The sequence below is a fragment of the Littorina saxatilis genome, linkage group LG5 (genome assembly GCF_037325665.1).
Source record: "Littorina saxatilis isolate snail1 linkage group LG5, US_GU_Lsax_2.0, whole genome shotgun sequence".
Taxonomy (NCBI): Eukaryota; Metazoa; Mollusca; class Gastropoda; order Littorinimorpha; family Littorinidae; genus Littorina; species Littorina saxatilis.
Genome location: NC_090249.1, coordinates 30,589,980 through 30,724,962, shown reverse-complemented (window position 1 = coordinate 30,724,962; position 134,983 = coordinate 30,589,980). Strand labels below are relative to the sequence as shown.

Genomic DNA, 134,983 nt, shown 5'->3' with positions numbered 1-134,983 from the left:
AAATTTTTACTCCACGAAAAATTGACTCCGGAGTAAACTTCCCGTAAAAATCTTGTACGAAAAAAGAACTCCACAAGGAACTAAATTTTTACTCCCCAAATATTTACTCCCAGTAAACATCTCGTACGAGAAACTTAGGGCCTACTCCTTCGTTTATAATTCGCGCAATATCCCATTTACGTGCAATCCCGTTTTGCCGCCGTCCCATTTTGGCGACATTTCACAAGCCAAGCGTCATCTTACTACCGCATCCCATTTTGGCGCAATCCCGTTTCGCCGCTATCCCATTTTTTTAATTTTTTTTAATTTTTTTTACATTTAGTCAAGTTTTGACTAAATGTTTTAACGTAGAGGGGGAATCGAGACGAGGGTCGTGCAGTGTATGTGTGTGTGTCTGTCTGTGCGTGTGTGTGTGTGTGTAGAGCGATTCAGACCAAACTACTGGACCGATCTTTATGAAATTTGACATGAGAGTTCCTGGGAATGATATCCCCGGAAATTTTTTTATTTGTTTCGATAAATACCTTTGATGACGTCATATCCGGCTTTTTGTAAAAGTTGAGGCGGCACTGTCACACCCTCATTTTTCAATCAAATTGATTGAAATTTTGGCCAAACAATCTCTGACGAAGGCCGGACTTCGGTATTGCATTTCAATTTGGTGGCTTAAAAATTAATTAATAACTTTGGTCATTAAAAACCTGAAAATTGTAAAAAAAAATAATTTGTTTTTAAAACGATACCAATTTACGTTCATCTTATTCTTCATCATTTTCTGATTCCAAAAACATATAAATATGTTATATTCGGATTAAAAACAAGCTCTGAAAATTAAAAATATAAAAATTATTATTAAAACAAAATTTTCGAAATCGATTTAAAAACAATTTCATCTTATTCCTTGTGGGTTCCTGATTCCAAAAACATATAGATGTGATATGTTTGGATTAAAAACACGCTCAGAAAGTTAAAAAGAATTGAGATAAAGAAAAGCGTGCTATCCTTCTCAGCGCAACTACTACCCCGCTCTTCTTGTCAATTTCACTGCCTTTGCATCGAGCGGTGAACTGACGATGCTAGGAGTATGACGCTCTTGCTGTAAAAATGCAGTGAGTTCAGTTTCATTCTGTTAGTTCGACAGCTTGACTAAATGTTGTACATGAACAAAGTATGCAAACCAGATGATCCAGCGACGTCGTTCCCAATTTATGTCCAATGGACGTCTACCCACAACACGCCACTGGATGCCGCGTGGTCAGCCAACCATGTGGTGCCAGTCGTGAAAACCAGGCTCTTTGTCCCACAGTGAGACATTCAAGTTGGGGACTTTGTGACCGCTGACTTTGTCAGCATGGATGGAAAGGTGGAGAGATACAGGGCGGTGATCATCCCCAAGTCAACCCATTTCCCCGATGGGCCAGATCGAGAGGAGATCTGTGTGAAGTGTTTGCGCGCAAAAGACAATGGGAGATACTATGTCTTTCCTAATGTTGATGACATTTCATGCTTGCCAATGGCTCAGATAAAAAATCCCACCAACCAACCATGAACAACAGGGGGGGATTACTTTTTTTGACATGTGACCAAGTCTCATTTGAGCGTTCACAGTGTTACCTGAGAATAGCACACCCCCTTGAATTGGGACCAAAGAAAAAGCGTTCTATATATGCATTTTTGAATGCTTTTCTAAAGTCATAAGTTCATTTGTGAAAAAAAAGAAGAAATTAGGGATTGTTTTGCTGAATGCATGCAGTTAAGAAATTGACCCCGTTTTCAAATTTAGGGGGTAGGGTTGCCCCATAGCCCACGTATGTCTGTGTGACTGTGTCAAGTATCAATCTACTTTGCGTAGAAAATGTATAGATGTTTGTTTTTCGATTTTAGAATGATTTCTTAAGCTGGCTAGAACTTCTGAGGTCTACAGGAAACGATAAAGATAAAAAATGTACTAAATATAAGTAGCGTCCTTTTTACTTACCATTGTTCTGATCAATGCTGTCCCTTTATTTGCAAGTTAACCATTTTTCTTAATGTGTTCAAGGAGTATGTTAAAAATTATTATCAATGGTTGCTTTAAACAGCACCTTTGGGCAGTTATTATGCACTGAAGTTGTAAAAGCATGTTTTGGGGGTTTTAGGATATAGTGTCTTGGAACGCCAATCATCTTGGAAATACGAATGTTCATATAATTTTTTTTACTGTTTTGGATAGATAAAAAGTTGAACTCTTGGTGCAAACTGTTTTTTGGCCCCTGTTTGACTATTTATTATTTTGGAATATTGTGTGTGAGGGGGAAACTGCAATCCTCAATATCATGAAACGTGCCTCCAGTAGTTTACTCTGAATTGCTCTACACGCACACACACACACACACACACACACACACCACACACACACACACACACACACACACACACACACACACACACACACACACACACACATACACACATACACCACGACCCTCGTTTCGATTCCCCCTCTATGTTAAAACATTTAGTCAAAACTTGACTAAATGTAAAAAGAACAAAACTTGACTAAATGTAAAAAGAACACAATTTTTCAATGAAAATTAATGTACGAACAATTGAATTTTTTGATAGAACGCCGGTCAAAAGACACATCACGGGATAAAAGGGTCCATCTGGAACGTCGTCGTCGTCGTTATCGTCGTCGTCATCAGCAGCATCAGCGGCAGCAACATCACTATCATCATCGTCGTCCTCGTCATTATCGTCATCCATCACTATCGTCGTTGTCGTCATCATCATCCTCCATCATCGTCCTTTTCGTCGTCGACAACTCCGCAATTTCTGTGCTTTTTCTTCTCCATCATCGTCGCCATCATCACAGAAATAATCAGAAGTCCAAAACAGAACAGAGGAGACAGAGAGAAAGATATCAGTAGAGGGGGTGGGGATGCAGGGGGATAGGGGGGGGGAGGGGTAAAGAGTGAAAAGGAGACAGACAAAGACAAGTTAACAAACACAAATAAAGATTTCATTAACTGTAATTATATCTTCCCGAACGATTAACCGCCACAAAAGTAGAGCAGTTTCATCACGCCACAAAAGTCACCACGGAGGCCTTTCCTTGTCTGAGACTCTAAATGGAAACATGGGTGTTTCCCAACACAAGGTTTGTTTACAGGAATCGTTTAATTCTAATCATTAGAGATGCAGCCTAATGGCCCTGGCAGGAAACAAATAAATTATTGGTTTTGGCTGATTGCCCTTTCGTTGTGTGATTAGTCTCTACGTGCCAGTGTTTGGTGACTTGGTCTGTTTGTGTTTGAAATAACGTGAATTTTGTATACACCTCTCAAAAAATATACATAAGCAAACTGTCGTTTCTCGTTGTTGTGAAATATTATTGAGGAGCTGGGTAAGATTTAGTTTGCAGCATTTTTTTTAAACGTCCGCATAGGATTTTGTTTACCATTCTATTCTCTTGCGGCCAGACAACTTTTTAAGATCGCGGTGTCATTTTGGGGGTCAAATCTTGTTTCAGAAACACATCGTCATCGAGAAAACTGTCGCGTCTCTTTGTTGTGAGCTATGATCAAATCAAATCAAATTAACTTTATTTGATGATGCGAGGACCACGATGATATTTAGTGTTCAGCGATTCTGTTAGCGCATCAATGCAATTATGTTTAAACATCCCATTCACCCGTGGCGCGACAATCCTTTTTGAATCAAAGGATTTGTTTTCCGCAATTCTCGTTTTGGAAACAAATCGGTGAATTAATTGCCTCTTCTCTGTGTGATAAGTGCACAAAAGAGTTAAATTTCGAGTCCAGCGTTTCTTATGAGCATCAATATAATTATTATTTACAACCGATTCGTAGAACGTCAGCAGTCTATCTGTTTCGGATTTATGCGCATCAATATGGTAATTATTTACATCCCGTGGAAAGACAACTTCTTTTTTTAATTTTCATTATCATTTATTTTTCAAATCATACGAAAATCTCTCTTCAGAAACACATCGGAAAACTGTGGCGTCATGGTGTTACAAAATATCATAGAGTGCATGGCGTTTCTTTAGCACATGAGTATATGATCATTTTTTAACATCCTATTCTGTCGCGGCAAGACGACTTTTTTTTTTCAAATCACGGATTTTGTTTTATTGATCTCTGTTGAAAAACACATAGGAAAACTGTCGTGTCTAGGTGTCTCGGTGTTGTGAAATATGATGGGGGGAGCTAGCAGGGTGAAATTTAGTGCCACTCGGAGAGACAAGACCTCGGCAAAATGGTTTCCCCTTGACCGGTTCTAGACTACTGTGACGTCATTCCCCGTCTGGGCGTTCGGGTGCCAGACACATTCTGAGAGCGAGGGTCTCATCTCGGTCCCCCGAGGGATAGTGATAGGCTGGACGGGAGTGGTAGTGGGGAGGGGGAATGGGGTGAAGAGTGTTTTGATGTGGGGGTGGGGGTGGGGGTGGGGAGTAGTTTAAGTTAGTGATGGAGGTTTTGTTGCGGTTGGTTCTGGTTGAAAAGGGAAGAGGACGTTTAAAGGTAATGTTTGAAGATACAGTTTGTGTCTTGAACACTTTGTTTTTAAGTGAGTGCTTCTTTAAACACAATAAACAACTGCCATGACCACCGCCACCACCACCACAACAACAACAACAACAAAATACATGAATTCTACTCTAATCCCCTGGTGCCAGACACATTTTCAGTGCGAGGGTCTCATCTCAGTTCCCCGAGGGGTCAGGGTAGGGCTGGGTGGTGGTTGGGGATGGGGTTGAGTGGTGGGGTGGAGTATTGTGTGATAGAGGTTGGTTGGAGGAAGAGGAAGTTTAAAGGTACTGTTTGATGCTGTAGACCGAGTCGTTGTATTCAGGCCAGCGATCACCACATTTGAAGATACTTATTGAGCATAATAAGCCATAAAACCTTCAAATACGTTTATCTTAATCTTATGTAGTTCTTTAAAACTGAAAAAAGCTACGTTCTTTGTTTTGTTTGTTTATTTGGTTGTTTGATGGTCTGTTTGTTTGTTGGCTTACATGTGTGTTACTTTGGTTGCTGGTTTTGTGCTTTGTTGTTTGATTATTATTTTCTTGCCTTTTTTTTTCTTTCGTTTGTACCCGCTCTCTCTACCCTCGCTCACTTTTAAGAGTCGGTGATTGCAGACCCTGACGACGCATTACCGATCTGGAAAGAAGCTTTGAAAAAAAGCACTGACACCAGGTCAGACAAAAACCCACAACAGATCACACCCCTCCCCAGTCCCCGAACTGACTCCGCGTATAAAGGTCACAGTTTTCAGTGGACCAAAAAAATAAATCGAACAACCTCATGGCACTTAAGGTACTAGCGAGAGGGGGCAAAGGAAATCGGTTTTAGACCGGAGGCTACTGTCTGTAGACTCTCCTTCTAACCACCACCCCCCCCCCCCATCCCCCCCCATCCCCCCCCCCCTTACCCCCTCACCCCTCAAGCCAATTTCTGTTTACTTTTCACCAGTGATGACAGTTCCTTCTATCTGTATAGGCAGTTGTGAATGTTGGACTTTGGCATCCGTGTTGATCCACTTTTATTTCTGTGAAATGTCGCCATTTGTTTCATTTTGGAAGTTAAATAATATGCCCATAAAACTCTGCAAAGTTTGCAACTGTCCACAAGTTAGAACTGTATTAATTCGTGCATGTGGAACTGCCTTTTTTGCCTTGTATTAAATAGTTCTAACAATAATACTAATGGCACCAGTCTGTGTGTATGTACGTGTGTGTCAATCTCTGTATTGGTACTCGAACATCGACGATCCGCCCTTCACTTTTTTGTTAGGTTCTTTAGACCTGTACTCATATATCTTTTCGCAACAAAGTAATATTGGCTTCGCGATATACTGTATCACCCTGATGTTACTTGGGCGAAGTCGAATTCGCGAAGTTCATTTCACGAAGCTAGCTACAAGAAGCTTTGGTAGGCTACAGTGGTACCTCTGTTTAACGACTTTGAAACGTCACCGTAATTCGGTCGTTATACAGAGGGGTCGTTATGTAGAGTTTTGGTTTGTGACGTCCATGTTGGGGTACTGAATTTTCGGTAAAAAGACATCTTGAAGTCTTCGTTATGTCAACTTCGGACACAATTAAGGAATTTCTTAACTCTCAATCCATTATCTGAGAAATTAAATAGAAAAAATCGACAGAGCTTACTAATTATAGGTACCATGTGGTTCAAACTGGAACCAACTCTTCCCCCTCCCCCCCCCCTCTCCCGCCTTTACCCCCACCTCCATCCTTCACCTAGTCAGTCTGATGTTCACATGGCACTACTTCAAAAAAGTTCCAGACAACCGTCACCTCACTGGGCCGACATCTCCAGGCGTTGTCAACATTGACGCCATCTCTGCCCCTCTCTTCCCCTCCACTCCCTCCATCTCCATCCCCCATCCCCCCCCCCTCCCCCCCCCCCCCCATCCCGACCCTAAAACACCCCGCCCCACCTCCCATGTCCTCGAGGTAAAGTCTCACCCAACAGCTTTCCCCTATCAAGTACTCGTCCTAGTCACAGTCACTATCTTCCACGATGGCTTAAAGGTGCTGTTTGAAGCTTTAATGGATCGATAAGACTGTCGTTAATTGAGCCAGAAGTCGACTTCGCGAAGAATTTTTTACCAAGAATAAAGTGCAAAAGCTTCGCGCAGCCAGCTTCGTGAAGTGGACTTCGCCCAATTAATTTCAGGGTATATTCGTCACCATCGTCGTCGTCTTCGTCGAAGAAGAAAAGGCGCCCCCCCCCCCCCCCCGGACCCTGCCCAGAAAGCAGCAAAAAAGGACTTTACGTTAGCTGACGTCAGCATTGTGTACCCAGACATTGTCTTGTTTGGAACTGTGTCAGTTCTTGAGGCGTCCTGCAGCGGTGGACGACTAATTGAGCCGTGCTCGCTGATTGGCTCGTTTCTGTCATTGTCGCTGTGTTGTTTCCGGCGACCAGGAATCGCGAGAGAATGTTCCCTCAACCTGCACTACTTTTCATGCCATCTTCAGATTGGAAAATGCACTGTCACGATCTTATTTAAAAAAAAGTAAATTTTAAGGGGCTTATTGTCTGTCAGGTCTTAATTGCCCATATTGGACATGAATTGGTTTATACGATTCGAGTTTTACGCCCTCACGGCTTTTTGATGTATGCGTGTTTAGGTGGTATCAGCCATCTGCACTTATGGTACAATGACCAAGATCTTTACCGTGCCATTGTGGTGACACGGGGGTGGGAGATGGATACCGTCTCTGGGTCTGCACATAAAGTTGTCCCGTGTCCGTCCCGGCCCGGATTCGAACCAGCGACCTCTCGATCACAAGTCCAGTGCTCTACCATCTGAGCTACCCGGGACTTACTTGTAAGTGATAGTTTTTGCTTGCAATGATTGTCCCTGGTGTGAGTATATATGTAAAAATGTCTTAAAGAACCAAGACTGATTAATTGATGAGGATTTTCCAAAGTCGGTTGCTTAAAAGAAAATAATAAAAATAAAAGAATAACAAGAAATAAATAAGTAGAAAGAAAACTATCCCACACAAAAAACTGGTTTTTATGCCAACCAGCATTATTTTCGGAGAAGATTTTTTGGTATGTGTCCAAGTGGAGGGATGGTCTTTTAGCCTGGCCAGATGTGTAGTATCTTGAATGTATTGTGGCTTTACAAAAGAAGGAATTCGAAGGTGCCTTAATTTAAGGTAGTTGCGACAACTGCTCAACGACTTCGGTTTAACATGCGACATAGGAATTGCAGAGATTAAAAGGTCATTCGGGTGACGATTATGCCCAAAGCGAAATAAGCCTGTTTGCGTGCGTTCGTCAAATTAAGATGGCTATGCCGTAGACATTTCATGTCAGAAAGACGTTCTGGCAGTTCTAAGGTTAAGGAGGCCATACGTGTGACAATATTCGTCAAAAGTAGAATTATGGAGAGTTATGGTATAGTAACTGTTGCTAATGGGGGTTTCATGACAATACTGATGTCTAAAACGGCGACAGCATGTGGAAACTATGGGAATAAGTCGAACATCACTCTTTCGACTCACGTACTGAAAACATCGACAGGTGAACTGTTACTGATTTATTTTACATTTTGAGCTTTTGGGACTCTACAGGGTCAAATATGTGGACTATACATGTGTGTGTGTGTGTGTGTGTGTGTGTGTGTGTGTGTGTGTGTGTGTGTGTGTGTGTGTGTGTGTGTGTGTGTGTGTGTGTGTGTGTGTGTGTGTTTGTGTGTGTGTGTGTGAGTGTTTTTGTGTGTGTGTGTTTGTGTGTGTGTGTGTGAGTGTGTGTGTGTGTGTGTGTGTGTGTGTGTGTGTGTGTGTTTGTGTGTGTGTGTGTGAGTGTGTGTGTGTGTGTGTGTTTGTGTGTGTGTGTGTGAGTGTGTGTGTGTGTGTGTGTGTGTGTGTGTGTGTGTGTGTGTGTGTGTGTGTGTGTGTGTGTGTGTGTGTGTGTGTGTGAGTGTGTGTGCGTGCGTGCGTGCGTGTGTGTGTGTGTCTTTTGCTTTCTGAGCGGTGTCTTTTTGTGTATGTCTTTTTACAATAGCAAAAAATAAGCAGGTTATTTTGCTTACACCTCCTTGTATCATTGTGCACGTAGATTTTGTTAATTCCGTACCTTGCTTATTTTGATTTTGTGTGTATTTTAGTGTCTGCAAGTTTGCTTTTGCGACGTTGATTTCGGGGGATGTCCTTGTAGGTCTCCGGTCCACTGCATAAACACAAAGAAACTACAAATGAAACTTTTTATTACATACGGTAGGGGAATGAATTACGTTTCTGGCAGTAAACTTGGTTTAACATAACTGGCCGCATCACAAAAATCTACATCTAAATGTATCTGCCTATTTTTATATTTAGTCAAGTTTTGACTAAATATTTTAACATCGAGGGGGAATCGAAACGAGGGTCGTGGTGTATGTGCGTGTGTCTGTGTGTGTGTGTGTCTGTGTGTGTGTGTGTAGAGCGATTCAGACTAAACTACTGGACCGATCTTTATGAAATTTGACATGAGAGTTCCTGGGTATGAAATCCCCGAACGTTTTTTTCATTTTTTTGATAAATGTCTTTGATGACGTCATATCCGGCTTTTCGTGAAAGTTGAGGCGGCACTGTCACGCCCTCATTTTTCAACCAAATTGGTTCAAATTTTGGTCAAGTAATCTTCGACGAAGCCCGGACTTCGGTATTGCATTTCAGCTTGGTGGCTTAAAAATTAATTAATGACTTTGGTCATTAAAAATCTGAAAATTGTAAAAAAAAATAAAAATTTATAAATTTACGTTTATCTTATTCTCCATCATTTGCTGATTCCAAAAACATATAAATATGTTATATTCGGATTAAAAACAAGCTCTGAAAATTAAATATATAAAAATTATTATCAAAATTAAATTGTCCAAATCAATTTAAAAACACTTTCATCTTATTCCTTGTCGGTTCCTGATTCCAAAAACATATAGATATGATATGTTTGGATTAAAAACACGCTCAGAAAGTTAAAACAAAGAGAGGTACAGAAAAGCGTGCTATCCTTCTTAGCGCAACTACTACCCCGCTCTTCTTGTCAATTTCACTGCCTTTGCCATGAGCGGTGGCCTGACGATGCTACGAGTAAAATGGCATTGCGTTTCATTCTGTGAGTTCGACAGCTACTTGACTAAATATTGTATTTTCGCCTTACGCGACTTGTTTTTTTATGACGGATAGTGTAGTTGAATTCATCATTACAACTGAAGTGGATAAGCGCCTGCTTGAACTGTCACAAAAATTAGTCGCTGTTTTTTTCTGTTGTGTATGATTATTTTGCTCTTTGGTTAAAAAAAGAGAGAGCTTTTTTCTCGTGTGTCGCGGACGTAGTCTGTTTACGTGCTTCAGACAAAATGTTCGAAAAGTAAATGTAACGGGATTTTTTTCGGGGTGGGGGGTGGCGAGGCGTTTTCTGCTGCTTCTAACACCTGACCTTGCCATGAGTTACAGCAGAGTGCACTGATCCTGCAGACAATAATCGTGAAAAGAACGTCACTCATCCCATCCCACGGCAGTAGTGAGAGTAAAATGTCAGTTTTGTAATCGCAAGCACTTGGTGATAATTTGGGCGGAAACAGACAAACTGGCTTCTGTTAGTCTTCCTTGCCCCTCAGTCATTGTACAACGAGGAACCAGGAAGAACAAAAGAAATCGCTACACCTCTCTGCCTGGTTGTCTCTCTCTCTCTCTCTCTCTCTCTCTCTCTCTCTCTCTCTCTCTCTCTCTCTCTCTCTCTCTCTCTCTCTCTCTCTCTCTCTCTCTCTGTGTGACTGTCTCTGTCTCCTCTCTCATTCTGACTGTCTATCTGACTTTGTATGTGTGTCTCTCACTCTCACATCATGTGCATGTGAAAATGTCACACACACACACACACACACACACACACACACACACACACTCACGCACACACGCACACACACACAAACACACACACACACACGCGCGCGCGCGCGGGCGAACTCACGAACACAAGCACACACACACACACTCACATTTGGTGAGTACACGTATATTTGACCCTGTAGAGGCCCAAAAGCTCAAAATAAAAAAATCAGTAACTGCTCACCTGTCGATAATTTTCAGAGTAAACATGGCATATCTATAGTTTGGGGTTCAGGAAGTGACAAAGAATACGATTAAATTATTTTTGGGTCGACTACTAAATTTTTTAACTTTAATTAGAATTTTGACATTTTAATTATCAAACTCATGAATAATTGTTAAGCTTCCAAGCTGAAATACAATCCCATCGTCCGGGCTTCGTCGAAGATTGCCTGACCAAAATTGCAATCAATTTGATAGAAAAATGGGGGCAAGACAGTGCCGCCTCAACTTTCACTGAAGCCGGATATGACGTCCTCAAAGACATTTATCGGAAGTAGGAAGAACAATTAAGTTGTCTGGTGATATCATCTAAACCTGAGAATTTGTATTTAAAATGTTATGAAGCGGATCGGACAAGTAGTTTTTCCTCGGAATCGCCCTACACGCACACATACACACAGACACCACCACCCTCGACTTCGCCTCGATTCCCAGTCTATGTTAAAACATTTAGTCAAAACTTGACTAAATGTACGTTATGAAGAAAAGACAATTTCACATGACCGACTCACATACCCAATCATCGGTCATTTCATTTTTTTTTTAAAGCGTCGGCAACGATCGACGGCCGATGCTCTGCCCGTCAAGTCTGGAAGATATTTTGAAGTAAACCATCAGTACAATTGTAGTAGACAAGGAAAAACGATCAAAGACTTTGCTAATTTTATAGACCACTCCAACACTCCACACCATCACTACCTCCGGACCCACCCCACTATCCTTCCCCTTCGCCAATGATGTCAACCACCCAGCCAAGCTGAAAAATTGGGCACCAGCGACCGAACCGTCACTACCGCAGGGCAAGAGAAAGGAGAAGACGACAGACGCAGACGACAGCGACGAAGGTAGGTGCAAAGTCATCGGACCCGGCCTCAAACACCACACGACTCCCTACAGTGTGGTCTGGAGTGCCAATTAAACCAGGCACCATGCGCTGGCAAGCAGGACTATTCCCGCTCGCCCCTATATCTATATATATATACGACTTGTGTCTGTCTGTCTGTCTGTGTGTGTGTGTGTGTGTGTGTGTGTCCGCGATGCACGGCCAAAGTTCTCGGTGGATCTTTTTCAAATTTGGAGTCCGTATTCAGCTACACCCCGGACACAACCTCATCGATGAGATATTTCAACACGTGCTCTCAGCGCTGAACCGATTTTTTTTGTGTGTGTTTGTTTTGTCGGGATCCACTACCAGTAACTCTTCCTTATCTTCTCCAGTGTTTTCAGCCGCGATTATCTCCCTTCCTCCGTGTGGCGTCAATCCATATTCCCGTTACTACGTTACTATTTTTAGAAGGTCATTGCACGTTACTATTTTTAGAAGGTCTCCAGTGTTTTGCGCGTTTATCTCCTTTCCTTCGTGCGCAGCCTGGTATTCGGCTCTACTTCTTTCCGGCGAAGCCGGTACCCGGCGAAGCGGGTAATCATCTAGTATATGATATGTACTGTGCTCTCTTGCTTTTCCCTATTATTATCCCGTGGCTGTATCTCCCTTGATTAAACCACATAATTATCTCTCTTTCACGTTGTTTTTTGTTTTGTTTTGTTTGTTGTTGGGGTTGGTTTTATTGTGGGGGGGGGGGGGGGAGGGGGTATGAACAGAATGTAGGCCTATTGTGTGACCACTTATGAACCAACTCATATCAACAAGCCTAAAATCAAAATAAATTAAAAGAATTTGGGGGTAAAAAGTCGGTCTTAACTCCCCCCCCTCTCTCTCTCTCTTTGAGCGTAAATGTCCTACATTGTGTCCCCTTTTCCAGCAACAGCAAACGTCATAACGGAACCTTCTGAAGTTAGAACTGGTGCTTCTCTGCTTCTCTCCAGCCCCTCTACGTCCCCATCCACAATCCGCCATCCTCTCATTATCAACGTGACCGTTTCAGTCTTGCCAATTTTAACGAGTGTATCTCAGTCGTCCGTCATAATGAGCTGCCGAAAGAAGCGTATCTTGTAGACTTGGAAACCCAAGAAAAGTCTTGAAGGAGAGAGCTTGGGGCTACCGAGACGAGAAAAAATCCACGACCGATGCGCGGTTGCTTCCCTTGCCCCACCATCGGTGTGGGTCCGACAGTGGGTGTCCGGAAAAGCCAGGCTAGCCAATTAGAGCATGTTTATTGGGGGAATTGGGCGATGCGCGACTTGCTTGACATCGCTACTGGGCAGTGTGGGGGAAGAATCTGTAGAGGTCGGAGGGGAGGGAGGGAGGGAGGGAGGACTGAAGAGGTCGCTTTCACAAGAAGGTAGGCGTCCCGATGGATCATCTCGGGGAAGCCGAGAAAGTCTGGGCCGAGTTGTCTGCCCTTGTGGCATCAGGAGCCGTCTGGAGGTCTCTGAATACCCCCCCCCCCCTCCTAGACCACCACCACCCCATTCCACCCACCCCCTGCCAAGCATGGCCCTTCTCATTTCTAGTCCCGTTTGCCTCTAACCCGGTTTAGCCTGAAGGGTCGCGCTGACACTGTCTTTGGAAGGAATTAAAGGCAACTCGAACTTGATAGTTATGAGTTCATGTCCTTGGGGCAAAACTGTGGTTTACCCACACTTCTCCGCCTATCATTCCGTCTAGGGATTTCGCCTTGGAGCGTCATTTTGGAGTTATCTTATCGTTGAAAATGGGTGAATGCTTTCAGAATTTGCTTGGGCCTATTTCCTATTTTAAAATGGATAAATGAGACAAATTGGTGCTTGAGAAATTGAAAAGCAGGCTCAGCAAATACTGACGGAACGATTTCTGCAAGGTTACAAAATAGGCCCAGATGGAAGAAGAAAAATCCATTCAAGATGTGTGATCAATGTTTTCCTTTTACCTTGTTTCTTTCTTCAAATTAAAAACAGTAATTGCTGCAACACAATCTTTATCTTCATGTACACACACACACACACACACACACACACACACACACACACACACACACACACACATAATAATAATAATAATAATAATAATAATAATAATAATAATAATAATAAAAAGCTATGTCATTCACCATGAACAAAAAGTGGTTTTAATTGCCTTTTTTTGTCGTTTAATATGTTCTTGCAGCCATCCTTCTCAGTGGTACAAATGCATGCACAAATAATTGAACCCTGCTGACTAAAAAAACAAGTCGCGTAAGGCGAAAATACAATATTTAGTCAAGTAGCTGTCGAACTCACAGAATGAAACTGAACGCAATGCCATTTTTCAGCAAGACCGTATACTCGTAGCATCGTCAGTCCACCGCTCATGGCAAAGTCAGTGAAATTGACAAGAAGAGCGGGGTAGTAGTTGCGCTAAGAAGGATAGCACGCTTTTCTGTACCTCTCTTTGTTTTAACTTTCTGAGCGTGTTTTTAATCCAAACATATCATATCTATATGTTTTTGGAATCAGGAACCAACAAGGAATAAGATGAAAGTGTTTTTAAATTGATTTGGACAATTTAATTTTGATAATAATTTTTATATATTTAATTTTCAGAGCTTGTTTTTAATCCGAATATAACATATTTATATGTTTTTGGAATCAGCAAATGATGGAGAATAAGATAAACGTAAATTTGGATCGTTTTATACATTTTTATTTTTTTTTACAATTTTCAGATTTTTAATGACCAAAGTCATTAATTAATTTTTAAGCCACCAAGCTGAAATGCAATACCGAAGTCCGGGCTTCGTCGAAGATTACTTGACCAAAATTTCAACCAATTTGGTTGAAAAATGAGGGCGTGACAGTGCCGCCTCAACTTTCACGAAAAGCCGGATATGACGTCATCAAAGACATTTATCAAACAAGAAGAGCAAACGCTCGATCGAGTCACTTTCGCAGTTCTGAATATTATATGAGGCATCAGATGGACAGGAAGAAATTGCTATTCACAACACAATGAGTCACGTTCACATAAAATTTGAGCCCGGTCACTTTTATAGTTTCCGAGAAAAGCCCAACGTTAAGTTGTGTGTTGCCGAACAGAAAAGGCTAGTTATCTCCCTTGTTTTTCTGATAACGTTCGTAAAAGGCTACAGATGTAAATACTTTGATGTAAAGAATAATCCTACAAAGTTTCAATCACATCCGATGAACTTTGTCAAAGATATAAAATGTCTAATTTTTCCTTTGACGCTGACCTGTGACCTTGAAAAAGGTCAAAGGTCAACGAAACCATCGTTAAAGTGTAGAGGTCATTGGAGGTCACGACTAAACAAAATATGAGCCCGATCGCTTTGATAGTTTCCGAGAAAAGATATAAAATGTCTAATTTTTCCTTTGACGCTGACCTGTGACCTTGAAAAAGGTCAAAGGTCAACGAAACCATCGTTAAAGTGTAGAGGTCATTGGAGGTCACGACTAAACAAAATATGAGCCCGATCGCTTTGATAGTTTCCGAGAAAAGTCCAACGTTAAGGTGGTGTCTACGGACCGGCCGTCCGGCCGGCCGGACGACCGGCCGGACAGACTAACACTGACCGATTACATAGAGTCACTTTTTCTCAAGTGACTCAAAAAATGAAGAAAACGTTCGGGGATTTCATACCCAGGAACTCTCGTGTCAAATTTCATAAAGATCGGTCCAGTAGTTTAGTCTGAATCGCTCTACACACACACACACACAGACACACACACACGCACATACACCACGACCCTCGTTTCGATTCCCCCTCGATGTTAAAATATTTAGTCAAAACTTGACTAAATATAAAAAACCACCACAAACCTAACAAGTCGCGTAAGGCGAAATTACTACATTTAGTCAAGCTGTGGAACTGACAGAATGAAACTGAACGTAGTCCGCCGCTAGTGCAAAAGGCAGTGAAAGTGACGAGCCTGTTTGGCGCGGTAGCGATTGCGCTGTGCTTCATAGCACGCTTTACTGTACCTCTCTTCGTTTTAACTTTCTGAGCGTGTTTTTAATCCAAACATATCATATCTATATGTTTTTGGAATCAGGAACCGACAAGAAATAAGATGAAACAGTTTTTAAAACGATTTCGGAAATTTAATTTTGATCATAATTTTTATATTTTTAATTTTCAGAGCTTGTTTTTAATCCAAATATAACATATGTATATGTTTTTGGAATCAGAAAATGACGAAGAATAAGATGAAATTGTTTTTGGATCGTTTAATAAAAAAATAATTTTAATTACAAGTTTCCGATTTTTAATGACCAAACTCACTCATTAGTTTTTAAGCCACCAAGCTGAAATGCAATACCAAACCCCGGCCTTTGTCGAAGATTGCTTTGCCAAAATTTTAATCAATTTAATTAAAAAATGAGGGTGTGACAGTGCCGCCTCAACCTTTACAAAAAGCCGGATATGACGTCATCAAAGGTATTTATCGAGAAAATGAAAAAAACGTCCGGGGATATCATACCCAGGAACTCGCATGTCAAATTTCATAAAGATCGGCCCAGTAGTTTAGTCTGAATCGCTCTACACACACACACAGACAGACAGACACACACACATACACCACGACCCTCGTCTCGATTCCCCCCTCTATGTTAAAACATTTAGTCAAAACTTGACTAAATGTAAAAACACAAGGTATGTCAGATGAACCCAACAACAACCAAAAACAATTCTAATCATTTACCAAGATTACGAGATGAAATATATCATGAAGAGTCTTGATATGAAACACAGAAGAAAATGTTCTGTGTAGTCGTAATGTCAAAATAAATCATGAATAAAAATGTAATAATTGCTTAAATACCTGAAGCCAAAAAACTCCTTTAAGCTAACATGAAAGTTTAAACAAATACATCCAAAACGTGTCAATCAAAACTGATGATGTTGATTAATAACCGGAACCTTTACCTCGGCCTGAAGTCAACCAGAACAAGTTTTGAGCAAGATATTCCAAGGGAGATAGCTCTTGCAAAAGTCAAATAAGAGAATTGCAAACTACAGAAATGGGTTATTCCCCTTGTGTTTGATTTCCTTTTACTAACACTTCAACAGAGGAAAATCAACTGCATAGTGGACAGTGTACTACCATGCTCTCTCCTCTCTCTGTGCGCATGCCGACGTCTTTCTCGGTGACTACACACACACACACACATACCACTCTTTCTTTTTTCTCTCTCACACACAAACATCTCACTTTCTCTCTCACACAACACACACACACACACACACATATTTTGTGTAAACAGTTGAAGTACATGCCAAAAAACGATGGCTTTTTCACTAATGAGCAGCATGATCAAACACAAAGACGTACATACAATGGATGCACACTGTACACTCAACCTAAACAAGGATCAAAGCAAATCTTCATGTGAATAAATCAGAATAAAAAGAGATCTTCATGTCCTTTGGGCAAAATGTACACTTTTTCGACAATTGTTTGTCACGACAGCCAAATGGAGTCTTAACTTTACATTGCACCAAATAGATGAGAGGGGTTTGGTAGTAGAGGGTAGACGGAAGTCTTTTAATTTTATCTTGTCACAAGAATGGTAAAATTCCACTCTGCAGGCCTCAGAACACATCTGTCAGTGGCTACCGATGCTGCAATACTCCTACATGCCTGAACAGTGATGAATCCAACCACACCACTTCCACGTACCCTTATTCATACCATGTATGAAATCGGAAACTCGGAAATCGGAACCTCCATCTCCATCTCTATTTCTAAAATAATTTGCAAGTGACTTTCTTATGCCACAATCTTCCTGTCTCAGATGTAAGTGGTAAAAACCGCTGGATTCTTTGGAGATCCCCAACTAAAGGGGCATAAGTACTCAGAACACAAAACAACAGACCTGTGCAGTTTATGTGGAACTGTTCTCCTGACACTTTGACACTACACAATGAGAAGCAATTTACAGAAACAAGCCATTTTCATCATCAACTTTCATCCTCAACTTATTGATTGCTTCCCTTTTCTGTCTCATTTTCCATGTTGTACCTTTCTGCACAATCAAAAGTCTCTCAACATGATACAAAAAGTGTTTCAACAGCATCCACCTCAAATGAAGTTCTGCCAACAGCAAAACTGGTTCACACTGTCTCACTTCACATCTTGTGAATCTGCAGTCCCACAAAAGGCTAGGCTCCTTCAACAAGATGTAATTTTTATGCCTACAATCATGTTGCATCAGAGTCGCTCTCGCTCCAGTGAAAGTTTTGTACCAGTTCTTTTGAGAGGTTCTCTGCTTTCAGCACACTCAGCATTCCGCTCTCACATTCACTCGTTTAGGCTTTGAGGGACAGATACAGCTTCTTGTTAATCATAGTACGCTCTGGGTTGATTCGTTTCAACAGCTGTGCAATGGCATGTGTCATCTGTTCTTTCGTCAGGTTCAGCTTTTTGGAGCGGAATTTTTGCAGCAAGTCTTTCGTCGTCATGGGCTTCCTCTGCAGGTAACGTCTGATTGCATCCTCTGTGATGCCGTCGCTGTTGACAGAAAATCATTATCAACATCTTCGTCATCATTGTCATCATCATTGAATGGTGGTCTTGTAAAGAAGCACACACATAACACACACACAAAAGTTTGATCAATTTACAGCATTTCTGGATTTCACAAGACAAACAAAAAAATAAAAAATAAAAATGCCTATGAAGTAAGGCCACCTGTGTTGTCCACATACCTGTGAATGTGACTGAGGCCTGCCTGTCATGAGAGGACACATACAATGACGCGGACACCTAGTGTGTCCCAGGGCTGTCTTTCTTGGACACAGAAAACTCGACCGTCTGTTACACTAAATGCATAAGGGTCACAACTGCTCATATGATTGACGTATAATGTCTGCTTACCTTGATGAACCACCGGAATAAGAAGAATGATCTCTCTTGGACTTTTTGGACGGTGGAGCATCTCCGTCTCCCTTTCGCTTCACAGCTAAAACCCAGAGAAAACACATGATTGACAAATATTCATACTTATAGAATCATAGTGTTACAAAAGCAGGGAACTCTACATTCCTATCATCCTCTTCTTGGTATTGACACACACAAAAAAGAGGTAAAACTCACAAAGGATGTTCACTGGATGACTGGTTAATTTGAATGATGTTTCCACTTTCATACTGTCTGTTTACAGATGGTGATGGGAAATCAACCCTGACTGTCGGCATGGTGAGTAAATTACAACCAATTCTTTCTTTCTTTATTTGGTGTTTAACGTCGTTTTCAACCACGAAGGTTATATCGCGACGGGGAAAGGGGGGTGGGGGGGGGGGGGGGGGGAGATGGGATAGAGCCACTTGTAAATTGTTTCTTGTTCACAAAAGCACTAATCAAAAAATTGCTCCAGGGGCTTGCAACGTAGTACAATATATTACCTTACTGGGAGAATGCAAGTTTCTAGTACAATTACAACCAATATGAGCTATGCATAACCAACTGCAGTCTCATTTCATTGGATTATTATTTCATACACAATGTCATAAGAAAGGATGGACAAAACAACCCAAATACAAGAACTAGTAATAGTAGTATTTCTGAGGAATAGTCAAAGAATTGTTAGACTCACTTTGACAAGGTTCAGACTGGACTGTAGTAATGTTTTCTTTTACAATAAAAGAGAAACTGTCTGTCTGTGCCCACAAGTCTAAAACATGTCTGTCTGACTGCTTCTGCCCCTTGCATTTGTGTGTGTGTGTGTGTGTGTGTGTGTGTGTGTGTGTGTGTGTGTGTGTGTGTGTGTGTGTGTGTGTGTGTGTGTGTGTGTGCTTGTGTGTGTGTGCTTGTGTGTGTGTGCTTGTGTGCGTGCACATGTGTGTGCGTGTGTGTGCTGCTCACATGGGTAACAAAACCTACATACAAAAGCAATAACAGAGGTTGTAAGGCTTCTTTTTAAGCCTACTGTCTATATGATACTTACCGAGACAGTACTATTCTTGCACATTATCTATTATAGGCCGAAAAAATTGGACAAAACGCTGAGTGGGTACAATTATCTCCCATAACCATGCGCCACCGTGGATCCCAAGCACTGTCCGAGTGCTTCCCCCTTACAGGATGTAGGTGGCGCGTCCTCTTTCTTTATGAGCTGCAGACCCTCAAAAAGCCCATAACATATCAAGAGGGGAGGCGGGAGGGAAACTCTAATAGTACTGTCTCGGTAAGTATCATATAGACAGTAGGCTTAAAAAGAAGCCTTACAGTCAATATAACACTTACCTCGACAGTACTATTCTTGCACAGAATACCAGAGTGGTGTGAGGGTGATATGTAGAGTATTAAACTCCTTAATCAAAATCACTTAAATCCAAGGATTAAGATACCCAGGCAATTTTCGAACAGTACTACCGTAAAAGAAAATATACCCAAGAAACATACCTTAGACTGACGTGACCATGCTGGCAACCACTGCTGTGTGGTGAACTCAATGTCAAAGTCCAGGCCACTCAAAGCTTGAATACCACTGAGTCTACGGCAAGTGGCTAAAGCGATGAGGAACAATTAGTCTTAAAAATCAGCAACTTGATACTGATGCCTGCCAGGGGTTCAAACTCATTGCTACGCAGGAGTTTGAGGACCAGAAAGACATCCCCCTTGGGAAATGAAACCCGAGGTTTACATTGCTAATACCCGAAAGGACATTAGCGATGAGGGAGGAACTGATCAAGTGTTCAGATCTGCGACCAGTAGCGGCCGCAATCGTGGAAGCGATGGCAGATCTGTATCCAAGAAGAGTCTTAGAAGAAAGACTCTTCTTTTGATACACTTCCACCAGGAAGTTGGCCAAGTCCTGTGTTGAGGGATAAAGCGGCTTTATCCCCTTGGACAAGGCGAAGGTGGCCCAAGCTCTCCAGCGTAAGTCGTAGAGCTGATTAGTTGATCGCCTCTTAGCGTTCAAGGAAAACTCTACTGAACTCTTGTGCAATCCTAGTGCAAGCAGTTTGGAGCGCACAAGAGCCATGCGGTCAAGCACAGACTCTCTGGACGTGGATGAGGGAGGCATGATCGAGGCTGGAGCAGACCTCCCCCGTCCAGATCCAGAGGTAGAGGGTCTACGTGGGTGAGACCGCGAAGATCTGGAAACCACGGAGCTGTTGGCCAGTAAGGCGCGACCAAAATCAGTCTTGGTCGTTCCTGCAGATATTTTGCCAGCACCCTCGGAATCAGAGATGTCGGGGGATAGGCGTAAGCATCGAGGAGCCTCCACAAGAGAGTGAATGCGTCCAAGTGGAACGCATTCATGTCTCGAAAGGGGCTGACGTACCTGGGAAGCCGAGCGCTGAATCGAGTTGCGAACCGATCGATCAGAGGACGGTCCCACCTTGCCCACAGACGCTGTAGAACGTTGTGAGCGATGGTCCATTCTGTGGAGAGAACCTGATCGCCCCGACTGAGAATGTCGGCCAGGGCGTTCATTTTCCCCGGAACGAACTGGACTGACATCCGGACCTGATTGGTCTGGCACCAGAGCAGAATCTCCTCCGCCAACAGGGAGAGGGACCGAGAATTGGTGCCCCCCTGGTGGCGAAGGTAAGCTAAGCATGTGGTGTTGTTGTCCCCGTTGAAAATCAGAGGGGCCAAGGACAGGCCGAATGGGAGGGCCCGAAACTCGAACACTGTGCCCTCCCAAACGAACCGGAGCAGATGTCGGTACCCCGGGGCCACCAGGATGTGGAAGTAAGCACCCTGGAGGTCCCAGACATGGCCCAAACGTTTGGCCGGATGACCAACCGGACCGACGAAGGGGTTTCCATCTTGAACTTGCACCTGTGAAGGTACAAGTTCAAGGTGGAGAGGTCCAACACCGGCCTGAACCGGCCGTCCTTTTTGGGGACGGTGAACAGGCGGGAGCAGAACCCCCGAGAAGGCTGAGAAAGGGGGTAGACCGCCTTCTTCTCGACCAACGAGTTCACCTCGTCCTGAAGAGCCTGCCATCTGGCAGGGTCTCGAGGAGGGGGGAACGTCCAGGGTAGAGCGGACAATGGAGGTTGTGACGACAGCGGTAGAGAAAACCCCGACCACACCACCCTCAAGAAAAACTGGTTGGAGACCAGTCTGCCCCACATGCCGCGGGCCCGAAAAAGGGAACCGACGGACGAAAGAGGGGCAACTTGAGGGGGCGTCACCGTAGGGCCGGGACTCACTGAAAATTCTGCTGGCGGGCAGGCGCAGGCTTGCGACCACCCCCCCTGGTGGTGCTGCTTCCCCTTACCTGTCTGAGCACCCTTTGTCTTGCTTGGGAACGCAACAGGCGCCTAAGAGGAGGAAGAAGGAGGCAGTGAAACTGGCTTCTTCTTCTTCTTCTGAGGCTGGGAGCTGGAGGTGACTGTAGCACTTCTCTTACTCCCCGCCGCCGTCGCCGAAGCAGCGAGGCCAACCATCAGAGAATCAGTGTTCCTCTGGCGTGTGGACTCCACCACAGAACGAACAGTGTCCGGATGAAAGAGGGAAGAAGGCTGAGGAAACGTGTTCCTCAGACTCTTCCTCATATCCGGAGGCACTATAGAAGTAGGCAGAAAATGATCACGGAACAGGGCCAATAAAGTGGACCCGTGTTCCAATGGCCAATTCTGCCGCAGACGTCACGCACGATCGCACGGCATGCAAAGCCCGATCCACTCGAACCGTGTCAAGGACCCGAGTGGAATCGGACTCTGCGCGATCGGGAGGGTCCAACAGTGTGGCCAGCGTGCTCATCCATGTCAAGGCCTGTGATTGGGCCTCGACTGTGGAATAAACGGTGGCCTCAAGATTGTGGAACGAAGCAGAGCTCAGTTCCACCTTCTTGACCGAAGGCACCTCCCCAACGAACACATCACCGTCAGCCCCACCCTAAACACTCGAAGTCTGGAAAGGGAGAGTTCGAGAGTCAAAGGGAAAAGGGAGGGACGAAACAGATTGGACACGAGGAAACAGTGGAGGTGCGCCTCCCAAAGGAAAGCATGGCACTGAACCCGCGTCCTCCCGAGGAACATAGGTCGCGTTTGCACGTGAATCTGTACTCCTCAGGCGATGTGCTGCCGCTTCCACCGTGGCACTAAGACTAGGGTGGAACGCGAATTGCCGGCGGACGGATCGTTCATAAAACGAGCCGCCGGCAGACGCGGCGTGAGCCTCCCGCGCCCGGGCCGAAGCGGACTCAAAGGACGAGAGGGCGTCTCAGGGAAGGACGTCCTGAAACTGTTCAAACGTCCTTCTAGCTGTGCGAGGACGAGCCTCCTGCCTCTCGTCCTCAGACCCCGGGTCCAGGTCCTGTGTGTCAACACTAGACGACAGACGCTTAAGAGAGGCATCCGTGACGTCAAGACGCCGCGTGATGTCTGTCATGTACTGTTGGAAAGTACGAAGCATAGCTTCGGAAGTTCCATCAGAAACCGGCAAGGGTAGAGGATCAGTGTTAACCTCAGGGCGACCCTGATCCTCCTCCCTATCGTCCTCCGACTCACTCTCCTCTTCACTTCCCGACAACTCCTCAAAAGCAGGAGTGTAGGGAGCTTGAGGGGGAAGAGCCGAAAGCGATGAAGCAGGCTGTGAAGAAACGCCCACAGAAGCAAGAGGCCGCGAAGACCCCTGCCCCAAAGACGAAACGTCTCCAGCAGCCGAAGGGGGAGAAAAACAACAACCCTGCGACTGTTGGGTCAGCCCAGCCAACGAACCCCCGCCATTTATAGACTGAACAGGAACCCATCGGGTCTGATCAGAAAAGAAATGGTCCGGTCCGGTCGGGGGTGCCGATCCGGTCCGGTAGGGTGGTCCGGTGTTCCGGTCCGGTGCCGGACCATCCGGAGGTCCCGTTCGGCACCGAACCATCGTACCCACAGAAGTGTTCGGGTGGTTAGGTCCGGACGTGGACATACCGTACCATCCGGACCCGTGGTCCGGTATGGTCCGGTTCGGTGCCAGACCATCCAGACCAACAGAGGTGGTCGGGTGGTCCGGCACCGGGCCATCCGGACCCGTAGGTCCGGACCCGTAGGTCCGGACCCGTAGGTCCGGACCCGTAGGTCCGGTACCATCCGGAGGTCCTGTTGACATCGAACCATCCGTACGCACAGAAGTGTTCGGGTGGCTCGGTCCGGGCGTGGACGTACCGTACCATCCGGACCCGTAGGTCCGGTTCGGTGCCAGACCATCCGGACCAACAGAGGTGGTCGGGTGGTCCGGACCGGTCCGGTAGGGTGGTCCGGTGTTCCGGTCCGGTGTTCCGGTCCGGTCCCGTACCATCCAGAGGTCCCGTTCGGCATCGAACCATCCGTACCCACAGAAGTGTTCGGGTGGTTCGGTCCGGACGTGGACACACCGCACCATCCGGACCCGTAAGTCCGGTGGTCCGGTGCCAGACCATCCGGACTAACAGAGGTGGTCGGGTGGTCCGGTCCGGACCGGACCACCGGTCCAGTACCGGACCATCCGGACCCGTAGGTCCGGTCCGGTCCCGTACCATCCGGAGGTCCCGTTCGGCACCGAACCACCCGTACCCACAGAAGTGTTCGGGTGGCTCGGTCCGGACGTGGACATACCGTACCATCCGGACCCGTAGGTCCGGTTCGGTGCCAGACCATCCGGACCAACAGAGGTGGTCGGGTGGTCCGGACCGATCCGATAGGGTGGTCCGGTGTTCCGGTCCTGTGGTCCGGTCCCGTACCATCCGGAGGTCCCGTACGGCACCGAACCATCCGTACCCACAGAAGTGTTCGGGTGGTTCGGTCCGGACGTGGACCTACCGTACCATCCGGACCCGTAGGTCCGGTGGTCCGGTATGGTCCGGTTCGGTGACAGACCATCCGGACCAACAGAGGTGGTCGGGTGGTCCGGTTCGGACCGGACCACTGGTCCGGTACCGGACCATCCGAACCCGTAGGTTCGGTCCGGTCCCGTAGCATCCGGAGGTCCCGTTCGGTACCGAACCATCCGTACCCACAGAAGTGTTCGGGTGGCTCGGTCGGACGTGGACATACCGTACCATCCGGACCCGTAGGTCCGGCATGGTCCGGTTCGGTGCCAGACCACCCGGACCAACAGAGGTGGTCGAGTGGTCCGGCCCCGACCGGACCACTGGTCCGGTACCGTACCATCCGGACCCGTATGTCCGGTGGTCCGGTGTGTTCCGGTTCGGTGCCAGACCACCCAGACCAACAGAGGTGGTCGGGTGGTCCGGTCCCGACCGAACCACTGGTCCCGTACCGTACCATCCGGACCCGTAGGTCCGGGGGTCCGGCAAGGGCCAGAGGTACTGTCCCGCACCGGACCCTAAGGTCCGGTACGGTCCCGTACCATGGGTCCCGTCCGGACCAAACCCGGAGGTCAAGTCCAGTCGGGACCCGTGGGTCCGGTTCGATCCCGACCCGTAAGCCTGGAACGTTCCGGACCCTTGGTCCGGACCATCCGTCACCCGAACACCAGACGCTAAGGAATGGCGTGGGGTCAAGACGGTCCGGTCGGAGGTGTCGGTCTGAGCAACAGAAACAATGTTCCCGTCGCCCTGACCATTCGACAGAAGTACCACGTTCTGTCGAACACCTCCACGTCCAGTAACTAGTCGGCCGGAGCGTCTTAACAAGAGGGACAGCCACCAGTCACACGGACGTCAGAGGGAACCGTAGTAGCAGTGGTCGTAGGCACGAAGCCTGAAACCCCTGCCCCCACAGGACCGCCCTGAACGGGGTCAATTCGCATCCCAACCCCAGCGGGGAGGGAATTCAGAGACCCCGTCATCTCCTCCGATCTCCCCCCCCAGGAGGCCGAAACTACTGTCGAAACAGCAGCAGACGACCCAGCGAGGGAGTTCAGAGGAGGACCCGTGTCCCTCCTGGCTTCCACAGCGGTGGAAACCGAGGAGGGCACAGGAGAGGCACCGGAAAAAGGAAGATTTTAATGCCAACTGCACCCGGTGTTCCCAGGCGGTCACCCATCCAAGTACTAACCGGGCCCGACGTTGCTTAACTTCGGTGGTCGGACGAGAACCGGTGTTTACAACGTGGTATGGCCGTTGGCTGTCAAAACCTGAGTCTCTCCAGTAGCCCCTAGATCGGATTCACCAACCCCCAAAGAGGGTTGGGAATCGACCTGCCCCCGGATTCGAGCCAGGGAGGAGAAGGAAACCTTCCCCCCAGGCTTGAAACCGGGAGGAGCTGAAGCCTGAGACTGAGGGCCGGACAACGGCGTCGAAGGGGGGGAAGCCTGTTCCACTGAAGGAGAAGGAGAAAGAAGCTTTTTCTTTCTCCTCGACCTTCCCCGAACCTTCGACGGCGCAGCCCCGCCCGAAGTCCCAGGCTCAAGCCCAGCCTGTTTGAGCAAGCTCGCATTGAGCTTGCTCAAACAGGCTTTCTCCGCCCTCCCTCGCCGCAAACGCAAAGCGTTTGGGGAGGGAGAGTCGGAGCGCCGAAAGATCCCCTTCTCCGTGCGTAAAACATGACGCTGGGCGCCCGGAGAAGGGTTGCCCCCGGCAGACTCTGGTTCCGTAGAACCAGAGCCCAAAACAGGACGAGACATCCTACCTCGCCCTGTACGTACCCTTAAAGACCGAGAATTAACAAAATTCAAAGAAAATTTAGGTCAATACTCAAGTGAATGCGGCGAAACGAGAAGCAGACGACCGGTCACCACGAAGTAGGACGGGAGGCACGCCGAGTCCGCCACACAAAAACGGAGGCACAAGTTGAAGGAAACACAACGTAGCCTCAAGCCAGAAGTGGAATAACACACAATAATCCAACAGGTGATAGTCCACACAGAAAAGAAGCCTCTTAGTCCAAAATAATCCGGGAGCGTAGCAGAAACACAGCCGGTCTGACACGCGCGAAAAAAGAAAGAGGACGCGCCACCTACATCCTGTAAGGGGGAAGCACTCGGACAGTGCTTGGGATCCACGGTGGCGCATGGTTATGGGAGATAATTGTACCCACTCAGCGTTTTGTCCAATTTTTTCGGCCTATAATAGATAATGTGCAAGAATAGTACTGTCGAGGTAAGTGTTATATTGACTTGTTCTTACATTTGGAATCAGTAGTGTTTGTAGAGCTGCTCCCTGCATCTCCCTTTTCATTGGGCTTCTTCTTGTCTCCTTTCTCCTTCTGATCAAACACAGACAGCGAAATAGTCAGCATCAGGAAAATGTTACCACATGCATAACGATGAAAAATATCCTTCTGCGGTATTGTTTCATCAGCAAGAAGTTTTTCAGACGACAAGTTTGATTTCTGATGGGTGCACATTATGAAAAACAAATCAATAGATGAACAATTACACACACAAAAATCAAATTAATTTTTTTTTATAAATAAATTAATAAATAACTTAAGACGTATATAAATAAATACATGTACAAGCATGCATCTCGGACTAGAAAGTGTTATTTGCATGGCTAATTTTAGCTTAACTGTATATGCATTGATGCGCCAGCGATGGCAGATATTCACTGAATGTAGTAGTACAGCAACACACTCTCACTACCCCACACCATACCCCCAAAGCCACAAGACAATTTCAGAGGTGGTAAGTTTTCCGTAAATCACAGAGCAATGGTAGAAGAATAACCATTCTTTGCTGGCACAAAGTGCACATATCAAGTGACGGCTGAACTGACTGCAAACCGTCTAAACTACGACCACAACTAATGCACACACAAACTGACAGACAACAGGCCAGTCCAGCACTTACCACTCCACACCCCCCCCCCCACATATTCTCACAAAAACGTTAAAAAGAACAACAAAAAATACTCACCTGCATAAGAAGAGCTGAGGTAATTTTTTCATCTTTGTCAATATCTGAATCGCTGCCTGAACTTGAGCTACTGCTTTCACTTCCAGTTTCTGAAAACAAATGTCAAACTAGACACCTTTTTGGGGTTGCTTTTTTAACAAAAACAACACACATTTAACAACCCACATGTAGACAGAAGTACCTATATGGATGGGTCATTCATTAATAAAAATGTTTGCCAAGAATTGCTTTGCTTATCAGTATTAGTCATGTGAGAAACACTGCAATGATTGCTCGGCAGAGAGCACTGAAGTTTCTCTGCAGACAGCACCAAAGTTCCACATTCACACACATTGAAACATTCATAAATTAAAGGCATAGAAAGCTGATGACTATTCACGCTAATTGCTTTACCCACAGCTGGAGACATGCTAAATTAAGTTCCCTGCAAGATATTGTGGTCTAGGACCCCTTAAATGTTGAGATATTTGAATTTTTATTTTGATCTAGATCGTCCTATTTATAGATTTGCCAACAGAGGTAACGTTGACGCAAGGGAAATAACTCCGCGTCTTTGTTGACATCCTCACTTTTTCAGAGGCTAGAACAAGCTGTAATGCATGTATATGGTCCGCGCATTGCGACATATCGTCATTATATGGCCTTATGATGCATTTGACATCGATTGTGGGCAAACTACACATCGTAAACACGGGAGCGAGTTAGTAAGCCTTTAAACAACTCTAAAGCAATCAAACAAACAAGCAAAATGGAAAAGCTGAGGAGAACTCTCACTCTTTTCTTTTGCAGGTTTCTCGTCTTTTTTCTCCTCGTCCTCATTGTCCTCTTCCTCCTTGTTTTCCTCCTCGTCCTCTTCATCCTCCGAGTTGAGGATATTTCGCAGACCATCCTCCTCTGCCACGCCTTTCTCCTCGTACTTTTTGTTTTTCTCGTCCGCCCCAGATAACCCACTACTGCAAACAAACAACGCTTGAGAATCAAAACATTGGTGACTACAGAATGAAGATTAAGCCAGAATGCAGACATAGCTAATATGAGACAAGTATCACTTTCTTTCTTTATTTGGTGTTTAACGTCGTTTTCAACCACGAAGGTTATATCGCGACGGGGAAAGGGGGGAGATGGGACAGAGCCACTTGTCAATTGTTTCTTGTTCACAAAAGCACTAATAAAAAATTTGCTCCAGGGGCTTGCAACGTAGTACAATATATTACCTTACTGGGAGAATGCAAGTTTCCAGTACAAAGGACTTAACATTTCTTACATACTGCTTGACTAAAATCTTTACAAAAATTGACTATATTCTATACAAGAAACACTTAACAAGGGTAAAAGGAGAAACAGAATCCGTTAGTCGCCTCTTACGACATGCTGGGGAGCATCGGGTAAATTCTTCCCCCTAACCCGCGGGGGGACAAGTATCACTACCACAGAGAACATAGAACTAAAAAAAAACAAGTCGCGTAAGGCGAAAATACAATATTTAGTCAAGTAGCTGTCGAGCTCACAGAATGAAACTGAACGCAATGCCATTTTTCAGCAAGACCGTATACTCGTAGCATCGTCAGTGCACCGCTCATGGCAAAGGCAGTGAAATTGACAAGAAGAGCGGGGTAGTAGTTGCGCTAAGAAGGATAGCACGCTTTTCTGTACCTCTCTTTGTTTTAACTTTCTGAGCGTGTTTTTAATCCAAACATATCATATCTATATGTTTTTGGAATCAGGAACCGACAAGGAATAAGATGAAAGTGTTTTTAAATTGATTTGGACAATTTAATTTTGATAATAATTTTTATATATTTAATTTTCAGAGCTTGTTTTTAATCCGAATATAACATATTTATATGTTTTTGGAATCAACAAATGATGGAGAATAAGATAAACGTAAATTTGGATCGTTTTATAAATTTTTATTTTTTTTTACAATTTTCAGATTTTTAATGACCAAAGTCATTGATTAATTTTTAAGCCACCAAGCTGAAATGCAATACCGAACCCCGGGCTTCGTCGAAGATTACTTGACCAAAATTTCAACCAATTTGGTTGAAAAATGAGGGCGTGACAGTGCCGCCTCAACTTTCACGAAAAGCCGGATATGACGTCATCAAAGACATTTATCAAAAAAATGAAAAAAACGTATGGGGATTTCATACCCAGGAACTCTCATGTCAAATTTCATAAAGATCGGTCCAGTAGTTTAGTCTGAATCGCTCTACACACACACACAGACACACACACACACACGCACACACGCACACACGCTCACACACACGCACATACACCACGACCCTCGTTTCGATTCCCCCTCGATGTTAAAATATTTAGTCAAAACTTGACTAAATATAAAAAGAAGGATGGCCGGAGATGGATTTCAGAGAAGTTCCAGGTTGAGGACAGAAGGAGGTCTAGCCTTAACAGAAGCATAACAATATTTATGACACTGTTCAAAATTAAGCCAAAGTTAAGCCAATCAAACCAACATTAAAACTTCCCAGAGTCCAAGGAGGATGAAAGTGGCATGTTCATTTCAATGCGTGTTGTTCTCTCCGGAGCCAGGAGATTGTTTCCGCATAACTCTCACTTGCTCTTGTTGCCCAGTAATGTTGTCTATAATAACAGCGCTTACGTCCTTCTATTTCTTAAAATGTTCATCAAGTCCACGTATAACTTCAAAGGCAGTCAATTACAAACAAGAAAACAAAACTTGTGAGAACAAATTCCACATATCTCTTGGGAAACGTCTGGGTTGAAGCTCTGAGCTTAGCTTATACGAATTCTGAACAAAATCACTACATCATTTTTGGAACTTTAGTACCTGTGACAAACTTGAGTACCTGTGACAAACTTGAGCGCTGCAGGGGCGTTAAACTAAACAATAAGCAGTGTGAAATTGTACCATTACCTGCTACTGTCAGACATGTAATCAACTTCTTTGTCATCATAGTCTCCATCATCGCTCTCCTCGATTGCCTCGTCGTCAGAGTTCTGTTTGGAATTTTTCACCTTGGCTTTGCCCTTGGCGTTCGCCTTGCCTTTCTTCCCTTTGCCTCCTTTCTTGTCATCTGGAAATCAATCTGCTTCTTAGAGATATCCCATACATGTGACAGTAAAACAGCATTTTCAAGGTTGATAAAACTCTCTGTCTGCAATGCTAAAGCAGACAGAGAGGCAAAATGGTTCTTATGTATTTTTTGCCAAGTCATCAGTAACAACTAACACTAACAGCAAAATATTTCTTATGCTGATAACAGCTACAATGAGTCAGCTTTTGTTCACCTTCATTATTTCCGTACAAAACGCCTATTTGAAGGCACATGAATTTTGATCAGAAAATTGCACAGTTTGTATGCTAAGCCTTAGAAGTTATGTAATTATGAACAATCCTGGAAGTGAACACACACACACAAACACACACACACACACACACACACACACACACACACACACACACACACACACATTCAATGCATGCACACAAACAGCAGAGTAGAGTAGATGTCGACAAACATCAAAAATTTTATAAGTAAATTTTAATTTGATTAATATACTTACCCGAATCACATAAAGCATTGACGCAGTCTGAGATGCTAAGGTCTAAAAAGGCTACCCGTCTTAAACAATTTTAAAGGGAAGCAACCCCACCACAAAAAAAAGTCTAGGTAGCCATGGTAATGAGCACAACCCAGGGGAGTTACCTCCCATTGGTGTGTACTACGTCACTACCGCTACTCAACACGTGGTAAATATCATACGGCTTTTAAGAAAACTAAAAAACCATAAGCGGGGTCGGCGGGAGGGCATAAACTATGTGATTCGGGTAAGTATATTAATCAAATGAAAATTTACTTATAAAATTTTTGATAAAATTACATATTCTTACTCCGAATCACATAAAGCAGATAGCTTCAACAAGGCGGTGGGAAAGAAAATCTAACTCACTCTCAAATCCTTTCCAGGAACTGGCCCCCTGCAACTAAGGCAGGGAGGGCTCTAGAACCGTCCTGCCGGACAGCTGCGATGTCTCTGAGATAATAATTTATGAAGACATCATCAGAGCGCCAGTATGCTGTGCGCAACACCTCCTCCAGTCTCCTCGACCGTAGCACGGCCAAAGAGGAGGCCCAAGCCCTGGTTTCGTGGGCTCGGGCCGAGCCAAGGGGAAAAACAGGCTGCGTCCCCTCCTTGTCCAAACGGCTCCACTCGTAAGCTTGTCGAATGAGAGCAGACACCCACCGAGCCATAGTCGTCTTAGCAATGTCTTTTTGTCTCACCGTATTAAGGGAGATAAATAAGAGCTTTTGAGATTTTGATCTAAGCGGCTGTGAACGGGCAAGGTAAATGCCAAGGGCTCGGACAGGACAATTAACCGAGTCTGGATCTCCGGGAGCCAAGATGTTGGTTAACGGTTTAATACGAACCAGCGGGGATGCTTGATCCGGAGCCTGATTCTTCGCCAGAAAATCTGGACGAAAACTCAAGGAAACTGAGCCATCGGGCTCATGAGAGATGTCCTCCGGACTTCCGGAGAGGGCATGTATCTCACTGCCTCTGCGAGCAGACGCTAACAGCAAGAGAAACAGCGCTTTGCGTGTCAAGTTGGGAAAACTAGCATCTTGCAAAGGCTCGAAATCTGCCGAACGCAGAAATTCGAGAACCAAGAAGAGGTCCCATTTGGGCATGGGAGTGCGAGACCTAATCTCCTTAAGGGTCACACCCTTAATAACACCCGAAATGACGCCGCTGACATCAATAGAACGTCCTCTGCCTTAAGGTCACGGAGATAGCAGATCTCCTCACCCTCAAAGAGAAAGCGGAAGCTCCCTGAGAAGACAGGTAGGAAAGATGGTTTGCAACATGCATAGAGCGTGGAGCCAACGCGTTCAAACCATGGGCCTGACACCAGGTTGCCCAGGCCTTCCAATGTGATGCATACACCGACGAAGTGGACGCTCTGTGAGAGCGTTGCACCAAGTCAAGTGTCTGTTCTGACGCTCCAGAACGCCTCAGCGAGGACCGTACAACCTCCACACGTGAAGTTTCAGCAGCTGGGGCTCTTCGTGTGGAACGCCGGTACGAGGCTGCACCAGTTCCCCCCTCACGAGTGAGAGAGGAATGGGAGGGCCGTGAACGAGTCTCAGTAGGTCCGCAAACCATGCCTGAGAGGGCCAAAGGGGGGCGACCAGCAGCAGTGATGGCCCCTCCAGGTTCGCCTTCCGGATTACTCGGCCGAGTAATTGGAAGGGAGGAAAGGCGTAAGCCTCCAGCCCCGTCCAGGGAATGTCCAATGCGTTCGTCTGCCAAGCTTCCTGATCCGGAAATGGCGAGACGAAGATCGGAAGCCTCTTTGAGAATCTGGTGGCAAAGAGGTCCACCAGAGGCTTCGGGACGAGGGCCCAAAGACGAAGCAGCGCCCCGTGAGTGATCGTCCACTCTGATTGAAGCACTCTGTCGGAGCGACTGAGCGCATCCGCCAGAGTGTTCAAGCTCCCCGGAAGGTACCTGGCTGTGAGAGTGATCTGGTGTTGCCAGCACCAAACCAGAATCTCGCAGGTCCTGCTCGAGAGAGACGGGGACCGAGACCCTCCCTGCTTGTTCAAGTAAGCTGCCACAGTCATGTTGTCTGTAAAAAGACGAACATGCTTGGCCTGAAGGGAGGGCCGAAACTCCGCCAGAGCCACAGCCTCTAGCTCCAGCAAGTTGATGTGCCCCAGGCTCTGCTCTACCGACCACAGACCCGACGCTGTCTGTCGGTCTGTGTGTGCCCCCCACCCCAGCAAAGACGCATCTGTGAAGAGGTCCGTGTCTGAGGGAGACAAGGCGATCGGCACACCCCTGCAGACCCAATCCGTGTCCAACCACGGAAGGGTCGCTGACTGAAACCATCCCTGGAGAGGGACGAGGGCGTTCCAGTCCACACAGGGAGAGTCCACGTACGGTTTCAGCGCAAACTGAAAAGGCCGCTTGTGAACTCTGCCCAGGGGAACCAAGAGAGCCATAGACTCCATCTGCCCCAAGATGGAGGCCAGCTTCCGGAGGGAAGCCCGCAGGAGAGGCAAAGTGGAGCGAATGAGAGCTTGGAGCTTGTCAACCTGCCTCTGGGAGGGTTGGACAGTCCAAGAAACCGCGTTGAAAGACATCCCTAAGTAGGTGAATGTCTGAGACGGAATCAACTCCGACTTTGATCGGTTGATCGAAAAGCCCAACAAGTTGGCCTCTCGAAGAACCGACTGGGTATGACGCGAGCAACCTGTCTGGCTTTGGTTCAGAATGAGCCAATCGTCCAGATACGCCCGCAGTCGAATACCCTGCGACCTCACCAGTGCGCATAACTGTCTCACCACCATGGTAAAAACCCACGGTGCTAGAGACAGCCCAAAAGGGAGAGCGCGGAACTGGTAGATCTGATCGCCCCACCGGAAACGGTGCCATTTCCGGTCGGACGGATGCATAAGGATGTGAAAATATGCATCTGTCAGATCGATCGAGGTCGCCCAGTCTCCTGGACGGAGGGAGTCTCTGACCGAGGCTGGCGTCTCCATCTTGAACCGTATCGTTCTCAAGAAGGTATTGAGATGCGATAGATCCAGGACGGGACGCCACGCTCCTGTGGTCTTGGGAACGGCGAAAAGCCGCCCATAGAACCCGAGGGAGCTGTGGTCTAAGACTCCCTCCACTGCGCCCTTCTGCAACAGCGAGGCAATTTCCGCCTGAAGAACGGACCTTGCCTCCTGCGAGGAGGGGGGCTTGAAGACCGGCGGCCGCCAGGACAGAGGTGCCTTCTCCTCCTGCCAGAGCAGGCGGAAGCCCGATCTCACCACGCCCACAATCCATTGGCTCTGTACCAACCAATGAGAAAGTGCCCTGGAGGGGCCCCCCGCCGTCACCAAAGTGGAGGGCGGAGGGGGGGTGAGACCGGGAGCACTTCATTGGGGGTGGGGCTTGCTGCTAGAGCCGCCCCGCCCCCTGCCCGACGCCGATCTTTTTCTCGAACCTCGAGAAGAAGATCGCAACTGCCTCTTGTCTGCCGGCTTGGGTTGGCCAGAGGCCTGAGCTGGCTTTGGACTGAGAGGGCTTGGTCTGCTTCAAGCCCTGTAGAGAAAAGTCAGAGAACTGCTGATCTCTGTTTGACTGGATCTCCGTTCTTCTGGCATCAAAGACCAGATGGCCGAACAGAGAACCCTCTACCACGGGCGAAGCTCGCAGAGTATCTCGCGTAGACTGCTCAGTAAACTGAGAGTGCGCGAGGAACAAGTCCCTCCAGCACATGACGGTATGAGCGTAATGCAGGGAGGACAACCGCATCTGTTCCTCATTCACCCTAGCCAGGGCGGAGAGGAGCGTGGAAACGTCATCAGCATCCTGATCTGCACTAAGTGTGAACGGATCCAGTGACTCAGTGAGAGAATGGGAGAGAGCTCTGATGATCGTCTCCGAGATGGAGGCAAGTTCCAAAAGCTGACGACCAATCTCCTCTGAAGAGACCAGGGTTTGGTCTGGCAACACAACACCCGAGTCCTTCTTGAAAGGCTTTGCAAGCAGAGGAAGCATTTCCTGTGTCACCGACAACGGTGCACGCGGAAGCGCAAAGGAAGTCAACAAGTTCGGGCCAGGCTTCGGCAAGGTAAACCTCTTGTGACAAGAAGGAACGAAGGTTGAAGCCTGTGTAGCCGAAGCCAGCCAAGGCTGGGCCTGTTCCGGAACTGGACCGTGAGGAACGAGTAGCGGAACAGGAACGTTGGGGCAACCACTTCCGGCAGGGGATGGTCGAGCCAACACCTGCGAAAGCTGGTACGCCACCGAAGGAGACTCTGCGAAACGGAAGCGGGAATCACCCTCCTTCACGTAACGAAAATCCGACATCGCCGACGGAGCGGCGGAAACGGAAGAGGCCGAAGCCGATGTCCCCTCCGGGAAATACCTGGAAGTCACCTCCGCCGCAGCTTCGAGGGCAACCCGAAGCTGTGACGGAAATCCAGAACGTGTCTGTTCACTGACTACAGACTGTGTGTCGGAATAGTCAAGTGAAGCACACGGACCGAAGTCACAGATACTGGTGGCAGGCTGGTGAACTGGATAGCCGGAAACCGGAAACCCATCCGACCGGAACCCGTCCTGACTCATCCCCTGACTGGCAGGAAGGAAAGAGTAAGAGGAGGGAACATCCTGAGCCACCGGAACTGAATAGGCTGTCGACACAACACCTGGCGGGTGAAGTGAAGACTGCCCCGACCGGGGCTGAAAGCCTGAATGCCCGTAGGGCGGACGCTGTTCCTCACTCACTGACATCCGAGTAGGAGCGGCAGGAAGAGAAACAGCGTATCTGGACGAAGCCGGAAAAGCAACAGACGAAGCCGCACAATGCGGAAGCGAAGGTTGCATAGACTGGGGCCGGAAGCCCGAATGCCCAAAGGCCAGTCTACAGTCAACTCCAGTCATGACCTCTGCGTGTACATGAGATGGAGGACCTTCGCTTCCGGGAAAACCCGGAAGCGCGACTACCGAAAACGGAAGCCGCCCTTGCTCTGAAACACCCGTGCACGCAATGTGAATTGGGGGAGTCAGAACAGAAGTTTGCCGGTTGTGATCCTGCGCCAAAGAACTGTGTCCCAAAAGGGAGCGTCCGGTAGCCTCACGAGGGCCGGTGGACCAGTTCAACTTACCGTCCATGCCCCCCAAGGAGGCAGAAGACGAAGCGGAAGGACCCACATCCTGGGAAACCGTCGCCGCCGGAAACGTCAAGGACGCCAAAGAGCGAGCGTCACCCACTGCCGGCGGAAGAACAACACTGGTAGACGGCGTGGAACGCTTCAATTCTTCCCGCACCATGCTGCGAATTTCTGGAACTAAAGAACTAAGCAGCGTTGACACGAGAGCAACTTGCTCCGATGCCGAAACGGCGGGAGAGCAAGTAGGAGAAGAAAAAGAAGTGTTTGACTGCCCCCCAACCACAAGGTCATTTGGGGCAGAAATAGGTACGGACATGACGGTATTACGTGCTTCGTCCAAAACTACAACCAATACAGGCGGTTTGGAAGATGAAGTCGAAGATTTAGGTTTAATCCTGCCCTTGACATCAGCCTTGCCACGTTTTTTGTCGCCGTCAGCCATGCTGACTACTAAAAATGGCGGCCAAACAACAACGTTACTGAGAAAATTACAAGTCCAAAAGAGGACGAAAATTCAGCAACAACAATCAAAATTCCTGTCAACAATAATGACACAAAAGGAACGAGCTCACCCACTACGATGCAGCGGGCAAGAAAGACGGGTAGGTGGCCGGTGGGTGTCAAACAAACACCAAACAGAACAGCCACGCGAGAGCCAAAAAATCTACGACCTCCTCCTTAGAGCTGAAAAAGTAGTATGATATTTACCACGTGTTGAGTAGCGGTAGTGACGTAGTACACACCAATGGGAGGTAACTCCCCTGGGTTGTGCTCATTACCATGGCTACCTGACCTTTTTTTGTGGTGGGGTTGCTTCCTTTTAAAATTGTTTAAGACGGGTAGCCTTTTTAGACCTTAGCATCTCAGACTGCGTCAATGCTTCATGTGATTCGGAGTAAGAATATGTAATTTAATCTGAAGTATAAGGCACTCACCATCTCTGGGTTTTTCATCACCATCTTCATCTTCCTCATCTATGTCTTCGTCATCGTCCGAGATGTTGGCCCAGTCATCCATGTCTGTTAGCATCTACATCAGCACATCAGACTTATTGACAACACACAAATAACTAATAATTCCTTTCTGCTAATGGTCGACACTCAACCATCTACAGTAAAACGCAGATCATCAATTCAATCAACCATACACAAAATTGCAAGTTATTATTCCTACAAAGCAAACAATAACAACAAAAACAGCAGTTTATCATTCTAATCTGATCAAACACTCACAGTGAAAAGACTTGCTCTTCCTTTTCAACCACTTCACAAATACTGAAACATCCAAAAAACGTTTTCTGATCAAAATCACAGCTTTTAATTTGATCTTTGTGTGGCACTCTGGATATTTACAGAGCTTTTCATTTTTATCTTTGAGTGGCACACTGGATACTTACAAACTCCCTCCTCTTCTTCCCTGATTTTGATGCTTTGGACTTGGCTGCCTTTTCCTCCTCATCTAACTCAGTGTCTTTATCCTCGTTCTTCACCCGTTTCTTCAACATAATGTTGAAGTAGTTCAGCGTCTTGTCTCTTCTGCAAAGAGGAGAAACCGACAATCGGTGTAATGTATAAGCCATTTTTTCATTCAAAATAAACGAATTGTCTGTATGCAACAAATGACTCTTTGAGTGCATTACTAGTACTGTCTTTTTTTCAGCAACATTTTGAAAAATATTTACATTTCACATTTCTAAGCATCTCTTGACCCTGCCCTCTGATTAGTGTCTTCCTCAATATTCAAATAAATAAAATAACAAGAAGAGCAAACGCTCGATCGAGTCACTTTCGCAGTTCTGAATATTATATGAGGCATCAGATGGACAGGAAGAAATTGCTATTCACAACACAATGAGTCACGTTCACATAAAATTTGAGCCCGGTCACTTTTATAGTTTCCGAGAAAAGCCCAACGTTAAGTTGTGTGTTGCCGAACAGAAAAGGCTAGTTATCTCCCTTGTTTTTCTGATAACGTTCGTAAAAGGCTACAGATGTAAATACTTTGATGTAAAGAATAATCCTACAAAGTTTCAATCACATCCGATGAACTTTGTCAAAGATATAAAATGTCTAATTTTTCCTTTGACGCTGACCTGTGACCTTGAAAAAGGTCAAAGGTCAACGAAACCATCGTTAAAGTGTAGAGGTCATTGGAGGTCACGACTAAACAAAATATGAGCCCGATCGCTTTGATAGTTTCCGAGAAAAGTCCAACGTTAAGGTGGTGTCTACGGACGGCCGGCCGGACGGCCGGCCGGACAGACTAACACTGACCGATTACATAGAGTCACTTTTTCTCAAGTGACTCAAAAAGTGAGGGAACCTGCGGACTGCAACATGTGTACTTGGACTACTGGGTCAGGATTTACTACATTTGACACAGAGTTGACCTTATTGCGGCAATAGCCTGCAATTTTCCTGGGGAGGCAAATGAACTAAACACTAAAACAGCCCCAACCATCTCTTGACACGTGTGATAAAACAAACTCTATCCATCAAAATAATGATGCCCAAACAAATGAACTGTCTTACAGTGGAACCCACCTTTCACAACCTTAAAAAATATATGAGAAAATCAGGTCTAAAAAAGGAGGGAGTCTTAAAAAGGGGGTAAATTTACACAGGTTATGAAAAGAAAGTCTGAGAAAACAGGGTCTTAAAAAGGAGCGAGACTTAAATCAGGGGGTCTTAAAAGGGGGTATCCACTGTACCTGCTAAACTCCTCCTCTGCCTCCTCAGCGTTGAGGTACTTGTAGCGAATCATGGGCGTGAAGTTGTACCACTCCTCCACAGGGATGGCCTCAAAGGCGCCGTCGGCACACTGGGTGAAGATGTAGTAGGACGTGTTCTCAGAGATTGTGCCTTCTCGCACCCCTCGGAACCTGAATTCATCAAAGAGAATTTAGACATTCTTTGTGTCTCCAGTCTGTTTGGAGATTGTTTTCTCGTGAAAATTAAAATTTTCAGTTCTGGCTTGGTTCCTGACGGATTACTAGGACCAAAACTGAAAATCAAATATTATGTGGGGAAGAAAATGAGAAATTTTCACGTGCAAATTATAATGATGTGGTTTTGGCACAGGTAAGCCATCATAGAAATGGCCAGTAAAACTAAACAGCCATCCCAAAACGGAAAAGTCCATTGGACAGTGCAGTCAAGGTATTCAGCAAAACAGATCGAGCAAAACAAGAGCATCACTAACAGTAACATCCTTCAGGCTTTTCTCTGAAAATAATTTTCAAACATAACACGCATCCCATGAACATTCATGTTCTTTTACCCGTTCGCTGCCAGTAAACAATTAATTAAGTGCATACCCAGTGCCAGGATAATTTGAGGTTGGAACAGTAATAATTTAAAAAAAATTCTAGCACACAAACTATTACAGTTAGCTGAGGACATGTTATATGGTTTTTGTAGGAAAATGAATGCGGATTTTGATTCTGGATTGAAACTGCATCTACTGTGAATAGTATTCTTTCATTAATTACCTGTCTTTTGGTTCTGCGTGTTCTACCTGCGAGTCGGACTACACAGCGTCAGGTTCCTGAAGTCGCTCGAGTAACTGCTGCATATCAACATCGTACTCACTGTCACAATCATTCTCGTGCTCTAAAGAATCATCTGACCGCAAATTAATATCAGAACTAGTTCCCTCATCTTCCATAATCAGCTGCAGAGCTTGCAAAGTGGTGTACGTTGTCTGTTTAGAACCACATGGCTGCTGTGGCGAAGCGTGTGACGCCATTGTTTACACGGGAAACTCCTCTCTGAGCAGCCAGTAGCAAATCGGCAATCGGAAAAAACGGCTTTCCCTATGACGTACCATGCAATTCCTTCTAAATTTAACCATCCCAACGGTTTCCGCTAACCGTTTGAAGATAGCTTACTACTTTTGATCCAGATACGGATGCAGGAAAAGTCGGAATAAGCGAGGACGTCAGTGGACGTCCTATAGGCACTGGGGATGCACTTTACGTAGGACGTCAGCTGACGTCTTACAGGCAGGGAAGAGGTTAAAAAAAAACTTTTTTAAACATTCTTTGAACAACCTGCTTTGTCACTAATGACCTGAAGGCTCATCAATATGCTTCCCACCTCTGAAGAAAATGCAATATATTTAGCTGAATTTGATCTTTGAATTTGATCTTTAAAGTTCTTACATTATTTTGTTGTTAAATGAAATGCAGTTTACTTGTAAGCAAAGGTGAGGTGTCAGAAAGAAACGTTCACCTCTGAACTTTGTCCAGAGCTGCTAATAAACCCAATATCGCAAGCCATCTCACTTTTTGGCCTGCTTGCCGCTGCCGATCTTCAGATGCCAAGGTTGTTCATCGGGGTTGTACTTCTTCAAAATGATGCCGTATTTTTTTCTTCTAGCTTCTTCTTTCTGGTCACGCCCAAACTCGCTGCCCGCGCCAAACTTTGGCATCATGTCAATGTCATTGGCCGTCTTGTACTCCTTGAAGTTGTTCTCCCGCTCCATCTTTATGGACAGCTGAAACACAGAGGCAGGCCTGGCTTCATTACAAGTTGACAACGCATTCAGTTACTTCCCTGGTTTGGCATTAGGGATTAGGGTGACATGATGGGATTAGGGATTGGCATTAGGGATTAGAGTAACGAAACTAACATTATGTGAACAAAGCAGGGTTGGTAAGGTTGGTAGGTAGCTGATGTACCCTGGTTTGTCATTAGAGTAACATGATGTGAACAAAGTAGGGTTGGTAAGGTTGGTAGGTAGCTGATGTTTCCTGGTTTGGCATAAGGGATTAGAGTAACATGATGTGAACAAAGCAGGGTTGGTAGGTAGCTGATGTTCCCTGGTTTGGCATTAGGGATTAGAGTAACGTGATGTGAACAAAGCAGGGTTGGTAAGGTTGGTAGGTAGCTGATGTTCCCTGGTTTGGCATAAGGGATTAGAGTAACGTGATGTGAACAAAGCAGGGTTGGTATGGTTGGCAGATAGCTGATGTTCCCTGGTTTGGCATAAGGGATTAGAGTAACGTGATGTGAACAAAGCAGGGTTGGTAAGGTTGGTAGGTAGCTGATGTTCCCTGGTTTGGCATAAGGGATTAGAGTAACGTGATGTGAACAAAGCAGGGTTGGTAAGGTTGGTAGGTAGCTGATGTTCCCTGGTTTGGCATAAGGGATTAGAGTAACGTGATGTGAACAAAGCAGGGTTGGTAAGGTTGGTAGGTAGCTGATGTTCCCTGGTTTGGCATAAGGGATTAGAGTAACGTGAAGTGAACAAAGTAGGGTTGGTAAGGTCGGTAGGTAGCTGATGTTCCCTGGTTTAGCATTAGGGATTACACTTTAGAGTAACATGATGTAAACAAAGTAGGGTTGATAAGGTTGGTAGGTACTAGGTAGCTGATGTTCCCTGGTTTGGCATTCGGGATTAGGGTAAAATGGTGGGAACAAAATAGGGTTGGTAAGGTTGGTAGGTAGTGGATAGTTGTTTTTTATAGACAAAAGACACATTAGTGATACGTTTGGGATGCCATTATGATCTGATTTGTGGGAGGTTAACGCTTCGGTTTGATTTCTTTCCTTGAAATGGATTGCGCAGTTTTTATTATCAGTGTACTGTGTATGGAGCGCCACATGTCACAAAAACTCACATAGTCGGAGAAAATGAATTCTTCTTTCCTCAGACTCAGAGTGGTGAAAATGTTTAAGGGTTGGCAGACATCAATCCAACATTTTGCTCTTGCTTGCTGGCACACACACACACACACACACACACACACACACACTAGAACAACAAATAAAATAAAATCTCACATCAGTTGATTTGGAAAAGTCAATTGGAGGCCTGTTGGGCAATCTCATCATCGCAACCCTTTTCTTGCGATCACTGACACTAGATCGTAGATGGACAGAAAAATAACCACATCATCAATCCTCATTAATCCATAAACACAAAGTTTGTAGTTCTGAAGCAGTACTGAACACACTCACTCTCTCTCGATACATGTAAATACATCTTCATGCACATTACAACACTGACTTTACAAAAAAGAAGAAGCCAGCAGAGACTCAAATTTATTCAGAACATTTAGATACATGTATGTTCCTTTGTGTCTGAGCAAAAAGAAAAGACAGTTATTAGTTAACACATGTTACCAAAATTACACTCATTATGTGACAGTATACTAATTACTATCAAAGCTGAGACTGCAGTGTTAAGTTCAGACCAATCTCTTTGTCTTAAAGCTATGACCAGACACTGACATGGAATCATACAATCCATGGCCGATGCTTACAATGTCCTCCCCAATTTTTCTCCCGTTCCTTGCACTTGTACTGTGCACGATCACAGTTCACATGGCTGTGGTTCTATCGCAACAGTGTATAGCACATGTATGCGAGAGAGAGAGAGGGAGAGTGAGAGAGAGCATGCATTCATATATTGTAAGTAGTTAGTACACTTGCTTGCTTAATTGTTGTTGTTGTTGGCTGTGTGCTTGTTTTATGTTGTTCTTATCGTTATCTTGGGTTAGTTTGCTTGTATTTCTAATGTTATGATTTGTATAGTGTGTGTGTGTGCGCGTGTGTTTATTGGAATTGTAAAGCGCTTGGAGCTGTGAATCGGGACTTGCGCCATAGAAAAGTGATTTATTATAATTATTATTAAAGAAACTTTGATCTTCTCTGTCCACTTCGGCCAGACACATGTGTTGTCCAGCTGGGCGCAAAGCTGAGCTGTGTATGGATTGGTCAAGAGGTCAACAACTGGCATTTGCTTCTTGATGTTATTGCATTGTACAATTGCCTGGCAGCGTTTGACGGCCCCTGAATACTCACAGTGGCACCCTGACAGTGTACTCCTGTGTTGTTGTATTACTTGCTGCTGCACTTGGACCTACAGGAACCATACCAGATGGTCCCTGAAAAAACAACATTTAAAAAAAATCAGTGAACTTTCAGTTTCATTCAATAAACATATCTGTTTAATTAGAATTCCTTGAAAACAGACAAATAAATTAAAGTAATGCTATAAACTTAAAGTAAAAAAAAAAAAAAAAAATTAGTTTACACATCACCCTGTACCGTGTACGCATGTCTCAATTAAGTCATAAGGCCAAAAAAAAAAAATTGTCTGTTTAGGGTAACATGACCAAAAAAAGTAGGGTCGGTAGGTAGGTAGGGTTTTTTTTTTTTGTGTGTAAATGCTATGTTGGCTGAACATTCACTTCTTATATTTGATGAATACATGTTTCAAAACTAACGTATAAATAAAACAGAGAGAAAGGGAGAGAAAGAAACGCCAAATGTCTCTTTTTAGCATTTTTACCTCTTTTTTTTTTTTTTTTTTTTTGAAATCAAAAAAAAGTTTTTGGGTCGTCGCCAAATCGATAGGGTCGGTCGGGTTACCCTAAACAGACAATTTTTTTTTTTGGCCTAAGTGGTTGATCTTTTAGACCTATAATTAGCACATCTGCCAAATCAAGCAACAATCTGTGTCTCTAGAGGGATAAATGATACAATATCTCATGAAATATAAGGGTAGAACTAGAAAAGTGTCACAATCACCAAACACAAAGAATTTACAACACTATAATATAACTAGTGGTACCCGTGCTACGCACTTTGTGTGCTGCGCATGCGATGTCATTTTGTTGGTTATGTGCTTGTGAAAATGTTGTTTGCACCCCTCCCCCCCCCCCCCCCCCCCCCCCCCCGCACATTATCCCGCATATAATGAATTATATTCTCTTGGTGAAAAATAAAATGTTAACCCTTACACCGGTGCAATTCTGTAACACATGTTACATAGCCACTGGTGAATTAACAGAGAGAAAAATAACAAAAAACAGTCATATAGGTTTTCGCATCAATGGGAGGTAATCGGAACTGACCAAAAAGACTGCGCGACCGCACGCGACTATACAAACAAACAAAATAAAATACAGCAGGTATGACGTTTGCATGAATCCATGATTACGTCTACATGAACAACAGTGATAAAAGTGCGCATCTCTTCCCAGCCGTGCAGCGCTTTGAAAGTTGGAAGCATTAAAATTTAAACGGGTAAAAAGCCATCGTGAAGATACGAAAAAAAGTATGACGTCTAAAATACTTAATGATTCAAACGCATAGTATAACATATGTAATTGACAACATTGACAACAGAAAATATATACATGGTTCACACACACAATCGAGTGCACACATCCATCCATGCTTATTTAAAGTCATGTACACACACACACACATACATACATGGCATCAAGCAACACACAATTAAATGACACATATGGAATATGGAAAACGTATAATGGACATGACCATGGCAAGTAATTTACACCGTTACCTACTATAAAATTGATGATATATATATACCACTCACTTGCTATTCGCCTAAAAGCTTGCGGTGTGCTGTGACACATATAAGAAACCAGAAGAAAAAAGGACTTTACTTTGGCGAAAAGAGCACATGCTGCTTATTTTTGTACATAACTGCTATAACTGTATTTTTTCCGAACACTTACATGTAAAAAACATAGAGATATATCTTACCATTTCACTAAGACAGCCAAAATAACGGTCAAATTAAGGGGAGATCATGATGACGTACATGTCTATGGTTGCACCGGGGGAAAATATTTAGTCGCTGGAACCTATAAGGTATAACACATGTTACATAGCCACTGGTGAATTAACAGAGAGAAAAATAACAAAAAACAGTCATATAGGTTTTCGCATCAATGGGAGGTAATCGGAACTGACCAAAAAGACTGCGCGACCGCACGCGACTATACAAACAAACAAAATAAAATACAGCAGGTATGACGTTTGCATGAATCCATGATTACGTCTACATGAACAACAGTGATAAAAGTGCGCATCTCTTCCCAGCCGTGCAGCGCTTTGAAAGTTGGAAGCATTAAAATTTAAACGGGTAAAAAGCCATCGTGAAGATACGAAAAAAAGTATGACGTCTAAAATACTTAATGATTCAAACGCATAGTATAACATATGTAATTGACAACATTGACAACATTGACAACAGAAAATATATACATGGTTCACACACACAATCGAGTGCACACATCCATCCATGCTTATTTAAAGTCATGTACACACACACACACATACATACATACATGGCATCAAGCAACACACAATTAAATGACACATATGGAATATGGAAAACGTATAATGGACATGAACATGGCAAGTAATTTACACCGTTACCTACTATAAAATTGATGATATATATATACCACTCACTTGCTATTCGCCTAAAAGCTTGCGGTGTGCTGTGACACATATAAGAAACCAGAAGAAAAAAGGACTTTACTTTGGCGAAAAGAGCATATGCTGCTTATTTTTGTACATAACTGCTATAACTGTATTTTTTCCGAACACTTACATGTAAAAAACATAGAGATATATCTTACCATTTCACTAAGACAGCCAAAATAACGGTCAAATTAAGGGGAGATCATGATGACGTACATGTCTATGGTTGCACCGGGGAAAAATATTTAGTCGCTGGAACCTATAAGGTATAACACATGTTACATAGCCACTGGTGAATTAACAGAGAGAAAAATAACAAAAAACAGTCATATAGGTTTTCGCATCAATGGGAGGTAATCGGAACTGACCAAAAAGACTGCGCGACCGCACGCGACTATACAAACAAACAAAATAAAATACAGCAGGTATGACGTTTGCATGAATCCATGATTACGTCTACATGAACAACAGTGATAAAAGTGCGCATCTCTTCCCAGCCGTGCAGCGCTTTGAAAGTTGGAAGCATTAAAATTTAAACGGGTAAAAAGCCATCGTGAAGATACGAAAAAAAGTATGACGTCTAAAATACTTAATGATTCAAACGCATAGTATAACATATCTAATTGACAACATTGACAACAGAAAATATATGCATGGTTCACACACACAATCGAGTGCACACATCCATCCATGCTTATTTAAAGTCATGTACACACACACACACACATACATACATGGCATCAAGCAACACACAATTAAATGACACATATGGAATATTGAAAACGTATAACGGACATGAACATGGTAAGTATTTTACACCGTTATCTACTATAAAATTGATGATATATATATACCACTCACTTGCTATTCGCCTAAAAGCTTGCGGTGTGCTGTGACACATATAAGAAACCAGAAGAAAAAAGGACTTTACTTTGGCGAAAAGAGCATATGCTGCTTATTTTTGTACATAGCTGCTATAACTGTATTTTTTCCGAACACTTACATGTAAAAAACATAGAGATATATCTTACCATTTCACTAAGACAGCCAAAATAACGGTCAAATTAAGGGGAGATCATGATGACGTACATGTCTATGGTTGCACCGGGGGAAAATATTTAGTCGCTGGAACCTATAAGGTTATACGGCGACTTATCAGGTGATAATGTTTCGAACTATTTAGTAAACAAATCTATGGAATATTTTGGAGTTCCATTAACAGATAAACAGATCTATCTATCTTCTTATTATTTTAGGTTCGTCTGGGGTAGAGAAATAAAACACACAGCTAGGTTCGTCTGAGGTGCGGTCGCGTGTTTAGTCGAACCGAAAGTTGAAGAAGAACCAATCACAGATCTCTTTCGCCGCGATGTCAAAGTTCAGGTCAAAGTTCACTGTTGTCTTCTCAAATTTGCGAGACAAACCTCTTCAAACTTTGTTCGTGGACAAAATTGGAAGTCGGGACCTAGCGGAATCGATTTCCTGGGTCACGTTGGCACAGCAACCGAAGGAGAAGGCACAAATCCGCGCGGTTTGGTGACAGGAATCGAAAAACCACCGAAAATCCTACCAGTATTATATAGTAGATACATGTTGGTCTTTTTCATTTTCAGTGTCTCACTGTCTAGCTGTGACATCACATCTCCAAGCAGCTAATTCTACAGTTGGAAATTACACACAGGAACTATGTTGCCTATCCCTAGCTTTGCTGGACAGCACATTAGCAGCCTAAATTTACAATATTGTTCTACAATTACAAATAAATAATTGGTTGTTTTTTTTGTTCTGTTGTGTGTGTCACTGTGTGTGTGTGTGTGTGTGTGTGTGTGTGTGTGTGTGTGAATAGAATAGAATAGAATAGAATATAGAATAGAATAATGTTTATTGTCATGAACCAGTAAAGTTATTGACACAACAAACAACAAATAATAATAATGCATTATACAATGCTAAAACAATCCGTAACAAATTTGCCAAGACGAACTTGAACTTCGTCTTCTAAAAATAAGTTACTTGGATTTTTGTTAGCATATTTCATATTGATATGTGAAGCATCTTCTTTAAATTCATCCCTTAATTTAACATATTTATTGCATTTATCTAGAAAATGTATTTCATCTTCTATGACATTGCATTGTGTGTGTGTGTATGTGTGTGTGTATGGGAGGGGGGGACGTGCTGATGCTACACCTCTAATGTGTTCTGCTTTGTGTGACATATCATTTTGTTGTCCAATTATACTATCTGTTTTAACCACACAACCTATTTGGTTCAACACAAAGCAAATGACTACAGTAAAATATTGTCAAAAAGTTACTCTTTATCGTCAATTTCTGGAGATTTCTTACCTGGAAATGTGTTTAATTGTTTTATTATTGTACTTACCGGTTTAGCAGCCATTGTCTACTTATGACAGTTCAGTGACGTCGAGCCTGAAATGTGAAACAAGCAAAGGGACCCAAAGACCTAAGAAAAAGAAGGTAAGATTGCCGCCATGATGGTCTACTTAAGCTGAGCAGGTTATTTAGTTTCTGAAGAAAAGAAACCAATGCACTGACTAAAAACCAAATTCTATATTTATAGATGACTTATCCAACGTCATGATATTATTACAGGGAAGATTTAAACGCAGTCCCAAAATCTCTGTCTTTTCAACTAAAAATGAAAGAAAATCGCAAATAAATGGCCTAGCTCTTCGTGGAAGGGAGGCTACTCTTGATCCTTGTTCGTCTGCTGGTCTATTTTTGTCGGGGCAGTATGGCAAGGAACGAGGAAAAACAGCTTGCCAGGCTGAATCGCTTCTACCTTGAGAAGCAGAAACAGGGTATTGATTTGTTGCTGAATCTCTGTTGTGTGATATTATTTGGCAGAAGTAAACTTATGGTGGAGATTAACCCCCCTAAAAAGTTCAGAACTGTTGGCCACCACAGTATGATGAGTATCACAACACTGGCAAAGACTGAAATATCCACAGGTAGTTAGTTATACGGACTAACGGAGGATCAGTGTCAAACTCAAAGATGTATAAATCGTGCAAGAGAATCTACAGAATCCTGGGGGAAAGCTATCTTTCCAAAAGGTTTTTATATATGTTTACGGCTTTGATGTTCAAGCGTGATTACACATGCACAAAAACAACTAAATTTTTACACTTGATCAGGATTCACAATGGTTGGCAGGTCTGTATGTGTGTGTGTGTGTGCACGCTCTGGTTTTGTGTCTCTGATTGTTGAAAATTATGCACATACACACACACACACACACATACACATACACACACACACACACACACACACACACACACACACACACACTCACACACACACTCACACACACACACTCTCTCTCTCTCTCTCTCTCTCTCTCTCTCTCTCTCTCTCTCTCTCTCTCTCTCGCAGTAAGTGTTTAAACGAAAGGGTGTTTGTACTGTGTTTAAAAGCCTGAGAGTGTCTGTGACCAGAAACTGATGGTTTACATGAAGCTGTGTATGCCTTTAACTCAGTTAAACTTTAAGGGGGGTACTTGCTAACTCATGAAAGGTAATTAGTTATATTTCACATTTTCAGAGGAACTGAAGAAACGACCACCAAGACCAAGGCTGGTTAGTAATAGTATGAATCATGTTATAAACTTTGTTTTGTTTTGATTTGGTTATTTTTTCTGTTTTATTTACCATAAATTTACAGAAAACTACGTTTGAGCTTTTAATCCACACAATCAGACACTAAACCTCACTGAAAGTTACCCCTTTTATGTACCCACTACCACACAATTTGCAAATCGATTTACTATGAAACTTTACTTCTATATATATATACGACTAGTGTCTGTCTGTCTGTCTGTGTGTCTGTGCGTGATGCGCGGCCAAGGTTCTCGATGGATCTGTTTCAAATTTGGTGATCATATTCAGGTACACCCTGGACACAACCTGGTCGATGAGATATTTCAACACGTGCTCGCAGCGCTGTGCGCGCTGAACCGATTTTGGTTTTTTTTGTCTGGATCCACTACCAGTAACTCTTCCTTATCTTCTCCAGTGTTTTCAGCCGCGATTATCTCCCTTCCTCCGTGTGGCGTCAATCCATATTCCCGTTACTACGTTACTATTTTTAGAAGGTCACTGCACATTACTATTTTTAGAAGGTCTCCAGTGTTTTGCGCGTTTATCGCCGGGTCCCAGGCGCAGCCTGGTATTCGGCTCTACTTCTTCCCGGCGAAGCCGGTACCCGGCGAAGCGGGTAATCATCTAGTACCACATGAACACACACACACACACACTTTAACAAAAGTAAATCAGCAAAATGTCTTGTTTTTTTAAATTATGTTTTTTGTTGTGTAGTGTAAAAAGCTGACTACAAAAGTTTTTCTAAGTTGCTTTCTTGTTTTTGTTTTGTTTTTTATGTGTGTAGTGTAAGCAGAAGTATGAAAGTTGAATTGTTGTTATCTTAATTGCTGTTTTGTTTGTGGGTGTGTGAGTCAGTGACTGTGAGTGTGTTTAATTTATTTTGTTTTCCAAAAGGAAGTAGCAATACTAGAATGTCATAACAAATCAATTTAATAACAAGCGTTTGTGTGTTGACAGGATACTTTAAATACCTCAAGAGAAATAAGGAAATGGTTACCTACCATTACACGTGACATTGACTTTTATGTCAAGGTAAGTAATACAAGTGTGTACAAACATGCTCAGGCCAAAACAAAAATCAATTCCCGACTGACCTTATTTATCCCTCCCGCCAATTCTAGAACTTTGTTTCAACCTTTAAAAAAACAAAACGAAAAGGACAAAACTCGATTTTTCTAACTTTACAAGGATATTTTCTCTTCTCTGACATCTAGGGAACACAGCTTGAAGTTGAATGGTTTCTGATCAATAAAAAGCCACAAATTACACCTGTGTAAATAAGATAAAAACTTCAATCCACGAAGAAGGTTAATCGACCTGCCAACCCATTTTAGCTTGGTGGCTTAAAAATTAATTAATGACTTTGGTCATTACAAATCTGAAAATTGTAAAAAAAAAAAAAAAATTTATAAAACGATCCAAATTTACGTTTATCTTATTCTCCATCATTTGCTGATTCCAAAAACATATAAATATGTTATATTTGGATTAAAAACAAGCTCTGAAAATTAAATATATAAAAATTATTATCAAAATTAAATTGTCGAAATCAATTTAAAAACACTTTCATCTTATTCCTTGTCGGTTCCTGATTCCAAAAACATATAGATATGATATGTTTGGATTAAAAACACGCTCAGAAAGTTAAAACAAAGAGAGATACAGAAAAGCGTGCTATCCTTCTTAGCGCAACTACTACCCCGCTCTTCTTGTCAATTTCACTGCCTTTGCCATGAGCGGTGGACTGACGATGCTACGAGTATACGGTCTTGCTGAAAAATGGCATTGCGTTTGTCACGCACACATGCACAAAACACGCACGCAGTCTGTCATCCACGACTCAAAACAATCTTGCTCTTCCGACCACAAAACACAAGTTGACACGAACAGTAGATTAAGGACGTTTCTTACAAACAATCAATTATACATAACATAAATACACGCACAACACTATCTAACTATACAAATCTTTCTTTCGGCAATATCCACAACAACAACAAAGATCAACCAGCGTTAAAGCCTATAACAACAAAGAATAATCATTTAGAAACTTTCATACCTCTCACTTTCGCTCAGTTCATTATGACGTTATAGCTCCTGCACGTTTAGCTGTTAGGACGGGCTAAGGCTAATGTTACCGTGCTTGCGTATCCGAAATCGTTCATGACCCGGAGTCAACGAGGCCGTGGTGCGAAGCGACAGGAGTCATCGGTGACGTCGAGTCCTTGCCAGGCGAGCAGTGCCGTCGTCGAAAGTGGAGCGGCAGACATCTCCTCAGTAGTAGGCCATTTCAGAGTAGCCTCCGCATGGTGAAATACAACAACCTGGAATGGTGAACGCAAGACTTAGTTCACGGTAACAGTAACATCGCCCACCCGTCCTTATAACTTAACAACCAAGTGCAGGATTAAATGGACATAATTCTCTACTCTCACTCTCATGCATCTCGAACACACATACCAACGGACTTATACATTTAATTCTGCTAAGTATGAAGTCCAACGAATAATACCAAATTCATTCTATAAACAAAACTGTCCACCACTCCCCTTTCAACCAAAACATATTCATTCAACAACATACCAAACCATTCCCCAAAACAAACTCACAAATTCATACCGTTCAAGTACAAAGTTACAAACACGCACGTGCACACTATACGTTCCGCCATCTTGGATTGACCGGTTTTCAGAAGTCAATAAGCAAATCTAAACCTGAGAATAATTTAACTGTAACACACACAACATAATATTTAATGATTACATACCACATCCTGGTTGTATTGAAGTAGCCATACATATCCCCTGCCGTTGATAACAGGTTTCCGGCATCTGCTCTACGCAAACAGACCCTACGTTCAACGAAGAACGGATTCGCTTGGAACGCAAGCTATCTTCCCTCGGCTAAAGGCAAAGAACGAATGAATAAAAAGGAGTATCTACGAGCTCGAATTTAGCTCTGAGTTCACCTTACAAAATACAAGCAAAACACACGTGAAATACCTGAGCACGAGCTCCACGAGACACCTGCAGTTAACCAGCGTCTACCTATGACAGGCGAAATAGAGGAACACAGGCGCTCCAATACAATACCTTTAACACCACAGCATAAAAGTATGCTAATATTAAAGCCGCTTGTGACAAACCCCCCTACTCAAACCGAACTACGGTTCGTCACAAAAATTCTACACAATGCGGCTGTAATAGTCTGCTCCGACGTTGTCGCATCCTCGGATTGCTCTGATGCGGAACGTGAATGTCTGAAGCAACAGGGCCCCGCGAATCAAACTTCCGTTCGTCATCTTGGTCTTCTGTAGAGGTTGAAGGGACTGGTGATCAGTCTGTAGCGATTCTCTCTCTCTGAGACTGTCAAAGTGCCAACACGGTCAACAGCGATTCTCCGGAAAGGTTCATCTATGAGGGGCAACTTTCCAAGGTGAGCTTTGGGTAATCCTCCTTTGGGTAAAGCTCGATGACCAACATCACAGGAATGAACATAACGCCTGATGTCGCCCTCCATCCCTGGCCAGTAGAACGAATGCCAGAGTCTATTCTTAGTTTTCTTTGTCTCAAGATGACCAGTCTTAGTAACATTGTGGTATCGTCTCAAAATACCCGAACGAAGAGTCTCGGGCACCACCACCTGACTGAAGGTCTTCTCCGTGGTTATGAAAAGGCGATGCAGGACGCCCTGTTTCCAAAGGAATTTCACCTTTCCTTTCTTCCCGGATGGTGTAGGGTTCCTCCCTTTTGCCAGCTCCCGCACCCTAGACAGAGTTGGGTCAAGCGTCTGTAGCTGGATCAACTTCTCTCTGGTAACACCTAGACCAGAGTCCTTCATCCGTAGGGTTTTAGGAGGTTCTTTTTCTCGCGTATTTTTAACTTGAGTAATGGCGGCTATCTTGACAGGTTGAGCTTTCGCCCGGTACACAGGAACTTCAAGAGTTTCTCCTCCAGGCTGAATGATCCGGTTTCCGATGAGTACGGGGTATGTTAGCTGGTCAGCCACAATAGCTACAACGTTCCCTGAGAAGAATGGGGACTCTAAATGTACGATCGTAGTAGGACAAGTCTTCTGAACGTTCCCTGCTGCGAAACGAATAGTTTGACTTCCCTGCTTGAGGTTACAGTCTTTTACCAGCGAGGAGTCAATAACCAGTCCGTCGGCGCCTGTGTCACGAAGAGCAGATACTTGCGATCCATTGATACTGACCGTGCATAATGGAGTGTACGAAAGTTTGCTACATGGGTCACAAAGGGTAGGTAACTCTGATGTGGCAGCAGTGGTTCCTGGCGTCGTTAAAACTGTTCGCACGTTGGTGACGGTCCTCACGTTGAAGGACGATGCTGAATGCGGGCAATTCCTACGGATGTGTCCCTTTTTACCGCAACCGTAGCAACTTCCCTTGGGAAAAGGGCCGTTGGGGTGGACGGGACTAACTGGGGCAGAGTCTTCCTCAGGATTTTCAATGTCCTTCGTGTTCTTCTCGACTCGACCAGTCGCAGTAACCGGGTTTTTCCTGGCTCTTTTTGATGCAGCAAACCTCTCAGCTAGTTCGGCGGCCTCAGTGACGTTCGCCGGTTCGCGCTGCCGGATGAAATCCGCGAGGTCCCCAGACACATGGTCCATCAGGTGTTCCATCAGTAGGAGGTCTCGGATTCCAGCATAGGTCTCCTCTTTCTTCGCGGCTTTCCTCCACCGTTCAAACCAAATTCGAAGACGGGTAGCAAACTGTATAAACGTCTCCTCTCCCCTTTTGGCCGCGAGTCGAAACTTGGAACGATACGAGTCAGCCGTCCAGCGAAAAGATCCTCTAAGGGCGTCCACGATGACATCAAAGTTTCCCGCATCCTCAGTTGGCAGTTCCAAATAAACATCGGCTGCAAACCCCTTTAGGAGAGCACCCAGCCGAGCTCCCCAGTCACTCTCCCTGTCCCAGCCGCTGAGAGTTGCGGCTCTCTCGAATCGTCCTAGGAAAGTATCGAGATCCTCTTTGGCTTCATCAAATGGATCTATTTTCAGACGAACTGGTTCAATAGCCCTACTACGAGAACTTGAAGTAGTCTCTTCTCTCCTAGTCTTTTCTATCTCTGCACGAACTTTTTCTTCTTCCAGTTCAGCTAGACGTCGGCGGCGGTCGTTTTCTTCCTCTTCTCGAAGTACTTTTCTTCTGATTTCTTCTTCCTCCCTCTGAAGTCTTCGTTGAGCATCCTGTTCCTCCCTCTGAAGTCTTCGTTGAGCTTCTTCTTTTCTCAGTTGAGCTTCTTCTTTTCTCAGTTGAGCTTCCTCTTCTTCTTGAAGTAGTCTTCGTTGAGCTGCTTCCTCTTCTTGAACGTATTTAGCTAAAGCAGCCCCTGATCGAACGCCCAAAGCACGTCCCCTAGCGGCTATAATTTCTTGAGCTGACGTGAGGGAACTAGATTTTTCAATAGGGTCAACAGCAGCTCCATCCAGATGCTTTGGCGTGGTAAGTGTCATACGGGGTGGAGAATTACCATGATCAGGGGTAGAAAAACTTGCCAGAGCAGCATTGCGAGATTTGGATCCCGACATGATTTCTCACAACAAATGTAAAATGGTTAAGTCGCCAACTATGAAAAAGCAACCTACCTACTTCACAACAAACTTCTGAAGCAAAACATCTCAATCTACAACATTTCCAGACAAGTTACAACAGGGAAAAATGCTATAAACAACGACGAGACATGTACCCAGCACCGGCTAGTATCACAGGTGGCCGCTGTGAAAATCAGGTTAAGCCTTAGCACGTACAAGCATGTTATTCAATCATCCCTATTCAAAAATCAAACCTGACAAGACGGTACAAACAAACAGACGAACAGAGCAAAATCATAGGTGACGATGTAATAATAAAGATCCCGGACGAGCCCCCATTTGTCACGCACACATGCACAAAACACGCACGCAGTCTGTCATCCACGACTCAAAACAATTGCTCTTCCGACCACAAAACACAAGTTGACACGAACAGTAGATTAAGGACGTTTCTTACAAACAATCAATTATACATAACATAAATACACGCACAACACTATCTAACTATACAAATCTTTCTTTCGGCAATATCCACAACAACAACAAAGATCAACCAGCGTTAAAGCCTATAACAACAAAGAATAATTATTTAGAAACTTTCATACCTCTCACTTTCGCTCAGTTCATTATGACGTTATAGCTCCTGCACGTTTAGCTGTTAGGACGGGCTAAGGCTAATGTTACCGTGCTTGCGTATCCGAAATCGTTCATGACCCGGAGTCAACGAGGCCGTGGTGCGAAGCGACAGGAGTCATCGGTGACGTCGAGTCCTTGCCAGGCGAGCAGTGCCGTCGTCGAAAGTGGAGCGGCAGACATCTCCTCAGTAGTAGGCCATTTCAGAGTAGCCTCCGCATGGTGAAATACAACAACCTGGAATGGTGAACGCAAGACTTAGTTCACGGTAACAGTAACATCGCCCACCCGTCCTTATAACTTAACAACCAAGTGCAGGATTAAATGGACATAATTCTCTACTCTCACTCTCATGCATCTCGAACACACATACCAACGGACTTATACATTTAATTCTGCTAAGTATGAAGTCCAACGAATAATACCAAATTCATTCTATAAACAAAACTGTCCACCACTCCCCTTTCAACCAAAACATATTCATTCAACAACATACCAAACCATTCCCCAAAACAAACTCACAAATTCATACCGTTCAAGTACAAAGTTACAAACACGCACGTGCACACTATACGTTCCGCCATCTTGGATTGACCGGTTTTCAGAAGTCAATAAGCAAATCTAAACCTGAGAATAATTTAACTGTAACACACACAACATAATATTTAATGATTACATACCACATCCTGGTTGTATTGAAGTAGCCATACATATCCCCTGCCGTTGATAACAGGTTTCCGGCATCTGCTCTACGCAAACAGACCCTACGTTCAACGAAGAACGGATTCGCTTGGAACGCAAGCTATCTTCCCTCGGCTAAAGGCAAAGAACGAATGAATAAAAAGGAGTATCTACGAGCTCGAATTTAGCTCTGAGTTCACCTTACAAAATACAAGCAAAACACACGTGAAATACCTGAGCACGAGCTCCACGAGACACCTGCAGTTAACCAGCGTCTACCTATGACAGGCGAAATAGAGGAACACAGGCGCTCCAATACAATACCTTTAACACCACAGCATAAAAGTATGCTAATATTAAAGCCGCTTGTGACAGCGTTCAGTTTCATTCTGTGAGTTCGACAGCTACTTGACTAAATATTGTATTTTCGCCTTACGCGACTTGTTCTTTTTTGCACTGTCCTCTGCAACAAAGCTTTTATTGTTTTGGGCCTAAGAATCTTTGGTTAAAGAAGCCGAAAAAGGAAATAGGGTTATAAAACAAGACTTTGTTAGTGTTGAGCAACTGACACTCTGTATTTTCTTTATAGTTTATGCGACACATTGTTTAAATGCTATGGTCATTATTGCTTTATAACAATTCATGTGAAGAAAAGTTCAAACATATACATGTCTTACTTTAAGAAATGTTTAAGATACTGAAAATTAAGCACAGATCATGCTCATGATTGGTGTCTTTCTTGTGTGATGCTTTAATTTTTGCACTGAACTTATTAGAATGAATGTAGCATCAGCATATTATGTTTAAACAATATAGTATATAAGCAGATGCATTTTGAATTATTACAGGACAAGAAAAACTGAAAACTAAATGGGGACATGCAATCAAATGATCTTAGTTGGTATGACATGTTTCCTAATGATTTGACTTATTGGAAAAAATAAACAAGGTATTTTGATCTCATTCCAATTCTGTGGAGTGTGTAGCGCATATGTTTCTCTTAATCACACAGAGCATTTCCCCCTTGCCTTCTCTTTCAGCAAATGGAAGTTCCTTGTTACACAGACAGCAAAATTGAAGAGTTCAGTGACCGTATTCAGCGCCTCAAGCAAGAATACCGAGCATATCTACACAAGCTACGGAGGTTGGAACCTGATGTCAACCCTCAATCCTGGTCAGATCGTCCTTACGCCAACAGAAAGCGACAGGCAGCTGATGCTACTCAAGGTAATTTTGTTAGCAAAAAAAAGCCAAAATAACAAAATGGATCAATTTATGGAATGTTGCCAGTCTATCTGTTTCAGATTTTTTACTCTCTAGGCCTTTGTGTGCGAGAGAAAGACTACAGTCAAACCTGTCTATAATGATCATGCAATGGACGGGCGCTGTGGCGGGGTGGTAAGACGTCGGCCTCTTAATCGGAAGGTCGAGGGTTCGAATCCCGGCCGCGGCCGCTTGGTGGGTTAAGTGTGGAGATTTTTCCGATCTCCCAGGTCAACTTATGTGCAGACCTGCTAGTGGCTTTTCCCCCTTCGTGTGTACACGCAAGCACAAGACCAAGTGCGCACGGAAAAGATCCTGTTATCCATGTCAGAGTTCGGTGGGTTATAGAAACACGAAAATACCCAGCATGCTTCCTCCGAAAGCGGCGTATGGCTGCCTAAATGGCAGGGTAAAAACGGTCATACACGTAAAATTCCACTCGTGCAAAAACACGAGTGTACGTGGGAGTTTCAGCCCACGAACGCAGAAGAAGAAGAAGAAGATCATGCAATGGACCGACCTAAAGTGGTTGTTTTAGACAGGTGGTCCCTATGGACCGGTGAATTATACATAAAGAGACAACAAATCGCAGAGATCTTCTTGGGCGATCATAATGGGCAGGTGGTCGTTATGGTGAGTTGGTCACAAAGATAGTTTCGACTATAATTTTTTCTCGTTTGTACAGGCAGAGGGCCTGTGAACAGTCTGTTTCCATGTTTTGTGACACTTATTGATTGCGTTAAGTTGTGTGCGTGCCTGAGCAGGTGTGCAAATTGTTAACAGGGTATTCGTACTATGAGTGACGTTGGTGGAATGAGTGTCCAATTTAATAACAAGACGTATTTGTAGGACAATTAAGACATATCAGCATCAGTGGATTTTACCATTAAGCATCCAGTGGTAGTCTTGCGTGCATGGCCAGTGTACACTTTTTTGTCTGCTTATATATTCTGATCAGGGATGCCGTTTGACTTTGGCAGTCAGGAAAACACCAAAACTGATTTCAAATCACCACAAATGTTGCCATCATATCAGCATAATTGCTACTTTTATCGCCATATTGGCAAATTTTGCCCAAAATACAACCTTATTAGTAACATATTCTTGTACGTTGAGATTCTCATGTCTGTTCCAGTGGTGGGCGATGAAGGAGACAACAGTGAGGAACCTGTGCGAAAGTCATCAGAAAATTCCAGTAAGGTGCAGAACTTTGTACCCATTTCCACCCCAGTCCTTCACAACATGCCCCGTGTGCTCTGCAAGCAGTACGGCTTTGAGAAACCTCCCCCAGTCCTCTGGAACGCCAACCCTGAAACTGAGGACCAGCCTCTTGATTTTCATCCCTCCAACAACCTAGCTATATGTGATGGCAGAGTTGCTGGTCTTGGCAGAGAAGGCGCTGAACATTTGTCATCAAACACCAATGATCAACCTTCACGGTTTCGACCACCTGGGAGTCTTGCACCATCTGATGGTGTACACAGGGAAAACACCGATGACAGTGAAGGTGTGCTGCCAGAACTGAACAATCAGCCTCTGGGGTTCGGTCAAAACAGGACTGCAATGATTCGTGACTGCACAGGTAGTGTCGGCAAAGATGATGGCAAACACATTTGTGAAAAACAGTCACAGGTTCATTCATGTGAGCCCAGCAAAGTGTCTTCCAGGAATACTTTTGACAGAACAGCAGACAAGGGTGTGAACCGTAGCCAAGCCATTTCACTCTCTGGTGAAGAAAAAGACAGAATTACCAGTTCTCACTTTTACGTTAGCAAGGAGAGTTTAGAAAGGAATTTAAATGAGGCTGAGACAGCATCCAGCAATTCCCCTGTTCATTTGCCTTTATCTGTTAAACCTACTGTTGGGATGCCAGTGTCTGGCAGCTGCAATGAAAAAAATAGCAGTACAGTGATGTCAGGTGATGGTGATGAGTTGAATGTAGTGCTAGTGGTCAAGAAAGTGGACAGCTCTTCTTCTTTTAATGTTTTGAATCTGGACTATTCAGATTCATCAGATGAAAGCTTGTGATAAAAAATATATAACCGGTGTATATATATATATATCTGACTTTCACAGTTCTGTGCAATAAAGATGCAATAATTGTTTTTAATTTTCTTCACAAAGGGTTGTCGTTTCATGACAAAGGATATGATACAGTTTGAATGTGTTGCAAACAAACTGGAATATACACACAATGACACATACACAATCACACACACACACACACACACAAAATGATTCGTTCACAATGACCCACACACACACCGATTCACATGGGCACACATACACATACACACACACACAGAACGTGATACTGTATACATTCACAATAACTAGCGTGCGCGCACACACACACACTCACTCACACACACACACTCACTGATTTGCTCACAATGACACACTCACACACAGACAGAGTTTTCAGGTTTGCTTTATGTTTTTATTCTAAAATTGTATATTTAAAATAAAAATCAAGCATAAGAGTATTCAAGTGTGTAGATCTGGTACATAGTTCAAAACTATAGTAATATCTAAATGCCTATGCGTCCACATATGTCGATCAGATCAACTGAGGTTGGCGTAACAAAACAGAATAGCACAAGGCACCTAGTGGTGGCTGATGTTGGCACAGCAAACTAGGGAAATGTGTGAGGACCTGTGATAGTTACAATGTGTGTTTTCCTGGGAAAGGCCAACTAATATGAACATGATAATTATGAAACCTATCATTTCTGTATGGAAGGATACCCTTTGAAGCTGGCACTGCACTGTTAATGTCAGTATGATTTAATTGCCCTTAAAAATCTTTGATCAAAATCCAGCATTCTGTTATTGATACTCTCAGTCTAAGAGATTTAGAACTGCAAGTGAAGAAAAAAATGACAACACCATCCATTTTTTCAGAGTAAAAATGTAAAATCTGGCATCAGTATGATTTTGGGCATAATAAGTATAATTTGGCATTATCAGAAACCATCTGTGAAAACATTTAAAATGTTTTATCCGTTGAAGTAACAAAATCTAAACAGTACAAGTGCTTTCTGTTTTCTTCATTTACTAAGGGAGTGCTTACGCAGATTTGGGCTGCTTACCAAAAACACACTCTGATTTATTTTCAGTCAGTGCTCCCTACAGGCATATTTTATTATTTGGTGACGACTAATAAAAAAGACATGATTTAAGAATGATTATATTAACACCCTGGATACATAAGTTAGCAGCCTAAACTGAATGGGATAGGTGCAGTCAGTTTGTGTACAACAGTTAGCCAGTTTGTGTTTTTACATCTGGAAATATTCAAGTTTAAAAAGTAGAGTACATTTTGTGTTTTGATAGTCAGTGCACTTCTCATTACTTATTTACATCCATATAGTACATGTACAATTACACATGAATATACAGCTGTATACCTGATTCTGTAAACTTAAACAGTGGAAACAAATTAAAGCACCTGTTCTCAAAAGTTGTATTGATTTGTGAAAGTATATTGTAAATGCCAACTAACAACAGTTTCTTGCAAAATTATTGGCACAGAAGTGCTATAGCTCATATTAACATCCATTTCTAACTTTAAACATTTTTTTTTTCACAGAACGCTACTGAACACAACGCACAAGTAGCTGAAAATACCAGTGATCTGTGTAAAATGGTTCTCGATCTTATGAATATCGTGATTGAACCGGTCCATTAATTCATTTCTAGAGCTTTCCTCCATTTTTCCCCATCTCATTTTCATGCAGCTACTAACTTTACAGATCTATATGTGCAGGTCAGTTATGTGACCTTTGTTGAAAATAAAATGTTCACTATAGAGTTGCAGCTGTTGTAATAGACCATGTTCGGAAATGTCTCTGTCAGGGTTATCTTGCGTAGTGGAAGAGTTGCGCCCCACTTTAGTGAGTCGAACAAGAACATGTGGTTGTCCAGTTAAAAACCAGCAATCGCAGTGAATAACTGACTGATGTGTAATGTAATGCAATGTCCGCTCGATGCAATGCCTTTTTTTCTCAAAAATCTGCAAAATCTCAGCCACAATTCACTGGCAATGGCCTGCAGTGATCGCTGAGCAGGCATGTTTCCCAAACTCACGTGAACTCAAGCAAAACTCACGTAACCTCAGGCAAAACGCGTTGTCGGCGATCACTCCTTGCAAGTGATCATTGCCGTAACAAATCGTAAATTCCGATATGTATATTTTCGAAAGAAATGGGGTAATATCAAGCGGACACTGCATATTATACATGCACATCGCAGTGGTGAGGTATTCGCTGTGATTGCTAGTTTTATCTTTTCAACCACATTTTATTGTTTGAGTCACTATAGTGGTGCAACTCTTCCACCATGCTTATAAATCCTGACAGAGTTATTTCCGGAAAATTTCTATTGTAAAACCGTCCCTACACACAGAAAGAATAGAAATGAACAAAGGGCATGCCTCCATATGAACGAATGCACTTGCTGAATGGGATTCAAAATAATTTGTACAGTTTAAACCGTCGAAACTTAAATGTATAAGAATTATGCAACTTTGGTGTACATGCATAAAAATGTTAACAGAACATCCTTTATAATGTTCTTCCATTATGCTGTATACTGGCCATGATTTGTTTGACCATGTTAAAAAATGCTATGCGACAGAAAACATTCTCTATTCAGTACTATGTACATGTACATTATAATTTATATCCTCAACGTTACAACACGTTCAAGCACGCTGTGTGCATTGAAAAAAGGTCACTGCATGAACTGATATTAGTTACATACAAACCACTGACATGTATACATAGTGAAATAATTTCTATACATAAAATGCAAACATTCCATGAAGTTCAGAAAAATTAGGCACTTTTTACGTTGCTTCATGTTTGTGACTTACATAAACTAGGAGCAGAGCAGAATTAAGCCATAAAATATCAAACATCAGCTTTTGGAAGTTCCTAAAAATATGAGTACACATGCACAGTACAGCTAGCCTTAAAATGAACAATGTACGAAGGATTTCTAGCTGCACGCATGCACGCTCAAATGTGCATGCACTAACACATAATCCACACTTTCACACTCCAGATGCTTACAAATGCACCTCCTATTTTGAAAGACGGTACACACACACTCTCATTCTGTCATCATTCTGTCCACAGTCGCATATATATATATACTAACAATTACCAGCTTATTGAGATATACCTTCGTGGTTGAAAACGACGTTAAACACCAAATAAACAAACAAATAAACAAATTATTGAGATATCGTTTTAGCTCCTTTCGTAAAGATCAGCATTCACAACACAAACAAAGTATTCTAAGCTGTAAGTCATTTCAAAGAAGCAAATTAATACTATAACTTTCTCAGGACTGGCAGGGGTATAAAACATTGCAGAAGTACCTATGTAACGTATACAAGTAAATGCTCATAACAAAAATATGGTAAAACATTTAAAACTGAGTTTATATTAGTGCAAATACAATAATTCACCATAGTATATATGTGATATCTAGATCAGCCGTCTGTTGGCCGTCAGGTTCCTTCAAAACCATATTACAATTATAATGCTGATCAAGAAAGATAAAAGTCAACCTGTACAGGTTCATTGGCCAAAGAAATGTTGTGTGTACCTGCATTTTATTTCACACCAATGCAAGTTTTATACATCATCAAGGTGATGAAAATCTTCCTTACTTTCTCTAAAAAAAAATAAAAAGAAATGAACATGGAGTCGGAAAAAGAACGACTCTATGCTGTCACCTTGATAACTTTCAGTGTACAATGATAAATATACAATGTACAACAGAAATGGCAGTGCAAACACCAGGACATGGGGATAACATTTAATTCCTGACTTAACTAAAAGTAATACAGGAATCCAACAAATTTCTTCGAAATAGTGGAAACAAAGCCTATAGGTCCACGCAAGTTTCTCAGAAGGAAGGAATTAAAACATGAAAGAATCAGACATTGCTCTGTTTTTCAGGAAGGCCAGAAAGAAAAACGGCTGTCATATAGACAAAAGAAGGAAATAATAAAAAGCCACAGAAAAAAACGGTTGAGGAAAACAATTACAAAAACACATTTGCAAAGATAGCTCTGCACTCACATTAAGTAACGTATCATCATGCACTCTTTGCAGATATTTTACACCTCTGCAGACATGCACATAGTTTTAATACAGTATAATCCATTTCAGGGGTGCACAACACAAAACCTTCACAGGTGAACATGCAGGCAATTGCTGCAACTGTGGTCTGGATGCATGAATTGTATCCACACAAACTGATCCCTTTCCAGGAATCTCTCTTCTTGCACATAGTCCGACAGGGATCGAGTCATTTATAGTCACTGATCTGAGGTGGAGATAGGAAGGATTTTAGCTTTAAAAACAGTCCTTAAAGATGTGAATCCTTCCTGTATCAGCATGGAGTAAATCATCAGATTGATCCAGACCTTGAAGTACACTATAGGCAGACCCTACTTGTGTGCCACTATTCAACAGCTAGGTTGGTAACTTAAGAGAGTGAGAATTTTCTACTGAATTACATGTATTATTTATGCGAATGAACGCTGGTGACAGTGACATTCTTTCAGTGAAAGTGAAACATAATTTTGCTGACACAGTAGCAATTATATCCCACCATCCTCTGCGCACAGTCACATTATTTCTCACCGACATTTCCTGCAGAAAACCTCTGGGCTGAGGTGCACGAGAAAGTTACCAACCCGGAGGGAGCCAGCCGCGGTGGATTGGTTGAGATTTGTTGTGATTTCAACCAACCAGACCCCGCGGTTTGTTCTCACGCGTTTGTGTGGCACCCACTTCTGCGATCAGCCCTGGTCTCACAGCCCAAAGCATGGACCATGATGCACATGCCCTGGGAAGGAAGGTGCCTTTAAACTTCAAGCAGCAGACAAAAAGGAGGAAGAACGTAAAGGTATGGGATCGAGTAGCAGGGACCCATGGAAGGTAAGGAATTCTGCAGAAGTGATGAATTTCATTGTCTTTTTTGCGGACTTTGTCAGCGCTAACACTTAGGACAGCACTGGCCTGCCACCAACACCGGGTTGGGACAATTAGTCTCCGGGCAGGACATCGCAGAGCACTCTACTTGTCCTTTCTGAAACAAATATTAAACTAATTTTAAATGAAGGTTCTCTAAATTAAGCGCAGTTTGTACAACTCTAAATCTAAACAACGAAGTGATTGTGGTAAGATGAACAAAGTTAAAAAAACAAAGGAATACTGTACTCACCGATACAAGAACGAGACAAGACGGTACGAATTTTCGCTTATGGAAGCTTCATCAGGAAAAACAAGAACACTAAAGACAACAACAAGTCGCGTAAGGCGAAAATACAACATTTAGTCAAGTGGCTGTCGAACTCACAGAATGAAACTGAGCGCAATGCAACGCAGCAAGACCGTATACTCGTAGCATCGTCAGTCCACCGCGCACGGCAAAGGCAGTGAAATTGACAGGAAGAGCGGGGTAGTACTTGCGCTGAGAAGGATAGCACGCTTTTCTGTACCTCTCTTTGTTTTAACTTTCTGAGCGTGTTTTTAATACAAACATATCATATCTATATGTTTTTGGAATCAGGAACCGACAAGGAATAAGATGAAAGTGTTTTTAAATTGATTTGAAAAATTTAATTTTGATAATAATTTTTATATATTTAATTTTCAGAGCTTGTTTTTAATCCGAATATGGGTGTTTTTCAAAAATGTACGAAAAACGTGTCTTTGATTTTTAAATTAATTCAGAAAGAAACATGTCCTATCTATCTTAGTATAATACATATTTTTTGGTACAAAAATGAATAGACAACAACATGAACATTCATTAAAGTACATTCTTGACACTTGAAAGTTAGTTTTTCATGGTTTAAACATGTAGGGGTATCTAAAAATGCCTGTCTTTTTGAAGTCACTCAAAACTTCCACCACCTCTACAAAGAAGAAAAAAAATTGTAGACCATTAAAAAAATATCCAAAAAATTGCTTACGGGAGCACATTTGGATTATTGCAACAGATTTTGATTGTAAGGTTGACCCAGACTCTGAATGTGGACTTAAACTCTCAAAAATGAGTGTCTCTCACTTTTTTGTCAGTGGTGTTACCAGAACAGTTAAACAGACCTAAACAATGAGTACTCCAGTTTTTTGAAACCATTTTGGGCCTGTAGTTATCCCCCATCCTTCAGCAGCTTCCTGCAGCGGGAACAGCTAAGCGAGTTTGATCGCTTGTGTATGGTGGACCCGACAAGTGTAGAAAGGTAAGATGTTTTTTTTAACGAATCAGTTGTGTTACTGTGTGTCTCTAGCGATCTGAAGGAATTTACATTCTTCTGTTACATTTTTATTGTTTCATGTAAGGATCAAAACTACTGGGACACGTGTTTGTTCAGAACGCATGGCCTGGGGAGTGATCATTATTTTCTCAAATGAATTCTATCAGTCGTGTTACTTTCAGTCGTGTTACCTTGTGCCTGGTAACACTACTGACGAAGAGGTAACACGACTGATCTTAGATTCTTTCCTGGTTTTATTTTCATTCTTCTGCCTGCCACATACTTCTTTTGCGTGTATAATTGTTGATTATACGTGTGTCCCTGTGGGGAGGCAGAGAGAGAGTGAAAGAGGAGGGGGTTGAGGATGGTGTGTAGGGGTGTGCCAGAGAGAGAATGCAAGACTTTTTACGGGATCATTTCTTATAAAAAGACAACTCTGTTATGATTATCAAATATTACTGTTTTTCAGGTAATCTTATGTCATGGCTCTTTCTGCTGCAGAAATACCCAATGCACAAACGTATCCTGTTGTTGTGAGAGCAGAATGGTGATTGTCTACCAGCATGTGGCAGCTAGTGTCTACGCTTTTGGCCATGATCAGCGACCAGCAGAACTTAGAGCCCGCATTGTCCATGAAGACGCGTGTCATTCTGAATACTATTATACATTTTATGTGGGCGCCCAGTCATATGGGCATACAAGGCAACGAAGCTGCTGACAAGGCAGCAAAGGATGCTCCGGAGATGGCGGTTCCACCTCTTCCTGAGCAATTTATTTTTTTTCACCGACCTTCGTCGGAAGACCCTTTTTTACAGTTTAAAACTCTGGCAAGACCGTTGGTCCACCTGCAAGGAAAATAAACTGTATGAGATACACCCTGAGCTATCAAAGCCCTTTCCTTTGTTGGCTGCAAGTAGAAAAGACGAAAGTGTTCTGGCTAGGCTACACACTGGTCACACTTATACAACGCATGTCCATCTGCTTAAAAGATAAAAGGCACCATGGTGCCACGCCTGTGATAATAGTTTTTCTGTGAGCCATTTTCTCACGGAGTGCGCTGATCTGTATGATCTACGAGTGAAGTATTATGACACTTCTAGCTTGAAACATATTTTTACAAAGGTCAGCTCTGCAGCTCTCTTTGGATTTTTAAAGGAGTCCTTGACACGTAGGGTTTCGATATAGCTGTTATGTTACCTTCGGGTGACGTTCCTAATTTTGCTTAGTAACATTAGTTTATTTTAAATATTTGTATTGTTAAACTTGTGGGGTCCTGATTTGGCCGATATGGTCCGCTGGACCCAAAAAGCAACAACTAACTAACTAACTATTCTGAATACTACTTGAAAGAAGAAAACCTGAGGAAATGCTTCGAGACCAGCAAATAACGCAGAGGACACATCATCAAGAGCTTTGCAATGTATTCTGACGAATACCTTCCTGGAATGCCCCTGGACGACAACACCGTAAAACGAATATAGGAAGCGGAAGTGATGAAGATAATAAAGCAAAAAACATTCATGGGTATGTATATATATATATATGGACGTCTGCACGTGTTGACATGAACATGACGCACTGGATCCCAAACCACTTCACACCGGGTCTACCATATTCACCAACTGCTGACTGCACTCCTAATCAAGTTCCTGAGTAGTTGAATGTGCTAGAGTCCAGCTAGGTCACTGTACTGTTCGTGCCAGAACGTTGGGGATTCCACTGCTGATCTGTTTCAGAACGTTTTATTGTTTGTCGAAACATTTAAAGGCAATTTGGTGTCAGTGGTGTTACCATGCCTGTAATGTTACTGTTTAAAAAAACCACTGGGCAGCTTTAGTTGTTTTAAAGATAATCCTGTTTATGCTTTGTCTTCGCCGTTTGAGGAAAAGAATTGTATTTCTGTCAAACAGTAAGTAAACACTGCTGATCGTTTTTGTACGTGTAACTTTTGTCGAAACCAGCCAAGGCAATTTGGTCTCAGTGCTGTTACCATCTGTCAGTAATTTTGCTGTTAGAATCAATAATGTTACAGTGCAAAATGTTTGCAGTACATTTCTGTAGAAATGCTGAACATAAATAAGATTTTGTTCTTTCCTGGAATCATATAAAATTGCGATTTTGCTAGGCCTGTGCAAATTCACGGCACTATCATTACAGTTTATTTTGTGACAAGTTTGCATTTTTTGGGGTCAAATTGTGGAGTTAGGCTTAAAAGGTGGAAATAAAGTAAAAATGTCTTACTATAAGCACATTTGTTTGTTCCATTTAATTAACTTTACGTTTAAAGTTAAAATCAGTTCATAAATCAAAGTTAGCTAAGGATGGTCAGTTGTGTTATGAGACGTCAGTCATGTTACTCAGTCGTGTTACTCACATGTCATTGGTGTTACTGAGGCTTCTGAATGCAGAATTTCCAGGAAGATATCATTCTTTTCAGTCTGTTTATCTTTTGCTCAATGCTCTCATAATACTTGATTCGAGAAAAATACAATTGCAAGAAATGTACAAGTTTCAAGCTGCTGGCGATGTTTGACATTTTTCAAAAATGATTTTTATTCATTTGAGTGACAATTTCTTTAATTTTTATCGCTTTCTTTCACTTTAAGGTATATATTTTTCTTCAGAAAGTGAAAAGTGTATAGTTTTTGTCATACTGGAGGCAAACTAGTCATCTGTCAACATTTCTTTCAACCTAAAAAAAAATTAAAGAAAGAGTAACACGACTGACCACTGCAACAAAATATTTTTTGTTTATTTATTTTTTTGGCAAAACCATTCTTTATTAAGAGTACATATCTTATGTTAACATGGCACTGGGTGTGCTGAATAATGTCAACCCATTTGTTAAGAGTTTGGAATAAATTCACTTTTAACCATTCACTAGTCTCATTTTTCGTTCTTTTTTGAAAAACACCCATATAACATATTTATATGTTTTTGGAATCAGCAAATGATGGTGAATAAGATGAACGTAAATTGGGATCGTTTTAGAAAAAAATAATTTTTTTTACAATTTTCAGATTTTTAATGACCAAAGTCATTAATTAATTTTTAAGCCACCAAGCTGAAATGCAATACCGAAGTCCGGGCTTCGTCGAAGACTACTTGATCAAAATTTCAACCAATTTGGTTGAAAAATGAGAGCGTGACAGTGCCGCCTCAACTTTCACGAAAAGCCGGATATGACGTCATCAAAGACATTTATCAAAAAAAGGAAAAAAACGTTCGGGGATATCATACCCAGGAACTCTCATGTCAAATTTCATAAAGATCGGTCCAGTAGTTTGGTCTGAATCGCTCTACACGCACGCACACACGCACGCACACACATACACCACGACCCTCGTTTCGATTCCCCCTCGATGTTAAAACATTTAGTCAAAACTTGACTAAATGTAAAAAGCAGATGCAACACGGAACGAACAAGGTTTGAAAGAAAATGGAGGGGAAACTGTACAACTGTTAAAAAGGTCGTGTTATAACAGGCAGAATATCTGATTTGTTGGACGAGTGGTAACTTATCACTTACAAAAAGCATAACATTGGTTCTATCTGTGAGGATTCATAGAGAATAATTGTATAGCATGTACTACATTTTTGTTCAGATTGTTAGCCTTTATATGCAGCTCAGTTGATGACAACTCATCAATATTACATTTTTGTTCAGATTCTTAATCTTTGGAACTTAATGAATACATCCACTTCGGCAGAAGGGGTCTATGTTGACCAAAAGTGGGTGTATTCCCTGTAGGTAGATTTCCAGTAGGCGTTTTCCTTGTATACAGAGAATACACCCGGGTGGATTTCCTGTAGGAGTGTTTGCTTAGCGACATCGGGAGAATTTGATGTTTTTCGATCTTCTTTCGGTCGACATAGACCCCTTCAGCTCCACTTTAAGTGGTTTTGTTTCATAACTGAAAGTTTACTCACCCTACATATACAGGAGGTGCAGATATCTTTTGACCATCTGTGCCCATGCCGACGCAGCCTCCCCACTAAGTCTCTGCAGTGACGCGCTCTTCCGCCTTTCAGTTTCTTGTGTAGATGCTTGATCTGTTTATATGGCACAACAGTTTAAGCAAAAGATGCATCTGAGACAAATATATGGCTAAAATTTGCTGCCAATTAGTTTTTCATCATAATACTAATCAATCTTAAATCCAACAGCCCCTACAGTCTCAACAGAACTTTAATGCTCTCAATTATGACTACCACCCCCCCCCCCCCCACCCCCCCCCCCCCCCCCTGCCAAATTACAAACAAAACACTGACACACATGTACATCTAAAAAGTTGTACATCTAATCTTGTTGAAGGCATCATACTGAGTCAGGAAAGCGTGGAGGGAGTCGTATTGGATATTTCCAACTTCTTTCATTTTCAGACATTTCACAACATTATAACTATTTTACAGCAATATACAGTGGGACCCCGCTTTTACGACCTTCAAATATCTGAGGTAATCTTAAAATGGAGGTAAATTTACAGAGGCTATGAAAGAAAATCTGAGAAAGCAGTGTCTTAAAGAGGAGGAAGTCATAAATTGGAGGGGTCTTAAAACGGTTCCACTCACTGTACTACATGTATTCCTGAAGCAACGTTTGGACGTACAACAAAATTAAGCTAAACTGAATTTACGTTATTTTTTTTTTTGCTTACATATTAAGTCTGCGCGTCATTTAAAATAAAACAAAGACTAAAAAAGTCAAGGAGGTACAAATCAACCACCAAGTAAAGTAAGTGTTGAAAGGTTTGCCTATACAGTGGAACCCCTCTTTTAATACCTCCAAAACTCCGAGAAAATCAGGTCTCAAAAAAAAAGAGGGGGGGGGGGGGGGGGGCGTGTGTATTATAATGCGGGTAAATTTACAAAGATTATGAACAGGAAATTTGAAAATAGTGGTCTTAAAAGAGCGGAAATGTAAAATTCGGGGGTCTAAAAAGGGGTGTTGCGCTGTACGCTGTATTTGTAATTATGCTCTGGCAACAACTTTATCACATTTCCCACCATTTGTCATGTCATGTGTGTATGAATAAAATGTTGTTTAAAAAAAAAAAAAAATTAAAAATTATCCATCTAACATGCCCACCTTCTTTTGCATGTGCTGCACCAAGTTGTTCATCTCCATCATGGCCGCCTCCATGCCCTCAATACGAGAGTCCATAATGTCCACATCCTCTTTGGAACACCTCTCCTCCTCCACCTCTTCTTCTGATTTGACCTCTTCCGCATTTTTGCTAATATTGTTAACGCGGTCCATTCTGCTTTCATCACTGTACTCCTCCACAACATTGTACAAGTCTGGCATCTCCACTCTGTCTGCAAGCCTGGGGTCCACTGGGCGATCCTCCGGGTAGCTCTGGTCCACAGAACGGCGCCCACGGAAATGGCTGGCAAAAGAGTTGAATGTGCCTCGGCGACGACAGTCTGAAAAACATCATGCATGTATTTGATTTAAACTTGAAAGCGCAAAAATAATAAGGGCCAATTTTCAGCATTTGGCTCAATGTCCACTGCTTCTTAATTCTTCCTTTCTTGTCAGAAAGTCAAGATGGTTGTCCTGGGCAACACGATTGACAGATAAAACAGAATGTGTTTACAGCAACCTCACTTTACGCATACTTTTTTGAGTTTGAGAAAGAAAAGAAAAAAGTAGGCTTTAAACACTTAAATGAAAATAAAATCATTTACCCAGTCAACTTTATTCTTCTAAGGCATGAAACAGTGAACACAGTTTGTGTGTCTATACGGTACAAGTTTTTCTGATAAAACCAGCAGGCTTCAACCATCAGTAAGGATATACAGAACCCGGGCATTGTATATATAGGTACATGGTACCATGTTCTAATGCCTGAGCTTAATTTCGTTACTGTACCTAAGGATTTAGCCCCGTTGTCCATGGATGTTTAGGATAAGTCAAACTTAACTTAACTCTACTCCATAACTTCTGATTGAGCTATACTGACCTATCATCAACACTGTCGTGATAGATTGATCGATTCCGAGAGCTACCGAATACCATCAAAAACATTTAATAATCTCTCCACCAACCTTCACAGCAGTCACTCCACATGCGAAGGTCAAGTCGCGGGAAGTTGTCACAGCTGATGTAGTCGTCATCACTCTCCACACGCAGAAAGACATCGCGCTGCACTCGGTTGATGTTGTCGGAGCTCTGGCAGATGACCTGGGACATTGACGTACGTTTGATCTCCACCAGCTGCTCTGGTGTGAACACTCCAGGGTTTTCATAGAAAAATCTGAAATACCAAAATGCAGTGGTAAATGTAATGAAGTGACATCCCTTGGACTGCCTGGACATGGTTAACGCCATAGTCAGTGTTAAAAGTTGCAAAGAGTTTGAATACCTTGACAAGAGGAGATCAATCACTGATCATTGGATGACAGGTTTTCCTATGCTTCTAAGATACTGATTCCATTACATTTACCCTGGCCATTAACCTAAAGTCCTGAAACAATGCAACAGTTTTATTTTACCCAAACTAGGCTTCTCTTTTTGGGTTTACAGTTCTATTGGAACCAGTTCTACTTTGACATTTGTTAAATAAATAAATAAGATATTAAAGACGCAATGACCTGTCTCCATCCCTGAGGCGTTGGAACTGGCCTGAGATGATGCAGATGAACGTTGGTCCCACCTTGGCTGCATCCATTGGAGTCTCACTCATTCCCCCGATAAACAGGTCAATGTTGTCTGAAAAACAACAGTAAAGACACTTGATAACTTTTTACAACGACTGAATCAAAACAAGACAAAAACCGCACAAAATGATTTCAAACAAGCAGGACTGAGCTTTTGGCGCTAGTTGCTCATCCCCATTTTAGACAAAAGAGAAAAACTTGAAGTGAAAACTCATGACAGTAATTAACTTGAGTGCAGATGTTGGTGACTGGAAGAAATCAACAGCTTAAAGTAGTCTGGGAAATAATGTCATTGTCTGTTTGTCCAGGAAAAAAATCACTTTCTGGGAAGATCAGACTGCAGTAAGACTATAGTAAGCCTCCTTCTACATATTCTTACTGTAATATTCATAAAAGGATATAAACTGGCATGCACGCCCTATAATTTCCTTTTCCCTTTTTCAATCCAGTCACATTTGTCTGTATTTACACTTCTTCTATGTTCTATGCTATGCAACCAGCACCCGTTTAATGCAAGGATCATTCACTGCTTCCCAAAAGAAAAACACAATCAACCGAAGAAATCTTGATGTTTACCTGGATGTCCATACAAGGCCTCCAGTTTATCCCTCGTCCCTCGGTGCTGTATCTCATTCCTCAGGTCATGGAAGGATGCAGCTCGCTCCATACCACACAATTCACGATAGTCATTATAGTGTGGAAGTCCGTGATCCCGCCCTCGCTGAATATTCAGTGAGGCCAAATCCTGCCCTATAGCGTTGGCCATCACAAACAGTTTTTCCGTCAACTCAACGTTGAAAAATTCTCCAGGCATGCGTTTCTTGGCCGCTGCACCGAAAAGCCCTCTCAGCAACGGGTCAATCCCTCCTTCCTCCATCAAACGATACGGAGCAAAGAACGCTCGGTGTAGAGGGAGGTTGCCCTCCTCAATAGGCTGGAAGGATTCGTTCAGGCGGAAAATGACAGGCTGCACCAAAGAGTGGCCAAAGCGGAAAGCAGCGGTGGCAAACTCGTTGACGATGCTGGGGTTGACGTTGGCATCGTAACCTTGGTAACTTCCCATCATGGCTATGCCCTTGGGGCCAAGGATCTTGGGCAGCCAGTACTCATACGTGATGTGCTGCATGATGGCTCCCATCACCTTACGAGCTTCATGGAACACCTGGAACAAACAACAAGAGATGATGGTGCTGCGAAAACCTGAATATGCAAACAGTTGACTTCTAGCTCGATCATGCTCCAAAGAACAAAAAGACATGACACCAAATCTCTGCTGGCTTTGTATGTCTTAGCGAGTAAATTTTTTTTTTTTATAACATTGTTTGTCTTACCTTCTTTCTTTTTTTAGAACATATTTCAGTAAACTTTTAAGTGCCTCATGAAATCTGCCTATTTTGTATTAGTTTATGTCTTAGCAGTCTGTGTGTGTGGGTACCGTTTCTGTCAAAAGCAGAAGAGGGCATCATGCACCCACATTTTGTTATTCCCATCAGGGATATCTTACCTTATTTCCATCCCAGTGGTTGTTCAGCTGCAGAAGAGTGGTGGCGATCTGATTGTGCTGCCTCATCCACAGAGTGTGCATCGTCGTCAATGCTAACTGCTCGTTAGCTCGGTGATCACCGGCACGGAAACACGGCACATGTCGCTTGGTCGGTTCTATCTGGCAATCAGCATGAGCCAGGGTGGACTCATCAAAGGGCAGAAAACGTTTCCCACCATTTGTCAGTGGGCCCACTCTCATCAGACCACGGTTGCGATTCAGTTCTCGCAGGTGAGTGGACTCGTCGAGCGTACTGCCGTACACGTTTGATCCATCAATGAAGGCTGTAATGGCATTGAGTTGCTGACGTGGGGCCACCTGAGAAAGCAGAAAGATTGTGTTAACAGACCTCAAACTGATATAGATTTTCAATTTTCTGAGATAAAATACACCTGCACTTTAAAAGAAGACAGCAGCATCATACAAATCTTAAAAGCATTGCCCTGAAATGTATGATTAGACCCCAACAAAGAATCTGCAAAAGTTTGGTGTTTTCTTCTTGTTTTTTGGTTTTTTTAATTCATAGGTAACTAATTGAGCTTTAAAGAAACATTATATATGTCATGGTTCTGATAAAAATAAGAAGGCAACGATTCTCATCAAAAACAGGGATAGTTGAAATGTAATACTTCTTTACAATTGCACCTTTGCTTGTTTGTTGGTTTGTTTAGTTTTTAGAGTCAAACCTGCCTTTGCGACCATCTCTCAAAAGCAACACTGATCTCCCCTCAAAGACCAAACATAAGGATCCCAGATGAGTTTTTCTTCATCATAATTTTCCCTTCAATTGTGACAACCTGTCTTCATTGACCGCTTTAGGTTGGTTTATTGCATTGTCGTTATAGACAGGTTCAACTGTACTGTATTTTCTCTACGGATCCTAAAAATTTCTTACTGTGTTGTAGAAGAGTGAAGTGGAGCCGGTGTTACAAGTCGAAGATGATCGTGTGAAGCCCAAACATGTGTGGGTGCGAATTCTCTGGTCGCTGTTGGGCACGGGAATGGGGAAACAGGGGTTGGTGTTCTCGCAGGTTTCATTGCATCGTGTTCCATCGCTGAATCTTGAAAAGCTGATAGCCTGGGGTGAAAGGTCGAGGTCATGATCCAGGAACTGACCCCACTGCATAAGCATATGCGTGTAAAGGTCATCGTTGGTGATTTCCGGGGTCGCCATTAGGAGAGAGGAGACGAGGCGAGGGCTGGGAAGGTGAAGGCCATTGTACAATTTTCCTCGGTTCCAGCCTTAGAAAAAAATCAAGCATTAGAAACATAAAAGTATTTTGAAATTGCCACCATTTAGTGTGCACACTGTTGCTGAAAAATGTAGCAGCCACTACTAACTTCCAATTAAAATAAATACATTCATATACAAGAAGCAGCAAACGTTTCAGTATAATTCAACTCTGCAAGAAGTTACCTGTTATCCCATAGATCTCCACTCTAACCCATTGGGTACAGGGGAACCCCCTTGTAAAACTCCCCAATTCAAGACTCCCTCCCTTTTAAAACCCAGATTTTCTGTTTATAACCTTTATAAGTTTACCCCCCATTTTAAGACTCCCTCCTTTTTAAGACCTGATTTGTCCAGATATGTTTGAGGTCTGTATCCTATAAGAGCTTTAATCCCAACTTTAGTCCACTGGTATGTGTATAATGCAAATGCACACATGCAACCATCAGAGAAAAAATCACTATCATCAACATGAGCCCTACCTACTGGAGTGTTGAACCCATTTTCATAGATCGGCTCCAGCAGACGCTCAAAGGGGATGTTGGACGCTCCCCAGGCGGGGTTGTGGAGGTTGTTGCAGGTCCCGTCCAGTGTGCGGTACTGGCGATGGAAGCAGCTCTCGGAGCAGTCGGTAGTGTGCGTGTGTCGCAGACATCCAGACATGTTGGCAATCATGTGCAGGTGGGCAGGGGACACTAACTCCTGATATGAGCTTTCTGCAGCATTCATCCAGAGAAAACTGTTTTTAACATTGAACGTAGGCTTTTACAAAATGTTTTCATAAAAAAGTTCAATTGTGCACTAAGAGTACCCAGGCTGTTAAATTTTAGTATGTGTCAAATTATCATGGAGGCATGGTTGTTATCAAGAGGTGGTCGTTATCCAGAGGTGCATGTAACCAAGGCACTGGATCGACCATAATACATAAGAATATAGGATGACAGATAGTCCTGTGAGGTTCACCTCATGGAAATTCGGGTTGCTTTCTTCCTGGGAAAAGCAAGCTGCCATATATAACCGGGCTACACTTTTGTTTTCTTTTTTCCTGCATCTTTCCAAGCCCAGTGAGACTTTTGCTGTAAACTTAGGATCTTTATCATGCACATGCGTGCACACGGGGGTGTTTGAACACCGAGGTGAGTCTATACTCAAAACTGTTTTAAAGTCTTAAAATGCCACTACCGACTGAGGTTAATCTCACTACCCCGATCATCTTACACCAAACAACGCCATTCATTTGTTGGTTTTTAAGTTCTCACCGTGTCCATCCAGGTCAAAGTTGTGTCCATCACGCACACGTTGGTAAATAATTTCCAGAGTCTGCTCAAAGATCTCCTCAGCACGAGCAGGCTCCAAGGCTTCAGGGCTAGGGTACCTGTCACAAACGTCAGACATGTACAAATGTACCTGAAAAAAATCAGGCCCCTCCAATGCAAGGACAACTCCTAACGAAGGACAAAATTTGTCCTCCACTGTTCAATTAATATACCTTTCATGGATAGACATAAACACACACACACAAACACACACACACACACACACACACACACACACACACACACACACACACACACACACACACACACATCCTGCCATTCTTTGTCCAAGAAGAAAAAGTGCATTACCTGAAAGCCATTGTTAGGTCAGTTACACAAATGCACGCACACACAAACATGCATGCACACCCTTTCATCCAAGTGCTAACAATTCATTACCTGAAAGCTGCGATCAGGTCAGTGACGGTGTGATGACGATTGCGATCGAAGAGCTGAGCGAGCGTGTTGTTGACAGCGCTATTGACTCGATTGGTGGCTTCCACAATAGCGTTGCTGACAAAGCGATCTCCCGGTCGACTTACACTTGTACCTGGTGTGAGAAAGTCAGGGCATTCAGAGTGCACAGTATACTTAGAAGGAGACTGTCTCCGTTTGTTTTGGTTTGTGAGTCGTAAAGTGTGAATCGTTAATCTGTAGTTTTTCTTTCTGTTCTGTCGTCTGTCTTCTTCTTTTTTCTGATTTTTGTGCCTGAGGAAGACCCTAGTGGTGGAAACGTTGTACTTTGTTATTCGTATCGTGAGTACATACAGTATTTTTTGGTCTTTTTATTGGAGATTGTCTGTCAATCTGACAAGATTACTACCCTTACACTGGGAGGTACAGACACTTCCTAATTGCCTAATCAAGAAATCATTATAATTGCCAGAAGGAAAACATTTCAGTTTTGAAAGGGTTGTCTCAACAGCAATCTGGAGTACCCTGGGGTACAATTACATGTAATTGCTACTGAAACAAATTAAACCACAACTGTCAGAGAAAGTGTGCATGTGCCTATATATATGTTCACAGAGTCATTCCATCCGTGCTGTTACCATGCTAATGACCAAACATAAGTGCTATTGCTTTACACTGTATTACATAAGGATGTCACACAGAGCAAATCTCGCTCGGAATACTTATTTTAATGAGCCAACAGATTTTGATCAATTCACTGAAGTTTTCTATCTTACCTCCACTGAATATCACACACACAAAGATCTGACAGGGGTGACAGATTCTTTCTTCTCTGTATCCCACTAACAGTTCCCTCTGAAACTCAGCCTTTTTAATGAGCGCTTCTGGGGTGATAACGCGAGACAACTCCTGTGATCTTGCCGCGAGGTGGCGCCAGTTACCAGCCGAATTCCGAAAGAAAGAAGGGGCATAACCTCACCAGAACCGACCATTGTCTGTTTACCGTATAAAATGCACGACTTACACCCAAACTGTTACCAAACCGATATGCTATTTGGGACCAATGCAAGTTTTTTCCCTTTCTCGTGTGATCTTGCCGCGAGGTGGCGCCAGTTACCAGCCGAAAGAAAGAGGGGGCATAACCTCACCAGAACCGCCCATTGAGAAGACTTATTTGTATCACTCACCTTGCACCTGCAGAAAGATGGACTTGGTGGCTCTGCCGACAACATTTTCAGCCACACAGTCATAGCGCCCAGTGTCTTGTAGACTGATGCTAGAAATGGACAGTGAACCAGCATGCACTGTCATGCGGTTTCGACTCTGAATAATGCGCCCATCTCGCATCCACTCGTAGAGTGGTTCTGGCTGGCCGGTGGCAAAGCAGCGCAGAGTAATGTCTGTCCCAACGATGGCTGCCATTGTGTCGCTGCGCTGGGAGAAGGTGGGGTGAGCTGACATCGGACACAAATAAGACAAAGATGAAGATAATATGTACAAAGATATCGGACACAAAGAAGTCAAAGATGATAAAATGTACAAAGATAAGACTCTCTTTGCTATTTCTTCTTGAGTACATGTGGGTATGCATTGCGAAAACTGTAACTATATTATATACTTTCCCAGAGTAGGATTTTAATTTACCCGTTTACACCAATTGCTTTTTTATGCTTTTGTTACATTTAGTCAAGTTTTGACTAAATGTTTTAACATAGAGGGGGGGAATCGAGACGAGGGTCATGGTGTATGTGTGTGTGTGTGTGTGTGTGTGTGTGTGTGTGTGTGTGTGTGTGTGTGTAGAGCGATTCAGAGTAAACTACTGGACCGATCTTTATGAAATTGTTCATGAGAGTTCCTGGGTATGATATCCCCAGATGTTTTTTTCATTTTATCGATAAATGTCTTTAATGACGTCATATCCGGCATTTTGTAAAAGTTGAGGCGGCACTGTCACACCCTCATTTTTCAATAAAATTGATTGAAATTTTGGCCAAGCAATCTTCGACGAAGGCCGGACTTTGGTATTGCATTTCAGCTTGGAGGCTTAAAAATTAATTAATGACTTTGGTCATTAAAAATCTGAAAATTGTAATTAAAATTATTATTTTATAAAACAATCCAAAATTACGTTTATCGTATTCTTCATCATTTTCTGATTCCAAAAACATATAAATATGTTATATTCGGATTAAAAACAACTTCTGAAAATTAAAAATATAAAAATTATGATTAAAATTAAATTTCCAAAATCGATTTAAAAACAATTTCATCTTATTCCTTGTCGGTTCCTGATTCCAAAAACATATAGATATGATATGTTTGGATTAAAAACACGTTGAGAGAGTTAAAAAGAATAGAGATATAGAAAAGCGTGCTTTTCTCCTCAGCGCAACCGCTACCGCGCTTTTCTGGATTGTTAATGTCACTGCCTTTGCCACGAGCGGTGGACAGACGATGCTACAAGCGGAAAAAATGCAATGCGTTCAGTTTCATTCTGTGAGTTCGACTGAGCTTGACTAAATGTTGTATTTTTGCCTTACGCGACTTGTTATTCTTTGGATTTAACCAAACCTAAATGTTAGTAAAGTCATTCATTCATAATTCTTTGCTAAATAATTCTTCATCTGATGGGGAACCAATCAGACAATCAGAAATACAAACTTAAAACCATGAAAAGCTTGATGAATGGCTCTATAATTATAGAAGTTACTATAGTTATAGTTCTCATCAGTGAATTTTCAGTAATTCTAATACAAGATAATGAAACCTATGAAAATGAAAAATCATGCAATCCTTACCATTGTCTGCCACTATCAGTCTGGCAGAGGCTGTGATGGAGCCTGCCTCACTGTCAGCACGACAGGTGTACACTCCCTGCAGAGCGCGTGTAGTCTGACGCACCACCAACACGTGTCCATCTGACAGGATCTCAAATTCGCGTCCATTTTGGATCTCTGAGTCTGCACATTAGGATGTCAACATTAAAATATGTCACACGCTTTCCTTCTTTGCCACTACTAAAGCAAACGTGTGCAAGATTGTATGTTACACGCTTTGGAGCATATGTGCAAGAACGGATTCAAACTCGAAATCGTCCCCCCAAAAACCCCAAAATGCACACACGACTTTTATTTCTCCTGCTGTTATCGTTTCTTCTCTTAACAAATTCTTCAACGCTCAGAATACTGAAAACGGCATCCCAGACGACAGTACTGTTTCCATACGCGAATTTAGCTGCCCTTGGAAAGTGGCTCGCTCAGGAGGCCTGTTAGTCTGACACTATAAGGACAGAGTTCTGAACATAGATGACAAAGATCCCGGAAAGAACAAACATTTCGCGGATGCAGACACAGAAAGACGTCATGAAGATTGCGATGCTTCAAAAGATACAGACTGTGACGATGACTGTGACGTCATTCACATATACCGAGACGTCATTTATAGTTGTTCGGTCACTTTCGTCAAAAAGTAGATCTCTCCACAATGGCTGCTCCTGTGTTTAGGTTTATCAAGCATGAGTACGCAAAACGTGTTTGTTCTCTCCTCTGTTGAAGCTGTGAGACATAATCGCCATTACGAGCTAGTCGTGTGACAGAGAGTTTTCTTGCACACTCGACTGCTGCTGTTTCACTCCGGCTAAAGCCGTCGTGAAACATCTACAGTCTCGTGTGCAAGAAAACTCTCTGTCACACGACTAGCTCGTAATTGCGGGTAATGTCAATAAATCAGAAATGCATTGTAGCACAGGTCACAGTGGATTTTTTCCCCCTGAATTTAACTGTCTTTGTCATATGACATTTTTATTCATTATTCATTTACAGCTGAACTCGGCTGTAAAATATTGGCAGAACAAAGACAGATTTAACACACAAACACTTTTGAAAACTTTTCTTGGATAAATTAACATTTTGGCAAACAAAAGCATATGTCACCGCAATACCCCCTCCTAAAACCACAATCAAACAACAACAACAACAAGACAACATAAGAAACAAACAACAACAACAAAAACAACAAAACACACACAAATCAGATTTTTTCTTTTTTTTTCTTTTTTTTTCTTTTTTTTCTTTACACCTGTTCCTTTGTCCCGTTGTGCTCTCACACCGCCCCGTCCCTGCACTCGCTGCTCCAACCACCTCTGAATTTCGTTCCGCTGCGAGCCTTGTCGATTTTACAGACGCTCCAGGGGGGGATGTCGGGTCGCTGCGGTAAGCTACCATCGGAAGATGACACTGCACTTCTGCTGAGTCACTTCGACGGTGTTCAGTAGTGGGTCTGTCCCGAGCTAACGGACGCAGCCCACTACCTACTATGCCCCCTACAAACGACATTGACTTTAAGTCGCGAAGCCAGACTGAGTGAGCGTCCCCTCCAGAGAGCAGACCGCCACCACGTCCCTCCGTCGACCCCCCAGAACGTCACACGTTGAAGACTGACAGCAGAACTACTATTCAGGGAAGGATCGAACAGGAACACTGAGACCAAGGTCACCATGAGAGCTCCGGGAATGAAGGGCCACAAGAGCAAGGACAATTTATATTTTGAATGATTAATGAGATATGAGGATAATTATAAAGATGCTTTGGATTTCCAATTTTGGTTTGAGACTACGTAACAGGGCAGCACTCTACGCTTACTGTCATAATATATCCTGGCGTCAACCAGGCCCGAGAACTGCCGCACCTGCGGTGTTGGTCAGGTATATATACAGAACCTGAGCACCCTCAAAGTCGCATTCGAAAAGTGAATGACACTCGGCTGTGTGATCCCAGCCTTCCCATAGGAACCATAGCACTTCCACTCTGGGTAGGAGCCGACCGTAGCCCGAAAAACCCACATGACCCTGATGGGATTCGAACCCACGACCTCCCGGCCCGCAGCCCGATGCGCTAACCACTGCGCTACGGGGGCCGGTCACACAAGTCAGAAATGCATGCCACACTTACTTCCTCTCATCCAGGTGACTGTGGGTTCTGGATCCCCGCTAGCACCGCAGGTAAAGTTGACAGGGTGGCCTTCCACTGCACTGGTGTCGGCAGGGGGCAGGCTGATCACTGGACGACCTGGACAATATTTCATGAACTGATCATACAGCTACTCTGAATGTACCTGGAGTGAGAAAAAATGAAGGCAATCTCTTTCTTTCAACTTTTCTGAATTGCGCTAGATTTAATATGGAATATTTTTTTTCTAAACTGCGATGCTCGCGACTACCTGTTACCTGCTGCCACTATATGTTTAGATTTCAGAGAGGTCGCGAAGGCATCGCAGGGACCTCACTGCAACTTTTCTTATTTGTAAGGGTGAAAAGTGCAGTGTAATTGTTCCCTGAGCCTCATGGGACAAAAGGTCAGTTGGACCTGATCAAAAATTCGTATACGTCCAAGTGTCCTGGCTTATTTGTCTGCTTAAGGTAGGAAATTGATGGTCAGATTACCTACATGTAGCTCGGATATGTAAAAAAACATTGAGCGGTTGTGACTGGGCAAGGGTCACACCAATAATGCGTCAGATAAAAAAAAAAGCTTCAATGACCGAAGACTGAGACAACACTGAAAGTACGTACGTGCTGTCAATATTCTGCAAATTGAAACCTTCATATTCTATCTTCAGATAACTAGACATATTTCAAAGCTGAGATGGAAGTCAGCTGTCAGATCTCGATCCTCACAAGGTACCGTCCTCCAAAGTACATACTTACACAATTATTCAATCTTTCCATGGAAAATGTCACTATGAGCTTAGCGCAATATTATTTAAACACAAGCACCATCATCTGTCCTTCTCTTCATCATTATGTCACGTCCCACCCCACTCCCCCATTCCCTTCTTAGCATTACAGATAAATCGATGACTAACGGGTTGGACAGTGCCTGCGGACGTAAACTTTTTTTTATTGTGACAGGGGAGGCTACCGCTCCTTTCACAGCAGACTCTGCACCCGAGTTGTTGGCCTTTAAAGTCAACACCCGTGGTTTGTGGAAATCTGTTTGTGATAGGGTGTGGTAGTTTCCGATTGTCTGTATGTTCATGGAAACCTTCGGGTTTGCATAACAGTTTTTATAGGGCTAAGAAATTAGCCCTAACATTTTCAAACCTGTTTGATTGCACTTCGCTTCCCGAGGTGATCGTAGTGTTTCGGCACACGGTTACATCTGGCGCTTGCGAGCAGGGATGGGACTCGGCATGATATGTTCAGGTAATGGCATAATATGACCACTGAACATGTTCGTGCTGTTCCCATTCTGCGAACTTGGGATGGACAGTGGTCTCCCGGTTCGGAACTTCGGGACGAAGTTCATTTCAAACGGGGGCGATTGTGACAGGGGAGGCTACCGCTCCTTTCACAGCAGACTCTGCACCCGAGTTGTTGGCCTTTAAAGTCAACACCCGTGGTTTGTGGAAATCTGTTTGTGATAGGGTGTGGTAGTTTCCGATTGTCTGTATGTTCATGGAAACCTTCGGGTTTGCATAACAGTTTTTATAGGGCTAAGAAATTAGCCCTAACATTTTCAAACCTGTTTGATTGCACTTCGCTTCCCGAGGTGATCGTAGTGTTTCGGCACACGGTTACATTATACTTAAACATCTTGTCATGTTTTAGTTCTAAGTATTATTTTAATGTGAAAGTGTGAGAGTGAGTGTTGTCTCTAAGGCCTAAAAAAAAAATAGGTGTGGTTACGGTAACCCGACCTACCCTATTTTTAGGGGCCGACCCTATAACTTTTTATTACATTTGTCCAAAAAAACCAAAAAAAAACAAGAAAACGAGTGCAGAAAACGCAATGAAAGCGAAAGCGCCCGAGTCGCACACTTATTTCCCTGTCAAGTAGGTTTAATTTGTACACATTATTAGAAAAAAAAGTAACCAAAAAAAAAGTGATTGCCTACCTTCCTACCCTATTTTTTTGGGCTATGTTACCGTAACCACACCTATTTTTTTTTTGGGCCTAATGGTCGACTGAATGTGTGTGTTTCATGTATGATGTTATATATTTATTCAAACTTGAATAAATATCTATTTGGCCATGATAGTCCCTGTGTTGTGTTGGATTTAACAGTGCATTAGGTCCACAAGACTCACTTCGTACAGCCAGCCTTGCAGTGGCAGAGATGGTCTGGACTGCATTTGACGCATAGCACTGGTAGTCCCCTCGATCATCGGCCTGTACGTTGGTGATCGACAGGGTTCCGTCTCCATGGTCCACCAAGCGTGGGTCGAGCCCAATCTGTGCCAGATTCTTGGTCCAGCTGAAGGTCGGTCGCGGATGACCCGTCGCACGGCAGACGAACTGAACTGACTGGCTCTCAACAGCAGTGAGGTCTTGGGGGCGGCGAGTGAAGGTGGGAGCCACTGAAATGCCAGACAGGTAAAAGATGTAGTGATGGAACACACTGACCCAAACCTGGCTGTTTGTGTATTTTTGTGAATTTTTGTCTTTGGAGACAATTATTGACATCAGTTCGTTGTAGCCTTGTGACTTTTAGAGACAAAACGGATCTGGGGCGATGAAAACGTGTTTGTTAAAAGAGGGGTTCGTTATGCAAATGAGTTCAAAAGGTTCGATGTAGCCGGAAAGTAACAAGTAAGAAATAGAAGGCTGTCTGCCGGGAAATCAATGGCAGTTTGTTAAAAGAGGGATTTCTTTATACCCGGCTTCGTTATAAGCTGGATTCCACTGTATTATTATTATAATTTACCTCGTTCCCCAAAGTATCGCAGTTCCACCTGGTTGGAGTGAGTTTCTCCAGCAGTGTTGCGAGCGATACATTCGTACACTCCACGATCGTCATCCTGAGCATCCTCGATCATCAATGTGCCATCATGGAGCAGACTGAAGCGTTCCTCATCAGAAATCTCCAACACATTGCTGAAATGACATGAAACAGAAAGTGAAGCATGTGTAAGTGAAAAAATGTTCCCGGCTTTTCATAGAACTTGATATGTCTTTGATGTGAAATTGGTCTGAAAGTAGCTGTCAGATTATACCAACACCATTCTACTTGGGCAGTATAACAGAAATACAAATCTCAACATCTCAAGTCTTTAACTTTAAAAACAATATTTGAAAATAAATGTTTAAGTGTATACCCAAGTCATTTCTCCTAAAAGATTCTGTTAGTCTACAGTGAACAGTAAGAATGTTAAAGCAACAAATAAAAAGCAAGGAAGAGCAAAAGCTCACATGACCCACCTTCATCGTAAGTAATATGAATTTGGAAACAAAATGTCTGCTGCTCTATAGCTGCATACAAATTCTAGGAAATGACAATCTAGCTGCACATGCTGCTAATGAGTGACCCAAACTTGACCCCAATGTGACCTTTGAATTTGACCTGGGAGTCAATCAGATTTGGGTCATGTCTAAAGGTCACCAAACCATGCGAGTATGAGAGTCGCGGTTCAAAGTTCTGTCTTCAGACTGTTTAAAAAAGTGATAATCTTCATTGTTTCTAACCGAACTTGTCCTTGCTGTGACCTTGACATTTGACAAGGATCAACCAGACTTGGGTCATGTCTGGAGGTTACAATCATTATGTACCCTAGAAGTGTGCAAAGTCTGAAAGCTCTCAGCTTTAATAATATCCGAGAAAAAACCAGTGTCAGTATTCAGTTAATTATTTTGTCTACGGACAGCCGTCCGGCCTGCCACACTGCTCATAACAAAAACTGTCCGGGTTGCTCAGGTTTGAGTCAAAAACAAATATACTTGTTGTGCATCCAGAGAATCTCTGGAACAGGCTTTCCCTCAGCTCGGCAGGTGAAGTAGACAGTGTTGCCGAATGTCACATCAACATCTCTTGGTTCCATGATGATCGTGGGCTTTTCTGTTGGATTACATCCACAACAGTTTAAATGATATCTCCCGTTTTATTGAGGCAACATGGCTGTATAAACATATGTGTACCATTTTACAAGCAAATGTCAGCTTGTTTAACACTATTCTGCAAACAATTTGCTTATCATAAAAGCAAATGGGTTGAACAAGAAATTATCAGTTAGTTGTTAAACTGTTGTGGTGCTGTTGAATAGACACCTGTAGATGTTTTCCAAAGGACGTACATTTTCAGAACAATAATATTGAACAAGTAGGATTCAAAAGATATTCAATATTTACTTCAAAAAGAATATGTTTAGCTTGCATTTGCAGTGTACTATTTAAACACCAATTCACAATTAAAAAAAAAATTATAATATAAAAAATGCCCACAGAAGGACATTACTTCAAGATAAATTAAATGATCAATATTGTGTCGTTTCAAGGTTAGGATGATACTTTATCTTTCTCATACATATTTGGTCCATCAGCTGGATATTATTTTTATTTAAAGGCACAGTAAGCCTCCCGTAAACCATCACAGATACGGTCAGGCTTTTACACACAGTACAAACACCCTTTCATTTAAACACTCACCGATTGAGAACATCCTAGGTGCCCTCCGTAAAGAGCGAACAATTTTCAAAGAATTTATTTTTGCTTGGTTTATCTTACCCCTGAGCCATCGTGAACCCGTGTGATCCAGTTTCCCTTTTTCACAATGTAGTCGTCAGTTAGTCATTTGAATGCGACTCAATGTGAGCTTATCTACAATAGCACGTTTTTATGCACGAAACAAACGGCTGTGGTTCACAAGAACTCTAGCGATGGCTTTTCACTGTTGAGAGGAACGGCGATATGCCGCGTAAACCCGGCGTCGTCTGCTACGACCCTTGCGTGACCCTGCTGCCGGGCTTTTCTTTTTTCAAACTTTCACAACTTCGAATTGCACTGATCTTGTCTTGATGAAAAAAGAATTCTTTTATGATTAAAGAATGTTTGTGTAACAAGCTGTCAATTTATTATTTAGATTTTAAAAGTTAGGTCTAGCGCAAAAACGCACCACGGTCCAAAAACATTTTGATAATCATCGATCCACGGCTATCGCCAGTTTAAGGGAAGTAACTCATTTTTGACCTGAGTTCAGGATGGGTCCAAAAAGTGTTCGAGACAATCTGCAAAATTAATTCTTTAAAATTTGCTCGCTCTTTACGTAGGGCACCTTGGATGTTCCCGTTTGGTGAGCGTTCAAATGGAAGGGTGTTTGTACTGTGTGTAAAAGCCTGACAGTATCTGTGATGGTTTACGGGAGGCTTACTGTCCGGGCGTGATTTCCGGGATATTCATCACAGCCGTCCAGCTCCAAAACGAGGCGCCATTGTTGTAAGGGCCAAGTCCACGAAAATAAATTCTTTGAAAATTTCTCACGCTCGACAGAAAGCAGCCAGGATGTTCCCGTTCGGTGAGCGTTTAAATGGAAGTATGCTTGTACTGTATGTAGACGCTCGGGGAGCTTTGTGATGGTTTACGGGAGGCTTACTGTGCCTTTAACTGATCAAGACACCAGAAAGTTCAAAAGCACAAGAAAAACAACTTACACAATTTGTATCCTCATAAAAGAAAAGCATTGGGAAAGAGAAGATAATATCTGTTCAGTCAACAAGGCCATGCATACGTTCTTGTTACACAGATATTGACAAATATAAACACATCGATCTTGCTCAGACAGATTAATTGCTTAATTTGCAGATTGGTTGAAGTATGTTTTGTCTTCAGATTAGCAAGGGGAAAGAAGAAGCTAATAGGAAGATGATTAAGAGAACGGAAACGTGACCAAAACAATTCTATTATAACTGAAATACCCGTACAGAGTCATACAGTTCAGACTAGAAGTTAAGGTCAGTGGTTTGATTATTTGTACACAGTTTTCACGAAAGTGTTACATTTTTTATCAAAAACAATATGCATTCACGCAAATTTTATATTTCATAAATATGAATCAACAAATGAATCAATGAATGAATGTATGAGCAAACAAGCAAACAGACAAATAATAAAACAAACAAACAAACAAACAAATAACAACCCATGGTTGAAAATAACAGAAGACTAACAAAACCTGTGAATGACGCTCATTACAGGGACAGCATATCTCTATCAAAACATCTTACACAAGCATATTTGAGAACAAATACAAGTACCACTACCAGTAAACAAAACTTACAAAATGCCACACAATTGGTTAAAATCACCAACAAAGCGAGCATGCATGGAAGCATGCAACTAGTTTGTTTGTTTGTTTGTTTGTTTGTTTGTTTGTTTGTTCGTTCATGGGCTGAAACTCCCACGGCTTTTACGTGTATGACCGTTTTTACCCCGCCATTTAGGCAGCCATACGCCGCTTTCGGAGGAAGCATGCTGGGTACTTTCGTGTTTCTATAACCCACCGAACTCTGACATGGATTACAGGATCTTTTTTGTTGCGCACTTGGTCTTGTGCGTGCGTGTACACACGGGGGTGTTCGGACACCGAGGAGAGTCTGCACACAAAGTTGACTCTGAGAAATAAATCTCTCGCCGAACGTGGGGACGAACTCACGCTGACAGCGGCCAACTGGATTCAAATCCAGCGCGCTACCGACTGAGCTACATCCCCGCCCAATGCAACTAGTGATATCAGTGATTCAAACGTGGTTACTTCCTTTATAATTTGTGACAATCTAATTTGTTAGTTCACTAAGTCCTCTTCTGTCTTTTTCGATTGAAAATGTTAACATTTTTGCATATATGTGATAGGGTTCTACACTAGTCCCCCTTCAACAGCAGCCTGCAGCCCTGCACAGTTCTCTGCCGGTGTAACACGAGAAAATTACTCCCACGAGATTTTTACTCCGGAGTAAACATTTCGTACGAAAAAGTTACTCCCTTTACGAAAAAAGCACTCCCCCATCGCACGAGAAAATTACTCCCCAAGACAGGTGAGTTCCGAGAAAACATTTCGTACAAAAATGTTACTCCCCTGACGAATAAATAACGAATAAATTACTTCACCCCAACACGAGCAATTTAACTTCCCATGCCAGGTGTACGAAATTTTTACTCCCTTGTCCCCTGTTAGTCTTGGTGGTGGAAGGGGTGGAAGGAAGGTAGCGCGACATTCGTGTGCGCGAGATCACTTATTGTCATTATCCCTTCGCCCGCATCCCATTTTTGCGTACGAGATTTTTACTGGAAGTAAAAAAAATGGGGAGTAAAAATTTCGTGGAGGGAGTAATTTTTTCGTGCCTTGGGGAGTTCTTTTCTCGTACGAAAAGTGTACTCGGAGTAAGAATTTCGTACGAATTATTTACTCCGGAGTAAATTTTTCGTGGAGTAAAAATTTCGTATTACACCGGCCTTGAGTTGAGCGATTTTTTAGCTCTACATTCTTTTACTTCCGGTTAGACGCGACCTGTAAGTTATTCATAGAGCTGTTTGTGATAGGGTCTGAATGCTGTCGTCTCCTGGTATGCTCTTGCAAAACCTTTGAGATCACATAGCAGTTTGTATACGGAAACACTCTATTTAGCATGAAACTCACTTCTGTTTGACTGGTTTAGCTTCAAAAAGTAATTTGAGTGTTTAATACACTTAGTTACTCATAATATTACTGGATGAGTAAAATATGAGTTTTAATTGCAAATAGAATTTGATTCATGTACGTGACAGATCATTTTTTTCAGAGAACCAATTCATAGTGAACTGGAAATGCAGCATTCACGTGCACTTTGAGTGTTGCTAAACTAACAGTCATAATTATGTTATAACTTAATTGGTAGGTTACTCACATACACACAGAGAAAATGATTGGTTATAGTTTTGATTATATTAAGACTTAAGATACACTTTATTACAAAATATACATAGATATGGATAAACTTTAGCACAAGTCACAAAAGTGAGTAGGACAATAGACAAAGTTCTGATTATTAAAAAAAATGTATTTTGGAAAAGATTTAATACCTTGATCGATCTCGAAATCAGCTAGAAATGAACATGAAGCAGAAACATCATTAGTAAATGCAATATAATCAAGATTTTAAAAAAAAACAAGGAAAAAAACCCAACTAGCAGGAATAACATGCCAGGTTTTCTAACAAAAGCAAAGCAAGAAAATTAAATAAGCGTACGTCTAATACTAATAGCAAAAGGAATACGATTTGCTTACATAATGTTCACTTAATCTCTAGAAATATAAAGCTGCTTAAAAATGTGCAAGCTACAGACCATAAAAAGGCATGACCATACAAGGCAATACTAATTACTAATCTGAAACAGCAATACTAATTACTAATCTGAAACGAATGAAGCCTTGCATATATATTAAAATCGGTTGCTCATGATAGATTTCTCTCATAATTAAGAATGTGCTTAATGAGGTGTCTTATCAACTGTTCTATCGCAAAAGCACCATGACTTAATATTATAGTATCAATTATTATTCAGCTCCCTGCAACACAGCAGCGACAGAAATAAAGCAAAGAAAAAATCATCAGCACAGGCACTAAAAATTGAATCATAAAAGGAAAAAAAAACCAGGAAAATCTTCATACCACAACGGAAGTCATCTTTGTTGATGGTCATGAGTGATCTCCCCTGGAGATTCTGAGGAAACTCGCAGGTGGCAGCAGCCTGCGTGTAGCCATGTTTCTCCTTCAACATGTCGGCCAACCACATCATGTCACAGTCACACACTAGTGCGTTGGAATCTAAGCGTCTGAAATTCAAATAATTTCGAATTCATTACTCAATTTTAGCGTCCTCCCATCACCACCCCCACTCCCATCCCACCCCCAATTCAGGGATCAACAATTCAAATACTTTCATAAATCGATCTTTCCAGAATGACTACTCAAAGATGCAGTATGCATTGCAACAGAGGACATGCAAAATTAATTTAAAAGCCAATTTCGGCGTGCGGCAGATGTAGCTCTAGTTTCTCGTGCTGGCTATGCTATATTTAGCTCTGTGGTCGTTTACTGTAACAAGACTTGGTCTCCAGGAGACCGTGACGGATGTTCGGCTTTAACATGTATTCGATCACTTTTACTCATACAGCAATTTTGTTTTACTTTTGAATTCAGCGCCCCAACCCTTCTTTTGAAAAAAAGTTAGTCATTATACATGGCAATACATCAAAAAGTAAAAAAAGAGAAAGGACGAAATAAATGTAAATACTAAAAATGATAATACATGTATAATTTAAAAAAATCGAGCCAAAGCACTCCCGACAGATATATTCAGTCAAACACAGGTTAAGCCTGTCGCAGCTAGCTTCACTGAAACAAGCTAAATCATCAGGCACATCAACACAGACACCTGCAGGGACGCAAACAACATTTTCCACACGTAAACAAGTGAAGCCAAGTTTGTCACTTACAATCTTCTGAGGTGTGGAGTGTGTGAGAAGACTCCCTTCGGCAGACGGCTTATCACATTGCTGTGTAGAAATCTGTGAAAACACAGCCAAACATTTCCATTAAATCTACTATTTGAGTGATGGAAATAGTGCAAGGGAAAAGTGTTTCACACTATAAAGTGATATACAGTGACAGCAATTGTTTAGTTTCTTTCCTTACAAAGAAACTCACTGTTGAGCAGAAACTTTAAGGAGGCAGACCACAGGGAAGATATAACTCCCTTATTTGAGCTCCAGAATGTCTGAATCAAGGTTTTTGTGACTGTATGTCTCTCTTTCATATCAGTTGTTTATGTAAACATGTCTATTCAGTAATTACAAACTTCGTTTATTTATTTCCTTATGTTTTCTCACATGCATTCTCTCGTTGGATGTAGATAGTAAGGTCATTATGGCTAGGCATTATCAAAATTTTCCCTTTGTAGGATTGTTTGTTTGTTTGTTTGCTTAAACGCCCAGCCGACCACGAAGGGCCATATCAGGGCGGTGCTGCTTTATATATATGACGTGCGCCACACACAAGACAGAAGTCACAGCACAGGCTTCATGTCTCACCCAGTCACATTATTCTGACACCGGACCAACCAGTCCAAGCACTAACCCCATAATGCCAGACGCCAGGCGGAGCAGCCACTAGATTGCCAACCCTTTGTAGGAGACATAGTTAAGTGAGAGATACGCAAACGGGGATCTTCAAGACATATTTAGCAACCCGAATAAAACATCGTTGATGCTAAGTGGAGCACATGTGCTTCTGCATGCACCAATACCAAGGACTACTACTAAGTAGTAGTAGTAGTAGTAGTAGTAGTAGTAGTCCTTGATCAATACATATAGATCTATGATGCGCTTTCTGAACGGGATATCTTGGATATCTTGACAAGCGCAAAATGGTCCAACACACAGGAGCAAAACTTATAAAATTTGATTTATAAGCACAAGAATACATTTTCCCTGGTTTTATGTGCCACACAAAATAAGCCTGTCAAAGGGGACAAAAGCAAAGAAAGTGCCATGATCTGCACTAAATTTAAAGCTAAAGGTCTACAATTTACAAACTAAGAATAACAGACGAACAAGCAGCACCCAAACATAAACATGTCAGAATAACTTGTTAAAAAAATACAATATAATCTTAAGCCTATATATATATGTCATTTTGTCCAGTCTCACTTAGCTAATTTCATTCAAGACCAGCGTGAAACACATAATATTTTATCTACAAATTCAATTAAAACCAATAGATAACAAATATTTTCTGACAAAGGAATTTATAAAACAGAAGTTAATTAAAATCAAACACTCTAATAAAAAAAAAACGAAGTGCTTCTATCCAGCTTATCAAAGAAGTACTCACAGCTGTTCCAACTTTGGCAGGGCTTCAAAAACATCACTTTCTAGAGAAACTAGATTATTCTTGTATAAATATCTGAAATTAAAAAGAACAGGGGGTAAACTGCAGCAATTGAGGATCAAAAAGCAGCGCAATTCTCTGCAATAAAACATTCTTAACTCAGGTGAAAATCAGTTCATGCAAAGCAAAAAGCAAGGGCTGGGTGAAAGAATCTAAACTGTTGCTGTAATTACACAAAATGTGCAATGAAGCAGAATCTGGTTATCAAAACCACTGGTTTTCTGGCTAAATATAAATTACTCCCACAAAACAGTTCAGTTAATTGTTGCATCTGAACCGTACTATTTGTGGAATGAAATATAATCTAACAATCCAACTAATGGCTCTGAACAACGGACATTTTCTCACAGCTATCTCACGGTATATGAGTAGACTGATGTATTCTTTAGACAAGACAGTATACATGTATGTGTTTTGTTTTGAAGTTATAATACACATTTTAACAAAAGGTTTATATTCTTGAGTTTACTTTTGCACAAATAAAAACACTATTTGTACTATTTTGTTTGTTTGTTCGTTCATGGGCTGAAACTCCCACGGCTTTTACGTGTATGACCGTTTTTACCCCGCCATTTAGGCAGCCATACGCCGCTTTCGGAGGAAGCATGCTGGGTATTTTCGTGTTTCTATAACCCACCGAACTCTGACATGGATTACAGGATCTTTTTCGTGCGCACTTGGTCTTGTGCTTGCGTGTACACACGGGGGTGTTCGGACACCGAGGAGAGTCTGCACACAAAGTTGACTCTGAAAAATAAATCTCTCGCCGAACGTGGGGACGAACTCACGCTGACAGCGGCCAACTGGATACAAATCCAGCGCGCTGCCGACTGAACTACATCCCCGCCCTATTTGTACTATATAAAACCAACTGTGTTGATCCATGAGTCTAACCAATTAACATTCCTGAAACTAGAGCAGCTCCATATTTACAACTTTCCAATAATATGAACAAACAACAAAAACATGTTTAAAACACCATCAACATGAAAAACCACATGATCAGTTTCAAAATGTCATCAGCATGAGAAAAACACACAAACATGTCTCAAACAGCATCAACATCAAAAACCCAATTTTGCAGACTTTACAAAAAAAGCTAATTTTCTCCGACATTTAAGGGGCACAGCTCGCACGAGTTTCGGCCAATAAAAAGCCAAATGCGCCGATGCGAATAACACAACAAAACAAGTTTGAATAAAAACATGAAATAAAAGCAACCGGCCTAATGACCCAATTTTGGCCTAGCCATCAGAAACAAGCATATCGTTTATCTATTTTATTTTTTGAGATGGCAGGGGGGGGGGGGGGGGCTCATGAATGTCTCTACCCGCTACAATCCTCCCCCAACCCGCCTCCATTCCATGACTGTGTAGCTACGTGAAAATCGTTATTTCATATCCTGTTTTCTATCCCTCCATCAACATCATCACTGATAACCATATGTCTGAATCCAGACACATAGCCTACACGTCCTGCTGGTTTTGGCACCACACGTACGACTTTTGTATTTTCCCATTTGCTTTTACGTTCACAGCTCTGCTTAACACCCCCACACATCCCGTTTTTTGCAAAGTTCTGCGTGGGATATGTTTGTTTGTTTTTCAAGTCTGAGACAAAACATATACAGGACGTGGACTGTTCATCACTTGGGATACATTGGCCATGGTTCACTAGTCTAGAATATACCCCAAATGTACTTTTAAATCTACCCCAAATGTACTTTTAAATCAATTGATCTCAACAACGTACTCGTCACAGATATAATATGGTCTTTTTCTCTGTGGTATCCGTAGACAGGTTTCTAGCTTTTAGAGCCCCCATTTGCCATTGTTGTTGGTGGGAAAAGTCAATTTAGGTTTTCCCTCATGACGCCCCCCCCCCCCTCTCTCTCTCTCTCTCTCTCTCTCTCTCTCTCTCTCTCTCACTCTCTCTGCCTCTCTCTCTCTCTCTCTCTCTCTCTCTCTCTCTCTCTCTCTGTCTGTCTGTCTCTCTCCCCTCCCTCTCTCTTTCTATATCTCTCTCTCTCTCTCTCTCTGATAGTCGATCAAGAATTAAAATGGCAATCTCATGTACATTATATTTGTCAAAAAGTATCCAAGAATTTGTTTCTGCTATCAAAGTTAAAGCAATATGTCAGTATCGCAACACTTAAAACTATTTTATCATGCCCACATCTTATCCCATATTAATTACGCATCAACTCTTTGGGATGGCGTCTCTGATATTCACATGAAAAAGTTAAACTCTCTACATCATCGGGCAGCTAAAATCATTTAAATGGTCCACAATTATCAGCTGATTTGAAGTTAAAGAATCTAAACTACCTGCCGCTAGTTAAACAGTTACAGTTTAATAAGACTGTAATGATGTATAAAGTATATCATGGCGAAGTGCCCATCTATATTCAGGACCTATTTCACAGAGTCACCGAAAGGTACGGGTCTATCAATTTTCTACCACCAATACCCAGGATTGATTTGTTCAAAACTAGTCAAGCCTTCTTTGGCGCTATGGTGTGGAACTCCATTCCGTCTGTAATAAGATCAATAACCTAACTAAAGAGTTTTAAACAAGCTCTGCATAATCATTTTATGTCTACCTAGATGGCTATACTAGTCTTAACATGTGCTTTATGAATTACACAAATATGTTCTTTATTATATGTATTATGTGGAATTTATGTTGCGATTTTCCATCATCATCATCAACATCATCATCATCATTATGATGATGATCATCATCATCATCACTTGATCATCATCATCATCATCATCATCATCATCATCATCATCATCATTTACACCATATAATCATCATCATTTACACCATATAATCATTATTAGCATTAGTGTAAACGTTGGTATCGTGTGAATTTTACCGTCGATCACTTTACATGTGTAAACTCAATTAACATGTTGCATGTTTCGCTTTCGATTTGTATGTTGCTTACTTTGTCATTTTGTTGTTTATGTTTATTTGCTTGTTTGCTTACTTGTCGATTGTTTGCTGGTTCGTTCGTTTACTTTGTTTATTTGTCATGTTGCTTTACTTGTTTATCATTTATTAGACATTTGTATTAGAAGTAAGGACCGGTTGTAAGAAAAGGCGTCGCCTTAAACCTCTATCCTTGAAAAATAAAGTTCCATCATCATCACCATCATCATCATCATCATCTCTCTCTCTCTCTCTCTCTCTCTCTCTCTCTCTCTCTCTCTCTCTCTCTCTCTCTCTCTCTCTCTCTCTCTCTCTCTGCCTCTCTCTCTCTTGAGAGACGCTCTCCGTCTGTCTCTGTCTGTCTCTATCTGTCTGTCTGTCTATCCGTCTCTCTCTCTCCCTCTGTCTCTCTCTCCCTGTCTCTCTCTCTCTCTCTCTCTCTCTGTCTCTCTCTCTTTGTGTCTCTTGCTCTCTCCATCTCCACCTCTCTATCCCTCTCTCTATGTCTGTCTGTCTCTTTCTCTATCTCTCTCTCTCTCTCTCTCTCTCTCTCTCTCTCTCTCTGCCTCTCTCGCTCTGTCTGTCTGTCTCTCTCTGTGTCTGTCTCTCTCTCTCTCTGTCTGTCTCTCTCTCTCTGTGTCTGTCTCTCTCTCTGTCTCTGTCTGTCTGTATATTTGTCTATCTGTCTTTCTCTCTCCCTCTCTCTCTCCCTCTCTGTCACTCTCTGTCTCTCTCCACCTCTCACCCCACCTCTCTCTCTCTCTATTTCTCTCTCTCTGTCTCTCTCTCTGTGTCTATCTCGCTCTCTCTTTCTCTCTCTGTGTGTCTCTCTCTCTCTCTCTCTCTCTCTCTCTCTCTCTCTCTCTCTCTGTCTCTCTGTCCCTCACTTTTCTTACAATATCCGTTTAGTTAGAAAGAAACTGCAAAACTGCTCTGATGAGAAGGAATTTCAGATGACATAAACTGGCGTGCACAGATGCTATAGTCGCAACTGTCCTACTTTGTGGCAGGGAATAGGTTCCAAGCGCTAATTCTTTCCATAAAGCAAACGAACTCAGGCTGTTGATGCTGATTATCCCACGCCAATGCTAATTAATTCAACTTTCAAGTTGTGTGATTTTAAACACGTTGTGGAAGTTATGTGTAGTCTTTACAAGTCTCTTTACAAGTCGCTCTCTCTCTCTCTCTCTCTGTCTGTCTGTCTGTCTGTCTGTCTGTCTGTCTGTCTGTCTGTCTGTCTCTCTCTCTCTCTCTCTCTCTCTCTCTCTCTCTCTCTCTCTCTCTCTCTCTCTCTCTCTCTCTCAGATAATGATGATGATGATGATGAGGTTGTGTGTGCGTGTGTATGTACTTGTGTGTGTGTGTGTGTGTGTGTGTGTGTGTGTGTGTGCGGGTGTGTGTTAGTGGAGGGGAGGGGTGTGTGCGAGTGTGTGTTGGATTGTGTGCGAGCGTGATTGCAGGCATACGGCGCGCGTGTGTGTGCGAGTCGACTTTTCTTTTCCTTTGTATTTTATTGACATACATGTACTTTTCAATGTTCTGTTATGCATTATGTATTTGTATAGGTAATGTTGTAGTTTGTAATACTGTATGATTGTGATTGATGATTGTCCTTTTATTGTCTCTATTTTTATGTCTTAGTTTAGCAGGGACAGATTGTAAGACTAGGCGTCAGCCTAAAATCTCCATCCTTGAGTAATAAAGTTCGTTCGTTCGTTCGTTCGTTCGTTCTCTCTCTCTCTCTCTCTCTCTCTCTCTCTCTCTCTCTCTCTCTCTCTCTCTCTCTCTCTCTCTCTCTGTCTCTCTTTCCCTCACTTTTCTTACAATATCCGTTTAGTTAGAAAGAAACTGCAAAACTGCTCTGAGGAGAAGGAATTTCAGATGACATAAACTGGCGTGCAAAGATGCTATAGTCGCAACTGTCCTACTTTGTGGCAGGGAATAGGTTCCAAACGCTAATTCTTTCCATAAAGCAAACGAACTCAGGCTGTTGATGCTAATTATCCCACGCCAATGCTAATTAATTCAACTTTCAAGTTGTGTGATTTTAAACACGTTGTGGTCGGGGAAGTTATGTGTAGTCTTTACAAGTCTCTTTACAAGTCGCTCTCTCTCTCTGTCTCTCTGTCTGTCTGTCTGTCTGTCTGTCTGTCTGTCTGTCTGTCTGTCTGTCTGTCTGTCTGTCTGTCTGTCTGTCTCTCTCTCTGTCTCTCTCTGTCTCTCTGTCTCTCTCTCTCTCTCTCTCTCTCTCTCTCTCTCTCTCTCTCTCTCTCTCTCTCTCGAAGATAATGATGATGATGATGATGAGGTTGTGTGTGCGTGTGCATGTACTTGTGTGTGTGTGTGTGTGTGTGTGTGTGTGTGCGGGTGTGTGTTTGTGGAGGGGAGGGGGTGTGTGCGAGTGTGTGTTGGATTGTGTGCGAGCGTGATTGCAGGCATACGGCGCGCGTGTGTGTGCGAGTCGACTTTTCTTTTCCTTTGTATTTTATTGACATACATGTACTTTTCAATGTTCTGTTATGCATTATGTATTTGTATAGGTAATGTTGTAGTTTGTAATACTGTATGATTGTGATTGATGATTGTCCTTTTATTGTCTCTATTTTTATGTCTTAGTTTAGCAGGGACAGATTGTAAGACTAGGCGTCAGCCTAAAATCTCCATCCTTGAGTAATAAAGTTCGTTCGTTCGTTCGTTCGTTCTCTCTCTCTCTCTCTCTCTCTCTCTCTCTCTCTCTCTCTCTCTCTCTCTCTCTCTCTCTCTCTCTCTCTCTCTCTCTCTCTCTTCAATTGTTAATGCATCTTGAAATGTCGTATTGGTTGCTTGACATGTTAATTATGTAATTTGTATTGCAGTTAACTTAACTTCTATTTCTTTTTGTAATTGTGTTACACCTCAATGGGCGAGGGCCGGATGAATAAAAGCATGTGTAAGCCATACATTGCTTATTCTGTCACCCTCGAAAAATAATGTTCAATTCAATTCAATTCTCTCTCTCTGTCTCTGTCTCTCTTCTCTCTCTCTCTCTCTCTCTGTCTCTCTGTCTCTCTCTCTCTCTCTCTCTCTCTCTCTCTCTCTCTCTCTCTCTCTCTCTCTCTCTCTCTCTCTCTCTCTCTGCCTTATTTTTTGTTAACAATATATTTTATTTTGACAGAAACTGCTCTGAGATTGCGGATGCAGCGAGGGAAGGGCTTCCAGATGACACAAGCAGGCGTGCGGATATGGCAAACACGTCTAGCCCCCGACACACTGCTTCAAACGTACCCACGTGTTATAGTGCCAAAAAAACCCACAAAAAACATCAAACCCACTAACCAACCCACTAACCAACCAACCAACCATCAAAAAATTTAAAAAATAAAAAAAATAAAAGGAGAAAGAGGGGGCCGGGGTGTGAGGGAGAGTGGTGATTAAATTCTGGGGTGCGTGTACAAAGGAAAGAAGAAAAAGAAGATTGATAGAAGAAAACAAATACACACAAATACACAACAAATTTAATGATCTGAGTTAAACAAATCTAGCCACCAACACATCACATCAATTTCACCCACGTGTTACAGTAAACACTAGCAAAAAAGTAGGGGGGGGGGGGGGGGAGGGTTGTGTTGTTGGGGCGCGAGGAAGAGGGGGAGGGGGTTACGTTTTGGGTTACATGTACAGGAGAAAGAAGAAAGGAGAGACTGGTACAAAAGAAAAGACATAAATTATGATCAGAGTCAAACAATTCTAGCCACCTATACATCGCATCAACTTCACCCATCCGTTATATTCACACGCCCCTGAGGAAGGCCTGGCAACAGGTCGAACATTTGGGTTGCCACCTGAAATTCTTTGTTTGATTTTTCTTGTCCTTGACTTTGGTATTATACATATATATACATATGATACCGGCATCGATATTACAGGGGTAGGGCCGGGGGTAGGGTGGGGGGGGGGAGGGAGAGAGAGAGAGAGAGAGAGAGAGAGAGAGAGAGAGAGAGAGAGAGAGAGAGAGAGAGAGAGAGAGAGAAAGTTTCCAGGAGACTAGGATAATGATATTTTGAGTTGCGGTGAACAAACTTAGGAAAGAGCAAAAAGAAAACTGATACAAAAAAAGACTAAAACAAATCTAGCCAACAATACACCATCAACTTTAACATAAAGCACCAGCATTATTAATTATTTTGGAGCGGGATGGAATAAGGGGAGCGGGCGAAGGAGTAACGTTTTGGGAATACATGTGCAGCTAGGCAAGAGCAAAAGAAAGACAGATACGAAAGAAAACGGGGAAAAAACTCAGTGAAAATGCATAATCTGAGTCAGAGGCAGTTGCACACGTTTTGCTGACACAGGTGCACAACTGATCGGATGTTTTCGTCAACCTTTGCTTTTGCAATGGTTTAAAGGGTGGGGTGAGGCGTGTGTGCGTGTGTGTTTGTGCACGCGCTTTCCGTGTGTGTGTCTGTGTGTGTGTACGTGCAAGTGTGCGTGCGTGCGTGCGTGCGTGCGTGTTTGCCTACGTGCCGTTTGTGTTTGTCTGTCTGTCTGTCTGTCTGTACGTTAGGAGGCGGGGCCGGGCCTAAAAAGACAACAACAGTGTCCCATTTTTTCACCCAAACAGGCTTCCGTAGCCTAGTGGCAGAATATCAACTCATTCAGTCTCGGAAAAAACCCAACAGTACCCCATGTTCTCACCCTCCAAGGCATAGCAGCACCCCGTGGTATTTCCTGTGGCACTATCTAAAGATATCGCTGAGGTATATAACAAGGACAGGTCTCTCTCCTCCTGACAAACCCAAAGCCTGTGTAACTACTTACGTATTTCCTGTGCCACACTGGTTCAACCATCAGAGACTTCAAACAGGGCGGGTCCATAAAATGTGCGTAACACTTTCCTGTCCTGTGCGTAACAAGTGTGAAAAGATAATGACGAGCTTTATAGAACCCTCTTCACTCCACTGTGATAATTATAGACCTAAATGTAAACAGTTTCAAACACGGAGACCACCATGTAGACTGAAAAAGGAAACCAAATTGAAATGGTCCCGAATTCAGACACATTTAGATTGAAGGGACATGAATAACTAACAACTAACCGATCCTATCCCGGACACACATTTTGTGGAGTCAAGCATTATACATGCATTCATGAGCACAGCAGAGAATGCGCGGCCGACGGACAATCTTCGGTATTACCTTCCTTTCAATTCAATGTAATCAGGCGTAACTATTTCTGCCGATATTTGCGATCGCACCACTTCTCCTGTGATTGACAATCAGCTCAACGTCCCGATATAGGTTTCATTTTGCCGGGAGAACGTTCACATGTGACGTCTCAGCCTGAACTGTGTAATGGAAGGGTCACTCACCCCTCACACACAACGTCACATCACTGGTAAAGGTATACATCTCACGTACAATGTTTACCTCTCAATCATGGAGTTCGATTATGTTCGCACGGAAAGAAAGTCACACGTCGGACCGTATATATGCCTGTCAATATTATGACTCATTATAGACTCACGTCACATACCTGCCACGTTAACTAATACCAATAAAATATTCTGCATGGTCTCAAACGCAAGGTAGACCAAATGCACCCGGTTGGACTTGGCTATACACTTATCGTCAATGTAGATTGCATTCAAATGGTGGTGATTACCGTCACGTATAGAACTGTCAACGAAATCTTGTGAAAATTTAAGTAGGATTTTTTTCTCTCACAAATGACAAACGATAAGACCTTCTAAACCTACACAGCCACGGAAATACTCTAGCCGTATCCGAAAAATAATGATGACCAAACGCAGTCAGCTGGATACATAAGAATTTAAAGGCACACTCCTTCTCGTGAAAACAGTTTGGCTCTCCATCTCACAGTTGGCCAGGCTTCAACTTGGGATAAGACCATCCCTCCACTTGGACACGTACCGACAATCAATACCCTGACTAATTGCTTCTGTAAGTTGAACTTTGTTGATGAACTATTTGTTGGAAAAACCACTTGTGGCTTTTATGAGATTAATTCAACCAAAAACTCGCTACTGCGCACCGAGAGAGAGAGAGAGAGAGAGAGAGAGAGAGAGAGAGAGAGAGAGAGAGAGAGCACCTAGAGCTGGTCTTGTCCCACGTAAAAGCTATATAGCCAGATCTGAGACAGTTGGCCGAACTCTTCTCACGGGAAGGAGTGTGCCTTTAAAGGTCTGCAGAGTATTTAGGGCAAACAGATAGGAAAAGCTTTTAAACTAGTGAAAATAACGATTCCTAAGTAAACTAACAACTGTCCTATACAAAACTCTTGAAAAGCAGCTGGTGTCTGAGATTAATTCTTTGCTCCACCAACTAAAACAAAAGCCATACAATTTAAGTGCCTCAATTTAAAAGAATTGCAACACATTCCTTTGACTTATTCCATAACGTTGTACCGGTGTTTTGGCGAAAAGAAGCAATTCTTACTGGTGGACAATAACCCTATCAGAACGAAAATCTACACTGGCTAACTTTGATTTACCACAAACTGCCTACATATTCCCCATCAGAACGAAAATCCACAGAAAAAAACCGACTTCTAATTTAACCACACACTGCCTATATATCTCCATCAGAACGAAAATCCACAGAATAAAAACCGACGTCTAATTAACCACACACTGCCTGTATATCCCTATCAGAACGAAAATCCACAGAAAAACTACTTCTAATTAACCACACACTGCCTATATATCCCTATCAGAACGAAAATCAACAGAAAAAAACTACTTCTAATTAACCACACACTGCCTATCTATCCCTATCAGAACGAAAATCTACAGAAAAAAACCTACCTCTAATTAACCACAAACTACCTCTATAGGGCCTATCCCCATCATAACGAAAATCAACAGTAAAAGCCTTACTCTTAATTAACCATGCACTAACTGCCCTGATTAACCACAAACTGCCTCTACATTAATTGCTTCGAACGCCTGTGTCTGAGCACTGCATGAATGCTGGGGCATGGAAGTGCATGGGAACGCACAGGAAACACGCAGGGAAACAAAGAAGGGGCAAAAATGTATGGAAGGAAAAAGCACCCATTCCCACTCCCGCAAGACCGCTGATTTCGGAGGTACGCTTTCACACAGCTGTTTTCCATGATGCTGCAGCTCAAAAAATCTTACCCAAGAGAGTGAGACACTTCTATATTTCGGAAAGACTTGGGGGTACTTGATCGCTCTCACGATGGAGATTTGTTTATGTAGTAGTTTTGTTTTGCTCCCTCGGAATATGACAGAAAGGTGGGAATTATTTGAAGCATAGCTGTCATAACTAGTCTATTTTTATGAGCTGCCAAAAGCTGGAGCTGCATACCAGTTTTCGCTGCCAGAATTGCGTTTTCAAGCGGATGCTGGAGGCAGAGTCACGTACGCAGACATCAGGCTTGAACACACTTTCGCACATACTTATGTATGCACATACACACATACAAACACGCACGTACGCACACACACATACACACATGCACACACACACACATACACTCACACACACACACACACATACACACACACACACACACACACACACACACACACACACACACACACACACACACAAACACACGGTGTTAGACAAAATAGAGACAATCCCAAAGAGTCTTTGCAGGGGCAGACTACCTTCGGCAAAAATGCTCTCTCTCTCTCTCTCTCTCTCTCTCTCTCTCTCTCTCTCTCTCTCTCTCTCTCTCTCTCTCTCTCTCTCTCTCTCTCTCTCTCTCTCTCTTCCTCTCTCTCTCTCTCTCTCTCTCATCTCTCTCTCTCTCTCACACACACACACACACATACACACACACACACACACACACACACACACACACACACACACACACACCAAAGCGTGTCTTTGCAATAATTACCATCACGGTCTTTCTGCCCCCACTGCTACAATAGGTACATTAGAAAAATAAACGAGGGATCTGACGAAAATCATGTCCCCAACATAAAGAACAACGCTAAAACACAAAACTCGAAAACCAAACTTAACTTACGAAGATCATTAGAAACACATTCCGGCTCTCAAACTAAGTACTTTTCACTACTGAACAATATTCCTCATTCTACATTCCTAAAAAAATTAAGCCACAAATTTGTTGTGCCAATCATACGGTAGCCATCGTCAGATTTCTTGCCACATGACAGACTTTTAGTGGAGATACTGGATGCCGTACCCAGAAAACGTCTGACAAATTGCCAGGAGAGCTAGTAGGCATAGCTACCTCTGAGTCAGTCAGTAAATGTAGCCTCCCTGTGTCTTTGTACGTATCTGGGGGTATTATTATGTCTCTGGTTCGATCGTTATAACATTTTCTTTGTATCCCCCTTGTACTACTACTATTACTTCACACACGCGCGAACACACACGCGCGCGAACACACAGACACACAGACATAGACACACACACACACACACATACACCCCCCCCCAACACACACACGCGCGAACACACACACACACACAGACACATACATACATACATACAGACACAGACACACACACACACACACACACATACCCCCCCCCCCCACACACACACACACACACACAGTAACAAAAAAAACTTAAAAAGGTCAGTTCATAAAGCGACTGTCAGTAACCCTGATTTAAAATCCCAAGTCAGTTTAACGGACCTAAAAAAGACCAGGTTTTTATCATTTTAGAAAATTATATCAAATCGAAAACATAAATTTGTCAAAAAAAGGCAGTACCACCAAGCAAGCTGATTTAATTCTTTACTAAACACGAGCGCTAAGGAGCTGCCCAGAACCGGGTGCGTTGGCGAGGAGTTGTTGCGGCTCTATGCTCCACAGCAGGGCCGGACCCAGGGGGGGTTCCAGGGGTTCCGGAACCCCACCCCTGGAAAAAGCATGTACCTTGCTTTGAGTGTGTGTTTTTTTACTAGTTTTAGCACCAAAACAATGCTGCTCTTAACCCTCAAAACAAGGCCCAGAATGCACCAGATTGCACAGATTTTAACCGTTTTTCAAAAATTTTCCGGGGTGCATGCCCCCGGACCCCCCTAGTTCGCGCGCCTGCTTTGCAGGCGCGCGCTTGTGGCTTCGCCACTTCGCTGATTTGCCCCCCCAAAAAAGGAGGAACCCCCCCCCCCCTTACAACTCATTTGGTCCGGCCCTGCACAGGGAGTCTACAGGAATAAGTCAAAGTAAGTCAAACACGAGCGCAGAACACAAAACTCGCTCAAAACCGCTCCTTTGTCCCAATAACTTTGGTTTTTGTTCTCGTCGCGTGTTGACCCCTCAAATTCACCACCGATTCTGTGACCATCACCAGGCAATAGCAACAACAATCTGAATTAATCTACAATTAACCCTTGTCCGTGGCCGTGTTCCGGGAAGATGCGAGAACATCCACCCCAGAACTGATGCAGATGCAACACAAAATATTGGCCACGTGCACAACAACTGCAAAACGTATCCAAAGCAAAAGCGAGTCAAATGTATACTCACAAGTATCGCAGCTCTGGTAATCCATCAAAAGCACCACTTTCTATTTTTTCTATCTCATTATTGTTTAATAATCTGCAACACAAAAAGAAAGCCGTTAGCTGTCTGTAGTCATTCAGTCAGTAGCTGCCATAGTCTGCACACACACACACACACACACACACACACACACACACACACACACACACACACACTCACACACACACACAAACTCACGCACTCACAAACAGTCAGACAGACAGACAGACAGACAGGCACAAACACACACACTCTCTCTCTCTCTCTCTCTCTCTCTCTCTCTCTCTCTCTCTCTCTCTCTCTCTCTCTCTCTCTCTCAGACATTTTTGAAGGTTAGACATGCAGGAGCACCGTTTCCATACTTACAAAGTATTTAAACTTGAAAGCCCAGCAAAAGCTCCCCTTGGTATTGTTTTTATTTTGTTGAACCTCAGATCTCTGCAACAAAAAAGAATCACAAATAAATAAGACATAAATGCAAACGTGTGAAAGCATCTTCTTGTAAACACACATTCCTTCCTGTGTAGATAATCTTGCCAACAGCTCTATACCCGTCTTGGCACATGTGATGAGAGCATGCCTCCAATGGACACATACACAATATTAGCAGCCTGGCTGTTTGCATAGTGGGCTGTTGTTGTTGTTGTTGTTGTTGGTGTTGGTGTTGTTGCTGGTGTTGTTGTTTTGTTTCTCTGTTGCATTAAAATTTTAAGTAGCATCCATGTCTATGATCTGCAAAACTAATGACAGACCTGTACAAAAGTCCAGCTTTGCACAGACAACAGCATGCAGACTTTTGATTGTTTGTACAAGTGGGAAAATGCTCATACCTCATGTCAAAGCTTGGGACACATTTTGTGTGTGGTGGTTGACAAGATCATGTACACGGGAAGGATTGTATCTTTACATTGTTGAAGGCTTGGCTTGTCATGTGACCATGATTGTTACGAGGTAAGGGATGAAGGTCTCTTTCTCATGTACACGACGCGAGTTTGTAAGTTGCATACCGATCCACAAAGCAAACACACCAATAACCTTTTATTTAATAAGGCTGGAGTCTCCACCTCAGAAAACATTTCAATGTGTTTGTTTCCTTCATGCTGTGTTTGTTCCCTTTCTTGCTTGCTTGTTGACTCGAAATAATAGTGATCAACAAAACTTCACATGTCACGTAGACTCAACCAAACTTTCAAAAATGTGGACGTAAAATAAAAGGCACAAAAAGGGGATATCGCGCATTTCTATGAAAGGGCAGGATAGGGGGGGGGGGGGGGGGGGGGGAATGCACGAATGTTTCAAAAGGCTGACACATACATACACACAACAACAAGCAGATATAGGCTACTTTGCAGAAAAAAAGTAACTTTCAATGAAATAGCTCAAAAGCTCCGTGAGAGAAAAAAGATGGCTAACTGGGGACAAACTGCACAAAGTGACAACGTTTGGGAAAAGATGAAATAAACACACTTTCGAGTTACTGCGTGTTGGCAGGAGATAGTGTTGTTGTTGTTGTTGTTGTTGTTGTTGTTGTTGTTGTTGTTTTTGTTGTTGTTGTTACTCTACACCCCGTACATGTTTCATTGGCATGGTGTTTGTGTGGTTGTTTGCCTATGACAGTTATGTTGTCCGTAGCGTTAGCGCAAGACTTGTAATTTCCGACAATGATGATAACGACGATGATGATGACGATCATAATCCAACTGTTCTTTATGAAGGTCGTTTGCCCATTGACAGCTAGAGCACTGACAGGGCTGTGAATTTACTCAAAACAGCCTACAGCATACAAGGAGAACATTCAGATTCAGCGGTGGCTCTCAAAGGTTATAACGCTCAAATTTCCTCTTTTACTCCCCCTCCCCCTGCCCCTCCCTCATACAACATGCTCAGATGCCCCACAACTGCACGTCTCTTTTTCTCCCACTCTTTGTTTTCTCTTGCAACTTTTTTTCTTCTCTCTTTAAAGGCATACTCCCTCCCGTGTAAACGATTCGGATCGCCATCTCAGATATGTTCACGGGTGTACTTGGGATAAGGCTACCTCGCCTCCATATGGACAAATGCGAGGAATCAACATCCTAACCGCTTCCTTTGCAAGGGGGGGGGGGTCTTTAAAATCCACAAGTGTTGTTTCGTGAATTTGTGAAAGTCACTGGTGAATTTTTAAGAATTAAATTAATAAAACCAAAACGCTAGCTCATTACAGGAAGTAGTGAGGGTGTTGATTTTTGCTATGTGTCTAACTAAGCTTAAGGATGATCTTATCCTTTGTAAAAGCCAAGCGAGATCAGAGATAGAGAGTGAGTCGAAGATAAAGGAGACGAACACGTGACGGAGTGTGCCTTTAAACTTTGAAGCGCAGCAACACACATCCTGCACCATCATCAAACCTTTTTTTATCGGGTGACATTACCTCGCGTGTCTATACAGTATAGCAATACATGCAGAGGCGTGTGAAAGCCATTCATCACCTGTGAAAAATGAAGCCAATTTCCTGCTTATCTTCGCCTGCGTTATGGGCACGCATTCCTGCTTTTTAAGTCATACACACCCAGTGATGCTTGTAAAGACAGACATGGCATAAATAGTTCTTTGCGTAAGCGCAGGCACACCTCTCTCTCTCTCTCTCTCTCTCTCTCTCTCTCTCTCTCTCTCTCTCTCTCTCTCTCTCTCTCTCTCTCTCTCTCTCTCTCTCTCTCTCTCTCTCTCTCTCTTAATTTTTAATATTTTAATTATAATTGTGTGTCTATGCGTCCCAAGGACAGATTGTAAGAAAAGGCGTAGCCTTAAATCTTAATCCTTGTTAAATAAAGTTCAATTCAATTCTCTCTCTCTCTCTCTCTCTCTCTCTCTCTCTCTCTCTCTCTCTCTCTCTCTCTCTCTCTCTCTCTCTCTCTCTCTCTCTCTCTCTCTCTCTCTCTCTCCGAGATAGACAGACAGATAGACAGACAGACAGACAGACAGACAGAGAGAGAGAGACAGAGAGATAGATGAACAGACAGACAGAGACGGACAAATGCATGCAGGCAGATAGGTGGGCAGGCTGACCGAGAGAGAGAAAGCGAGTGAGAGCGAGAGATACAGACAGACATAGACAGCCGGACAGAGAGGCAAATATAGAGACAGACAGACATACAGACATATAAGGAGAGAGTGAGACAGACAGACAGACCGACAGACAAGAGAGATAGAAAGAGACAGACGAAGAAATCTTGAGATAAATACTTTGCTCCCTTTCCCCCTCCTTCCCCAGCAATCTGGAGGCATAAACTTACAAGGGTCTCCGGCACTGGCCTCACCCTACCCTGACAAGAATGTATCTTTGAAGTTACGAATGGAGGGAATCGCAGACAGATATCACGTGCAGATGAAAGGCCTGACACTATCTCCATCATGGCTAACCATTTAGCAAGTATGAGTTCAGGCGGGATATGAAAAGCATACATGGAATATTAACTATATATGTGTAATAAAAACGTTTCTATCAAAGAATTCAAAAGAAAAGGCATACACAACTATTCACTTTGTGTATTCGCTTGAATGAAGATTTTTCGTAAATTATCCGACAGCCGTACGGTCCACAGCCGTACGGTTTGAATATTGCCATTATTCACGAAGGAAAGTCGTATAAAACGGAAATTAACAAAGGGTTAAATAACCTGAATGCGTGGTACACGCAGACACCGCATTTAAAGGCCTTTAATCTTTATATATCTTATTAGCATTACAACTTTAGTTCCTACTAGCTTAATAGCTTTCTTTTCACGCATTACTCACCTGACACCAAAACCATTTTGTAAAATTGGATGCAACACCTGACCTTGACAAATGAGTACTAGTGCAGTTGTTGTTTTTGTTGTTGTTAAGTACAATAGTAACTGAATAGACCCATCTATATGATGACATATGATCATTTTGATGCTACACATGTTGACACCAGCAGACACAACACTATAGTTTCACGCATGATTAAGTTTTGTCCTTTTGTATAATGTAACATTTAACATAAGTTTTTCTGCACCTCATGTAAATGAGAAAGTATCTGCACAAACAGAAAACACACAGATACCATGTTTGTCAGTTATCATTTGATTAAAATGGGGGGGGGGGGGACACACCCACACAAAAACAACAACTGAAAACGATTCCCTTACGTGATTCATGTACATGTTTTACATGTACAGTAGAATGTCTGTATGTTTTGCAAATCATAAAATGTAGAGCTAGAGTCTTCATTGGTCATAAAAAAATCCACATAGGAAACTTCGTACACTCTAAAGGCTCATCTTCGTGGACAGTTTTACAAGTTCCCCCTTCCCCCCAATAAATAAAACAACGTTCTAAGCTTGCAACAGGTGGTAACTCTTTCTCCTTCTACTTCAACGTTCGTTGGCCGCAGCTCTCACGTACACTCATGTTGTGCACGAAAGGGCTTTTACGTGTTTGTTTTTCCCCGCCATTAATAATTATTAAGCAGTCATACTCCGATTTGAAAGGATGCGTGCTGGGTATTCTTGTGTCAGAGTTTTTGTGATCCACCGGACTCTCAAACGGATGTCAGAATCTTTTCCTTGCGTAGTTGCTCTTGTGCCTGCGTGTATAGCCTACTAAAGGGGAATAAGGAACTATCAGGTCTGCACATAAGTTGACCCGGGAGATAACAAAAAAATCATCACCCTATCTCTACGGCGTAGCCAGAGTTTGAACCCCGAACTTTCCACATGGAAGGGCGACGTCTTGACCACTAGACTATTACGCCCGTAAGTTAGAAATCAAGATGTGTATCTAATCCATCAAGCTTCAGTATAGGTGGGCAATGGACTCATCAATATCATTTGCAATAAAAGCACAGCATTAAAAGCGCCAAGACGATGGAGACTGAAGCCAGAAAGGCAGGTATGAAAAGCTTTTCCAACACGCACTTGTAATGGGGAATGTTCTCTACTCTTTGGCAGAGAACACAGGCTTACATTCGCAGTATCTATCAAGACGCCGGCGGTCACACAAACCTGCCATGTGCTAATGGTACAGCGGAGAACCTACTCCCAAAGCTTCACCTTCCGCTGTGACGTTGACAAAGTGGTGCCAGGTAATGCGGTATTTCTGTTATAACACTCGCAGAACAAGCTCGATCCGTTGTCTTCTCCAGCTAATACCATCTCAAGACTTAGCTTTTGACATGTCCACATGGAAAGGCAGAGATAGACATGATCAGAGAGAGAGAGAGAGAAGGAGAGAGAGAGAGAGAGAGAGAGAGAGAGAGAGAGAGAGAGAGAGAGAGAGAGAGAGAGAGAGACAGAGAGAGAGAGAGAGAGAGAGAGAGAGAGAGAGAGAGACTGAGAGAGAGACAGAGACAGAGAGACAGAGAGAGACAGAGACAGAGGTGAACAGAGATAAAGAGACAGACAGACACAGAGACAGACCGACAGACAGACACACTTTTTAATTCATACGAGGGTTGTTACAAATGAATGATGTGCCTAAACAAGCTGAGGGTCAGGAGTGTTTCAAGGGACAGGGAAAACCCATTGATGACATGCCACTTCCCCTTCCCTTCCCTTCCCTTCCCTCCCCACTCAATCAGCCGACCGAACGCACCCCCCCCCCTCCTCCCTCCCCACCCCTCCGCCAAACTTTGCCAAAGCCTCTCCCTTTGTGTCGAATTCAGGGCCAAGGTTTGTTGGTCGTCACAGTTCGTGGCCGAGACTGCTGAATGAAGAATACATTTCAAGGACTCGGTGAACCAATCCCCACCACTTGAAAAGTGCAGTCGAGGCACTTAACATTAAAGTTATCATTGCTAAAAACAAAAAAAACAAGTCGCGTAAGGCGAAATGACTACATTTAGTCAAGCTGTGGAACTCACAGAATGAAACTGAACGCACTGCATTTTTTCACAATGACCGTAGTCCGCCGCTCGTGCAAAAGGCAGTGAAATTAACGAGCCTGTTTAGCGCGGTAGTGGCTGCGCTGTGCTGCATAGCACGCTTTTCTGTACCTCTCTTCGTTTTAACTTTCTGAGCGTGTTTTTAATCCAAACATATAATATCTATATATATATGTTTTTGGAATCAGGAACCGACAAGGGATAAGATGAAATTGTTTTTAAATCGATTTCGGACATTTTATTTTAATCATAATTTTTATATTTTTAATTTTCAGAGCTTGTTTTTAATCCAAATATAACATATTTATATGTTTTTGGAATCAAAAAATGATGAAGAATAAGATGAATGTCATTTTGGATCATTTTATAAAAAATAATTTTAATTACAATTTTCAGATTTTTAATGACCAAAGTCATTAATTAATTTTTAAGCCTCCAAGCTTGTTTGTTTGTTCGTTCATGGGCTGAAACTCCCACGGCTTTTACGTGTATGACCGTTTTTACCCCGCCATTTAGGCAGCCATACGCCGCTTTCGGAGGAAGCATGCTGGGCATTTTCGTGTTTCTATAACCCACCGAACTCTGACATGGATTACAGGATCTTTTTCGTGCGCACTTGGTCTTGTGCTTGCGTGTACACACGGGGGTGTTCGGACACCGAGGAGAGTCTGCACACAAAGTTGACTCTGAGAAATAAATCTCTCGCCGAACGTGGGGACGAACTCACGCTGACAGCGGCCAACTGGATACACATCCAGCGCGCTACCGACTGAGCTACATCCCCGCCCAGCCTCCAAGCTGAAATGCAATACCAAAGTCCGGCCTTCGTCGAAGATTGCGTGGCCAAAATTTCAATCAATTTTATTGAAAAATGAGGGTGTGACAGTGCCGCCTCAACTTTTACAAAAAGCCGGATATGACGTCATCAACGACATTTATCCAAAAAATGAAAAAAACGTCTGGGGATATCATACCCAGGAACTCTCATGTAAAATTTCATAAAGATCGGTCCAGTAGTTTACTCTGAATCGCTCTACACACACACACACGCACAGACAGACAGACAGACAGACACACACACACACACACACGCACACACACACATACACCACGACCCTCGTCTCGATTCCGCCTCTATGTTAAAATATTTAGTCAAAACTTGATTAAATGTAAAAATCACCCTTTTACAAATCTTATAAATGAATGAAAAATGTCCTAGCTCTTTCAAGTGCCTCTTCGGTAAATGAACCTCTCTCTCTCTCTCTCTCTCTCTCTCTCTCTCTCTCTCTCTCTCTCTCTCTCTCTCTCTCTCTCTCTCTCTCTCTCTCTCTCTCTCTCTCTCTCTCTCGTTGCACATGAAAACATTATTCTTTTAAAGTAAAAGTGCAATCACTCAATCAATCAACCAAGCAATCCCACACATCAAGCCGCAATGAAAACAAACACACACACACACACGCACACACGCACGCACGCCCATACACGCACGCACGCACGCACGCACACACACATACACACACACACACAGCTTTCCCTTCAGCTCTCACCTCCCTGCCAATCTCTGATCGATGGGCTACCTCTTCCTCTACCAATTTTCGTTCACACGGGTTCTTTCAAACGAAACCAACAACTCTCATACACTCTCTCTTTACTCGGGAACGTCCGAGCGACAAGACTATGTGACGGACCCTCAACAGTCTGTAGCGAAAACGTCTGCAGACAGGCGTGGTCTCTCTGTGTCCCGATCGGAATGTTTATTTTGCTCAACTCGAGGGGTCTGACAGTCACAGCGAGCGTACAGCCAGATCGTCTGATCACCAGATCTCGAGCATACTCTAAGTCTAAATACTGTCGTGCTGGGCTGGATACTGGGTGTGGGGGCTGGGAGGGAGAATGCCGAACACCTGGCCCAGGTAGAGATAGCGGGACTCGGTGGAGTGGTTTCACTTTATGGGTGTCAACTCAGCGGTTTCGTCCACTGAGTCTGCCTACAGTTAGGAGGAAAATATGCTTCGACGAATGAAGACTGAAACAGCATGATTGGGACTTCGGAAGGCTCTTACGCTCTCCCACTCTCTCTCACTCTCTCTCTCTCTCACTCTCTCTCTCTCTCTCTCTCTCAGTCCCCCCCCCCCCCCCCTCGTATGACTCACGACTCTATTCAACTATCGCGGATACAGCAGGTCTTTTGTTTGTCCTCACTGTGTACAAGTTTATGTGTTGTCAACTTGTCATTAATCTCATCTGTAATACCTTGGTACATCTGCAGGCTGAGTGTGGGGGTCATTTTTATATTTAGTCAAGTTTTGACTAAATGTTTTAACGTAGAGGGGGAATCGAGACGAGGGTCGTGGTGTATGTGCGTGTGTGTGTCTGTCTGTGTGTGTGTGTGTGTAGAGCGATTCAGACTAAACTACTGGACCGATCTTTATGAAATTTGACATGAGAGTTCCTGGGTATGAAATCCCCGAACGTTTTTTTCATTTTTTTGATAAATGTCTTTGATGACGTCATATCCGGCTTTTCGTGAAAGTTGAGGCGGCACTGTCACGCCCTCATTTTTCAACCAAATTTTGGTCAGGTAATGTTCGACGAAGCCCGGACTTCGGTATTGCATTTCAGCGTGGTGGCTTAAAAATTAATTAATGACTTTGGTCATTAAAAATCTGAAAATTGTAAAAAAAATATGTTTTTTATAAAACGATCCAAATTTACGTTTATCTTATTCTCCATCATTTGCTGATTCCAAAAACATATAAATATGTTATATTCGGATTAAAAACAAGCTCTGAAAATTAAATATATAAAAATTATTATCAAAATTAAATTTTCCAAATCAATTTAAAAACACTTTCATCTTATTCCTTGTCGGTTCCTGATTCCAAAAACATATAGATATGATATGTTTGGATTAAAAACACGCTCAGAAAGTTAAAACGAAGAGAGGTACAGAAAAGCGTGCTATCCTTCCCAGCGCAACTACTACCCCGCTCTTCTTGTCAATTTCACTGCCTATGCCGTGAGCGGTGGACTGACGATGCTACGAGTATACGGTCTTGCTGCGTTGCATTGCGTTCAGTTTCATTCTGTGAGTTCGACAGCTACTTGACTAAATGTTGTATTTTCGCCTTACGCGACTTGTTTAAAAATTGTATTTGCTTCCTGTCATCTTCTAAGAAATACAGCCCAAAGCTAAAGTGATCAGGCTAAATTATTACTATTTGTATCATGTTCATCCGCTTTTGACCTAGGCCCTATAGGTCAAAGGTCAACTTATCAACGTTTTGTTTTGTCTATAATCAACCGTTCCATAAACTTACCTTTTGGGGTTTTTGATTACACTTTTTTTTTTAACGAACTGCAGACACAATTAAAGCGTTATTTACTGAATCGAGTCTCGAACTATGTGCCTGCATGGTCAGTTTGATAACTTTGATTGTTCGTCTGTTCGTAAACCATTCACTTTGCAGATTTAATCACTGGTTTAATTTATACGGGTATGTGCTACAGCTGTAGAAACATGCGCCTGAAAACTGAGACATTATCGCTGAGTAGCTGAGACCAAACAAACAGTCCTCTAAACAAGAACAAAAAAGGTTATTTCCTAATTAACTTATAGTACCCAATATTGACGGACTGTGTGATGATATCTTCTGCATATGGTCTGTTGAGACAGTGATATCAAAATCGAGACCGGAGGTCGAGATTTTGATATCACTGTCGAAACAGACCAATAGCAGAAGATATCATCACACAGTCAGTCAATGTTAGATATATTGCTAATTCTCTGGACATTTTGTATTTACTGTAAAGAAATTACAAAAGTATTTGTCTCAGTTTTGGCTGTTCCATATCCCTCCCTCTGATTATTATTTCTTTTTGTTCACGCTTTTCTTGTACTTTTCAGTATTTCAATGTCTTTTCTTTCAAAAAGTCTTTAGTCACTTGCTCAACTAAATTCTGGGATAATTACATTTTCATATATATTTGTTTGTTTTTAAATTTAGGTGGGTTTTTTTTTTAAGTGAGGAAGCAATAAAGAGGTCGTCGATATCAAAACTGATATCGACGGAAATGTCGTCGATATCACTTTTGCATTGAGCTCAATTTTGCCCAATTGACCAATGGAAATCCACGTAACATATGAAATAGCAATATTAGACTGAAGATACATAACTCGTGACATGTTTGAGTGTGTAACTTACAGGACGGTGGTGTCCGGAGGCACGGAGGGTATGTGTTCCAGCTGCAGAAACATGCACCTGACGTTAGTTCTGAAGCACAGACACCTGGGCGGACACTGGGCCACAGTATGCGGCACCAGCCACCACATCACCGCACACAGCAACCACATCACACCTCGCCACGACATCGCTGTATCCCGGCGGGTAATCCCCATCTTGGAATTCATCACTGACAAAGTGAACACTGCACAGACTGTGTGAACTCAATCACGTGTAAATCACTCCGCCACAAACATCGGCAACACAAAGCACCAGCGGAGTCAGCAAATTCTGGCAACTCAAATTCCCTTTCGGGATGACACTGACTGCACACACGTAAACACACCCACACCGCAAAGTAAACTGACTTTTTTTTCTTCTCTAGAGGTGCAGGTAAGATCTCTCGGTCACTGCGGGCCCCGGTACTCCAAACTTCTTTTGTTTTGATTCGAGAGAGAGAGAGCGAGAGAGAGAGAGAGAGAGAAAGAGAAAGGGCTCTCTCACTGCCCTAATCCATTACGCTCTCAGTTGCGGTACAAATCCGCTGAACAGCATTCCTACACAATGCGGTCGGCGTTAGTCTTGGTTTCCTGTTGCGTTCGCTCCGCAAGTCAGCAAGACTCGACTTTTCAGCAGCAGCAGGACAGATTCGAACCTCCAACCCCCCCAACGAGCCGATACGGTATACGTCTTCGATACTTGACGGCTGAGGGGGGAAAGAGAGAAGTGTTGAGGAGTCGCGGGGGTTTGCACTCGTATCTGAGCAGTCAGAGAAAACACTTCGCAGCTTTGCCGCTGTGTCTGTGTGTGTCTTTCAAGCCCCCAATTCTTGCCGCCAACACCGCTAGCTGCTGAATGCTGTCTTCTCAGTTCAGGCATAGACCTATAGGCTACGGGATACACCGTAAAGCTTGAAGAGAGGGGGATGATAGTAGGCAGTCTCTCTCAGTGTATGTGGTAAGCTGCCTGCTGGAGAGTTGTCAGAGAATTAAGAGAGTAAAAAAGAAGAGAGAGGGACTTGAACAACTCGAATTGCCACCACAACCACTCTCTGTCTCTCTCGTCTATAATAACCACACACCGGGCACAGCAATCACACACACACGCACACTGACACACACAACGACTTCACTCGCACTGGGACCGACGTTTGACTGGGACGAACTCGGACTGGTACAACGGTGAGCAAGTTGAGTGTGTGGGAGGAAAGGAAAGTGGGAAGTAAAGGAAAGGAAAGGAAATTCCGACGGCGACTCTCTTTCTCTTTGTCTCAGTGTCAGTCTGTCTGTTCTCTCTCTCTTTCTCTGTCTGTCTGTCTGTCTTTCTCCACCCCCCCTCTCTCTCTCTCTTTCACGCACGCACGCACACACTCACACACACACACACACACAAACACACACACACACACACAAACATATACTGGCCGCTCTCTCTCTCTCTCTCTCTCTCTCACAGACACACACACACACGGCACACTCAGTCACACACACGGTGACACACTCACACGCACACACCCCCCCCCCCAACACACACACACTCACACAAGGCGGAACAGAGATGAACTGACCAATTCGAAAAAGTCCGCATTATCGAACAAAGCGGCACAAACATCACCTCACACAAATCGTCAAAAGGGTCAGTCTGCAGTGTCAGTTTTTGTTTGTGACTGAAACCAGTCTACAGATTGCCAGCCAGTTCTTTATTCCCCCCTTTATCATCCCGAACAACGGCAGCGTCGGGGCGGCCCCCTTTTGTGTACGCAACACATAGGTGTCAAAAGGAAGGAAGAAAGGCTTAGAAAAAATCAGGGCTGCATAGGAAGTCGGTAATTAGGCGAGGTGCAGTCAAAAATTCCCTGACGCTGGTCTGATCATGGCTCGTTCATAGCGGCGTGTCAGTCAGTGCACGTAACGTCATTAAAGGCACGTGTCAAGACGTTTAGTCGGTGCAACTGCTGTTCTGCACATATTTGCAAGACTGGCTGACTGTCAGACCGAAACCCGTACAGCCACGTACTTCATGTGTGTGGAGGTTCGGGAAACAAATGTTTTGTGCATCTCAAAATTTAACTTGGAACAGATAATGGCATTACACAAAACATAAAGCGATCAGCAACATGAACTACAAACACTAGACTGGACAATGACAAAAACTTTTCGCTATAATTGGTGACTGGTCGCCCTGTCACATGTACTAGCTATGGACAATGACTTTTGGGAAAAGAGAGGAAAAACGGATCAGGGCCTCTTGTATTGTTTTTTTTTGTATATAATTATATTACCAAAGTTGTCCGCTTTTCAGAAAGTCAGTGACCATACATGGTGACTGATGTGTCAGAAGTCCAACCGTATACCTCTCTCTCTCTCTCTCTCTCTCTCTCTCTCTCTCTCTCTCTCTCTCTCTCTCTCTCTCTCTCTCTCTCTCTCCTCTCTCTCTCTCTCTCTTTCTCTCTCTCTCTCTCTCTCTCTCTCTCTCTCTCTCTCTCTCTCTCTCTCTCTCTCTCTCTTTTGTGTCTTCTCCGTAGTACCACTGAGTACATGCATGGGTTGGTGTTATCTGGATGTCAAAAGTATTAGGTATTTGCCCCCTTATTGAAGAACTTTACTCCACTTGCTGTCTCCAATTTGAATTGACTTCGGACAAGTCAGTTACACAAACTGACTTTGAGCAAAATGTAACTTTCCAACGGAGTTCAGAGAGGGCGACGAAGGGGCAGTTCACTTCTCAGTATTAATGGTTCTATTCTAATGCAATGGTTTTTGGCGAACTTGGAAAATATCCCTTAGATGTCAATATGAAATGTAGAATGCTCTGTTATTGGTATAAACTAATTGACCCAGTTAACAAAAATAAATTTTCAAGTGTTGCTTACAGATTTACCTATAGACTATATTCGCAAAAGATGTTTACTTCTGACTATCTGTCATGCATAGAAAAAACGTTAAGTGATATAGGTCTTTCTGGGTTTTGGATACAACAAGAATTTGTTTCTCAATATACATCTACTTGGTTTAAAGAAAAAGTAAAGCGGTGTTTATATGACCAGTATATTCACAATTGGTTCTTAGAAATGGATACAAAAGACATTTTTTTGTAATTATAGAATGTTTAAAGATAGTTTTGTGTGTGAAGACTACATTAAATCCTTGTCGTTCCAAAAAGTCGTTACACTCATGAAATTTAGAACTACAAATAACAACCTGCCAGTACAGAAAGAAAGATACCTTAATATACCTAGAGCGAATCGCATTTGCAGAAAATGTACATCAGAAGATATAGAAGATGAGTATCATTATTTGTTTGTTTGTGACTTTTTCAATGAAAAAAGAGCAGAACTTATTCCACCATTCTACTGGAAAAAACCAAATTCACTTAAATACAAAAAACTGTTCGTATCAAGAAATAAGAAATTGTTGACGAAACTCTTGGAATTCATAAAATTAATTAGTAGCAATTTTTCATAGTGCTGGGATTTGTTAACCGTATTTTCGTTTTGTGTCCCCCATTGCCAGGAATCAATGTGTGTGTGTGTGTGTTTGCATTTTCTGTACTATAATATTTTGTGTTCACTGTTTGTGTATTTTTGTTTTCCAAATATTTATTTTCTTTTTATATTTAGTCAAGTTTTGACTAAATATTTTAACATCGAGGGGGAATCGAAACGAGGGTCGTGGTGTATGTGCGTGTGTGTGTGTGTGCGTGTGTGCGTGTGTGTGTGTGTGTAGAGCGATTCAGACTAAACTACTGGACCGATCTTTATGAAATTTGACATGAGAGTTCCTGGGTATGAAATCCCCATACGTTTTTTTCATTTTTTTGATAAATGTCTTTGATGACGTCATATCCGGCTTTTCGTGAAAGTTGAGGCGGCACTGTCACGCCCTCATTTTTCAACCAAATTGGTTGAAATTTTGGTCAAGTAATCTTCGACGAAGCCCGGGGTTCGGTATTGCATTTCAGCTTGGTGGCTTAAAAATTAATTAATGACTTTGGTCATTAAAAATCGGAAAATTGTAAAAAAAAATAAAAATTTATAAAACGATCCAAATTTACGTTTATCTTATTCTCCATCATTTGCTGATTCCAAAAACATATAAATATGTTATATTCGGATTAAAAACAAGCTCTGAAAATTAAATATATAAAAATTATTATCAAAATTAATTGTCCAAATCAATTTAAAAACACTTTCATCTTATTCCTTGTCGGTTCCTGATTCCAAAAACATATAGATATGATATGTTTGGATTAAAAACACGCTCAGAAAGTTAAAAACAAACAGAGGTACAGAAAAGCGTGCTATCCTTCTTAGCGCAACTACTACCCCGCTCTTCTTGTCAATTTCACTGCCTTTGCCATGAGCGGTGGACTGACGATGCTACGAGCATACGGTCTTGCTGAAAAATGGCAGCTACTTGACTAAATATTGTATTTTCGCCTTACGCGACTTGTTTCTTTTCTTATCTTCTATTTTTCTTTTTGATCACTTGGTACTTTGTGCATTTTTGAATTTGCGAATATTGTTTATAATGCCCCTGGGTAATGAACAATAAAACTTGACTTGACTTGACTTGACTTGTACCAACTTCCATATGTGATGATCACAGTCACCATAGCCGCAAAGTAGTGCTGTCAAGATCAATGCCCCAATGCGGTTACCGCAGCGAACAGTTACTTTTGATTCTCACTCCGGTCTATAAATGGAACGGAACTTCGTTACTACGCGGCAACATGCACTTAGCACAGATATGAATGGAAATCAACGATCCCATTCGCTGACCGGTATGAACTTGAAGTGACCTTTGGTTTGACTTGAAATGATCTTCTTTGTGGAATGAACTTGATATGTCTGGCTCTATCTCATCCTGTGACCTAGTTGTGCGGTGATGACAGTGACACTGTGATTCCTGAAGTGAAGGCCATGGAGTAGGTTCCAATTCGTGACAATGTTTTTATTTTCAGAATTAAGGGGTACGCGTTTCCTCGTCTAGACCAACGCGTCAAAAATTCAGTGCGTCTAAGTGATCGGTCTTCATACGCCTGACGGTGACCGATGTTTGATATGTCTGGCCTAAACTATGCCCGGCAATGAGTGTTTTTTTTTATTCTTTGGACTTGAAATTAGAAGGGAGTTTACACCTGTAATGGCCAATGTGTTATTTCAAGTCCCTCAAATCTGAGAACAAATTACTATAAAACTGACCAGATGTACCAGATTTTGCAGAGAATGCTATGTGTTTCAGGCTCGTGCGCCATTTTGTGCAATCAATGTAGCCAATATACCTACTTCGCAAATTTAGAATTCCAAGGAAATAGCATGCCTTAACATGTGGGTTACTAGTGTTTCAGACCAAACTGCATGGCATCAGCGAACAAGAAACTCACACGACTTCGTTGCTTGCAGAACGTGACTTCCACCATGGAATGCAAGATTGCCGGCCAGGTAACCTCGTAACATTACCACTGCTCTATTCACACCCCAAGCCTGTGCCAACAGTAACAACCAAATTCCGTTGCTGCACATGTACATAGCACGGCATGTGAATGAGTTTGGATCCAACCTATTGTTTGTTGTTTACAAGGCTTGAACGTGCGCTGTGTGGTCGGTTTGGTTCTCTCGTGTTTGTCATATATCTGGTACTTGACAAAAAGTGTCCTTGCCGAATGTTATCTCGGTAACGTTTGGTAATCAGGCTCATGAATGATAAGTGGCTAGATTCCAATAGTTGTGACTCTGATACATATAATCATTCCAAAGCATTATGTCCACAACACTGAAAGTTAGTATAGTCAGCAGCGGAAAGTAAACTTGTACAAAACAGCTGATGTACTTTTGGTTCATGACCTCACATCTGGTTATTGCAATTTACAGGACAAACCGGACTTCACGAGAAATTCTTTCAAAGACTGAAATATGACAAAGAGCACGACGGTATATAAGGACTAGATCAACCAGTCCTGCTAGGACATCTTAGAAGCGCAAGTAAACTGTGGCACAGAGATGTAAAGCTTTGAAAACATATTTACATAATACCACAATGGACACAAAAAAAGAACGTTTTGTCTCTTTGGGTGTTCTTTTATTACACTGTCACTCCATCTTGGAAAAAGCTTGTCAGAAAAAGGATGCCCGCGATGGAATTTTGACCAAGATCTCTTTGTCGATCTCTTCCTCTCTTTGTCTCTCTCTGTCTCTCAGTGTCTGCCGGTCTCTGTCTGTCTGTCTGTCTGTCTGTCTGTCTGTCTGTCTCTCTCTCTCTCTCTCTCTCTCTCTCTCTCTCTCTCTCTCTCTCTTTGTCTCTCTGTCTGCCTCTCGGTCTGTCGCTGTCTGTCGCTCTCTCTCTCTCTCTCTCTCTCTCTCTCTCTCTCTCTCTCTCTCTCTCTCTCTTTGTCCCAATATAGACCAGTTGGTCTAGGGGGACGTTAAACCCTAATAGTCTCTCTCTCTCTCTCTGTCTCTCTCTCTCTCTCTGTCTCTCTCTGTCTCTCTCTCTGTCTGTCTGTCTGTCTGTCTGTCTATGTCTATGTCTCTGTCTCTGTCTCTCTCTCTCTGTCTGTCTGTCTGTCTCTGTCTCTCTCTCTCTCTCTCTGTCTCTGTCTCTGTCTCTCTCTCTCTCTCTCTCTCTCTCTCTCTCTCTAGGGGAGTGAGAGAAAGAAGGAAGTTACAGTGGAACCAGGGTGCGAGGTCACGGCAGGTCGCCAATAGAAGTAGTCCAAAAAACAAACAAACCTGAACTTGCCAAGATTGATAAAGAAAACAGTCTTTGACAAAGTGCAGACCTATAAATGCGAAAGCGTGAGGGCCGCGGGGCCTGACTTTCCTTGATTGATTATTCTTGGCGCGTTGGACTGGAAATGGTTTGGATGGTTTCCTATGCACATCAAAGCGCGTTGGGGATAAGGGATTTCCTTGTTTTCCTTCCTCATTATTTACGCCCCTCACGCCTGTATAGGACCGTGGGTCAGTATTTTGTGTGTTCTGGATGTGATTTTGCATTTTGTTTTTGCAAACAATTCATACGCTTTATCGCACACTGTCACTTGTGTCAAGAGGAATGGCATGAAGTTGGTCGTGATTTCGCTGTAGCCCCGGCCGGGTCAAACCTAAGACTTTAAAATTGGCAATCTAGTGGCTGCTCCGCCTGGCGTCTGGCATTACGGGTTGCATGGTTGAAAACATAGATACAGCAGCTAATCTTCACCAGAAATTGTGAAACACAACAAACTCAGAATGACATTATGCAGCTGGCCGGGTCGATTGGGGGTCAGTGACCTCTTAATATTGATGGCCGCAGGAACGGTCATCTATTGCAATGCGTTCGGAGAACTGACATGTCTCGTTTTGTTACCGTTCTCACGAGATCAGTTACAGTTTCTCTCTCTCTCTCTCTCTCTCTCTCTCTCTCTCTCTCTCTCTCTCTCTCTCTCTCTCTCTCTCTCTCTCTCTCTCTCTCTCTCTCTCTCTCTCTCTCTCTCTCTCTCTCTCTCTCTCTCTCTGTATGTATGTCTTTGTCTGTGTCTCCCTCTGAGTCTCTCCGCTTCTGTCTTTCTACGTCTGTCTCTGTCTATGTGTGTGTGTCTCTCTCTCTCTCTCTCTCTCTCTCTCTCTCTCTCTCTCCCATCCGACTCCTGGCACACAGGTCAAAGCAGATGTTAACTTGAGTGCACGTGTACCTAGCAGGAGGGAGTGATTCGGGTCAGAAGTGGGGTAAAGCACTTTGGTCTTCAGTCTTTGGGTTATATAGCTGTTAGTGGAGAAGATGCCAACATGAAATTGCACTATGCTCTACTATTTATTGAGGGGTCGTCCTCGACCCCTCTTTCTTCAATTAGCTGAGGGCGGTGAACATGTGTCGGTTAGTGCTAGGACTGGTTGGTCCGGTGTCAGAATAATGTGACTGGGTGAGACATGAAGCCTGTGCTGCGACTTCTGTCTTGTGTGTGGCGCACGTTATATGTCAAAGCAGCACCGCCCTGATATGGCCCTTCGTGGTCGGCTGGGCGTTAAGCAAACAAACAAACAAACAAAAATTCGCTGTAGAGGCAGTTCCTTCGACGTGTACGCTAATTAAAACAGAGACTGCTCTAATCATAGAGTAGTAGAATGAAGCAGGTATCTATAGCTAAGTAAAGGATGTTCCAATCAAATGTATGATTCGACCGAGTGACTTAAGTTGCCTTGTTGTTTTTCTCTGCGGCTTCTACGTGTCCCCTAATAAAAGTATAGACATCTGTAATCATATGCGGATGGATGATGCTTCTGTCCCACGGAGCTGAGTCCAATAGGAAGTAGATTTGTTGAAACGCTGCTTGGAGGATGAAGGAGGGAGGGGGGGTACCTGGCCACAGGAATGGAGGTGACGGGGTTGTGGGTCCGCTATCTATTTATTAAAAGCTTAAATCTGTAAACATTGAGTCAAAGAGAGTTTATATACCACCGAATAAATGATGCTTCAATCAAGTGTATGATTTGACCAAATGACTCAAGTCGCCCTGTTGTTTTTCTCTTTGGCTTCTACGTGTTCCCTAACAACAGCATAGACAGCTGTAATCATTGTCAAAGAGAGTTTATATACCACCGAATAAATGATGCTTCAATCAAGTGTACGATTTGACCAAATGACTCAAGTCGCCTTGTTGTTTTTCTCTTTGGCTTCTACGTGTTCCCTAACAAACGTATAGACAGCTGTAAACATTGAGTCAAAGAGAGTTTATATATATACCACCGAATAAATGATGTTTCAATCAAGTGTATGATTTGACCAAGTGACTTGAGTCGCCCTGACGTTGTTTTCCTCTGCGGCTCTACAGGAAAGGACTTGACTTAACGGCAACAATAAGGCGCTTTTTGAAGTGACCGTCGTTCGTACGGGACAACAGTAATTGTGTTACACGCTCAATCACCCGCGGATTAAAGGGTCTTTGAAAGGCCATGGCGAGGCTGGTCTACCCAGGTGTAAAAGAGAGCGGTTTGTCGAGGGGATTTTGTGGCTGCTTGCAAAGTACAGTAGTGGGGCTCGTATGTTGCAGACGCACTCATAAATCATTCACATCTTGCAACAAACATCATACTTTGTGATATTGTTCCTTATAATTATTTAAGGGATTTCAGATACAGAGCCACTTCAGAAATCGGTTTTTTTTGTTTTTGATAGGGAATAAAAGGCTGCATTTACAGCAGACGAAATTCGTACCAAAAGCGCTCAGCAGTAAATATTCCCAACTCAGCAAATGTAAAATTCAATGGTTTACCATGCACCAGAAGTTGTCTGCTGATAACACATGCATGACATAAATACTCTTATGGGTATTTTTGTGTTCTGGTATTTAATTTGATCGTTTTTAGAATTTTATATATCCGCAGCATGAACATTCAAGATGGCGGCCTCCGCAACATTGCGTGTTTTGATTTGAGCGAAATCAACGTTTCTGAAGGTAAGTTTTCAAGAATACGCATCCATTCACCAATGTCACATCATTTTACTGTTTAATTCTCCCCTGGGGTCTGTTATTCATCGGGTGAAGCACTGAAATGCAGAGACTTTGTTTAATCTTGCTCATCAGCTGGATTGTGATGCTGATAGATCTAGATCTATCTGTTGATTACAAGTAAGGAAATCATGATCGCCACGCTGGTGATTTTAAACAGATTAAACGAACTTTGAATAAAAGGCGAGGAGAAAGAGATTGTTCATGGTATGATAAATGATTAGTCCTGCCTACGTTAAGGTGGGGAGGGGTAGAGTCAAAAACTGAGTGAGGGTAGGCCAGATAGTAGGATGACCAGCTGGAGATAAAAACACTCCACTCCCCATGTCTTTACAGTGTTGTGATCAAACTTTCAAAGACGGTAGGTAACAGACAAAAGCATACAGTGTATGCTAATCAAATGAGATAAGTGGTTTTGAAAAATGAAGAGGTACCGCTCTTTGAGTTTTACAATTTTGGTTTGTTGCTTGTTTCTCATCCTTTTGCTTATTTTAAGTTGACCGTGCATTGGTGACAGGTGTGAATTTTATTTTTACAGGATATATACAAGAGTTACACCACATACCGGTTCCTGGGAACAAGCGTTCTGCATTTATTCCGGTGCCACAGAAGGGAGCTGATTTCACTAGTACTACTGTATCAAGGTTTGTTACCTAATACATCTTAACAGTAAGATTTTGTTATTTGTATTAATTGGAACATGTTTGCACATCATTTGTAAGCGACCTCTGTGAATTTGATGGGTTTAACGTACGAACCCTCACTATGGTCAACATTCTGTTAGCGACTGTTTGAAGCGAATAAATGTAGCTGTCAGAAAGATTCCAGAATCAGTTGGGTCACTGGAAACTGTGTTTGTTTGTTTTTTTAACCTGAAACAGTAAGAATTATACGAATTCATGAAATACAATTTTCTTTCATTTTGGTCTGTTGTGTGAAGACTTGCTAACCCGGCTTTGACCGACTCTCTGAGATAGTAAACATTATTCAAATACATTCAAATAAAAATGTCACTTTTCATCTTTTGTGTGAAGGGTACCCCAGGCTGATTTCCTCCACCATGGATGTAGAGGAGGCCAGACAGTCTGCTTCTCATTCCAGCTGTGTTGCGTTTTTTTCTGCTCGTGAAGTGTATCGCCACATTGCCAAAGCCATTGGCCAAGAGAAGTCACCCTGTCTGCCCATTTTGCATAGCCTTTCAGGCTGTGACACTATGTCGTTCTTCAATGGTATTGGGGAATCAGAAGGCTTGGGAAGTATGGCAAGCATTTGAAGACGTCACTCAAACTTTCTTCAGGTTGTCTGCTCCTCTTTGTAAGCTGAGTACCACTGACAGGGCAGCACAAGAGCTTTTTGGTGTACATTTGTAGGACAAAACCAGCAACGTACTGGGTGTAAACAGTGCTAGACGGTACCTCTTCAGTAAAAAGAGCTGCCAAATTGACCATAATCCCCTTACAAGTGCAGGTGCTGCTGCAGGACATGAGATTGAGAAGAGCCATCTACCTATTAGACTTCCAAACTCTGTGGGCTGGCAGTTCAAGGCTGGAAAGTGGGAGTCATTCTGGACGAGCTTTCAAGAGGTATCCAGCGTGTGCCGAGAACTCATGAGGTGTGCCTGCAAGAAGAGCTGTACAACAAAACGCTGCAAATGCTGCTAAGAAGGACTGCAGAGCACAGCTCTCTGCAAATGTGCTTACATGCCTGTGAAAACTGTCAGCATCTAAACTGTGCAAAAATATTATTGCACCCATTTTCATACCCCAACTCAAACTTTTATTCCTGTGTCATTTTATTCAAACTGTCTATGCCATTAAAGGCTCGCATCTTCGCTATCTGGCACATTTTTTTTTAACATCATCATTTACGCCGTCAAAATAAGGATACCCTTGACGTGACAAAGAGATGTGACAAAAACTTCGGGTACCTTTTAAAAAGCCGACGACAATTCCTGAGGCACAACTGGGTCACTGTTCTTCTTCTTCTTCTTGGCGTTCGCAGAGGTTACACAATCAGTCCAGCACTGGTGATAAATGTTGTCGTTTTCTCCAACTCCTGTCGACTGCCGTATAGTTTGGTCTGCAAGGGAGTTGGTGACGGCCACACTTCTTTTCGTTCCTCATCTAGTAAGGGACATCGCTGTAAGATGTGTTCCGCTGTTTGTATACGAAGAGAAAGTCAACTTGATTATCCATCCAAAACAGGTTGTTTTATTTCGCCATCTTGCATATTTCTAGTGTTGTGCCATTGTACCTACTGATGTATGTGTCGATCTCACGGATGAGATGTTTATGTGTCAAATTTGAGGGATACCCAAGTCCAAGTAGCAATGACCAAGTGGGTTGCGTTGAAACTTTCAGGAATGTGTGTCTACGCACGAGGCGTAGTTCAACCGTTTGAGTACACTTTCAAATCTTCACGAAATAATATTTTAAAAACTGCCACAGGTTTGTTGACTTACATCCCACATATTTTTGACTTCGCATGTATATATGACAGATGGTTGTTTCAAGTACTGCCAAAGTTTCTTTTGAGTATAGACACTTGCCGGAATGTGCTAGTTGTGTAAACACATGAGAACAAACAACGTTTTCGAAATACAGCGATTATGAATTTTAGTCGACTTTTGAGTTGATACATTACATTTTTATCAGTTTTATTTTGGGGGTACCCTTATTTGGGCGGCGGTCAAATAACCCATGTAAAGGCCACCTTTTATCTTAAAAGTGTTCCAGTTAGCCAAGTTGAGTGCCCTCAATAGCATACATTGAATATAACAGCACAGGAATGAATGTTTTCGTTTTGGTATGAAAATTGGTGCAATATATTTATTTTTGCACAGTTTAGGTAATCCACAAATTCTTCAACCCTGCCACCCACACCGTCCAATCATTCTCTGCACCAACAATACATGTATTGTTTTGTTTAAAAATGTGTTTGTGTTAGTTTCTATTGCAAGAGAATGTCTTGTAGCATCAAAAATGCCTAAATACCCTTTTATTGGCGGCCATTTTGAAAATTGTAAAAAAACTACTGATTTCTTAATTTTTTCACGGTGGCTCTGTATCAGGTTTTGTTAAGCAAAAGCAAATGTCCATTTACGCCAAATGTGCTGTTAATCACATGAAGTGAAATATGCCTAACATACCCAACCGTTTACACTGGCGGCCATTTTGAAAAATTGTTTAAAAACTACCCATTTTTTTTATTTTTCGCGATGGCTCTGTATCAGGTTTTGTTAAGCACATAAAACTCTTCATATTTGCTTAATTTGGTGTTTGTTGCATGATTTGAATGATTTTGCAACATAGGAGCCCCACTACAGCGGGTAGGACTGGTGGCCGGGTAGGACTGAAGAGTAATGATCGACCCTGTCCGGGTCTGTCACATTAAGCAATTATTAACGCCGACTGAGACGTTTCTCTGTCACTGACTCTTAAATTGACAGGCATTGGGATTGCTGGCCAACGTTTACCCGAGTGACTTGTTGTCACGACTCCTGAGTTCTTTTGAACCTATATATGTCGTACAAGTCTATTTTAAGTCATCGCGTCAGTATTTTCCTGGAGTGACGGACTATTTTTTGACAAACACCGTGACCTCCAAGCACTTCAGTTAGTCATTGAAAATCCGTTCCAGCAGGTCTTGAACGATAAAAAAAAACCACTCACTTTGTATTATATCCATTACAGAAGTGGGTTTTTTTCTTCTCAACTACTGATTTTTTTTATATAAACAATCCCATAGCCAGAAAGGAAGAAAGAAACTGCTGAAACGACCGGTCATTTAATTCTCTAGACAAGTGCTGATTGGACGGTACTTTTTGCACATTGCAGACTAGAAACAGTCAACACAACAAACAGTAGCAAAACATTAAAAGGCCATTCCTGGGAAATGCCGTCAAAAATGAAATTACGTTCCCCAAGATGTTAAGTGCAGCTTCTTTATGATCGTTTGTTGTTGTTGTTTTGTTGTTGTTATTGTTTTTACCTCTGTTGCACGCAGGCCGATCTAAATATGTATTTCCAACTGTTATGTAAACGGATTTCCAAAATCTGGTATTGTTCCTGTGTTCTTGCAAGTTTTTCTTGTAACCCTTGCGTACGACTTTACAATGTGAAATACTTATAATTATGGCTTACGATGTCAAAGATAATAAAACGTATGTCAGCCCTTTTTTTTCTTTTTTCTTTTTTTTACCGAAAAGCTTGAATTTAAAGGGACTGTTTCCTTTAAAAATGTTATCATAATACAAGAGTAGACTGTAGTAACTAATTTGAAATTTGGGCTGCAAGAATAGTGTATCACAGAGTCGAGGAAGACCTTAAAGTGCAGTTGAACTAAATGTTTGTAATGGCCCTGTCACACGACCGTTTTAAAGCCTGCGTATGCCGACGTATGGGACATTTGAATAAGTACGCTGGCGTACGTCGAATACGTTATGGGTACGTTTTGTATACGTTAAGAGGACGCTGAAGCACGCTGGCATACGTCGTAGTACGCTGAGCACGCAGCAAAGTTTTGTGCATGCACAAAAATTCTCGACGTATGGTTCATACGCACTGCATACGTTGGCACACGTTCACACACGTTACTTGTACGTTACTCATACGTCGATAAATATCTGTATCTGTAGATAGTGCTGAGACATTCCGAACGCAAGCAACACTTCTGCCGTATAAACAGTTCTTCATGGACACGACATTCTGCACAGAGAGTACAGAACTTACCACTTGATTTACCGTTACATAACAAGGAAGAACTAATACAGTTTCTACTCACCAAATTTGCAGAATTACTTGCCGATTTCCCGCGATTTATAGAACAAATGACGTGATCGCATGGCGTCATGTCTAATAAAACAAAACTTCCGAAATATATCTAATAAAACAAAACTTCCGAAATACGTTCTATCCATTAGCAGCGGCGACGACATGTGATCGTCAGCGATAAGCTGTTGCGCGCAAGACTATCGTTAGGCATACGTTGTGAACGCCGGCAACACGCTAAGCATTCGTTGGGCATAAGTTGTGAACGCTGGCAACACGCCAAGCATACGTTGGTGTACGCTATCTGTAAGTTATTGAAACGTTCTGCATACGTTACTAATACGTTATGTATACGTCCAACTCGTTATGAATACGCTATGTATACGCCAAAGATTGAAAAAAACATCGATAGTTCAGCGTACGCCAGCGTATGTTCATACGTCGGCATACGCTGGCTTTAAAACGGTCGTGTGACAGGGCCATAACATGCACAAGCTCCCAGTCGCAGACCCTCTGATTCCCTCGCCTGCCAATGAGGAGTCGAGACTCCAGACGCTATAGAGAGTCTGTCCAACGTCACCCTTGAAATCACACAGGTTTGATTAATTAAAACGCTCACACAGCATAATAGAGTGAACTTCGACAGGGGTGTTTTAATTAGAGTACAATGCATACCCCATATTCACTTTAACACGACAAAGGGGAAGCCGGCAGGTCCCACAGAGATATATGCATGGCCATCATATGCTATGTGCGTCAAGCAAATACTCAGAGACAGCCCGGCCGTCCCGGATCCCAACAAAGGAACGTTTGCTCGCATTCATCGACAAATTACACGAGCTCGGGGTTATCTCTGTCTGCGGTATCTTGTCCACTTTAGTCATGCTTCACCCCAACCCATCCGCGAAAGAAAGAGTCTTAGGTCGACACAAACCATCTCCCGATAGAAAAAGACACCCCACCCCCCCCCCCCCCTCCCATTCCCCCCCCCCCCTCAAAAAAAAAAAAAAAAGATTTCTGCACGTTTCAGTGAGCATTGCGAATCTGCTATGGCGCGACACGCAGACTTCATTCTGTCTCATCCACCCCGGTGTTGATAGACACAGAGATCTGCCACCCAGCTGAAAGCCGGGTGGGATTTTTATGTCCAAGTGACTGATGTGCCCCCTCACTTTACAGGACTACCCGCGTATTGTGTGCGCTCGGGTAGAAAACTAGAGGGAGATGTGTAACGGCCTGGAAAGAAAGGGGTTGGGCTTGTTCGGCAGTGTAAAATCTTACACTCTTTTGATGTTAGCTCGTTACCTTGCACTGTAGTACAAGAGGGAAAAGTTTATTTTGTTGAGTATTTGTATGAGTGACCCATTCTATTAAAAGAGAAATGCACACACTGACACAGAGCAAAAATACACGCGCAGGCACACACATCTCTCTCTCTCTCCTCTCTCTCTCTCTCTCTCTCTCTCTCTCTCTCTCTCTCTCTTTCTCTCTCTCTCTCTCTCTCTCTCGCTCTCTCTCTCCGAGTCTCTCTCTCTCTCTCTCTCGCTCTCTCTCCTCTCTCTCTCTCGCTCTCTCTCCTCTCCTCTCTCTCTCTCTCTCTCTCTCTCTCTCTCTCTCCTCTCTCTCTCTCTCCTCTCTCTCTCTCCCCTCTCTCTCCTCTCTCTCTCTCTCGCTCTCTCTCTCTCTCGCTCTCTCCTCTCTCTCTCTCTCTCTCTCCTCTCTCTCTCCCTCTCCTCTCTCTCTCCTCTCTCTCTCTCCTCTCTCTCTCCTCTCTCTCTCTCTCCTCTCTCTCTCTCTCTCTCTCTCTCTCTCTCTCTCTCTCTCTCTCTCTCTCTCTCTCTCTCTCTCTCCCTCTCAGACACCCCTGGGTAAGAATACACATTGGGAGAATAAAACTGATAGATACATACGCAAAGATTGGAAAAGAGAACAGAGAAAAGAGAATTTGTGAATGAGGACGTGAACTGAAAGACAATGAGAATTTTGTTTTTGGTATTTTGTTAATTCCTTTATTGGCACATATGTGTGCACTGAGTTTGCAAACATTGAGAATAGTGTTGAAAAACAAAAGAATTCTGTACTCACCGATACAAGGACAACACAATAATACGAATTTTCGCTTATAAAAAGCTTCACTACGTTACAAAAATGCCCAATTCAAGCAGCGACATGAAACGGACGAGGATGAAGAGGGGGTTTCCGAGGAAGAACTAATCGGCTACATAATTAGAGGTCGCGGTTTGACCCCTGAGACCTCTAATTAGGGTCGTGTCTTTCGTTCCATCCCTGACCCCGTCTCTAGCTCACGTTTGCTGTCTCAGGTTGGAGACAGACACTTCGGGAACGGGGGAAGGGGAGAGGGAGCGCGGAGGATGGGGTGGGTAGTCTAACGAGCTCGAGGAAGTGAGGGTATATACTATGAAAGGAGGATTAGTTGAAGCGGGAGGAAGGGTGGGCTGAAATCAAGATGAACAGATGCATACATTTTTACCTTTGCTTAATTTATTTCCTGCTTGTTTTCTTTGTAAATACAGGGCAGGCAGAATGATTTGACGTTGTTGTTGTTGTCGCCGTTGTTGTCGTTTTTTGTCATTGTAAAGGTAGCCTGGTTTTTGACGCTTTTGGAATATAAATACGGTTTGCAACACATCCATCAAAACCAACATGATGGAGGAAAGGGACAAATACTTTTGTTAAATCATTGACTGCGATAAGAACATTCGATCAAACTTTGCCATCAAGTAAGCCAAAGACAGGAGTTGCACTGAGCCGTCTTGGCTTTTCAAAAATAATTTTATTTCGTTAATGTTCGTCTGTACAGGAGAAGGACACGCTGGGTGTAATCGCTTCGCTTCGGTTCATTTCTCTGAACACAAATAATGATAATCCAAACACTTGTGATTGACGAGTTTTTACAGCAGACAGCTGCATTTACTGATGCTTGTGGACGCTTGCCATGCGTGTACCGAGGCCAAGGAGAGTGAGATGGATTTACTGTGACATATAGCTACATGTATGATATTCTCACTCCAGCGCTGCGTGTGCCTCCTCTGTCTTTTACACCTGATCTGCTACTCAGGTGTGCAGGTGTGGATGATTTCCTTTGGCACCTGGGTTCAGTCTTCTATCTGGGGCTATTTTTCTTTCACTTTCTATGCCACGCATCGGCAGTGGAATGGCATGAGGATTTGTTTTCAGTACTCAGTTGCATGGCATCGTGAGAGAAAAAAAAGCCTGTAGACTGACGGCGTGTGCCGCGAAAGATAAAAGCTGTCTTTTTCTTCTCTTTGACTTAACAGCTGAAGAACACAATTATATTTTTATATGCACAATAACTACTTTTCCATTAGCCACGTCGGTTACACAAGCGGCAAGCCGCGCACACACACGCTGACGAGCGCGCACAGACAGACAAACAGACAGATTAACGGGAACAATACTGACACACGCGGAACACACACAAAAACACTCTCTCCCTCCTTCTCTATCTGTCTCTATCTCTGTTGATCTCTCTTTCCCACACCGAACACGCACACACACACACACACACGCGCGCGCGCGCACACACACACACACACACACATTGACATTTACTGTCTTCCAGTTGCTGCATATCTAAGTGGCCTCAGTAGGTCTGAATGCCCACACGGCACGTGGTACATGGCATGTCACTGTGTTTACTGGGTCACTGATGGAACGAGCAAGAAAGGAAACAGATTAGTACTTGCATACAAAAATCAGGACAGGGACTGACAAACGCAAAGGGCTCGGTGCAGGTTTACAAATGATGAGTCCGAATCAACAAACGCCTAAGGAATATGTATAGCATGAGAGGGGCCGCAACAGAGATAATTCGAAGGGGGGGGGGGGGGGGGGGGCAATAGGACAATATCAGCAAAGTGGGAGGAAGCAATTGAGTCAATTGTGGGGTGGGGGTAGGGGGAAAAGGACAGTAACTTTCCTAACTGCAAAATGCACACCACTTTGCACTTATTGCAAATATTATCACATTTTCGCTGGTGCGACACACCTCGCACGTGTTCGCAGTCAGCGTTGCCTTTCTATTTTCCACTGGTTTTGGTGAAAGCTTAGGAAACCTGCCTTTGCAGAAAACATACATTTATACGTCCTGTTCTTGCTATGCTTGACATTTTAGCGTGAAATTGCGTCCATGGTTCAACGTCTCTGTCGGTATCCGTGCATTGTCATCTTTGTGTTGGTTTATTGAGGAGTCTTAATTAAGGTCTGTGCAAGGTAGACTGCTAGAGATATGTTCTGTAGGAGTGTCTTTCTGTCACCTAACTAAAAGAAAAGTCTTATCTAGCATTTATCCGTTTTGCCTTGTCTGTTTTGTGCTTGTTTCTTTGTCTGTCCGACAGATTTCTCACACAAGAGCAATCATGTCTGCTAGTTCCGTGATATGTCAGGATGTCAATAAAAAGATGCTAACCATAAAGAACAGTTCTTGAATAGTTGATATTTCCAGTTCATTGTCCACCTGTTCTATTAAACCTCCAATGGTCCTTATAATTATATACATCTGTAAAACGTTCGGGAATTTCGAAGCAAACGTATCAAATTTAGTGTTTCTAAAAGGTTCCGAAAATACATAAGGACGTGTTACATTTAATTTTGTTGCAAGTATCCTTTTTACATTTAGTCATGTTTTGACTAAATGTTTTAACATAGAGGGGGGAATCGAGACGAGGGTCGTGGTGTATGTGTGTGTGTGTGTGTGTGTGTGTGTGTGTGTGTGTGTGTGTGTGTAGAGCGATTCAGAGTAAACTACTGGACCGATCTTTATGAAAATTTTCATGAGAGTTCCTGGGTATGATATCCCCAGACGTTGTTTTAATTTTGTCCATAAATGTCTTTGATGACGGCATTTTGTAAAAGTTGAGGCGGCACTGTCACACGCTCATTTTTCAATAAAATTGATTGAAATTTTGGCAAAGCAATCTTCGACGAAGGCCAAACTTTGGTATTGCATTTCAGCTTGGAGGCTTAACATTTAATTGATGACTTTGGTCATGAAAAATCGGAAAATTGTAATTAAAATTATTTTTTTATAAAACGATCCAAAATTACGTTTATCGTATTCTTCATTATTTTCTGATTCCAAAAACATATAATTATGTTATATTCGGATTAAAAACAAGCTCTGAAAATTAAAAATATAAAAATTATGAGCAAAATTAAATTTCCGAAATCGATTTAAAAACAATTTCATCTTATTCCTTGTCCGTTCCTGATTCCAAAAACATATAGATATGATATGTTTGGATTAAAAACACGTTCAGAGAGTTAAAAAGAATAGAGATATAGAAAAGCGGGCTATCCTCCTCAGCGCAACCGCTCCCGCGCTTTTCTGTATTGTTAATTTCACTGCCTTTGCCACGAGCGGTGGACAGACGATGCTACGAGTGTACGGTCTTGCGGAAAAAATGCAATGCGTTCAGTTTCATTCTGTGAGTTCGACTGAGCTTGACTAAATGTTGTATTTTCGCCTTACGCGACTTGTTTTCATTGACATTATTCATGCACACTAGAAGAGAACACAGTTTAAAAAATGTTTTAAAAGGTGAAAATGCATATGCCATAAGTTTTAAGTTTCTAACTTGTCTTGGGACGAAAAGCTAGCCTTACTGTCAGTATTCATTAAGCGTCTAGCGAGCACATTATTTCCATTTGTTTTAGCTGTGGTTCTGCTTTCTTTATGATCTTAGTGATCGACAAGAAGAAGAAAACTACCTGTCAAAAGGGAAAGTGCCTAACAGATTGCAACAACATTCCTATTTTAAGCTCAGCCACACGCCGACATGGAAGTTCAATGGTACTTTCAAACTTTTTCTTCTCTTCGTCGTATTTGATTTCTTTCTATTTCATAAGTCGAGTGCATATGATTTCGGCTCGTGTTCATCGTGAGATGGACTTTGTTGCTTGTCTTTATGCTTGTCTCGACGTATGACCATGTCTAGGTCTACACGGGGATATAGCTCAGTTGGTAGCGCGCTGGATTTGTATTCAGTTGGCCGCTGTCAGCGTGAGTTCGATCCCAGGTTCGGCGGAAATTTATTTCACAGAGTCAACTTTGTGT

General features: G+C 42.7%; 4 protein-coding genes, 1 long non-coding RNA gene and 2 other non-coding genes across 9 annotated transcripts; 1 reads left to right on the top strand and 6 right to left on the bottom strand.

The window, feature by feature from the left end:
• Positions 1–7,285: 7,285 nt before the first annotated feature.
• On the bottom strand, positions 7,286–7,359 carry Trnat-ugu (transfer RNA threonine (anticodon UGU)). Its single transcript has one exon. It is a non-coding gene; the product is annotated as a tRNA-Thr (tRNA).
• Positions 7,360–13,621: 6,262 nt separating this feature from the next.
• On the bottom strand, positions 13,622–47,697 carry LOC138966839 (general transcription factor IIF subunit 1-like). The gene is made up of 13 exons (XM_070339195.1): positions 47,571–47,697; positions 42,744–42,826; positions 41,721–41,799; positions 40,220–40,431; positions 38,645–38,815; positions 37,331–37,469; positions 36,870–36,963; positions 30,171–30,330; positions 28,043–28,221; positions 27,269–27,357; positions 26,538–26,616; positions 18,395–18,479; positions 13,622–18,028 (listed from the first exon to the last, which is right to left on the bottom strand). Exons 1-13 carry the CDS (start codon positions 47,583–47,585, stop codon positions 17,827–17,829), a joined length of 1,587 nt encoding a protein of 528 aa, XP_070195296.1. The 5' UTR covers positions 47,586–47,697; the 3' UTR covers positions 13,622–17,826.
• On the bottom strand, positions 25,419–25,537 carry LOC138967895 (5S ribosomal RNA). The gene has a single exon (XR_011456071.1). It is a non-coding gene; the product is annotated as a 5S ribosomal RNA (ribosomal RNA).
• Positions 47,698–47,896: 199 nt separating the features above from the next.
• LOC138966837 (uncharacterized) lies at positions 47,897–59,057 on the top strand. Its single transcript, XM_070339194.1, has 5 exons — positions 47,897–48,009; positions 48,752–48,786; positions 49,768–49,842; positions 56,721–56,907; positions 58,079–59,057. The coding sequence occupies exons 1-5, from the start codon at positions 47,943–47,945 to the stop codon at positions 58,969–58,971; spliced, it is 1,257 nt and encodes a 418-aa protein (XP_070195295.1). The 5' UTR covers positions 47,897–47,942; the 3' UTR covers positions 58,972–59,057.
• LOC138966836 (uncharacterized) lies at positions 50,700–54,758 on the bottom strand. The gene is made up of 2 exons (XM_070339192.1): positions 51,578–54,758; positions 50,700–51,134 (listed from the first exon to the last, which is right to left on the bottom strand). Exon 1 carries the CDS (start codon positions 54,361–54,363, stop codon positions 52,108–52,110), a length of 2,256 nt encoding a protein of 751 aa, XP_070195293.1. The 5' UTR covers positions 54,364–54,758; the 3' UTR covers positions 50,700–51,134; positions 51,578–52,107.
• Positions 54,802–56,246, bottom strand: LOC138966838 (uncharacterized). The gene is made up of 2 exons (XR_011455777.1): positions 55,680–56,246; positions 54,802–55,236 (listed from the first exon to the last, which is right to left on the bottom strand). It is a non-coding gene; the product is annotated as an uncharacterized lncRNA (long non-coding RNA).
• A 304-nt stretch (positions 59,058–59,361) lies between the features above and the next one.
• On the bottom strand, positions 59,362–115,733 carry LOC138966835 (peroxidasin-like). Of its 3 annotated transcripts, XM_070339189.1 has the most exons (24): positions 114,611–115,733; positions 104,888–104,959; positions 104,507–104,578; positions 92,032–92,103; positions 90,636–90,707; positions 89,809–89,972; positions 89,219–89,239; positions 85,109–85,226; positions 84,099–84,268; positions 83,482–83,751; positions 81,344–81,460; positions 79,193–79,354; positions 77,582–77,848; positions 76,380–76,530; positions 75,924–76,039; positions 75,147–75,380; positions 74,329–74,675; positions 73,395–73,751; positions 72,467–73,052; positions 71,825–71,942; positions 71,279–71,487; positions 70,317–70,654; positions 69,158–69,280; positions 59,362–64,053 (listed from the first exon to the last, which is right to left on the bottom strand). In XM_070339189.1, exons 1-24 carry the CDS (start codon positions 114,814–114,816, stop codon positions 63,961–63,963), a joined length of 4,455 nt encoding a protein of 1,484 aa, XP_070195290.1. In that variant the 5' UTR covers positions 114,817–115,733; the 3' UTR covers positions 59,362–63,960. The 3 variants fall into 3 exon arrangements, with proteins under 3 accessions (XP_070195290.1, XP_070195291.1, XP_070195292.1); XM_070339190.1 differs by lacking the exon at positions 89,219–89,239 and having other exon boundaries at positions 114,611–115,732; XM_070339191.1 differs by lacking the exon at positions 92,032–92,103 and having other exon boundaries at positions 114,611–115,732.
• Between the last annotated feature and the right edge of the window lie 19,250 nt (positions 115,734–134,983).

What these genes read in the sequence shown, in the direction of transcription:
- LOC138966836 (XM_070339192.1), bottom strand. Translation starts at nt 54,363, where the DNA reads ATGTCGGGATCCAAATCTCGCAATGCTGCTCTGGCAAGTTTTTCTACC.
- LOC138966839 (XM_070339195.1), bottom strand. An exon ending in AGCGGCAAGCAGGCCAAAAA is followed by an intron (nt 38,816 to 40,219) that starts GTGAGATGGCTT and finishes TGATGAATTCAG; the next exon opens with GTTCCGAGGGGTGCGAGAAG. An exon ending in GAAACCTGCAAAAGAAAAGA is followed by an intron (nt 27,358 to 28,042) that starts GTGAGAGTTCTC and finishes ATTTGTTTTCAG; the next exon opens with AAACTGGAAGTGAAAGCAGT.
- LOC138966837 (XM_070339194.1), top strand. Translation starts at nt 47,943, where the DNA reads ATGGCAAGGAACGAGGAAAAACAGCTTGCCAGGCTGAATCGCTTCTAC. An exon ending in CCTTGAGAAGCAGAAACAGG is followed by an intron (nt 48,010 to 48,751) that starts GTATTGATTTGT and finishes TCACATTTTCAG; the next exon opens with AGGAACTGAAGAAACGACCA. An exon ending in GGCAGCTGATGCTACTCAAG is followed by an intron (nt 56,908 to 58,078) that starts GTAATTTTGTTA and finishes TGTCTGTTCCAG; the next exon opens with TGGTGGGCGATGAAGGAGAC.
- LOC138966835 (XM_070339189.1), bottom strand. Translation starts at nt 114,816, where the DNA reads ATGAATTCCAAGATGGGGATTACCCGCCGGGATACAGCGATGTCGTGG. An exon ending in CTTTGACCTGGATGGACACG is followed by an intron (nt 75,381 to 75,923) that starts GTGAGAACTTAA and finishes TGAATGCTGCAG; the next exon opens with AAAGCTCATATCAGGAGTTA. An exon ending in TGCAGCACATGCAAAAGAAG is followed by an intron (nt 69,281 to 70,316) that starts GTGGGCATGTTA and finishes CCATATAAACAG; the next exon opens with ATCAAGCATCTACACAAGAA.